The 144,179-nt window shown below is 40.3% G+C and overlaps 2 protein-coding genes across 2 annotated transcripts in view; one reads left to right on the forward strand and one right to left on the reverse strand.

Moving 5' to 3' along the window:
* Positions 1 to 6,250, forward strand: part of PPM1K (protein phosphatase, Mg2+/Mn2+ dependent 1K) — a 10,692-nt gene extending 4,442 nt beyond the window's left edge. The window contains exons 3-6 of the mRNA XM_062493882.1: positions 3,805 to 3,970; positions 4,478 to 4,622; positions 5,425 to 5,559; positions 6,013 to 6,250. Of these exons, the coding sequence (XP_062349866.1) occupies positions 3,805 to 3,970; positions 4,478 to 4,622; positions 5,425 to 5,559; positions 6,013 to 6,144 (578 nt within the window). The 3' untranslated portion in view covers positions 6,145 to 6,250. The remainder of the gene's footprint in view (positions 1 to 3,804; positions 3,971 to 4,477; positions 4,623 to 5,424; positions 5,560 to 6,012) is intronic.
* Positions 6,251 to 16,503: 10,253 nt separating this feature from the next.
* Positions 16,504 to 115,714, reverse strand: WDFY3 (WD repeat and FYVE domain containing 3). Its single transcript, XM_062493075.1, has 65 exons — positions 115,535 to 115,714; positions 108,839 to 108,962; positions 101,156 to 101,265; positions 99,947 to 100,108; positions 98,664 to 98,856; positions 96,059 to 96,245; positions 93,209 to 93,375; positions 90,117 to 90,587; positions 88,704 to 88,802; positions 85,680 to 85,873; positions 82,252 to 82,709; positions 80,285 to 80,368; positions 74,745 to 74,922; positions 71,964 to 72,178; positions 70,676 to 70,792; positions 69,121 to 69,348; positions 67,488 to 67,588; positions 66,497 to 66,715; positions 64,236 to 64,417; positions 62,531 to 62,762; positions 61,749 to 61,909; positions 60,450 to 60,561; positions 59,855 to 60,045; positions 58,236 to 58,388; positions 56,568 to 56,641; positions 56,301 to 56,462; positions 54,788 to 54,882; positions 52,646 to 52,766; positions 51,677 to 51,894; positions 50,133 to 50,368; positions 48,739 to 48,873; positions 47,487 to 47,666; positions 45,249 to 45,482; positions 43,775 to 43,874; positions 42,982 to 43,142; positions 42,195 to 42,424; positions 41,231 to 41,340; positions 40,215 to 40,397; positions 39,167 to 39,324; positions 38,231 to 38,308; positions 37,241 to 37,468; positions 36,365 to 36,418; positions 34,378 to 34,546; positions 34,062 to 34,225; positions 33,145 to 33,293; positions 32,773 to 32,893; positions 32,340 to 32,425; positions 31,984 to 32,064; positions 31,495 to 31,549; positions 31,030 to 31,149; positions 30,225 to 30,342; positions 29,014 to 29,120; positions 28,322 to 28,475; positions 26,641 to 26,732; positions 26,100 to 26,312; positions 24,246 to 24,393; positions 23,277 to 23,431; positions 22,835 to 22,993; positions 21,319 to 21,498; positions 20,097 to 20,279; positions 19,549 to 19,645; positions 18,191 to 18,520; positions 17,883 to 17,994; positions 17,350 to 17,547; positions 16,504 to 16,835 (listed from the first exon to the last, which is right to left on the reverse strand). Exons 1-65 carry the CDS (start codon positions 115,712 to 115,714, stop codon positions 16,715 to 16,717), a joined length of 10,587 nt encoding a protein of 3,528 aa, XP_062349059.1. The 3' UTR covers positions 16,504 to 16,714.
* Between the last annotated feature and the right edge of the window lie 28,465 nt (positions 115,715 to 144,179).

A 144,179-nucleotide genomic window follows, 5' to 3' on the forward strand; every position in this document is an offset into this window, starting at 1 on the left:
CCATGTTTGAAAGGGTTCTTATTCTTGAATATGCTGACAAACTGCATAAGTTATTTAAGAGTAATTACATTTTTAAAGTAATGAATGTTTTGTTGTTTTTTTTTAAAGTTACAATTCAAAAAAAATTTATTTCTTTAAATATGTCAACCTGCAACACTGAGGAGAAGGGAGAGCTGCAGAAATTGTAGTTGAATATTTCATAACTTGATCATCATTGTAGAGGCAGCATTTTTATCCAAGGGCCCTGATTATTACCTAATCAATTTAGAAGATACAATATTAAAGGGATGTTTATTTTGTCAATTTTTCCATTAGTCAGAACAATTAATACACTTCTATTCAGTGGCTTTGAGATGGCCCCATTTCATTTGGCACTGGTTTGAACTCCCCATATTGGTGTAATTACCTTGAGGGAGCAGACATTCTTCAGAGTGGCCACTCTTGCCATATATGAGACAGCTAGCCTTCTAGCACTGATAAAATTCTTCACTTGATCTGTTGGTTAGTTACTTATTTCCACAGGGAAACAAAATTGAGATTTTATTTGGGCTGAATTTAAACTGGTTTTGTCACACAGTTTTAGCAAGAAGGCGAGAACAGTGGCAATTGTCCAGAAATTCCAAGGCTGATTTACCAAGGCCAAAGATGCAGGAGCTTCCTACATGACCTGCACAGGGCAGTGCAGGCAGACCCAAGAGTGACTGACTTCATCCCCTGTTCTGCAGCCCTTATTCTTGCATCTCCAGTGTTGCAGGTTTACTTTGTTTGAACAAAGTCCCTGGGTGAATTTCCTATTTGCCTCTGTGTGCGTGTTATTTGTGGCAGACACTGTACCTGGTCAGCAGCTCTAGAACTGGAGGCCCTGGACACTTTAAGCTGGGCTTCAGTGGAAAGAGGGATCTGCTTAATTTTGTCCCAGGTGAAGGAGTCCGGCGGTTCCTAGCCTGGACTACTGGAAGGTTTCCACATCCTCTTTGTCACATTAGTTGAGATGACTTGCAGTAGAAGTTGTCCAGTGAGTGTTAAGAACCTATTGAAAGATCTTAGTTTTATAGTGATATTGTTAGGAAAACAAAATAAAATCTTTAATTGTTAAAACCAATACACGCGCTGATGCAACGTATTTTGTGTTAAACTAGCAGCAGTTGTAGAAAAGCATTAGAAATGTTATCCTATCATCATTCCTGTGGTTTTGAGCTGTGCTAGGAATCACATAATGCTATATCTGGCTCCATGCATGTTCTTGCCTCCCTACCCGGAGCATGAACTGGATCCAAGGAAAAGATTTTGAGCCGCATGTGTTTTTTTGTAGGAGTGCTATTTAACTAATAAACATATAAAGTTCAAGTCACTATGTCTATTACCATAATTCTGGACAATATCTTGTTCTTCAGTACCAGCCCTTGATTTTGTGATAGCAGCTCTTTTCTTTGGGAGTTTACTCAAAAGGTGCAGATTCACCTGAATTCCAAATGTTTCCAGTCTTCTGTGAATTGAAGACTATGATTTAACTTTTTTGTATGTTTCCCAGCATAGTTCTAAAACCACAGAATGAAATGGGAAAGTAGCAGCAGTTCTGCATTAATTTTAATGTCTAAATAAAATATATCTTCTGTAAAATAAAATGGTAGTTTTACATAGTTTGTTCTATTTCACTTGTTCTAACTGTTGGCTAAAACAGGTATTTTACTGTTCTACTAAAATTTCTAATTGCACTGGTACTTTTTAATATCTTATTTTCATAATGTGCCTCAAAGTGACCCTGCACTGGGCTAGTCCTTGCCTGAGATGAGAATCAGGATGTCAGTGCCCACCTGGATATTTGGAAGCTGCCACATCCAGTTTCCAGTGTCCCAGCCTGCATGGCCCTGGCACAGCCTTGAGGTGTGACCATGGCCACTGTGGCTGATGGGCACTCCTGACCTTCTGGTTCAGCCAAACCCAGTCCTCTCTGCAGTAATAATACCTGTTTTAAATAATAACATCAGCTTAGTTAACGCTGGTTTGTGAGGGTTTGTTTGGGCTTTTTTTTTGGTTCATGGACTCGCTGCTTTTGCTGCACAACAAGGCTCGATGCATCTTCCAGGGCTTGGTGACATCAGTTTATACCCAGCCCTGTTTGACTTACAGGGTGCTGAGACCTCACAGAGTTTGGGAAGGAGGCTGCCAAGACCTCACAGCTCTTGCATTTCTGTTGCTATCTGTTGGCAGCTAGTCAGATTTGGGGATGCCTGGCATTCCTTGGGATCAAACACAAAGTCCTGTCTCAAATCTGTCCCACGTCCCTGTGGTCAGGTTTTCAGGGCCAGAGATAGGAGCACATATAGCTGCAGCTGATCTCTGCAGAATCAGTGGTGGAAGGACAGTGACATGTTAACTGTTAGTGACATGAAAACAAGAATGTAACTGGGGAGTCACATTCCTAAGCAAGCCCAAAACTCATCCCGAATTGGCTTGCTTTGAAAAAAACTGGAAGAACTGGAAAAGCCCAGAATGCAGGTGACCTACAGAGGACCTTTCAAGGGGGTTTGCATTGGCTGTAAATGCAAATGTGTTCCAGTAGCTGGTCCTGTCCAGACATTTTGGTGTAATAGCTCAAGTCAGCAGGAGCTTTCCAGGCACCTCGTGCTTGGTTACCTCTGCAGAATTTGCAGGAAGAGAAGATTGTAACTGTAAAGTGGGACTTGCCCTTTCAAAAAACGAAGAAAACAAGGAAAGCTGAGCAGTTTTTCTGGCATTTTCTTCACTGCAGAGGATACTACAAATCTTTTTCTTGAAATAGGCACTTGCATTTCTCTTTTTCAAGAGTTTGATTCTTTTGTTGTTTTTTTCCTCCAGACCATTGTAGCAATTGAAGTGAGAAGCCCTTAAATCTACTTGCATGAGTGAATTCAGGAGGGTCCCTGAGTGCAGCCAGCCAACTCAGCTCACTCCCTTGGAAAGGAGGGAGGGAAGGAGGGCAGCCCCAGGGCTCTGCTTTGCTCTCTGGGCACTCACAGTGAACCCCTGTCAGGCGATCCCAGCCGTACCCCAGGCAGGCTGCTCCGACAGCCACTGCCACCTGCACCAGTTTGCAGGCACAGGGCAAGGCTGAATCCCAGAATCCAGCTTCACCTTTGCACTGGGACCTCCAGCCAGCTGACAGGGTGTGGAGGGAACTGCGTTCCTTCCTGGAAAAAGCCATGAAACCTGTTGGCTGAGTGCTCTGGGGGAAGCACAGGGGGAGTGTAACAGCTCTGACAGCAATAGGAGGATGCCACAGGCTGATCTACTGCTTTCCCTCTGGTGATCTATATGGAATTACAATTACTGTAACTATAATTATATATGACTGTATAATTGCCTGCTTCACCACCTAACAGAAAGAAAGATCCATCACCTTTATGGTGACCTACTTGTGCAGTCACTGTGCCCAGGGATAAGTACAATAACCCTGTAACTCTAGGTGAACTTACGGGGCTGAAAAACTGCTACAAAGTGAAAGGAAGTCACTGTACCTTGTACTGCTTTTATCCCACTTGCCCTGTTTGCATGGAGCCATGTTGTTGCACAAAAACACTTAATCGTTCCCCCCCACCTCCCCTCTCTTCCCCCATTCCTACATTTCCTACATGCATGCATGTTTGATTTTTTTTCTTTTTTTTTTTTTTTAACCTGTAAATATATTTTAGACTTAAAAGCAGTTACTTGCTGATTAGGTAGAGAGCAAGTTGTCTTCGTTTTACCAATTGAAACTGTTGCTGTTACGAATGGCTCCACTCTCTGAGGCAGTGCTAAAACCTCTCTCTGTAATGACATTTGTAGCAACTCTGCTGAACTCTGGGACCACTGCAACAGTGGCTCTGCTCCGGGATGGAATTGAGCTGGTTGTGGCGAGTGTGGGAGACAGTCGAGCTCTGCTGTGCCGGAAGGGAAAGGCCATGAAACTCACCACTGACCACACTCCAGAGAGAAAGGAGGAGAAGGAAAGGTACCTGCTGGCTGGTGATGTGGCTTCCCAGAGCACAGCCTCAGTAAGGATGGGCTTGTGCTCTGCTGCTGGGTTGGGCCAGGAAGAAAGCAGAGCTGAATATAGACCCCTGAGACCACTCTGAACTGTCACTAAGCTCCAGATAATGCACTGGGTCCCGTTCAGAGGACCGGGGAAGTGGAAAGGCCTCCATGAGCATTAACTGTCTCAGCAGTAAGATCAGCATCACTAAGATTCAGAACAGAGCTATGACCACATGGTTCAGACTAGTCCAAAGGTTAGAACCAAGTTAGAACCTGAGGAAATGCACTGTGATTCCCACCAAGACTCAGCCCACCAAGGGCTCCATGGAGCCCTTCAAACAGCTAAAGCCAACCCTCAGCCTCCCAGCTTAGGCTCTTCATCCATCATTCCTCATTCTAGCTAGTGACAGAAATAGAGGATAGAGATGGGTGTAATGGTGTGAAGCAGTAACCCATTCACTTTTTCTTTTGTGCCTCTGGACAGGATTAAGAAGTGTGGTGGCTTCGTTTCCTGGAACAGTTTGGGACAGCCTCATGTGAACGGTAGACTTGCAATGACACGGAGCATAGGAGATTTGGATCTTAAAAACAGTGGTGTGATAGCCCAACCAGAAACAAAAAGGGTTCAGGTAAAAGAGGGTCTGGTTTACAGGGACAGCAACACTTGGACTAAGGGGCTTCATAGGTACTTGATGCTGTGGTGGTACCCACACGACACGAGCCCAGGTGAAGCCTGATGGCCACGCATTGTTTTTTACTGAAGTAACCAGAAAGCAACTCTCACTAAGTTGTTTCAGATTAACACTAACAGGATAGAAAAGAATCTGGTACTAAATCCAACCAGATCAACTTCTAAATCTCACTTCTCACAGTCAAGTAAATTATGAGGGAAGAAAGATGACACATTATATATGCATTACAGGTGTTAGTCTGTTTGGGTCCTGTGGTCAAATGGATAATTTTGAGGTTAATGCTTGTATAAAACCATCACTGAGAACTGGGTGGGATATGGATGGGCTACTCTCAAAAAAGTAGGATATGTAGAGGTTTGCCGAGTTGAGAGGGGGAGGAGGAAAGGACAGCTGCATGTATCTTACCATAGCTTTGTAGTTATCCAGAAAACAAACATCCAGAAGGTATTTGGCCTCCACTTTGGCAGGAAGTTCTCCTGTCAATTTGCATTCTGTTGCTTTTCCCCAGTACACCTCCCAGGGCCCCAAGAATTGTTTTGGTGCTAATAAAGTGCCACCCACTAGGGGTTTAGAGAGATGATGTGCTATCATGCCTTCCTTGAAATCCTCAGCTTCAGGGAAATATTTTCAGGAGAGCACACAGCACCCCCAGAAAAAAGAAGAAGTGCTTTGCAAGAATGTAGAAACATGGGGGCAGTTCCCTTGCCTTGCAGCACTCACCCCTGTATGCCTCTTGCAGCTGCACCATGCAGACGACAGCTTCCTGGTGCTGACCACCGACGGCATCAACTTCATAGTGAACAGCCAGGAGATCTGCAACTTCATCAGCCAGTGCCACGACCCTGCTGAGGCTGCCCTCGTGGTCACTGAGCAGGTAATGCCAGCGCTGCTTTGGCCACCAAGGGCTCCTGGTTGGGCTGGTTTGGTTGAAAAAAACCACAGTTTTTTATTTACACAACACCACACATTCAATTGGCTGAGACATTCACCAGTCCTGCTGGTCAGCCTTTTCCTTACCCTGGCTCTCGCCATATCCTTGGCATCACATCGCTTAGCTTGCTTAGCTCACAGTCCACTGAACTGCGTGGGACTGTAACTGCAGCTTATGCCTGTGCTGAAAATGTCTTTGTCTTAGACAGAAATGGCCAGTTTCTGACTGTGGTTTGGATGGTGGCATATCCTATGGGAAACACTGGGGCATACCGGAATGGAGCATCAAGGCCACAAAGGGGCAAGTGAGTCCCTGGCCTCAGGGCGTGCTGTCCCAGGTGAAGCCAGACCCTTTCCAAGCCAGGCGCTGATGCTGCCACTTTGTTTCTTCTCTCAGGCTGTGCAGTTTGGCTCTGAAGACAACAGCACAGTTGTCATAGTGCCATTTGGAGCTTGGGGCAAGTACAAGAACGGGGAGATCACCTTCTCCTTCAGCCGCAGCTTCGCTTCCAGTGGGAGGTGGGCGTGAAGACAATGCCACAGCCAACCTTTCCTGCCATCACCTGGCCACAGCGTGCTACAGGAGAACACCTCCATCTGTTCCTAGGCTGACTCAATGTCTTGTCCATCTCTTCTGTTCCCAGTGTTAGAAGGTGCCACTGCTCCCTTGGTGCGTAGTGCCCGTGTTGCTTACGGCTGACCGTGTCTTGCTGCCCCTGTTATCCCCGGTGGCAGCGGGGCAGTGCCCTGGGTTTGTAGCCCCAGCAGCTCCACACATCACTTTGTTCACACAGATGAGGTTCTGGGCTTTCACCTGAGGCTGGAGGGGGTGCACAGTCATTTCATGCCTACCTGTATTCCCCAGGACCCTCAGTTCCCTGGCAGCTGTAAGTGCCTGAGCCGCATGCTGGCTTCCTTGTCCGGTAAAACACAGGGGAACAAACGCACAATGTTCTTAGGTAGATAGAAAGAGGGTTTGTTGTCTTTCCTGCTGCAGCCGCCCGAAACTCCCCTGTGCTCCAGGAGAAGTGGGTGAAAAATAAAGGAGAAGTTTCAGAATGTTTAGGTTCTGATGCCAGTGGCATTTGGTGTAGCTGTATAAGTTCCTGAGACAGTGCTGCTTTATGCTCCCACTGCCATCATCTGTGATCCTCTAGCTCCAAGGAGACAGACCAGGCTGGAGCCATGTGCTGTTGGACAGATGGGAACCTTTCTCCATTGGGTCCAAAGCCTGTGCAGTCTCTGTGAACCATGCAGCAGCCCCTTGCACTGTCTTCTCTTTGCTGTCAGTGCCTGACAGAAGCACAGAGGAGGGAAAAAGACGCACAGTTTTGATATCCAGAGACACTCATCAACTTGAATTTATTCTTTTTTTTTAATAAAGAAAATAAGCTAATTTCAAAGAGTTTACTCTTCAAGATCTGATGTGTAAGACAGTTTATTTCTTAATACATGCATGAGGATTTTCCTGCCCTCTGCTGAAGGTGTCTGAGTCAGTTGTGATCTCTCATGTCTCTCCATGGTACACAAGGAGGTGTAAAATGCCCCAAACAAGCTAGAGAAAGGAGAGGGCATTATAATAATGTAAGGTAATTTTTCTGAGTTTTGGGTTTTGCTTCTAGTAGTTGTCAGATATTCAGATACCAAAAAGGAGTTTTATACTTAAAGAAAGTGTTTCCACTTCACTTCTTGGAGGGGAATCTGTATTCAGTGAGGCATCCGGGGACCATATCTCTGATCCAGATCACATCACTACCAGGACATGGACTGCAGGTGACAGGCTGGCACAGGCGAAGATTTGTCCCAGTGTGCCTCGTTCAGACCTCTTCCTTCCTCCATTCCACACCAGCTGTCCTGTGGCAGTGAAATATGGGCAGACAAGAATGGATCTTTTCTCAGCCTTGCCACAGTATTTTTCCTTCTGTGGATGCTTCCAACAGCACAACTGTAAAAACAAAATTAAAGAGAAGTTACCTGATACTAAATCACGTTGCGACAAAAAAGACGGCTGAGGTGCCTGACCTGATTCTGATTTTCCAGTGTGAAATACATATCTTCATTACTTAATATCACTTTCATTTCCGTCCAGGGTTACCCCTTAAGCAATCACTCCATACATTTTTCCTTGTCTGTGGTAGAAGGTCCAGAAGCACCCAGCGGAGAACCATGTTGTAGTGACAGCATTAAGTACTGGCTGTTCAGAGTGCCCTGGTCTGTCCCATCACTTGGTGTGTACAATGCACTTACTTGGGTTGTAACTGCAGTGATGTGTGTAAATCTCTGCTGTACTGGATGCTGGTGTCCAGGCCTGGTGTAGTGAGTGCACCACTGGTTTACAATCCTAATTCCCTCTCTCTCCTTAGATTTTCCCCAGAGTTGTGGTTCATTGTTTACCTGAGGTCAGGATCGTTGCTGTTGGGGGTTTTTATTTATCCTAGTAGCATGGTTATCTTCTTAGGGGAAGGATCCATCCATAACTTCTTTGAAATTTTACCAAGGAAGGGATAAGACAAAGCTTTGTCAAACAGAGGATGATTAGATTAAGGTGTGTTAATGGTTGCTATTGCTGCTTCTCGATTATTGCAGAAACACTTCCATTGGAAAGGACTCCTGGGCACATCTCACCTCCAGTCCTTTCTACTGGACCCACTGTTTTCTTTGTCCAGTTTCTTTTTCTCTCCTGGGGCAATTCCTGTAGTTGCTGCTGTTGTTTGAGTGCTGCCTCAAGCCCAGCCCTCTCAGAGGCTTGGTAGGCACAGGCCAGGCCCCAGTATGGGGCAAAAGCTGCTGGGTTTCACTGAGGTGGGCAAGGCACCCCTTCAGCCGGTGACACACCAGTTTGCAAGGGTTGTTGCCAGTCCCAGGCTCTGGGAAGTGATAACTGTGCTAGGAACCTGCCCAAATCCTTCCACACACCCTGCCAGCCAGGGAACAGCCACCTCAGGGCACGTTTCAGTATTGCCTCACCCACAAATCTTCTCTTATACCATGATGACACCAGATTCCACCAACCCCATTACATGCCAATGGTCTTAATTAGTAGCATTAGCAGCTCATATAAATGCAAACAAGGACCTCTGGAACCTGCACAATCTTCCCCACCAATCCAGAGTGGGGAGAGGGAAATCTATTCCCTCATCCACTTGCCGAGACAAGACAGGTCCTGCAGTGCAGCAAGGCTGTCCGTGCCAGGACACAGCCCAGAGCCATTGTTTGTACTAACACATTCCCACAACAACTTCAGCCTTATAAAGGATAAGCAGTGCAGCCAGCAAACTCCCTGACTCGCACAGGAGGTTGCCACTGCTATAGCAATAACACACTGGATACAAATCTGCTTTTGTCATGTCCCTTGTTGGGTGCCAAAAAGGACCATGGAAGGTGGACCTTGGCTGGACATCAGTTGCCCACCAAGTTGCTCTTATTACTCCCTTCCTCAGCAGGGTGGGGGATGGGGGGAGCAAATAAAATGAAAAAAAAACCAACAAAGTCTGTAAATTATAAAGATAATTACTACAGAGTGTTACCAGCCCCTTTTCTGGTGCCCAAACACAGTCCAGCACTGTGAGGATGCTGTGGGGAGATGAGCTCCATCCCAGCCAGGCCCAAAAAACAATTGAGGTTTTCCATGTGGTCACTGGGCCTCCTGCAGCCCGTGGCAGCTCTGCAGGCAACCAGCTCCACTGTACCCCCCCCCCCCGCGAGGGACTGCTACTGCACACCAGAGCTCCTTCAGCTTGAGGACAAAGAGCAAATTGTGCTACCAATGGCAGCTGCCTGTCAGAGAGCTTTGTTATTCCGGGACAGTGAAGGATCTCACACTTTGAATGAAACAAAATGGAATGTGTGCTCTCTAGCTCACTGTCTTTCCTGTGCATCTGAGGTCCCAACAAAAAGAGTATTTTTCGTTTATGACAGACTGAACCAAGCATTAGGGGTGACCTGCTGAGCAAATGGTAAAAAATGTTGGCTTTTTTCTAACCTTTTAGGGGATGGATTCTGGAATCCACTGGGTTTGGTAAGAACATTTTCTTGCCGGAACATCCCTCCAGTGCAGTGGAATCTCTCTCTGTACAGGCACTGCAGGAGAGTGGGCTGTGGGTGCAGAAAGGAAAAAATACTGTCCAGCTAAGTATTAATTTTTATTGTGAGGATATGGAAGGCATGGGGAGCAGGGGAAGGGGCTCGTGTTGCTGGAGGATTTACTAGGAGAGATGTTGAGACTGCAGATGGATTTCCAATTTAAGTCTCTTCACCACTTGGAAAACTGGGGCTTCATGCTTTATAGAGGGAACTCACAAAAAAGTCATTTTGCAGCCTGGATTTAGGAGAGCTGGTCTCTCTGGATGATGAACATAGCACAAGAGACTGAAATGGGGTAATTCAGTAATTAATTTTAATAGAGGCCTTCATTACAGTCAGTCCCTTTGGGCTGAAATGCTCAGGGCTGGAGAATAATCCTGGAACAGCTGCAAATGGGGGAGTGGAGATAAATCAGCAATATCACTGCTTTTTATCTTTTTGGAAATTGAGAAGAGCTTAGACTCACCAAAAGATTTCTGCTGAGTTCCACGGGATCAGAGTTCCATGAGTCACATTTTCTCTCTCAGCCAGTGAATGTGCTGTGGTCAAAGACATTGGGATTTTCAGCTAAGAGAGAAGCACAAAACAGCAGCTACCAGTGAAACTGGTTTAATAATAATTCCTCCCAAACACCTTCAGATGGGCAGTACCAGGTCATTCCTCACTCACCCAAGAAGCCGAGTGTACAGCACAACAACACTCCAGGTATTCCTTCGTTCCAAGCTGCTGTTCTGAATGCAGATACCCATCAGGTGTCCTCTTGACCTGGGATGTGGAGTGCTTGGGCAGTGGTGCCTGTCATAACTTTCTTAGAAACTTAAGTGCAATTGTGTAAATTGCTTTGCCTTGGGGCTGTGTGCAATTCCTGTGGTTTGATGTTTATCTTTGGTGCAATCAGTGTTTGAACTTCATCTGCTGTGAAATTTTACAGAGGTGTCCATCTTGCTCTTTTTTTTTCTTTAAAAACGTTTTTTTCATCTTCATCAAGTCAAAGCTGCAGTAGAGCAGCTAAGTCTGTACTGGAATGCTTACAAGATCTTTCAATAAAGAATTGGCTTCTAGGAGCTATGACTACAAATGGATTTTTCTTCTTCCACCGCACTGCCAACTACCAGAAAAGCTGCAGCTTCTGTGTCACAGCTGTCCTGTTAGACCCAGGCCCCAGCCCTTGATGTAAAAAGCTTCTGATAACCAAGGCTTTGCCTACAAAGACATTCCCCAAAGATAACCAGTGCAAAGTACCTCCTGTCTCTGGGCTTTGCTGCACCAGGGTGTCACGTTCTAACTTGCTATTTCTGTCTGCCTGGGTGACTGTCATGGTGAGCAATGCCAGCCTGTGACACAGTGCAAAGAAACAAATTGGGCCTCTGCAGGAAAAGACATTTTTGCTGCTGCACGAATTCAAAGCTGCTCTGTTATACTTGAAGAAACTACAAGGAAAAAGTAAGAGCCGAGAATTTTAACTCATCTGCAGAAGTAACCCTGAGATCACTGGTAATTTTAGTTAATTCAGCTTTTCACAGCCAGGCTCAAACCTGTTTTACTCTCTCTCTTGAAGGAAGCAACGCTGACTTCAGTGAGTCAGTTTCCTAGAGCTGAGCCCCAGCATTTCTTTTCAGGAAGAGTCATTTTTTGTTCTCCTTTGTTGCCAATCTGCATCTCAGCTCAGTTTGGGGCTGATCAGCTCCTAGATAAATGGAAATATCCCATTACTGCTCACACAGTAAAGGTAAATTTGGAGAGCTTAGGTGGTGTGTTGGGAAACTTGCTGGACAGCTCTGCCCTTTCACAGGGGTTGGGAAATAGCTCCCAGGTTTCTCTGCAGTTGGAGCATTCATCCTGTAAAGAGCATCCCTGTTGAGCTGCTGCTTTGTGAGAAGAGAGCAGCCAAGCACCAGCAGCACCACGCTGGGTCCCTCCCCAGCTTCAAGATAGTCTGGGCAGAGCAGCCAAACTTCAAGGAGAGCTTAAAGCTCTCAGAAGCTGCCCCTGGGAAGGGCTGGGAGCTCTTCACAGAGCACCACCCCCACACTGGATTTTCATCAGCTCTGTTGAGCAGAGCCTTGCTACACCTCCCCTCACCTCAGTGTTTACAGTGGAAACACTCCCACCCACATTGTCTCTGCTCTTGCCCAGCTCCTGCACCAGGGCTCTGGTGTTCCCTGGTGCAGGCAGGATTGCACTTAGATTCATCCATGAGCAAGTTTTGGTCCCATTCCTTACAAATTGCCCTTTTCGGGGGGCCAAGCCCACATCCAATGCAGTACCATGCAACTCTTCTACAGGAAGACAGGGCAGGATTTGTCTTCCACATCAGCCCTGGTCCTGGGCTTGCTAACCCCACCCTCCTCCCTACACGGTGTGGCACAGTAACCTCACTAATGAATCAAATCTGTGTCCTGACATGGAAAAAGATGTGTCCCACTGCCAGGAATTCCTTAAAAACAATCATGCATTTCATACAAAACACCAAGCCTCACCTTTCTGAGCTGAGTTACTGCACCTGTCATGAAAGACAGTTTGGTCACAGCAAATTGGCCACAAATTTGGTTTTACCTGCTAAATGGAATGCCTGGCTGTGCTTCTGCTTGGCAGGAACTGTGGTGGAGCCAGAGCTAAAGGCTGGGGCACTTGCAAGGAACTGCCCTGTCACTCAACAAGTGCCTTGTTTCACTCCAAAACTGGCTGCTGGCCCAGCTGATGCCTGTTGGGATTTTACAGGGCTGGGACTGCACTTTCCCAGTCAGAAGGTCCATCAGGATTGTGGGCTCCATCATTTCCCAATGCTTGTTCCTGGCACCCCTGCTCTCCACCGCGCCTGGAAAATGAGCCTAAAATACTGCATACAGTAAATGACCCAGCTGCACAGAGCAGCCTGGAACTGCTGTTAGTAGGAAATCTCTTTCCAAAAGGAGTGGGAGGCGATGCCAGACCCCACAGCCCAGAGCTGGCATGGTTACCTGGCTCAGAGTGCTCTGGTGACGTTCATCCATGACCTGCTCCCTGGCAGCAGAAGGACATTCAGGCTGCAGCTGTCAAATTCTGCAGCTGCTGAGCACAGCAACTCCCCCAAAACTGTTAAAGAGGAAGTGTTTTATTCAGTGTGTGGAGAGATTGAAAATGTGGAAATGGCCGAGTGTGAAATGTTTGAACTGATGAAAAGTGGACATTACCATCTTATATAACCAAGACATGGCTAAGCAAGGCCATGAAAATGCCTTCTGTAACTCCCTCCTTTTCCACTGCCCCTATCCAGCACAACTTAAATAATTATTTTCTGTCTGCTTTCACTGTATTCGCAGAGCCTGTTCTTCTACACACTCAGATTCTGCTGACTTCACACTCTATAATTTAAAGCAAAAAAGAACAAACTAAGGCACATGATTTCATGCTGCACTGTCACAGAAGGCCATACCCACATTCAGAAAGCAAAACTGTGACAATTAATAGAAACTTACTCCTCATGATGACGCAGAAAAATGTTACTCATTAGTTACCACTCCCGAGTTAAAAACCTTTATTCAACTGCAAAATGTTGTGTCTTTCCAACAAATGCAAAACAGCTTTTTGGTGGTAAATAGCAGGTATTTATTTGAAATGAAAAAAAATACTTCAGTACCTGAACTATTGCATTTAATCATGTATTGTTGTAATTGTGTTACTCTACCTTTTTGCATTGGAGACAAATATACAATGAACATTCAGATATCACAGATTGCACACTAGATAGTAAATCGTCAGGCCTTTTACGTAACCACCAAAAAACAGATATTGGATTCTGCAATATAGTACAAAATTCCACACTCCAGTCTTAGCCAGTTATCTTCAATTTACTCCTGATGCTGTACAAATAAATGGCCATTTAACTAGGGCTTACAAGTTAATAACAGGACAAAAAAAATATACATTGCACTGACACAAAAAGTCAGCTGTGTTAATAGTCATGCAACAAGTAACCAAACTTGCTGAAATTAAAAATACTTTCTAAAAACAGTTTTAACTGCATAAGTATTTTATACACAGTTCATTTACCGAAACAAAAGGAGTCTTTAAATGATACAAAGCAAATATAAGTTTCTACCAATTTTATACATAAGAAAGTGCAAAATAACTTACCTAAAGTGTTTTGCTATTGAACTGATGAATGCTGGCTGGAGGCAGCCAGCCCCCTCTCAAAAGCATGACATTACAGTTGCACACTACATACAAATGTTAGGAGTACATGGATAAGTTTACTACAAAGAACAAGGCAGGAGAAGACATGTGAGGTACTTGCAGAGAATACAGTCTACTAATGTTAGTGTACATGAGTATATTTTTGCTCAACAGATTTTTTACATGGAAAACAAAGCAAATATTTGCATTAGAAGCTCGGATGAAATGGAAAAAACCCCCATTCCCACGTGAACACCACAGCTGCCCACAGCACCAGCTGCCAGAGGAAATACAAGCAGGTGTGTTTGCCCCCCTCCGCCTCCAACAAGCAAAAATGTGGGTTTTTTGGGAACAGAATTGAGTCAGAGGGCTGTGGTGGCTTGCTTGCAAAATGTAAACTGGGCCTAGCCTGCACACCTCAGAATTTGTAAGGAACAAGGATTTCTCCAGCGCGCTGCCAACGCCGCAGGCGCAGAACAACACCTGCACAACGCGCCCGGGGCTGACAGCCCTGTCCTCGGGACCCCGCAGCGGGACTGTCCTGGCTTCACTGCTCTTGTCATAGCCTTGCTTTTATTAGGGTTTAATCACGTGGCTGTACAAGCTGCAGTCCACAGAAAAGAAGGCTTCCCTAAATTTGGGGGTGATTTGGAAATCTGGAGGCAAGGGGAGGAAAACTGTGGACTCCAAGGCATTTAAGAGTTGTTAAAACAGCCTTTTCTTCAAACAGAAAACGTTAAGGCCACTAGCCTGTCTTCTGAACTATGCTGGTTTTGCATCGTTTTGGGAAGGGTGAAGGCAACGTTTGAGAGAAGAGCTGAACACAGAAATTCCAGTGCTCTGCACATGCTTACCAAGGACCTCTTCCTGTTTTTAGGGTCAAATCTGCCAGGTAGCCAGTAGTCAGTGTGGCTACTTGACCATCACTCTTTGGATCCAAAATTTGGGTCAGCTAAGCTCAACAAACCTGCATTTACTCAACAGTGTGCAAGGGCTCTAGAGAAGCTTTTCTGTTCATTTGGGGACCTAGTATACATACCAAAACAGGAATATATCTCATTTTACAGACCAGCACATACATAATAAACAAACAAGTATCAAAATACATATTTAACCTTCAGTGCATAAACATGTGATACCAGGGTAAATAGTAAGTGGTCAGAATTAACAAATTATTCACCGTTAAAAGCTCAAATCAAGAGAAGACAGGGGCCCTCTGGAAGGAGCTCACCCCAACACAGAGGGCCTGGCATTTTTGATGGTGCAATTCCAACAACAATGCTGGTTTTAAGGATTTGCCGTCCCAGGGCCAGAGCCTGCCCAAGTCATTCCAAGTGAAGGGTAATCTCATCCCTTTGAGTGACAACATTCACTCAAGTACGTCAGAGGCACCTGTCTTCTGTTGGTCTGGGTCATATCCTTGCCTCTATTTAAAAGAATCCGTTGTGAATATACCTAGCTCTAGATCAGTTTGTCACCCATTTACAAAATATATACACATATGTTAAAAAACAAAACCAAACCGACCACCAGCCTCTGCCTGCTGCCCTCCCTCTCCCCCCTCTCCCAAACAAAAACCCACTGGCAAGACCTCATGCAGAAATTAAGTCCATGGGCCTATCCCAATGCACGTGCTCCAATCCCAGTGGATATCAGTGTCTCTACTTCATCCTACATGTAGTGCAAAATAAATGACAGAGTAGTAAAAAAATACTGCAATTAAATTCATATTGAAACTTAAAAACCATAATGGAAATCTACTGCTGTCCTCAAGCTGATGGTGTGTGCTGAAAGACAAAGAGAGCTCCGAGGAGCATTTCTGACATGACCAAGATCACCCTGCTTTAGAGCAGTGCCAAAAAGGCTCCAAAAAAGTTTTTTGCAGAGAAGCTATGGGACAACAGCGGTTAAATTTTATACACAAGGAATTAATTCTGTACCTATATGCAAAAGCCAATTGCTATTGACTAAAGAAGGTAAAAGCTGGTTCCTGCACTGCATGAATCAGCTGCTAATGAACAGTAAGTAATTAACAAAACTGCAGCTCTGACATATGTATAAAAGAGGCCTTATTAAATATGAACAACACTGAGGTGGTAAATAGTTTGGTATAAAATGCAACACAAGTGTACAATTTAGTTCCTCGTTATCTTACAGCTAGAATAAAATACTCCAAGTTCCTATTCTCAAAAATGTTTTCTTTTGAAAAAATCCATGTAATTCTATGAATAGCCTCACTTAAATAAGGATACTGTGGGCAACTGAAAGAACAAACATGCACAGAGTGGATTTTTAACAGAAATACACATAATGCCTTCGAGTTTTCTGTTTTGTTTTTTTTTAAACATTCATATCTGAATTGATAGATGAGATAAAGATGCCACACAAAGTACAGTGGTTAATCTGAAGTCCCATGTAACAGGCAGTTAAGTTCATATTTAGATAAAAAGGCCGTTATACCTATTTACAATATACACAGTTGCTTGCGAAGAAGGCAGATTTACAACTATCTTCTAAAAAGCCTTGCCCTCCCCTCCCCCCAGTTAAGATGACTAACTCTACAAAAACAAGACAAGGGGTGTTTGGGATAAGCGAGGATTTTCTCGACAGCCATGTCAGCACGGGCTTAGGGGCTGCCAGTTCTGTTGGATTTGTGGTTATTGTTAACCATGTCTTCCTGGGCCTTGCTCTTCTCCTCATCTGCCTTCTGTCAACACAACACAATGCAATGATCCCTTTTTACTCTTAGTGCTTAGAATGCAGTATAAACGTAAGTGTAAACAGACAATATTCCAACTCCCTCCCATGCTCTCACAGGTTCCTGGAGCGACAGCAGGGCTGGATGAGGTTTCAGGCCCCCATCAATTTTTGGGCCCCTCCTCTGAGCCCCGCTCATGCTGCAGGTTGTAGAAACAGTTCTGGCACACCCTGACTGGTGATGAAATCTTGAGCCGTTTGATTTCTGACTGAAACCGGCTGCACCTGTGGAGAAAAAAAAAAAAACAACCATCACTGAACACAGCTCCTCTCCATTTCTACCCATCTTCTATTGAGCTGTGGGAATTATCACCATGACTTCAAACACCAGAAAACTGTGCTAACTTACCTTAACATGGAGATGCAATGTAGTGTGGCAGAAGCAGAATTTAACTCAAATGATCACCACAGAGTCAATGCAATGAGACTGTGTGACAGACAGCTTGAAAACAGCTGTTGTCACCAGTTTAGACTCAGATAAAACTAGAAATATCATTTCTGACCCAGTGGATCAGAGAGGAGACTTGCACTTCAGTTTGTGGAGCTCACACACATATGCTCTGTGTCATACATTTTGCCCCAGGCTGCCTGCTAGCGCTCCTAAATCAGCATCCTCACAGCCCCGCACACAATTGAAGCAGCCTCAACCTTTCACCAGAGTTCTGTGGTGTTTCACAACTTCACCCCACCTAAAATCCCGTATGGAAAAAGAGCCCAAAGGAGGCTGTTGGCTGCTTACTTCTGGCAGAAGAGCTGTCCGCAGTTCCTGCAGTGGTGCCGCCTCTCGGTGAGCGAGAAGCGCACGGTGCAGCCCGAGCAGCTGTCGCCGCCCTCGTCCTTCACCCAGTGGTCGGCCGCGGACCGGCCCGGCTGATCGCTCACCGACCAGCTGAACACCCTGCCCCGGCCGTCCCCGATCAGGATCCTGCTGTGATCCCTGCGAGGAAAAGCAAAAGCATTCCTGCCACAGCTCTGGCACGGTAAGGCACGGGCATCGATGCCCGATTTTACACGTCAGAGACCGTAAAATGGTAAAGCACCAGCGTGGAAACTCCCGCCCCAATTACCGTGCTCCAACTGAGAAATGGAGCTGCAATGCTCCATCTGCAAAAAGAAAATGAACGGGCCTCCTTCTCTTCAGTGTTTTTATCTCAGTCCTTGAAGGAGGCTGGCCCAAGCAGAAGCACCACAGAACAGAGTGGCGAACAACGGTGCCTCTTCCTGCTGACGGCGCCCAAAAACGTTTGAAGGCCCCACGTGCGAGCTACTCACTTGGAGATGCCGAGCGCGGTGATTTCTGCGGGGTGTGCGTTGTCTTTGCGATCAAATGCCGTGTGCATAGTTAGTTTGCTTCTGAACACCAGCTGACGCTCCCATCTGTATCCTACAAAGGAGTGGGAAGTGGGAGGGGAGAAAGCAAATTTGCTCCTTCTCATTTTTGTTCCCTCCTCCCCCAAGATACTTATAACTGAAACTCTGTAGTAAGAACAAAATCTCCCTCAGAGATTCAAGTTTTTCTCTTTTTCTATAATATTTCACACAGGAACAAAAAACTGAGGGCTGTGCATGGTTTCTTTTACCTGGTTTGAGCTTGCTGTAATGCCGTGCTTCAGCATAGCTGGGGTGGGGGTGGTTAACCTGAGCGTAGGGATGCATTTTTGCTTGTCCCTCTGAATAATTCACAAAGATAAACCCATCCTTCTCGTCCAAGCTGAGCTGGTCTGACCAACGCCTGGAGTCATCGGAGCTGCTGTCTGCTGACCATGCTGCTGCTGCTCTGGCTGATGAAGACCTAGGCCTGTGGCTGGTGCTGCTTGGCTGGCTCTGGCTCTCCTGCACTTTTGTGTCCTGGCCTATGCATGCATCGTCTGCCTCGGAGTCACTGCTGTCCTCCTCGTGGGCTTCCTGCCCTGGATTGACACAACATGGAACAAGGTGCCGTTAGTGAGCCTGGTTACGGCCTGAGCTTTTTCCTTATTCTGCCTGCAACCCAACAGGCACCGACACTGCTGAGAGAGGGACACTGCCTGCAGGCATCTCAGTCTTTCCAGAGATTCAGCTCCTGCCAGGAATCACACCATTCATATTTTTGGCACTTTTTTTGCACTCTTCTCTCTTGCCAGAGAACAACACTCCTTAGCTGAAGCTATTTCCTACAACAGTCCCTATGAGGAAGGCTATGATAGACAAAAGGAGCAAAAACTTCAGAAACACTCACGCTGGCAAAACCTTTCAGCAAAACTTACACAAGTAAGCACAGTCAGCTATGCTGAAACTCTGACTGAAAAATATGATGCAGAGAGTTGTTAATAACAGGAATTGTTAGCACAAAAAAGCAATTACCAAAGACATTTATCCTCCAAGTGACACTGAAAATAACCAAAAGCTGTATTTATACAGTAATTACTAATGAGTATCATGAGATTCAGATCCAAATGCTGATCATACCTTCAGTATGAAGAGGGGAAGAGGAAGATGAGATGGCTACAAGAAACAATCATAAAGCACAGACCAAAATCTTCCAAGAGTGGAAAGGGATATCATTGCTTGACTCGTTTAAGCTGTTCCATCAGTACATTTAACTCAGCTGTTATGCTACAATTCCATTTCATACTAAAAAAGTATCTATGGTATCTATGGTCAATCCACTGAGTGTACCAACAGCAGAAACAAACACAGAGGAAAGTCCCACATTGACAGAAATAAAAGGTACGATAGGCAACATTTTTTCTATCTTGGAGCAATATGAAACTACCTTAAGCAATGTGGTGAACACAGAACTCAGATCCTTTGTTCATTGTGCCCACTGGATGTCTACTGCCTTTTGAGATAAAATCTCCACCATCCCATTCTGCACTGGATAACCACAGGACTTCACCTGCCTATAGCAAAGACCAGATACAACAGGGAAATAACAAACACTTATCAGGAGACATACCTATTTGTGCTTCCTGACAGTCCTCTTGCATTTCTAGCATCTCCACAGGCTCTGGAGCTGGTGTTTCTGGCACTTGCAAAAACTCCATCCGCCAGAACTGGAGGGACAGGAAATAAGCAGAGTGACACTTACTGAGCTCTTGGCTTTTTCCTGAGCTACTTGTAGAGTTAAAATGGCTTAGTAGAACCGTGTATTGCACTGGTAGCATGCAAGGCAGGTCACATCTCCATACTAAACCCTGTTTTTGAGGACTAGAAGAGGACATGTGTGTTCATGCCTGAATCCACGCCACAGAGGTGTCTGACCAGCAGACTCTGGTTAAGGCTGCACACGAAAGTACTGAAAATTGGGTCAGACTTGTAGTGATCAGAAATGACACTAAGTTTCTCTTTGCTTTCTAGGCAGCAAAATGAATTGTCTCAATGTGTGTGAAACTAAAATGATCCTGGCCAGGACACTGTGTTGTCCTGGATAGGCATGACTTCTCTAAATACTACTACCACCAAGACATAAACTTTATTTTCCAGGCAGTGATTCCTGGTACTTACCCGGACAACTCCATCCGAATGTCCCGTTACAATGACGTTCTGGGTGTCCCACTCGTTCATCTCTGACACAAAACAACACATTATTTGCTGGCTCTGGCCAGTGAAGGTGTTTACACTTGCAGTAGGGCTGCCATTAATGCTCCACACATGGATGTAAGTGCCAGCACAGGATACAATGTCTCCCTGCAAAGACAAATAACACCTCCAGATTTCAATATGAAGTTGCAGGAATTTTTCAGCAAAAATATAAAGTCAAGTTTATTTATAAGCCAAGTTGCAAGGCTGGAACTTTTCAGGAATTTCTATTCAATGGGATTCTTGAAGAAATCTTTAGGATTATATGCCTTTTTTTTTAACGCTACCTAGAGAACTACACTTAGTAGCAACCTCTTTGTTCTATTTACAGCATAGAATGAGCTGACCAATTCCTCCACTTTCCATAGCATAACAACCCAACAGGCTAGTTTTAGTACTTCCAGTTTGTCGTGTTGAGTCTGCTTTTTTCCCACAAATATGTACCACCTTAAATTTAATTTGCTTCCTTACTGGGAACAGTCCAAACTAGTGCAGAGGGAAAAAGGAGCTGCAGTTGGAAGCACTGGCAGCGCTACAACCAGACCACCAGCAGCTAATGAACAGTGCCACTTGCTACCTTCTGCTTGCATTACAGCCCTATCCTGTCCTGATTTCAACCACTGCATCTGCTCCTCTCCAACAGGGTCCATCCAGCCCTGACGGCCATGCATGGGAGCTGGATAAATGGTGACTTGTAACTCACAGGACCACCAGGTGCAGAAGCTTTTTTAGAGTATGTCTGTTTCCACTACAACTGGCACTGCATTTTCACCCAAGGTATCCACTGTTTCCTTTAAATTCAACTGAAGACAAGAGAAGCCAACCAAGGTCATGTATCAAAAGCTTTCCTTAGCTCCTGTGGCAGGTCTGGCAGCTCACCTGCAATGTCACACTAACTATACTGCTTCCAGTACTGTTAATCTCTTCTGAGCTCAAGCCACTCTGCATGGAACTCGCCCACGTACAGCTCTGGACAAATGACACAAATTAATTCCCTAAACCAGTTGTTAATCAGTTTTCAGATGAGTCATACAAGTTCTGCCTAGTTAACAGGAGAGCCTAGTGGTTTTTTTTCCATTTGGTTTAATGATTTCCAACTCTGGCTACTGCTCCCAGTGCAGCCTGGAGGCCAGAGTTTGGCTCTCACCGTTAATTCATTTATGCAGAGTGCTGAAATGGGAGCCCTGTGCCCTCGGAGCTGTGTCAGGAAGGAGAGTTTATTCAGATCCCAGATGATGCAGGTGCGATCCCGGGATCCGCTCACAATTATGTGATACGCCAGCGACGCCGTCAAGCACGTGACAGTGTCAGTGTGACCCAGCAGTGCCTGCAAAACACAAGGCAGGAGCAAAAGCAGAGATCAGGAGAGAGCACAAAAATTCCACATTAAACCCTCTTACTGGAAAGATTCAGCTAACCTAACAGAATATCCTATCAGAAGATGCAACCACCTTATAAGTCTTCAGTTGATAACTATTTCCATCACTGAAAATAGTAAAAGTATTTTTTCCATTTAAAAAGACAAAACAAAATTTCAAGGGTCTAATGTTACAGATCCTTCCATTGAAAAAGCTCCCCTTCTGCATCAGTAGCCTGTTTATAAGGTCAGGAAGTGCTCCAGGCTGCACCTGAAATTATATTCTGAAAATAGAAGTTAATGACTCCTGTAGTAACTGCTGATGACTAAGAGAAGACAAAAGAGACAAGAAAGAGTTGCAATCAAAAAGGCAAAGTCAATTGGAAGGGGGAGAAAAATATGAGCATCTACTTATATTTGGCCTTACTTTTACATTTTAGGCTTCATCTAACTACAGGAAAAAGAGTCTGAAATGCAGTCAGATTAATGCACCTCACTCAGTTAAAATAAAACTTGCTGAACACAGTAAATGTATTCAAATATTCTGCCCTGAAATTTAAGATAGTGTTTTATCTCATACAGTTTTAAAGTAAAACACTTTAGAAAAGCAGCTTTGGACAGTTGACTACTGCACAAGGGAAGTTATTAAATAATTCTTTATATTTTCACAAATTTGAGGGAAAGACTTCCTCTAAGAAAAAAAAAAAAAAAAAAAAAAGAGTCCTGCTATTAAGATGACAATGGAACAGTAACACAACCTATAACAATGATACACAGCTGCTAGAGTATTTTGACTTAGTTGTGGTTGGAGTTTTTTGTGGTTACATTTGTTGGGTTTGTTGTTTTTAGTAAACACACAAAACTTACTCTGCATTTAGCTGGAACTGACTTAAAAGCACGTGTGCTTGTTTTAGATTAAAAAGTGCTGCGATTAAAGTATTTTTTTTTAAGGAGGAAAATTAACCTTTAAGGCAGCCTCCTTTCACTGGCCTTCCTGACCCAGTTTTTACATGGGGGTATTGCACGTAGCACTACAAAGCAGATCGTTTCACAAAACTCAACTATGTAATTTTGTTAACATCACTACCAAGTTCCCTTTCTCTCCAGAAAGCTCCTGGTGATCCACTATTCTTAAAACCAATGCAATTTTAAAGATGCATTTTGCTCACTTTCAATGCAGATCACTATCTCAACTACTCCATTCTCCAGAGATCTGCAGGACTCATGGTTTCAAAGGTGAGCATTACATAATTACTTTGCTCTTATAACATTAATTTACATGAAAGGCAGTTTTATTGTATTTTACCTGTTTCAGTGTGAGGGCTTTAGCTTTTTCTTTAGAGACACCCATTTCCCACACACAAACTGCTGTGCTTGTTCCTCCAGTGATAACTAGTTTGGGGTTGGGGCAAATGGCACACAGGATCTGACCCCATTCTGACAAGCACTCATAAACAATCACGGCCTAAAAATACACAGAAAACAAAGAATTACTCACAGAACTAGTAGTTTGTAGCACAAAAAATAACCCCCTGGCTGCCACCTTGCACTCATTAAGTCACTAAGACCTGGTAAAAATCTATTATGAGTTAATGCTATTCTGCTATCATTCTGAAGAAGACCCTCAAGAGAGAGCAATAAAACTGATGCAGCAGCAGATAATTTCATTTGCATGTGAAATACATGTCCATTGTTATGTTTTTTCACAACTGAGTACTAATTGCTGGAACAAATTTCAGATTACAAACCTTGTCTGACTCATAGGTACCCAGTCTGCAGCTGAGGTCTGCATAGCCCCAGGCAAATGTTTTATTCCACGTGGGTGGGATGAGAACCTTGTTCTGTTCCACTGCCAGAATGCCTTTATCAGTACACACAATCTGCCCCACAGGCTCCTTGAGCTCTGAAAAAGAAGATGGGGTTATGTTTTATTGCTGGGAGAGACAAATACTATCTGACCCCTTGAAGTACCTGCTGCTCTGTCAAAGCAAGGTCTCTCTAGTGGCTATTTATACATTCTTTGCTTCAGCTGCAGTGATGGCAATTTTTGCTCATTCCTAACAAATGCAGAGCCAAATACAGATCAGTGCTTTCTAATTTCCTGACTTAGAGTCTTCTCTCTAAGCCCTGCTATGCCCCATTTAATAGAATGTCCTTCTCTCTTTACAGCAGGGAGCCAGAGATTCCTTTACTCAGCTAGGAAAGAAATCCCTGTAGAGCATTTACCTGCCTCTCAGACAATTAAGTTTTGTTCAGTCCGATGCCAGATGTGAAGTCAAAAACCACTTTCTTTTGTCTCAGTGCAGCTACCAATACCACACTTTCCTGCCAACATTCCTCAGTATTTCTCAACACTGTGATAAATAACCCTTTTGATGTGAAAATTACAAAACTAGACTATCACAGGCCCAGAAACAATGTACTCTGAATGTTTTTTTGTTAAATTCAAACTTACAAGTAGGTGCTTGGGCTGAATTTTATCTATTTAAAAAATGTTACATTAAACTGGTGCAGCTATGGTGTTCCCCAAGTTCCTTTAAGGTAGTAGCTAAGAACATAATCGTACAGCATTGGGATATTTTGAAATTTTCTCTCTCACATAACTACAGGCAGTAAGAACATTAGAAGAAAGAAAAAGATGGAAAAGTACTATCTTGCTGAGACTCTAAATGCTTAGGCAAAGAAAAAGCAATAACTACTGTGGGTTTAAAGTTTACCTTTCACTGGGGCAAGAGATGGCCGCAGGTTGTCCAAATGATGGAAAAAGATCTTGTCACCTGTGGAACCAGGGGGCACAGAGGTTCCCACAGCCTCCCCATTCAGACGGCTTCTAACACGCTTTGGTGGGTGGGGTTTTTTGAAAAGCTGAAATTCATCAAGAAACTAATGATCATCAAAGATTACAGGTTTACAAGGGCACAAGCTTAAGAAGATCATAAATACATCCAATACCCCTTTTAAAAATTCTGCAGGTCAGGAAATGTTACTTTATGCTCTCAGTATTCATTAGTAACTCATGGTGAATATTTCAAAAAGCTCCAACAAATAATACAAAAACCAACAAGGAGCAAAGTTGCTCTGCCCCTTCAGTGTGTGGCACCTCATAAAGTCTGTGAGAGCCCCCTTCCAAACCCACCTCCAGCTCTGCAATGTTTTGCATCACAACTTTTTAAAATACAAACCAAAACTCCCAGGCACATTACTAGTGGAAGAGATGGGATAAAGAAGATGCGTTTTACATCGTACAGGAAAGAAATGCAAAAATGCACAGCAGCCATGTCACTGAGAGAGCCTGCCCTGGATCCCCCATGGAAAATAAAAGAGGGGAACAGCAAAACTCTACAGTTACATAAAAATGTGCTCCAAGAGCACTCACCACAAACAAAGCCTTAAGTAAGTTTTGAGTTTCCCAAGTTTATTGCAGTCTATTTCCTCTAGCAAAGCATCATGCAATTCCTGGTAGATTTGACCTCAGGTTTGTACCTAACAGGCATCTGAAGATGCAGGCAGAGCTCTGGAGTCAGCTGCAGTGCCCTTCTGTTGCCCTGCCCTCTGCCCCAGTCCCTCTCTGTCCATCTGCCTTTAGTTGGGCCATGTCTGATTACCATCACAACACAGGGATTTGGTATTACATAAGAGGAGAAAACCCTACAGCCACTACATAATTAGATTATTGAGAGACAGCAAGGAAGGAAAAGGAGAAAAGCCACAGAAGACAGATGAGCAGCTCTTAGCCTTCCTCCCAAGCAATGAGAGACAGACAGCTCTAAGTGGGTTGCCACAGGAAATATCTGTGTCTGTCCTGAAACATTATGGGCTGAGAGTTGAGTTTAGAGTTTCCAACACATGGCTTGAGATTCCAGCGAATTGCTGAAGGTATCTGTGGTTTCCACCAGATTTAGGATTGGAAATATTCACCAATGACATTTAAGATTTTCACTGGATAGCAAAAAGACCCCAAATAAATGCCCAATAAAAAACCCAAATCAAAACAATCAACACTGAGACCACCCCAAACCTGAACCTCCAGATTTAATATTACACTGAATTATTTAGTGTAGTCTCTTGAAGAGAACACAAACTTTAAAGCTGAACCAAATATGGGTCTTTATAGGTCCTTAACTACAGCTCTCCTACAAGAGTGAATCACCCATAAGACTGGGGTAAAAAAAATGAGAAGTTATTATATAAATTGTTTCATTACAAGGTAACTTCAAATACCTTAGCACTAGGCATTACTTTGAAGTCGCATTTTCATTCCTCCCCCATGACTTTGCAGCAGGAACATACTTATCTTTTTTTATGCTGATTTTTAGAGTTGAGCCATAATTGATTCTGCCTTTATTTTAAGGATGTAAAGAAGAAAAAAGAAATTTCTAATCTCACAAGCAAAGCCCAAAGTTGATCTTTGTGTAATTTATGATGGAAACGTAAGTAATTTCATATTACTGGAAGAATATTTATGAATAAACACTCCCAAGAAGATTCACTCCTAAAACACCTTCCTGTTTTATATGAACACATTTCAATTTGAGTGTTAACTGGAAAATAAGAATTCTATTAAGGTATACCTGCTTTGGTATCTGTCCAAAGTTATTAATGAATCCTATGGTAGCTGTCTCTTTTAATGGATCATTGATGTTATATATGTCCACTTGTCCCTCATAGAAGAGATGGTGAAAGACATTTACAGCTTCTACTGCAGCAGGACCTTGTTGTTTATAGCCAAAGATCAAGTCAATCCACTCATGCAGGTGAGCACTCACAAAGTCACATTCCAGAGCCTGAAATTCAGAAGACATACATTAAAATGAGACAAATTGCTCACTGGTTGAGTTTACTACACTTGCCACGAGGAAAAACTCAACATGATTTGACATTATTTTTGTTATGTTTTGATAAAGTTTTTCATTGAAGCTAAGTCTTGCCTCAAAGCACTCTTTAGCCAAAAAGGAAGGAGAGAAAACATTGGTTCTACAGACCTTGGCAACAACCAGACACCAACTCTGAACTCACAGACTGGCCTGTGACTACACAAATTGAGCTTAGATTAATGTGCAGTGGAAAGTCCCAACAGAAATTTTCTACTATCACCATTAAAATTCAAATTACCTCCCGATGGACTCTGATAAACTCACGAGGATCTCCTTTTGCCCATGGAGGGAGAATTACATCACCAAGTTTAGTGCCATTTTGTTTGCAACCTAATAAAAGACAAAAAGAAGGAAAAAATTTGGACAGAAGCACTGAAACAGAACTGCAATACCAGAGGTGGAAAAAAAATTAATCATATGCTAATATCTTATATGCATAAAGGAAGCCATTTCAGGCTTTTCTTTAAAATACTATCTTGGTTTTAAATGTCAAGCCATAAAACATGAAAAATTCTGCCTCAGTTGTTCCTGTAAGAATGCTTTCAGGAGAAAGAACCTAAATACTCCTCACTAAGGCTTATGAAGAGGAAAATAGGGCTGTATCATGGAATGAAATTGTTGTTTTACTCCTGAGATTAGCCTGTACTCCTGTGACGTGTAGCCAAACGCTCATTTCCCAACAGTTCAGAGCTAACTGGTAGCCCCCACGAGCTCCATGCCCAAGGGTACTGGCAATTCCCCTGATGTGCCCATGGTCTAGGCACAAAACATTCACCCTGTCCTAGACAGCCCCTTTCTCACTCTGGACATTAAATGGTGGCATGTTGTGATCACCAAAAATACATTTGGTAAAACTCCCCAGTTATACTCTTGTTCAGTCGCTTGTTGTCAAGAGACAATTCCACACTTCCTATTAACTCAGAGGAGCACCAACAAATTTCCAACTTTACAGGGTCATACAAAAAATAAGTGCAATGCTTCAACAGAAACACTCCTTGCATCACCAAACTTCAAATCGTGCTTTCTTTTCACCTGGGAGGGAGGGAAGCAGGATTGCTACAATTTATCACAATCAAAAGTAACTCAGTATTTGACAACTGTTCCTAAAAAATCCTTTTCTATTGTTGGTCCAAATGCTCAGTGAAGAACTTCCAATGCTTACGGTCCATTGTCAGACTATCAGATATAAAGGTAAGTGGACAAGAGCTCAATATTTTTTCAGTAATACCCATATTCTTCTGTGCAAAATATAGCTGCAAGAGGTTTTGCAGGATGTTCTTTAGGTTTTGCTTTTCTTTTTTTTGTAGGGTTGTGCTTCCAATCTCTTACAATAGATTTTGAATAAAGGCTTTGAGGCCATTAAAAGCTATCATTTGATTAATCTTTGTTATTGCTATTAGATTCACAGCACAGAGCTCAGGATATTAAGAGCTTAATGTCGCTGTCAAGAGTGACATATAATGAGTAACGTGCATTTCCAAAAAACAGGTCTCCTACATGACTCCTATTGAATAATCACTGTCACAAAAGCTGTGACAGTTCAAAAAACCTTCAGGAATATTTTCCAATGAAGTTCTAAAAGTGAAGATTTGTGAAACAGATTTTGAGAAGCTTGAAAAAAATAAACAACAAAGACGGCGAACACCATCATGGAATGGGTTACGTGGAGAAAAATGCAAAGCAGAGAAACTCCAAGTAAAACATGATTATCTGTGCATTTTGAACAGGCAAAAAACCCCAAATTGACAAGAATACACTACTCCAAACAAAAAATCCTTTCAGGGACTAGTTCTGCAATTCTCAGAAGACACTTTGTATTAACAGCTTAAAATGTACACTCAGTGCTTGAGAAGATACCTGAAGTCTGTCTGGCTCTGTTCTCCCACCCACACCGCTGCTATCAAGCTCTTATTGCCTACCTAGGTCGAAATTGTTGGAATTGAGCAGGAACTCGGGGAGGTAGAAGAACTCGGGGATGAGCTCCTTGACGTCTGCCATGTTGTGCTTGGAGGCAGAGTACCAAGCCTCGCGCACGCTGTGGAACATGCGGTCAGCCAGGTCAAAGTGACCGCCCTGCGGGCAGAGAGGAGCGCGTCAGTGGCACAGCATCCCTCAGCACAGCAGGCTGTGCCAGGAAGGCAAATCACAACATCCTCTGCCAAATTAAGACACTAGAACGTGGCACCTTTGTTTCTCTAACGCAACCAATCTGATCAGCTGCATTACTTTCAGGTAGTGATAAGAGAAAATCTAGATATAGATATGCAGAAGTTGAAGAAAAGAGTCATCTGTCTGATTTCAAGTCTAGTCTCTTTCAGAGAAACAGAAATAAATTTTTCACAATAAAACTTGTTTTGGTTTTTGTCTGCTGATACTTTCGTTTTGTATACATTCAGAAAAATGTTCAAACTACAAGGAAAAAGAAAGACAGGTCAATTCCATCACACCTTTTAAAAAAACAGATCAAAAACCTGCCAGGCAGTAAGAACTCTGCTAAAAGTTATCCCTTCTATAATATTTGATGAAAACAAAGCTGTCTGATCTTAATTCCCAGTGATGTCTGAAATACACAGCAGGCAAGAAACTTGAAGTGAGGTGATGTAATTTTTACCTGTAACCGTAAGAAAATCTGAGTAAAAGGCTCCATCCGGACAAGATAGGAAGCCACGATCATGGCTGAGGAATAGTGGGTCCCATAGTGATAGGCTGGGGTTTCCCCTGCAGATTAAAAATCATAAACATAGGAGAAATAAAGTAGTTAGGTGACAGAATCAGTACGAACGGAAAAAAAAGAAACCAAAACACTATTTTAATTACTCTGTGGCCTTGAAAACATTCAAAACTGAAATTTGCAATTTTCATTCTCAGATGTCTGAAAGCTTTATGCTTTGCCACTTGAGTGTGGGCTGCAGTGCAGTAGCCTTAATTTAATAGAGTTCTGCAAAACAGCACTGAATGGTTTCTCAGTTTTTATTTTAACTAATTGAAACATTGCAGTGCAACTACAGTGATTTCTGCTGAAGAAACATTTTTTAAAAATATGTTTTTTAAAATTTTTGGTCTTATTTTTTTACTATGGATTTAAAATCTTGGGCAGAAATACATATCAGAACTGTTGCCTAGATTTTGTACAGCTCTTACTTTCTTAATTTCCTGGCAAGACATCTGCATAGGCACACTTAGAAAATACTGATTTGTTTCTGGGAATGAACATCTTCGCCACCCACTACTGTTTGACACAGCCCTGCAGTAGTTAAACAAGCATCTATCTTCAATGAAAGCACACAACCAAATACATATTATATTTATTTTCAATATATAAGGAAGCTCTAAAATCATGAATAGGTAACTTAATTGCATCTCATTCTGAGGCTTTTTTAGCTAAGAAGCTGCTGTTTCCTTAGCCAAAATCCCTCACACTTTAAGATTAGAAATGAAAAAGCTGTAATACTGCTAATGCAGAAGCATTTACATTCTTCATACAATTAATTTTCATGCAGCAGCAATCAAACTGTATTAGCAGACACAGTTGGTTGTGTGCCTCACATGCCTGCCTATTCCAGTCTTAAGATAATGTTAAACTCATCCAAATATGCAACTGTTCTGTCTTTGTTTTTACATATAAACAAATCTGTCATTTGGATTTAAAACAAGCAACACAGAAAGAAAGCCAATATCCATTTGTTCTAATTTAGTCTTTGTTGGACAGTCATTACAACAACATGGTAGAGCTACCCATATTATTAAAAATATCCATGAGTCCCTCCTATGATGACAGTCACACGTTCCTCTGCTCTTTCTGCAGGATGGATTATTACTTACCATTGGGATCTTCCCAATCCTTGTATCGCTTCTTGTACTGAGCTAACCTGTCCTCTGTTTGAGCTCCCATGGGCTTGGCCAGGTTTCTGAATGTTTTGGGATTTGTAAGATCCAGTTCCTTTAAAAAGAAAATAGACAACAATTTTATAAAACCAAACCACATCCTTTCAACACTGCTGGTTACCACAGTTAACACCACCTACCTCCTAAGGCTGTTATCCCTGCTTTCGACACACACAGCAAGTGCAATGTTGGAGATGCTTAAAACAGTCTGTCTGATCCAAGAGAGCCAGCATGTTTTATTTTAAATCACATCTGGGCTCTGCACAACTTATGCCCTGCTCTTCTTATCCAGTCCCCAATTCCCCCTGATTTTTTCACAAATACTCAGCAAGAATAACAATATATTTTATGGTCTGGTTGGTGGCAATGGCTGTCTACAAAAGCTTTAGGATGTTTCACCTTTATCAAAAGCAAATTATTTCACTTTTCACTCTAGGGGCCAGATTTCATAGAAGCCCCTACCAGAGTCTTCTGGACAAGGATGCTTTTTCTGTGGGCTTAGCAAACTTCAGGATACTCAGTTTAAAGCTAATGCAGCCATTGAGAGAAACTGCTGCAAGGTAGAGGGGCAAATGTCTCTCTCTGGATCCCAGCCCTCACCTGTGTACAGACCAACAACATCTGTAAAATCAGCACAGCCAAGATTCTCTAGTACCCTCCCTGCTGAGAAGTGGGAGAAACAAAACAGAAACCTCCAACTCATAAAAGATTACTAACAAGGCTGACGAGATGTTTTGTTTACCTCTGAGTCATAGTCTGCAAGGATCCAGGGGAAGACAGGGTACTGCATGAGGTCATTATAGGATCTGCCAGCCAGAGTGTTCAAGTGCATCAAGTACTGGAAATTACTGATTTCTCCTCTCTTAAGGAAGACAGATAACAGCACAGAAAAATTTTCACTTTAAAACAATCAAATGTCAACCTGCCAGTCAATGTGCAGCCCTCCCCAAACATAGAAACTTCCTTTAATATTGTAATGCTCACTCTACTTTTACTACAGCCCTCCCCCTGCATTTTCAACAGCAGAACCATTTCCTATTTGATGATGATATAATGAAATACTAAAAATTAAGTGCTGAGATACACTTTTTATAACAGTATGTTCCACATATTAGAAGAAGATGCAACTTACGTGTACTGATTATTTACGTGTCACTACAAAATGTGGAATTTAATGTAAAAAGTACCTCAACAATTTCATACTTACTTCCCATCTTTGAGTAACAGATTTTTCTCCCACTAAAGTGCTAAGCAAGCCAGACCTAGCAGGAAGAAGAAAGTTCATTTTTTGTTTTTGCAGTAAGAGCTGGGTTACATCTTCACAACAACACAACCCAAAATTTCAAGATTAAAAGTCATAAAATGCAACCATTAGAAGAATATATCTCTGTTCCTTTTTGCATTAGCAGTACTTTTTTTAGAAGTCTAAACACACACTGTAAAAATTATGCATGTTAATTATGCAATTCAATGCAAGTGGTGGCTGATGAGTAAAGTATTTTAAACAACTTGAACTATTAAGAACTTAAAGTATTTTAAACAATCTGATGGCTTCAGCACTCCAATTCCTTTCAGAATGTATCTGTATACTGATAACATTAATTCTGATACTCTCCAGATAATCCTGACATCAATGCAAGCATCATTTATTGGAAACTGATGAGCTACAGAGGCTGTAAAGAACAGATCCACCTACCCTTGCTCTACACTGGTGTTTGGTCTCTGCCCAGACACCGACTCCGAGCTGTCGGTCAGAGATGGCACCACAGCCAAAAACCTGCAGCAGCAGTTAAAAGATTATGATTAGTGTTTCTGTGCTCAGGATGTCATCTCCTGAGAACCAGCATGCATTTAGTACAGTTACAGACTTCCTTTTGAGCTGCTCCACAACATCAAGAAAATTGCAGTAGCCTCTTCTCACTGAAGGCATGTAGTGCCTTCTAGTGGCTCTTTCCTCTCTAGTGGCACTAAGGTGCTAGCAGGCACCAAAAAAGCCCCCACACAGGTATTTTCAAACATTCATGTTAAATGTTGTAATTTATTTTACAATACCTTTGATAAACTTTGTTTCTAACCCCTTTCTGGAAAGCTAGAAGGTAGTTGCGTCCATCTCCTGAGAAAACTTCAATTGCAATTGGCTGAAAACAAAGAGGACAAACCCATGTCAACACTAACTTACTATCTTGTCAGCTCTGAAGGTCAGGCACAGACCAGTCTAGTCATGCTACATGTGGCACCAAATTATGATAAAGCAGACCTTGCTTAGTGTAACCGATACTTTATTTTTGGACCACTGACACTGACTAACATACCCAGTAAACTAAACCTGAGTAAGTTCCAACAAGGAACGCTTCAATTTCAACACAGTCAATAGCACCACTTTCCAAATACTCATCAGTTATGTACTGATTTTAATTTTTAAAAATTACATCGTCAAAACACTCTAAATATGCCTCCCCCTATCCAAACATGGTGTCCAAGTTACCTGCAAAAGGTATCTCCTTTTATGCACCTCCTTGATATCTTCATATGCAAAGATGCTGCAAGTTCTTTTGAGTTGACTTGGACCTTGCCTTGCTCCCCTAGGTATGATTGGCTCATGCATCCTGTAAAGGAACATAAACAGGCAAGAGAGAAGAGATTAAAAAGAAGAGAAATTAAAAGAGTTATCCAATTAATTCATACGAGTCCAGCTACAGAAACAGCTGATTTTCACAATATACCATACTACACATTGCTCAGCACCTGAGGTCTTCCTGCATCTTATGTTACCTTGGAGCTGACTCCTCAAAAACCTCATTGAATACTTCTTGTTCAGCTTCTAAGGATGAAGGGAACTCTCTGTGCAAGTACTCACTTTGGAGGCAGTGTCTCGATGTCCCGTATCTCCCTGGTGGCTGTCATGGTGAACCCATCAATGACATAGAAGTGCTCTTTCCCAAAGAGAAGCAGCCCCTCGCTGGTGTCAAGTCCCTGAACACGAGCACAGCGGTACATGTGCTGGATCTGGGAGGAAAAGCAGATTAGGGAAAGCAGGTTAAGGAGCACAGGCTCAGACCAGTGCTCTGTTAGAACAAGTCCCAGACACCTCTTTATCACTCGTACGTACAACAAAAATCCTATTGGTCTCTCCTTTAATCAGACCTAATGTCAGCAACTAGCAATTGGGAAGGAGTTGGATAAAGCCTCATAGGTATGATATGAATATATCTATTTAGTACCAGTTTATCCACTTGCATTACGCTGCCTGAATGTATTTTAGAACCTGCAGCCTACTCAACCATGATCACAACGCTATTTAATGGCATACTTCAGACGGACAAAGTCTGAAATACCAAATGCACAGCATGGTAAATCAACACTGATCTTGGTGATAAAGTACTACTTATCAAGGTTTCCTATTCTAATGAAGGCAGCAATTAATTAGGAACTGTATGCCAAGTTCAGCACTTATATTTTCGATGTTTATTTTCTATCTTGATCATTAAGTTGACAGGACAAAAACCCAAGCATGGCATAGCTCATAGCCTTCATTTCAGGACAGGTGAATCTTTCCTTTGCAGGCAGAGGTTAAAAAAAAAAAAAAGAAAAAGAAAAAGAAAAGTTTTCAGTACAGCAATTTTAGGGTCAGGCCCACAAAATACACATTTCAAGGAAGAAGCTGATGAAATATACAGATCAAGAAAGGTATAAAGGACATTTATTCATGCTTGGGACAGATAATGAAGAAATTCCAATGCATTAAATTCTTAGCATGTTTGAAATACACAGTACCTTCTCTCCTTCTTCAAGAAGTCTAAGCAAAGTTGTATTGTCAGTTTTCTCCTCTTCATCAATCGAACTCCCCTCAACAATTTGATCCTGTGACTGGTCCTGGTTCTCATCGTCTCCTCCATCAGGAGCAGAGCGAGATCGTTTCAGGGGAGGCTTCACCAGGCCTGCAAAACAACAGAGACAGGAAAAATTAACTTCGCAAAACCTGCAATCTTTCAAATTACTGACCCAACGCTAAGAGAGAACAACAAGAGTCCTGCAGGACTTAAACTAGTCTTAATGCAAATGCATGAGATGACAAACCAAACCATCTAACCTTTGACTCTTGCAATAGTGTCCTCCCCGTGCTCTGGCTCCTGCTGAGCTGTTTCACCCACTGTGTTCTCCTCTATGGCATCCTGGAAGACGGCGGGGTTCCCGGAAGCCAGGCGCATGTAGTACTCCTTGCTGTCGTAACTGATGGCTCTCCGGTAGCGAGCAGGTTTCTTGGGAATAATGGAAGAAATCACCTGGTCAGCCAGCTCCTCCCTCAGTGAAGCTGTTTCAGGAACAGGGTGTGCAGCACAGTGCATGCCCATCGAGTGTTTTGTGTGTGCTCATACACCAACACAGACAGGAGCAGAGACTCTTCGGGAGGTCTGATCTCTTGGCTAATTTGCAAGGAGCTATAGAGCCACTCAAGCAATAATGGGGTTGCAGAAAAGCCTGCAGATAAAACTACAACACGAGGAGTAAGTGTAGCCAGTATGTTATAAACTGTCATAAAAGGCTGGGATTCTTGTGCTTAAGCCTGATTTTATCATCTTTTTACTCCATACCAACATATGCAGTTTATTTGTTAGCCAGCTGACTTCTTTGTTAGGCAGTAATTTGAATAAAAAATTGCCTCAAGAAGATACAGCAATGTGGAGGCTAGTATGAATTAAAAGCATCCAGGGACTGGCTTTAGGACTCAAAAATTCTTCATTAATTCAGTTGCTTCTTTTTTTAGTAAATTTTCTGATGGTTAATGGGCAGGAGACTGACATGAAAATATGCATGTACCTGAAGTAATTATTTGAGCGTTGTATGTACCTCTGTGTGGTGTTTCTGGTCTCTTTTTTTTATTTTATTTTTTTTTTTTTTTGTGGTGGGGGTGTTTTGCTTTGTTGAGTGTTTATTATTTTGGTTTGGGACTTTTGTGTGTGTGTGGTGTTTCCTTCCTCTTTATCTGCTCTAACCCCATCACAGGGTAATTCCTACATTCCTCACTTAACTAAGGAAGCAACATTCAGAACAGAAATCAAACTGTATCTTTATTACAAGTTAATGCTTGGGATGATTAAAATACTAAGATCAGCAACACAGAAATTTATTATTCAGGTCAAATCAGCTGCCCCCAAAAATCAAAAATTCAAGGCACTGTAATTTAATTTTCTCACTAATGTTGAACCAAATCTTCACTCCTTAGCAGCATAAAATTTCCACTTGAACAATGCTTAAAACATTTGTGGAAACAACTCATGTATAACCTACAAAGAGAAATCCTTTATAGCACAGCTAAGGTGAAGAAAGGAAACCAGTAACAATTTATATTAGGCACTCTGTATAATAGAATTACCTGCATTTAAATGAATTAGTTTATTGTTGAAGGTAATTAAAAACGAGTGAATGCACATTACACACTGTACTTAGTGATGGGCAAGACTGCAACTCTAATTAAGAGAAAAGCATAATACTGAAATGCTTGCAGATAAGCCACTTCCAAGGATGTCTGTTCTTTTCAAGTCAGGATTCATATTTTTTAAGCAAATGTATGCATTTTATTAATAGTAAAATGGAGAAGAGTCAGCTAAGACAAAATTAATACGGGCTTTAACAAAAGTCGGCCTTGTAAAGCCCATTATGGCAAAAAAAGGAGTAAAAAAACACTCCCCAGATCCTCTCTTAGAAGGAAACACTTTCCCAGGAAGTGCTTCCATGTGATGTGTTGCCCATTACTAAACGTGTTTCACTGACCTATAGTTTCAGGTCCCAAAGCCACAACATTCCAACAGTGAGAACAGTGGTAGCACAGCCCAACACAGCCTGTTAGTGTGCAGCAAAGAAGGGAAGGTCTACAGAAGGTTTTATTAGGTGAAGATTGAGGACAGCACAGTAACATCTTCTAATGTGATTACCAGAAAAAACCTTAGGTCTGGAATTATTCATTGAAAGAGCAAGTTGAAAGCCAAACGTAGAAGCCTTGTTAAGACTTGCCTAACATGCAGGAGAAGTTTTATTTCTTTTACATTCTTTCAGTCAGTGTACTTGTTTTTCTTTACCTTTTGAGGAATGGTATCATCAGATGTCTCAGGAAGTCTGCTTGAGAAGTCAGACTGGAAACAGGGCATCAATTACATAAGCATCAGAGAAAGAACACTTTTGAGAAGAATGCATGATGGCATGTTCTCTACTTCATGTGAATTAGACTGTCACTACAGCTATTGTGAGTCAGACTGCAAGCTGGCAAAAGTATCTAATAGTTTAAAATTGACTGACTTCTATGTTTTCTCTGCTTTTTTAAAGTACTTGGACACTCAGGCATAATTTGAGGGGAGAAAATCCTGCATGCATACACGCATGCTTAAAAAGATATAATAAAGACTGCTTTATTTATTGAGAACAGTGTTCCAAAATTAGCAGGAACTAACTACTAAGTTTTCAATGGCCACACACATTTCTGCTCCACAGCCCACCTTCACTTTCATGGACTGATGAAAGCACATTTCACAAGTGCACCCAAATGAAGGCCTGCAGCCTTTATTTCCCCCACACACGTTTTTTTTCCTCCCATATCACTGTTTTCCACATTATCTAGATTAAGGCCAAGAATCCAGATTGAACCTCACGCAGTAATGGTACCTTCAGCCTCTGGAGGTTTGTAAAGATGCCTGTGCTGTTTGCTGGCAGGATTACTCAGCACACCTCACCTTACATTGCAATGTCTTCAAATTTGCTTGGGGTTGAGCCAAGTAATTAAGTCCCTTCCCTAAATATATCATGAGGAACAACTGGACTTTACCAACCATTTAGGACAGACAGACAAAATACCAATTCATACCAACAGAGAAAAACACATTTCTTACAAAAAAACCTATTCCCCTCCAAAAAATAAGGCATTTTGCAACAGGGCCCATCCCAAACTCCTGAATACTTACCACCAAATTTGTTTCCTGCTCAGCCTCGGGCATGTAGGGATACTGAGTATAAAACATGTCATTCCGCACCATCTTCTTCCTCATCCTGCAGGGACCCTCGGTCATCTCCAGCATCCACTTGTCCAGGTGGGAGCCGATGGGGGGCCCCCAGAGCCCTCGCTCCCGCAGTAACTCGTACTCGATCTGAGACCACTCCTCCGTCACGTACTTCAGTGCGTTCTGCTGACGCTGAGCACAGACACATTTGTAAATCCATCCAGTTTGAAAAGTCATTTTAAGAATGAAACCAGAAATTGTTTTGGAGTACTTCCTGTCCTTATTTGCGCAGGAGAGAGAAGTTCAATGAAGCAAAGTTTGGTTGGTTTGGTTTTTTTTTAACAAATTGCTTTCAATGACCTGTTTCTATCAGAAGTTATTTCTTAAGATTTATAGCACCATAGCTCAGCAATCAGTTTGAGCCAAATGTCTTCAGGAATGTTTGGCAGACACTACATGGTGGAACAATTTCATTCTGAAAGGCACAGACCAGCCACTTTCTATTACTGCTTGATACCATAAAATTTTCTTTGTGTTACTATGACAGTAGCACTTAGACACAACGCTTCTCCACATTTCCTCTAAGTTTTTCTACAATGCTTTAGACACTGTATTTCCAATCTCTCTCTTTTTGTTCTCTGCTTTGTTTTTTTTACACTTCTAAAGAACTTAAACTTCTTTAAAAAAGTTCAGATTTAACATGTGATATTGCTACAAGAGTTTTCGTCTACAACAGACCAAAATGAGTTTCCTCTTTTGTTTATTTGATTTTACCTAAAAACCCCTTAAAAATAACAACCGTATGTAAACATTCAAGCATTTCACCTATGAGAACCCAATATTTCACAAGCCTCATAATGAGAAATGACAATGGTATAACCTGTTGGTTACACCAATTGGTATAACAGGCCAAAATATCAGTGTCAGGTAATTAACACTCCAAGCCATCCATACCTCCTGGTATTCCTTATACTGCATGTCAACCAGGTCCCGAACCACTGCAATGTGAGTAAACATCCACTGGGAAATTTCCTAAGACAAAAACAAGGTGACAGATAGAATAATACTTTAAAAACAAGACTTTGTTTGAAAGAAAAGCCTATGAATACATCACCTTGCTAAACTTGCTCACGAAGAATAGTTCCTCAAAATAAACATTCGGAACATTCCCAAACAGCCAAAGACTGGCAATGAGAAAGACTACTTTTACCTTCTTCCTTATAAGCAACATTTTGGGGATGGTGCCCAGTTTGCTGGAAATCCTCAAGACACCCATCCCTCCTCACTTTGTCCCATGGTATGTCTGTTTTCACTTATTGCTTCCTCTCCTGATACAACCAGGAACAGTTCCTGTCAGCTCTGTTTGTTAAGTTCTTTCCTTTCCCTTTCATTGTATGCCTGCGCACCAGGAAAAGGACTGAGACCACTGAAAATTCATTAATTTCTCAAAGGCACTAACCAATTTTCAGCTCAGAAATAGAACTAGCAACATGCTTTTCCACAAAACTTTCAAACCCCTCTTTCCATCTTGAGAGCAGGATAGAAAAAAGAACCAACATCTGGCATCACAGCTTCCATTTCAGTGCAGTGTTACAAACTGAACTTAAGACCCAGACTACCACAAGTCATGAACCAGAAGCAGCTGAGCATTCTCACCCACAATGAAGGGTTAACTCTTGGCTTAATGTTACAGATAAGCAGATGGACCTACTAAATTTGGACACACAGAAGTGAGATGCCCACTCTAGATAGTCAAAAAAGGGAAAGAAAACCAAGCAAAAAGATAATACTTTACACTCTGTAAGATATCCCACTTTGGGGTATTTACCACAAATCCTGAACATACATTGCTGGATATTAGACTGCAGGTTATTACTTGACAGAAATTACCTGTGTAGAGAGGTTGTGTTTACTCAGCCCACTCTCCTTGCGGTTTCTCCTGGAACCAGTCAGTTTAGAGAGGCCAAATCCACTGCTGACTCGTGAAAGTTTTGACTGTGTGGTTGGAACCAAAGCCTCTCCTCTGCTGATGCATTTTTTCTCATGAGCTGAAAAACCAAGTGTTGGGAGCACTTTTTAGAAGGGTTTTTTCCTCTCCCCCTCTTTATAACTTGTTTTTTTTAGATAGAATGACCTTTTCTGTTGCTTCAAAAAGGTGTAACTGTAGTCAAACTATTTCTGCAAATATACTGGCCATCAGGGAGATATTGGAAACCTGAGCAAACATCAGCCAGTAACACAGAGACTGCAAAAGCAAGTATTCTAGGTTTCCAAATATGTTTTCTGTACGTCCAGGTTAACCTCAATTACTTCAGAACCATGAAATCATCAAATGAGTTACATCTATGGAATTGTAATTGCTGCTGTTTAAACAACTGCTTAAGCATCAGTTGATCTTTATTACATTGATGCAGAGCTAACTTGTCTGTAACTTGTTGTTCACCAGGATTCCCAGGTCCTTTTCCTGCAGAACTGCTTCCTATGCTGAACAGAATTCCCAGCCAAGAATTAGTCATATCATCACTGCTGCTAGAGAACGACAGCTCAGTCACCCATTTCCCATCTCATCACCAGACCAAGAGCTTGCAGGCTGCACCCAGACATGCTCAAGAGGATCCCCCCTTTCCTGCCTGGCACATCTAATCCTGGGAATGGTAACAGAGGTCACCCCAATCCAAAGGTTCATGGGGAGGAGCCCAATGCCTCTACTACTGCAATCCACAATAAGCTATTTGCTGACTCAAAGAGGGCCCTGTGCACTGGAGTGTAAAACCCTCTTTATGGTCCAGTTTCTGAAGGATTCTATGTCACACAGTTCCAGTTCATAGTGTATTTACAGCTACAAAAAAGTTAAGCCTGTATTAAAACATCCAGTGCATACAGTTCATTCTGAGGAAATCCACTCTTCAGAACAGACAAATCCTCTGTCAGGACTTACCCAAATGATTCTGCCAACACTTTAAACTTGCTTCCTCAATGAAAGGTCTGGCAACAGTTATATCCACTTGGCCACGATCATTGACAGGCAGTGTCACTTTGAAAACTTCTTCCAACACCTGTTTTTTACTGTGGATCAGCTCTGTCCATACTCTGTTTATGGCTTTTAAAAGAAGCTGGCGACCTGCGTAAGTACAAGATCACAAATAGCAAGCTCTCTACAGTGCTCATAAAATTGGTGTTTTTACAGTAGTGAGATGAGTAATTTCTGTGATTACACTGTAGTTTGTCCCCCTTTGTATGATGTGTGAAATGCCTTTGGCCAGAGTGCTTTATTTTTTTGCCTTTATGTATGCTATCAAAAAGCATCTAGCAAATAATTTTGGCAGTTTTTCTCTGTGAATTTGAAACACTGGCTCTGATTTAGTTGTGACTCATCTCCCACACCCATCTATTAATAAAATGAAATTAAAAAACCTTATAGGAGTATGTGTGTTTATAAATATATACATAATTCTATACATACATTATGCTTCAGCACTTTCACATTTAATGTGTGCCTAAGTGCCTGCATAAATATTAAATACACACATTAAAGAATCACTGAATACTTTCTTCCACAGCTAGTTCAAAAACTTCCTTCGAGTGAAAGACTGTAAGCATGCCACACAATAGTTATTATATAGTTTATACCATATATTTTTTACTGCTACTGCATTTAAAACAGTGCATATAAAACTGTATTTCGAATTCTGGAGCATGTCCAGAAAATAATGAGGAGCTCTTACTATTTACACAAAACAGTAATTCAACCTCAATATTTCTATATTGGTATTTCCAAGAGTCTTTTCATCTATTTTAATGCCTTTGTATACCCACACAGCCCCCATGCCCCTCCAGAGGGTAACTGGGTAACACACACATACCACAACCCCGAGTCACAGGGGTAAAAGATTAGTGATGATAATACAGAAGTGGCATTATGAGACATCTGTGGCTTTGTCATTCTCAAATTACCTTCACTGACATCTTGACTGTAGACTCCATCTGGTTCTATATCAGAGGGGATCATAATGTGCCAAGTTGTCATCCTGGCTTCTGCTTCCAATCCAAACCCATCAACATTGCTACAAACACACAATAGATTAACAACCACCAGAAAAAAAAAGACAAAAAGACTCAAGCCAAGATAAAGCATTTGACTGCGTATCAGATTCTCAAAGATTAATACACACTACTACACCAAAGCATCTTCACTTCTGTCAATTTGAGTTCTGACCATCTGTGGTCACAAGCTGAACTGAAGGTTTATGAAGGGATGATGTGCCATTGATACTGGTGTCACTAGAGGAAGATGGTCATATCTGAAGAAAACATGAAACAGATGAGGCCAGAAACGGAGAACACTGGGGTTTCATGACTGTTGCCAAGTGTCTTTGGATGAAACACAAGTTGTGCATTTTCTTGGAAAGAACAAATGAAAATGCCAGGCTGTCATTTGCAGCAATGCAGAAAAGTGGGTGCCTACAGCATTTGTCACCTGATTTAATGCATGACTGGCCTTTCTCAATGCTATACAGAAGAAATACCAAGATACTGAACTTATACTAAATGATTCAACAGACAATAAATCCAGTGACAGGACTCTATGAGTATTAAACACATAGCACTAGTGTTTCCTTCTATCTTTAAAACATTTTGATGTATAAAAGGTTAACAACAGAATAGCTGGATAAACACATTCTTCAGTATTTAAAATACCTCTGTAAAAGGAGATAAAAATGTTCTCTATTTCCAGGATCTTCAAACCTAATTTTGTCTCAAAATGAATTTCCTAAGCTTGCTTGCAACTTATTGGCTGGAAAATTATAAACAGTCCTCCAAAATTTTGCTGACTTATTTGTAAGGTGAGTAAAAACAGAGGTTATTTTAGTACTTCCCAGCCCTGTTTCTGGAATGCACTTCTGCCTGAGATATTTACCTTCCCACGTGAAGATTAATCAAGCAGTGAGCTAGGCAGCTGATAAACTCCTGATCATGATTTCCAGGTCCCAAAATTAAGTTCCTGTTTACAGTAAGGACCCTTAGGGAATCAAGGAGAGCCACTTGCTGAGGAACAGTTTTGTGTGCTCTTGAGAACTGATACAGGATGGTTCTGTTCAGGCAGTGATAAATGGCATCCAGTGAGAGTCCCTGAGATCTTCTTTTTGACTGAATGGAAAGTGAAAAAAAACATGATCAGAAGTAGAAGCAACTCATTTTACTGACACAGAATCTTCCCTTTAATTGACCCAAACTCATTTTCCAAAACTGGCATTTTAGTCTAAGTGTCAATTCTGTGTATTTCAAAGACTGAAATTACGTTAATAATTAAACACTTAGAATTTTAACATCTACAAAGATACTGCTGATTTCTAACATCAAGTCTTCTAACAATCTCCAATAAAAGTGTGTGAGGAAGCTTGCCAAAAATGTCAAGGTAAATTTAGGGAGCTTCTCAAAATTCATGCGAAAAATATTTCATATTTATTTTGGGGGATTTCTATAAAATAATGTGACCTGAGAGGAGTTCTTACTCAACTGCTCTTCACAGAAAGATGTGCTAAGAAAGCTCAGTAAAGAGAGAGTGAGCCTGAGAAAGAAAAGTATCTTTCTGTGCTGACCCAAACGTGTATCACTAGCAGACTGCTTAGTGACATCATTCCATGCATTTCAATATACCCTGCAAAAATAGTTTTTCAGGCAGGGTAATACAACAGCCCTATTACCTGTGCAATGAGCTGGATTATGAAGTCCACAAGAAGCTTGGATTCTTTGTTGAACATGCCCTGCCAAAGCTTATCTACTACACGCTGTGTAAAATAAAACACATTGTTCACCAGCACTTGGTAGCTTCCTCCACTTGTTATAGGCAGAGATGCATCTTCACCTAGGTAAAAAACCCCAAAGTTTTCTATATTCATCAAAATAGCTCATCTGCATAAATACATTCATTAGTTTATGCTTTCTAGACTTCCATAAAAGAGAAAGAGATTCAGTCAATGAAAGCTAAAAACTCATGGCTTCCCTACAGTAGGGCTGTAGGGAACCACAGTTCTGGACTTGTATTTTATCTTTTAAAAATTACTCTGGATTTTAAAAACATGATTCTTGACTTATTTTATTAATGCATTGCACCCACAGGATGGTGTGCATGCTGTGGCAAGAAATGGGGAGCTTTACAAACAGGTTTGAACAGAAATGCATACAGCCCCTCATGACACCTGGAAAAGAGGCAGAGCAGCCCAAGAGCTCCTGGGAAATCCAGAAAGCCACCATGAAATGTGACTGGGCCCCTAAAATATGTAGTTTTTGTGAATATTCTATTTTACAGCTTTGGTACAATCAAGGTAGGGAGGAAACATGCAAGCACATCAATACCATTTACACATCAAAGGAAAGGGCAAGGGAAAAAAAAAAGACAATAAAATTGCAACAAAACAGAACACCAAAGAAGAGAAAGTCACAGAAAAAACCTGGTGTCCAAATCAATAGATTGATTATTAAACTTTCCTATATTACCCAATAAAACATCAGCTGCAAGTAGGTGGTCCATTACTCCATCCAAAACATATGTCTGAAACTCCTTCTGCTGCGTTCGTGTTGATCTTTCAGGAGAAGCCTAAAAAAAGATATTAAAATAATATTAAGACAATTCATATCTCTGAGCAACAAAGAGGGAGAGGGAGGGTTTCTAGGTGGTTTCCTTTTCTCTCAGCTCCCACTAAGTACTTTTTTTTTTTCTCTTAACATTCTGTCTCAAGTAAAAAGTTTCGGCTTTATCGAAGAATTTAAGCATCCACATCAAGTGGATACATTGGCTGTATGTGGTCTTGCAGAGTAGGCATTATTCCTGTTTAAATCCAGGAAATTTATCTTCTGCCATAAGAGGAACTGGAAAAGAACACATTCTGAAAAGGTGCATGAAACTCTCCACTACAAACACATGGTCAACCTGTGATCTCCTCAGTTGACACAAGTCACCTCCTCCAGTAAACAACGAGTAAATGGGACAGATCAAACGTTTAAGTTGTAGAAAGAAAAACAACAGTAAGTTTAGCAGTGTGTACCTACACCCAATCTTATTTATGCTAAGGGACCACTAACACTGACAAGTGATAACAAGTTAAAAGAGCTGTAAAGAACTGCAGCCACACGAACATGGTCTCAAATATGCCTCCCAGTGTCTGTGGATAACTGATATCTTCTGACATTTCATTTGTTTTTGCTTTGTGACAGCCAGATGTGCCCAGCTGCCCCAGGAAATTTGTTAGGAAATATATAAACATTCGAGCATGGTTCAAAAATTTCTGCACCTTTCAAAAAAGGTCAGGGAGACTCAGCAACATGTAAGATGAAGTAACTAACAGGTAGGTCAAGGAGAATGACAAGTGATGTGAAGTGAACATTTCAAAATGTACTGTCTGAAGGTGTAGGCAGTTAAATAGTAACTGAACTCCTCACCTCCCTGCTTCACCATTAGCAGGACAATGCTTTCTTCAAGTGTCATGAACTTCAGAAGTTGATTTACAGCAAGATAACAGTTATTTTGTGAGGTTTTATAGTATGGCCCCATATGCTTTTTTATTTAACTGGTACCATCTGTGGTACAACTTTTTATCTAATATGAACAGAAGAGAAACCCCGATATTTCTGCAGGGATTTCATATTTTCAACAAAGTCAACACAGATGTCATGGTTGGAAAGGCGCTTAACCACTGAATCATACTCCACAAAAATAAAACTTGAGGAAAGCTACAACTTCTCATGCTGGTTTTCCAAGCCATTAAAGAAAGCTGAACAAACTATTCTTTATGAAACACTAGTGTTTCTTTTTTTCCCCCACTCTTATTTCATGAAAATTCCACTGAATCTCAGGTAATCACTGGCCTAACTTTGTATGGTAATAGAAAAAAAAAAATTAGGGAAATAAGGTGTCACAACTAAGCTCAAGTAACAAAACCAAACCAAAACACAAACCCCAAAAAAACTCTACCTCCAGCAGCAGGTCTACCAGTGGAGTCTGTTTGCTGGCTGGTGTGAGACACAGGTTATCAATGATCATCACACGCATGAAGTCAAACACAAACTTCTTGGCAGGGTGGTTGGTCAGGTAGGTCTTGGTGCCCACATTGCAGTATTCTGATTGGCTCCTGTTCATGCCAGAATCAGCTGCAAAGGCTTTAAACTCTTCAGCTGGGGACCCAACTTCATCATCAAGATCAGTGACCTGTAAAAACCAGCATGTTAAAACTGTAGAGATCAGCTAATTAATGGCAGTTTCTTCACTTCTCTAGTCTTTGCTTGTCTTTCTAAGGGTATTTCACTTCACATTTTGCTTCTTAAGAAGCCTTTTTAGGAAATTATCAGGTTCAGGATCAGTCCCCCAATACGGAAACATCCAGTTTTGGATTCCCAAGGCAAATGATGCTCTGGCATGAGTTACATTTCATGCTCCCTGACCAACAGAATGAATTGGGCAATTTCTAGATACTTGGCAAAAATAAATGTTCTCATCGCAAAAAAAAACAACAAAAAAAAATAAAGAGAGAAAAGAAAAGTTTTGAAAAAGTTATTAACTAAAGCAGTTAAAATAAAATCAAGACAGAAGCCAACTAAAAAAGGCCATCAAGTCAAGCTTACATAACATAAAACAAAAAAGGAACTGAGTCTTTTTTTTTTTTTTTTTTTTTTTTTTTTTTTTGCTTTCAATACAATACCTTCATCAGAGTGCAGTTATGGGTAAGCCGGTTTCCCAAAAATCTCTAAAAGAAGAAGAAGAAAAAAAAAAAGGGTCTCCACAGCTTTCCCATTTCTGATGAACAGAAACCTTTGAAAGGCTAGCTCTTAAAGAGGACTTTAACAAAAGCACAAACAGTAATGAAAGCTGTCAAATCCAGAAGACTCCTTTTATGCAACTCCCTTCCTTAAATGGAAGAGGAGACAATATGATTTCCCTCAACAGGCTTCCTGCATCACCAGTTACATGTCAAGCAACCAAATGTTTTGAACATTTGGTCTGCTGTAGCAGCAGAGTGTTTTCAAGAAATTAAGAGAAGCCCAAATAAGTATTCTATTTTTAATAGCAATCTCAGAAAAGCTGAAAGACCTTTTAAAAAGTTAAGAATCTTCTCTCAAGGCTGAATTTAGACTATAATGTTTTGTTGCAGAAATCTGGCTGTGATTCATCTATTTCACCAGGCACTGATTAGTGCTACGCATCTGGGCAGAGAGAAAAACTGGAGGAGTACACCAATTTGGAGTGAGGAGCATCCTCAAAAAAGCAAAGAGCTCAAGTTGCCAGGCAGCTACACAGAATTTTAAGGGATTTAGGAGTTAAAGCCTGCTCAGAGACACAAGGCTCCTCTACAAACTCTGTACAGGTGAATGCCAAATCAGCATTACCAGTTTGTAAGTAGCACTTCTTTTTGAGAGAGAGAGAGTTGAACAAAAAAGAAAAAAAACCCCATGCTTTTATAAGAGACTCATCAGGAGGCACAGGTTAATAATTGGTCTCCCACTTTTATTGACAACAAAACAATAGCACACCACCAGTTATTATTTCCCGGAGTTTTTTATCATACTCCCCACAGTTCTAGCATTTGGCAATCTCTAGACTAATTATCCTTCCATGTTCTTAATAAAATTACTTTTAGATGTGAGTTACAATATCTGGGATTTTTCCTTTCCATTCATATTCTAGAAATAGTATCATTTGCAAATGACACTAAGCTCAAAGAAAACTTCAGGCAGCAATCCAAGCAAAGTTGAATTCACACCCTCTCCTGGCTGGAACTCAGTAGCTCAGTAGAACACTGTTTTGTGATTAAGCCACAAAAGCAGAAATGGGGTGTGAGGAAAAAGGTTTTAGGTTTCATCAGATCCTCCAGAGCAGAGCACTGACTCAGTCTCTTTTGCTTTTGGAAATATGAGCTAACATTTTTCATACGATTGAAAATAATAGTCCACTAGAAAACAAGCAAACTGACTGTTGTCCCTAAAATGCTGTTTCTGACGTCCCTGCACAACAACTGCCCTGCAGTTTAACTGCCCCCAGTTTAACACACTCTTCTCTCAGTTCCACAACCCAAGTACAAAACATCCAGCTCAGGCTTGATGATGACCTCTTCTGTAAGGGGAGTAGAGCTTTATCGTGGTATTACCGATAATTGATAAATCCTCAAAAGCAACACTCATGTGAAAAATAGAACAGGCAAGCAGTTGGATTTCCTACCATCTCAGAGTAAGGTCGGATGTTGAAGGGAAACACTGTTGCTGCCAGTGCACACAGGAACTCTGGACTCGTCCACAAGGAAATGAGGTCGGGTACATTGTGATACAAATACCGAAAGAACTGCATCAGGGTGACTGGATATTCCCGAAGCCAAGAGCCTTCTTCCTCTGACTGCCAGGGCTGGGTTGAGAAAAGCACCAGATTAGCAGAGACAGCACCAATCAAAGAATACTTACTTCAGAAAGGAAGAAGATGCTGCCAAGCACATCTCAACCAGGAGGCCAACTGCACTTTACAGCACATCATTGACCGAAAGCTAAAACGTGTGCTCTGTCACATAATGACTCACAAATATTGGCAAACATGACCAGACTGAAGCCAACCCAAAATGTGATGGTACAGCTGAACACACCTGGTGACAGCACACAAGACACAGCACATGTCTCTATGTATGTCTCAAGTGTAGCTGAACAGGTGAGGACCAAACACCAGCAGGGAGACACAAGATGTGACAAGAGGAACACGTACTGCAGCAGGTGCACTTGTCCAAAAGATGCTTCTGGACATGTTACCTTGGGAGAAACATGCAAGCAATAGAGCATATCACATACACACGATGACCCAACAGCTGGCAACGAAAGAGGTGCTGATTTTCAAGCACTTCAGGAGGCAATTTTCAGCAGGTAACACATTCTGGCTTCAAGGAAATACAAACTTTTCCCACTGAGAAACCAACTTTCCCTACTCTAGACATTAGACTCAAAGATGAGAAGATGACACATTTCTCTGGCAGTAAATTAATTTCCTCTGGCATGGAGCTATTCATAGTCAGGGACTTCTCTGCATGGGGAAGGTTCATGAAGGAAATCTGCAACTCATACAGCTCTGAGCAGATGGGATACAGAGTCTCAAACATTCTCCCATGATGCTAATCAGGAAAGAAATTCAATTATCTCTGCCAAGGACCTTGTATCCTTCTGCTTTCTTGTTTTAACTGCAACTAAACAGAAAGCCCAGCCTTTTTGTGAAAAGGCAGCGTTAATTTTGTGGCTACTAATATTTCTACAGATACTGGAAAAAAGCAACATAGAAAAACCCAAGAAAATTACAATTTTAACCCAAGTATTATGAGCCTACTCACAGCTAATTTTGTCATGATACTAACAGAACCTCAACCTTTCTAATTTGGCTTTTGAACACGTGGAAAACGTGAACGTTATTCTGAAATACAAGCAAAATTTTTTATGCTTACAGAATTCAGCATGCTCCTGAGCATTCCCAGTAACAAGAAGGCAGCTTCTGTGCAAACACTGTGTATTGAGGAGGTAACAGTGCCACAGGAGGCAGGAACTCCAAATATGAATGTCCAAATGGAATCTAAATCAAACTGTAAGAGGTGAAAGAGAAGACATTAAATAATCCCTTTCTCCTGTGCAACTGTATACTGCCTTTTTTTTACCAATGCAATACACTCATTTGGCAGTAGATAAAATAATTGGTTGCTTTACATGCTCCAAACTTTATCACCAAATTTCATAAGAAGGTCACATGTCACTGAAGAAATTTTTTTTCAACCATGAGCTAATGAAACTGCAACTCTCATCTTCTCATTTCTCATAAAGTAAGTTTTTTGAAACAAAAGAATTGTCAGCACATGTGCTGCACAATCAACTTAGTTGACTCACATCTAGCAGTAAAACCCACACGGTATCCCACAGGGGAAAAAAAAAAAAAAAAAAAAAAGGATTTGAACAACACAAACAAATCAAGTTGTATTTTACAGCAAGTCTAAATAATTAAATCAATTAAAAAAAAAACAGGACCAAGTGTCCACCTCTAGAATTAAGAGTGCTACTAAGTAGTTGAATTTAGTTTCAGTTGAACAGTGTCGTACTTCAATGCTGTGGGCAGAGGAATGAGTTTCATTCCTCTACCTCATGGTAGCAGAGTGCTGAATGTGCTGTCAAGTATTCCTCTTGAGAAATGAGGCAGACACTTTCTGGTTTCAAAGTTTTACTTTCCAGTTCTCACTGATAAATCAATGTCAGCACTGCACCCATTCTAAAAAGGCACCTTGTCTATCTGGAATGTGTGTGGCTTTTCTTCATAAAGCACTACCCTGGGGCTTCCTAGGATTGTTGTAGGGCATATAATATCTACTCATTTACTTCAAAAAAGCCCAAAATAACCTGTTCAGAATAAGAACAACCAACATTTTTCAGTAGCAACTGAGTTGTCTCCTTATAAAACCACAGAGACTTTCTGAAATAAAAGCAACCTTGTTTTGCCTGGAACCCATGAACTCTCTTAAAAACAGCAACTGCCGACCCCTTAAAACAAAGAAAACCCACCTCACAACCAAAGAATGCAAGCAAAAGATTATGTTCCCTTCAACACCCACAGCATGCCAGCTTGAACTAGGAATCTGCTTCTCATTTGACCCCAAAATGGGTCAAATGTGTGGCACCAGTGACAGCTAAGCCATAGCATGCTAGCTTCTATATACTCCCACCCCAAGAACTTAGCACTAAACACCACATCATGACTCTGAGTCAGCTGCAGAGAAGAAGGAGAGAGCCTGGTTAATCCATTATTTTGATTCATGACAGACAGAATTGCATTCACATCTTACTGGGTAATCCCTACCTTGGCACCCTGATTACACTGGCTGCTGATGACAGGTGCACTGACCTGCAGGTTTTCAGGCAGTTCAGTGACTGGCTGCTGCAGGAAAAGGGCCATGAGGAGGAAATAGAGTGCAGGCACGTTAGTGTGCTTTGGGAGAAGGGACTGCAGGACAGGGAAGCCTGGGAAGTGACAAGCATCCCGGTTAATCTCCCGCACTGTGGATCTGCCACCAGCACTCCGGCCGACGTTGAACCCTAGGACAGAGAACAAGACACAAAGCCAACAACGTTAAGAGGGAATTACCCCTTCTTGCTCATCTGGTGAGATTAAAAAGGTACCTCCTCAGAAACTAATGCTGTAAAAAACAAACGTGCATACAGACTATCACACACACAACACCATTCTGATTCATGAGATGTCTCTTTTTTTTTTTTTTAAACAATTGAAAAAAAAAAAATCAATGACACTGCTCCATACAGACTGCTTAGTACAACTGCTTACACATGCAGATACATTTTCTGGCTGTGACTGCAATTTCTGACTTTTAAAACACTCAGGTCTCTGAAAACAGATATTGTGCTGGCTGAGAGAAAAAAAATCACCTTAATCTCAGTTACTGATTTATATAATGAAGCAGCAACCTCTGGTCCATTTAAGTCTATGGGCAGCTAATCTGTGTCCAGAGAAGTCTCAGGGGCATCTTATTTCAGATATTTTGTTAATGATTATTCAGCTAGTAGTAAGCATTAAATAATCTTATTTTATTTAAGTGCTGCTAGAACCACCTTTTTTGACTGTACTTCTACCTACGTATTTCAACTTCCTACTTAAAGAAAAAAATACACCTGGGTGGCAGAAGCACTTATTTTCAAGCAAGGAAAGAGGCAGGAAGACAGTTCAGTGTCCACATCAGCACAGTGAGCCATTGTTCTGACACTGCCAGAGGTGAGGTGGCTTTCCTGAGGCTCAAATACAGATACACTTTCCACCAGAAACAGACTTTTTAAACAGAAAATATCTATCAGGAATCAGACTAATGAAATCTGTGCTACATGGTTGTGGAAAGTCCATCAGTAACCTTCAACAAAGATGCATTGTACTCTGTTTCATGAGAAATCTTGGAGCCAGTATGTTATGATTTATTAAAAAACACAGCATACAAAAATTAGATAATCTGTCACTATCAGGTTATGAGACTCAAGTTTAAAAATATCTTTTTCATCACAGTCTAGCTTGGATTCAATTAAAGTGATACTATAATAGGAAAAATTAGGGAAACTTGAAAAACGCTTTCAAATTCAGTAGTAAATCAAAATCTTACTTAGAAAGATTTTGTGACTGAAGAAGATTTTTATGCTACTGGACATTTAAACTACATACAAAATAAAGAATAGTCTGTTCCCTAAAATGCCAGTGATTTTCAAGTTTTTAAAGCACAACCAGAGACATCTGATGGTAGCGCAGACAAGTAACAGAAAGGTCTCAGCCAGCCAGCATGCCCACAATAACCCACAGCTCAACACCCCAGCAATCCCTGAGCCCCAAGGAGCTGAGATGCCTACCCAGCACAGTGCCAATCTTATTGGTCAGGACAGAATCTGTCTGATCCAGCCAGCCTCCTCCACTGAGACCTTCCTTAAACTTGATAAGGATGGACTGATTACTCAACAGGACCACGAGAATTCGCATGGCTGCCGTGACTGTGCTAGAATGCAAATGTTCTTCCATGAACATCATAATCCAATCAAAACCCAGGGTTTTGACCAGTTCTTCACAAGCCCTAAGTAAAATGAGGGAAAAAAAAAAAAGTCACATTTTGTAACATTTAGTTTTCTACTAAACAGCAAAAAATCAATGTTCTCCACTGCAAGGCAAACTTCAAGAGCAAATTGTGAGTTCAGTGTGCTACAAACAAGTAATGTCCCTTAACTCTTTTTAAATGAAACAGGCAATATGTATTTATTTAGAAGAAAGGAAGGACTAAATACAGCTCCTGGGACTAATTTCATTGCATGAGATTTCTCCAATTGCTTTTGATAACAAATATGGAATTCTGAACTGAAATCTTTTTGTTGAACAATAAGTTTTCACAATTCTTCTTAACGAACTGGTATGAAAAAAATTAAGAAAAGTTGTTCCTTTCTTTGTTTTTATTAAGGGAAGAGCTCCTTGAGGGTGTTCAGAAGCTTTTTTTTTGCAATTTTAAGGGGTATTCAAGGGTCGATAATCTTAGTGATAACCCCTACTGAAGCTGACTATCCCACTTCTCTAAAAATGAAGGTTTTCTCTTTGACAGATCTTATTTTTTTCTATAGCTATGTATGAAGTTAAGAGAAAACAACAAAACTGATCATATATCCCATTCCTACTAGCATACCTGAGAGTAATTCAGTGACATCTACATAAATCATTCAACAGCTCATACAAAATGATGCAACTCAACTACTGAACTGAAGGGAGGCTGCAGAATTCTTCCCCTCGAAATAAAAAATTACAGCCTTTCTCTGCCTCAAGGGAATTTTTGTACTTACTGCAAATTAACAGTTGTCTTTTCTTTAGATGTATAGAGAAGTTTCAAGAGGATATCTAAAAGCCTGTTCCGTAGTAGAATAAGATTAGCTGAAACAAGTCCTCCAAAATCATCCTCTGTTCCTAAATATTGAGAAAAACAAACAAACAAACAAAAAAAGAGGCAAAATTAGGATTTTGGAACTTGGGCATTTTAAAGGCTATTCATAAATTCCATACATAAGCAAATGCAACCTAACCCCCACTCAGGTGGTTATATGGTGCTGAGAAATATCTGGTTCCTCCTTATCACTGTCCCACAGACTTTGGGCAGCTTCAAGAACAGGTAAAAGAGAATCATAGCTTCTCAGACAATAATTTGAACTGAGGTGGTCACTATCTGTCACCATTCCTTCCCATCCCTCCCTTCTCTCAAAACTACAAAACATGGCAAGTAAAACATTTTGCATTTTGAAAGCAGAGTGGTTGGTGGGATGTGGAAATCATAAGAAACAGACCCTGATACTTCCCAAATCCCTCTAAATCTAAAAAATGGAGGGAAAAATTAGTTTCCTTTTCTTTCAACACATCCCCAAGCTCACCATCAGTTGAAAAACACATTTACTGCAACCAAACCAATCCATGCAGCTCAGGACTAACTTTACAGCTATTTTGCAAATCCCTCTGCATATAGCTTATGTCAAAGAAAGACCCTGGTTTTATGTTATTTAAAAAAAAAAAAAAAAGAAGGCAAGGACAGCTTGAGGCAACATATACAAAAATGAAGACAGATAAATGGATAATTTCTGGACCAAGATTTTGTGCACAAGATAGACACAAAGGATCTTCTACGGCAGAAATCCAATGGATGTGATGAACAAGAGTAGCCTAAAAATCTCATGCCCTTTGCCTCAAAAACTTCTCTTTTCATTTCTGCCACACCTCAAATTTCTCCCCAAGGTTCTTTAGTCCCCTATGTAGGCAAAAAACAGCTCAAGATGCTGTTAGCCTCAGAAAAAAAAAATCCCCAAACCAAACCAAAAAACTGATGGCCTGTAGTGAGAACACCAATCTGGATCTCTCTCCAATACCCAATACCCTCTTTTTCACTAAAGAGGTCAAATTTAATCATCTTTGAGACCACAAAAACAAAAACTATTCAGAAGAAACAGGTGAGGCACAGGAAGATAATGATGAATCCCACCGGACCATGAAATGATTTGGGCTGGAAGGGACCTTAAAGATCACTGAGTTCCTACCCCCCCTGCCAAGGGCAGGGACACCTTCCCCTGGACTTCCTCTGGTTGCTCAGAGCCTCATCCAAACTGGCCTTGAACACATACAGGGATGGGGCACCCACAGCTTCTCTGAGCAACCTGCTCCAGGTGCCTCACCACCCTCACAAAAAGGAATTTCTTCCATATATCTCATCTTAAACAACTCTTTCAGTTTGAAGCCATTCCCCTTCATCCTTTCACTACATCCTGTCATGAAAAGTCCCTCTCCAGAAGGTGCACACTACCCAAACCTTGTTTTTTGTGACACCAGATCAATACAACTAACTGTAAAAGATGAAACTTCTCTCTCACTTGTCCCTCTGCACCAGTATATTACAAAGAGATGTAGAAACAGAGGTTTTTCAGATAATCCAATCCTTCCATTTATTTGGCTGACATCCACTGTGGGACTAAAACATTTCTCTTCAGGGAGACTGATTGAAAATGCAATTGCACAATATAAAAATGGTAGAATTGGTCTCAAAACAATTCAATTATTGAAGGACAGTAACATTTCTTTTTTTGCCTAAAAAAATGACTCTGCTATCCTAGCTAATTCTTCACTTCCTCCACACCTGGAGGGCTGATGCATCTAGTAACCAGTTTCTTGTCTTTTTTTTTTTTATTTTCCCCACTAAGAAGCAGAGATGCACAGCTGATTGGAAGGAGCAAGTGGAGGAAAGAGAACAAAACCATACAGTGTTAAATGAAGGAAACAAACTTGTTTTGCTCTGCTTTGCACTCAATAAATCTGAAAGCCCCACTAACTGGCAGCCAGGTTATAACACAATAGCAACATTACACTATTTCTATACTTTTTTTTATCCAAGCACAGAAGAGACCACAAGGTATTTTATTCTACTACTTGTAAGTGCTGTCAACACTTACCACTGTCAAGCTTTTCTTCATTGTTTATTTCCATGACCACAAACTTCTCACAGACTGCGAACGTAGGTAAAGTGGAAGAGATGAACTGTCCAAACCTTGGTGTATACAGAAAAAACATCACTCACTGATATGACAGATGCACTCTCATCTATCAATAATTCACCAGACATATAAAACCATGGCACCAGTGACAGGGAGATAGCTAAAAATGTCAGCTTTCTCACATCTGAAGACTGATGAAAATGGTCTTCACTTTAAGTTACTAACCAAAACACAAATTAACTTGTAGTAATTAATGGAATATTTGCAGACACCTCTGCAGGTAAGGGACCCTGAAAATGCTAGGATTTAGGAAAGTGAACTGGGAGATATGGATGAGTCCTAGTAAAAGGAATGCCTCAGGTTAAAGGAGAACAAAACATTCTCAAGCCCTTACAGCTGAACAATTATTACATCAAAATAGTGGTTCCTCAACTCTGGAAAAACATTTATGCCTATAGCTTGAGGTTATGTAACACAGGGTCATAGTTTTCCATTACAAGACTCTGGTGTACCACTCCAAGAAAGGAGATGCAATATATTCCTCTTTCCTCTGCAGCTAACCTGAAATGTTCCCTAACTAGTGCAACTTTTCCCAAGTTAATTTTTAATTTTTATTTTCATCTTTCTTTTTTTTATTTTCAGGAAGGAGAAGAGGGAACACTGGTCTACAATCTATTCTGTAACCATTTAAGCATAAAATCAATAGTTTTATTCTTGAATCTTTCTTTCTTTTTGTCCTGTATAATTAAAACAAAGACAAGCAAGATGCTCAGGTTGAGGCTTCTGATACCTTTAATTGCACTTAAAAGTAAGAATCTGAAAACATGACCATGCATATGCAAAAGCTCCCAAATCCAAAATATTTTACCCATTTTCATTATAATGAAATGACAGATGAAAAAAAATCAAGTTATCAAAGAGTTACACTATTTTTAAAGCGTTTCAAATATTTCTGTACATATGAATTACAGTAACTAGTGCAATTTTCATTAGTCAGAATTAGTAGTACTACATCTGACAGCCTTAAATACCTTTTTATACAGTGATGATTAAAAAAAAACAAATCTCAAACTAAACCTTGCATTCAAGACAGTAATCAAAATGGCATTTTAACCAGAAGTATCTTTTTAGCCCATCTCAAATAATATTCAGTGGTATTCAGGTGGAGTGCTCAGTGCTTTACATGAACCAAAAGGGCTGCTCAGCACCTTCACTTTTCACCTGTGGAACATTAAACCAGTTTGATCATTCAATCATGCTTGGTCAGATGCAAACTGAAAATCACATACAAATTAAGGTTTCAACATACTGCTGATATCAAGTTCAATCCAGTTAATGGAGAGAGAAAAAAAAAAAAAAAATCAGTACATAAGCATTCCATGTCACACACTCATAAAGCAGTGTGACCATGAAGTACTTTTGACCAAGGTAACAGAACCAAGAAAGACAGAATTATCCATGTGTGGGCTACCTGAGTAGGTCATAGCTGCTGGGGAAGCCCTGAAGCAGAAAGCTCAGCACATTGCTAATGGCAGCAATAGTGGGCTGGGACAGGGACATGTCTCGAAGAGTCAACAGCAGTCTTGGGATGAGCTGGAATTCCCTCATTAACTTTGCATTCTTTGCTGCTTCACTAGAAGAAAAGAAACAAGATGGCCATTTAAAATTGGAAATTAAAAATCCTCTAAATATCACCTAATCCTGTCAATCCCATTACTAGGCTTGAATCAGTTCATACCTCGACTCAGTGAGGAGTTCAATGAAGTGCTCAAATAATGACAGATGAAGCTCATAGGGTGCATGAAGCCAGACCTGAAATACAGAAAAAAACAGTATGTTTTGTACACAAATTGACTTGTAGGTTAAAAACGAGCCTTAAAAAACAAAAGGTCATGAAGAGATTAACATCATTCATATACATGTTTACCTGGCCAGGAAGAACCACATACCAGTTGCAAAGATATCCTCGGTTAAGGGTACCATGCTGAAAACTTATAAAGGGATCTAGACCAAAGGTCACACACTGCCTTTTTGCACAAACTTTAAACAGACAATGCAATGACTCCAAAGGAGCTATTAGGGTTTAAAGGCTGTGTTAAATTTATTTGGTCTAAGTGAAGATTTATGTCTTCATTCTTCATAAAATTAACTTACTGCCTTCCACCAAGATGAAACTCAAGGTCTTCCATGATTTTATTTTTTACCCAGAATTGCCCGCACTTAAATTATTTAGATTCTCTACCAAAAAACCCAAAGTATCAATTGTTCAATCAATAGAAGTAATAGAAGATATATATAAAAGCCAGAAAGCTCACAGTTACAGCTGCAAATCTTAAAAGTGATTTGTTATTGAACAAAGCATAATTAATACTCATGACCTGGTGTATGAAACTGGCTTAAATGAAAAGCTTTCTAGCTTTGCTTTTTTCTAATCTTATCTTTTAAAATTATGACACCAAATCTTTTAATTTCCCTGTTCTGTATGAGTAAGAACATTCGATTTATCCAAATTAAGTGAAATGGTTAGGTCTTTGATTTCTGAGAAGTAAAGAAATAAAAATATCTCAGAAAAACTGGAAAAAAAAACCCCAGCCAAAATCTCAGACTTTTGAGAGTTTCTTCCTAAATGAGGTTGCCAAGAGTGCTTTGAAATACTCAAATAGAATTAAAAAAAAAAGGAAATGGTTGAGTCTATTAAGTCATTTGTGCAAAAAATGACTTGCAATATAAAGTCAGCATCTTATAGCTGGCTTAGCAGTGGTAGTAAGGTTTTTACTTATTTACTTTAAAATGTACATGAGGCAGAACTTTTTTAGTCAGTCTGTGTTGGGTACAGATAATGCCAAAGTTGCATACACAAAAGGGTAAGTTCTGGGAATCTTTTATCAGCCTCTACTGCATTAGAATTTCCCTGTGAAATTTGCTACTTTCCTTACTTTAACACAACATTTAAGTATTTCATAGATCATGCAAACATAATTTTCACTCCCTTACTCCCAAGATTGCAGGAGATGTGTGATAAAGTGATTCCCATGTGCTATGTTAAAGGTTTATCTCCTACTTTTATTTTCTGGGCATTTTTCATGCCTTGATGTATGTACTGCAGTAGAACACACAGGTGAGCAGAAACTGATGGACTGAAAACTACACAATGTTATCTTCTAAAACAACAAAAAGCAGAAACACCTGTGGCACCCATCCATTGTTTGTGCAGCAATCCAAGCCACTTCAGCAGGAAAAGTTACCAATAATCTTGCTGCTTAGCTGCTTTAATATACTATGTAAGAAATAGGAAGTTCTCAGTAACAACCTAATTTGCTATTGTTGAATATTTAAGGTACACTATTAGCATCTAACTTAATCACTATCCAGCATCATAATCACTTTTCTGTGCAGCTCTACATACTTCAAAATCACAGAGCAGGTCCTGGAAGGCAGCAGAATTTGGGATAATGGAGGTCTCGTGCCCGCTGTCAACAGTTCCCACCAAGGAAAAGGTCAGGTGGAGTATGTGGCTGTTCAGAAGGGATCTTTTCTTCTTTAACAGCATTGCCAGCAGCTTGAACAAGTAAACAGAAAATGAATCAGTCCTGTGAGCACACAGCAATGTTGTCTAAGCATGCAGGAGAACAGATAAAATGTCTGTGCCCCTTTTGAGAAGGCCCTTTAAAGTATGTCCGCTGGTTGATACTCTTGATAAAAAAGTTTGAAAGTGGCATTAGAGTTAATTACAAAAGCAGCATATCCAGGACACACTCCAGCTAATAAAACATCTGTTTACACCACAGACAGGATGTAGGCCCTGAGGATCAGGGACACACACACACACCCCCCTCTCAGCTCTCAGGCAGTCAGTCCCAGTTTAAGACAGCACATACTCTAACAGTTGTGCTCCTGGACAGCAAACATGGATGTGGCAGACAAATGGAGCAGGCCTAGAGCACTGCATGCCCACATGAGAGGTATTCTGGCACTGAAAAAAAGCAGCATAAATCTGAACAAGCCTTTTTTTCTTGCTATGCTTCATTCCCCTAGGCATGACTGCAGTTCCCACTCCTGCTCTAACCTTTTATAATCTGGGCTGGGAAAGAGCCATTTGCCAGATTTACTGTTACTATTTCTTGTCTGCTGAAGGAAACTTGTTTAAACACTCAACATTCTAGCCTGTTCAGCTTTACCTTCCTCACTGAAAGACTAAAGAAACACAGATTTCTGGGAATCTCCTTCAAACCATACTATTTGCTGATGTCAATACAAGTGGAATGTAAGGTCATTTGTGACAATCCACCGACTACTCATGGTACAATAGGGACACTGTCTAGACTTGTTTGGTTTAAGTAAGCCAAGGCCTGGACCACGCTCCTTGGAATGATATGTTTTGATATAACTGCACCAGGCATTAGCATTACAAGGTCTGAAAATACATAGCCCAAACCACAGAACTTTCCATTTCAATAAAGCAGCCTCCATGAGAAACATTATACGCATTGCTCATGTGAAGACCTTTTCAAATCAGTCAACCAATCCTTCTGCATAACTGACTGCCTTTTCCCCATCCCAGTGGAGAATTAATGTCTTCAGACTCAAAGGAAGCAGCATCACTAACTACAAAATCTATGCAGTATCCTTAAAAGCATGCTTCTAGGAGTTCACTTGTTTGGGTTTATGTGTCCTCATCCTCTCTCTTGCTGGCACATCAGAGACACAAGCTCCCTGGCTTGCAGGGGTGGGTTCAGAATCACAAGAAAAGAATCATTTAAGTACGATAGTTGTGCTATTCCGTGCTGTTACTGAAGGCTCAATTTCAGCAATGCAGCTAAATGTGCACAATGGCTTAGCAAAAAACTTTTCACCCTCTCCTTTAAAAGAAGTCCTACATAATTCATTTATGCTAATTAAACAGGAGCTCAGGAAACTTTAAAAGAGAAACCCAGGTTACAACACGAGATTTCCATGGGAACTGTGATGACAAACAGTGAAATTCAATTCAATCAGCCTGGTCTGTTTTAAGACATTTCTTAATACCTGATAACCTTTGATTCTTTCCATCTCTTTGCTGGCCAGTGGATTGCTCTTTACCACACAGACCAAGGCTTTCACAGCTGCATACAACCCTTCCACATCTGATGCCATGGCTACAAGTCCCAAAATAGCAGCAGCCCCACCAACGTACTGCAGTGTAGTGGCAACAGGTTTGGGGACAAATGTTCTTACTCCTAAACAAAGACAGAGAAAATTAATTAAAATATATTCAAATTGAAATTCTACAAGAAATAATTATGAAAACGTGAAACAATTTTTATTTTAGCATTACTTGAATTATACAAAGAATGTTACTAGCAGAATTATGACACCTCAGAAGAGGAAGTGAAAGAAATATAGAACAATAGTTTATAACCTAAGGTAAAGGAATTGAATGTATTTTCGTAACAATGAATCAAACTGAAAAAAGCATCCCATGTGAGCAAAAAAGACAATAATATATTCATAAAATATAAAAATGTTCAATAAATACAACAATTGCATTCATCAATCATATTATTTATCTTCTAGATCTCAGTTCTTATTGACAAGCAATTAATAACTCTAAACTATAATAATTCTTAAGTGCTCAACTCACCCAAATACCCTATCAAAGCTGCACCAATGGAGCGTGCTGGTCCATTCAAATGCCCTGCCGAGTTATGTAGCAGCTTCACAGGTGTGGCATTTTCATGAGAAGAAACTGCCAACTGAAGAAAACAAAACAAAAAAAAAAGCAGGCGTTGAAGGGAAGAGGGTTTTTTTACGCAAGTCTAAAATTCATAACTTATGAGTTTTCCTACTGTGATCAGGAGCAACATACAACAAGCCCAGATTAAGCCTCTCCTCTTAGAAGAGATGCTCCATCCCTTTGATCATCTTGGTGGTCTTCCCTGGACTCACTCCAACAGGTCCATGCCTTTCCTTGTGCTGAGGACCTCAGAGCTGGATGCAGCACTACAGGTGGGCTCCCACCAGAGCAGAGGGACAGAATCCCCTCCCTCTCCTGCTGCCCACACTGCTCTGGATGGAGTCCAGGACACATTTGGTTCTCTGGGCTGAGTGCTCATGGCTGGGTCATGCCCAGCCTCTCCTCCACCAGCACCCCCAAGTTCTTCTCAGTACTACTGCCCTCAGTCTGCTCATCCCCACCCTCGACTGATACCAGGAATTGCCCTGGTCCAGGTGCAGCACCTTGCACTTAGTCTTGTTAAACCTCATGAGCTTCCAATTGGCTCACTTCTCTGGACCCACCCAGCCCTCACCCAGAGGAACTCATTCAGAACCCTCTGGATGGAATCCTGTCCTTGAAGTGTGTCAACAGCACTACTCAGCTTGGTCTCATCAATGAATGCACTGAGGATGCACTTGATCCCTCTCTGTCATTAATGAAGGTATTAAATAATACCGGTCCCCACATGGACCCCTAAAGGACAGCACTTGTCACTAATTTCCACTGGGACTCTGAGCCTCTGACCATTACCCAGTGGATGCAACTGTCCAACCACTTTTTTATCCATCTTAACAGCCCATCCACTGAATCCATCTTTCTCCAATTTAGAGAGAAAGATATTGTGGGGGACTATGTCAAAGGCTTTACAGTAGTCCAGATAAATAACATCTGTAACCCTTCCCTTGCCCACTGATGCAGTCACCTCACCACAGAAGGCCCCAGGGCTGGCCATCTATTGCCTAGAGGAGCTGTGAGTTCTCAGCTCCTGGAAGCATTCAAGGTCAGGCTGGAATGCACTTTCGGCAACCTGACACAGTGAAAAGGTGTCCTTGTCCACGGGAGGGGGATTGGACTAGATTGTTCCTGACTGCATTGAGCAAATTGTCTTGAAGTCAAAAGAAAGGAAAAAGCCACACACACTAACCAACTGATTTCCCAACATACCTGTTTGGCAATAGCTTTACTATCCAACTTGTTGTAAACTTTCCTTATTTTTGCTACTGTAAATGAAGAAACTGACAGTGCATAGAGACCAAAGGAGACCTTCTCTTCTGGTACCAAAGATATTGGCGATGGATTGATTCCTTCAGACTTCGAATCTTTACCTTAAAGACAGAGCAGAAGTTCCCTTCATTAATGGCATTGTTTTTCTTATACATTTGAAGAATAAAGTCTTAAGCCACTTATACTGCAGAATAGGTACAAAGGAAGACTTTACAAATGTAATGTGCTGTGATGTGATATTGTCCAGCCTAAGGGCTGTGAACTTCCTTTGCTTTCTGAAGGAAAATGAAGCAATCAAACACCAGAGAAGCATTTGGTAAATCTGCATCATTGCTTTTTACTACAGTTTGATAGGAAAGCTGCCTTGGAATGGTATGGGAGATGCAAGATTCAAAGAGAATAGATAACCATATCTTTAAAATTTTACATCCTTTCAAATTTAACTTTTTACAGATAAATATAGCATACAGTATGAATAACGACAGCTTTAAGCCTTTCTAACTGGTTTAAAACCAAAGTGAGGAATACAAGCACTTCTACCGTAATTCACACAAGAATTCAGATTTCTATCATCCTCTTCAACAGCAGCTACTAATCTTCCTCTGAACAGCAAGCTTTTCCTCCCTGCTCCTGCATACTGTCTCACCTCTCCCGCCAGTACGCAAACAAAGGCTCCAGCAGAGCCAGCCCAAGTTACCAGCTGCCACCTGACCTGTACTCACATGGAACATAAACTGCTTGGAAGCTCCCCACGTAATTGGGTCCCAGCTCATAAATGGTGCTGACCCCCGGGGCAGGCAGCACTTCCTCCAGGAAGTGCGTGGGGCCCAGGCGCCACACCAGGGAGGAGAGCTGGCGCTGAGCGGGCGGCGTGCCGATGTAGGCGTACACCGTGCTGACCACGGGGGGGTTGGCAGAGCCGGAGCCGCTGGGGCTGCTGTGGATGTAGTGAAGCTGTGAGGGAGTAAAATACAGGTAAGTCAGTGAGGGAGCAAGGCTACGGTGACGAGATCAGAAATGTTGTCCAAAAATGGTTTTGCAAGCCGGGCGAGGTATCAAATGATTGCCAAGGGTAATACACAGGGTATTTTGATGCTGTACTGAACTATCCAGTGAAGAAGATTAAACAGGAAGGAAATGTGCAGACCAGAAGTGGCTATCAAAAGATGGAGTGTATAGAAACAGGAGGAGAACATGAGAATTCTGTGCCTAAAGAGGCTGTATCTTGAGTCTAAAACCACAGTGCTCAAAGCAGTGTTGCGTCTCCTTTTCCAGCTTTTGGAATTTACACCATTTCAAGCTAAAGTGCAAACATGATAAACTAAATTCAGCAAACTTTTCAAACAATTACACAAATACATGAGTAAGATCCTGGCCAACATACTAAGGCAATAACAACCTCACAGGCTTTTTTCTATTTACCTTGTAGAAATTCTGCTAGCAGCTCTTGAATGTACTCATGCATAACCAGAGAAAGGGCCAGACAGACATTTATGTTGATGCCTTAAGTTTTAGTATTTTTCAGATTCTTCACTGCATTGGTGTGTGACTCTGAACTTCATTTGAAGTGTTAGCAAGTTCTCTTCACAGTTTGGTTAGACAAAACAATTCTTTTCCAGCCAAAGAACCAAGGGCACCATTGCAATTTTAGGCTCAAGAAGTATAAAAATGGCAAATTGAAAAAAGCAATCTAAGGGGATGGGATTTCATAACCTGAAGGTGTAATTAGACAATTAACCCCAATATGTAAATGGACCAAAACTTAAAAAAGTGTGAAAACTTGTGACCGGTCGTCCATCTTGGGTGTAGCCACAGCTAGGATCTTGTACTGCCCAATGTGTATCTTTTGAAGGCCTTTTAATAAATACCTGCTTTATTCCTTTAACACTGTCTAGCCTCTGCTCTAGGTAGCCTCTCTACAGGCATCAGTGTATTACAGCTGCCAGCATTAACAACTTACTGTAGTCCTCCCCTTGCAAAAGGAATACTGGGAGGAAAACTTCGAAAATCAACACGTTGGTTTACCTATAGAAGTACAGCAACATTAGCTATTTAAACCCCACACCAGGTTATGCTTTATCCCTTAAAGCCCATGCCCGCCAGGTGTCAAATAATGTTTGGATATCTGTTACAGCTTAGGAATATTTTGCACTCAGTGGACAGGTCCACAGTGCTCTTCACAGCTCTCTGCAGTTTCTTCCACCAAACAATGAGGTACTGGCCTTTGCAAATAAAGGTGGTGTTTGCTTGTTGTTTCTTGTTTTGTTGCTTGGGTTGGGTTTCTTCTATTCAGCTGGGGGGTTTATTTTCAGTTAGGTTGGTGGTGGTGGTTTATTTTGTTCCTTTTTCTCCTAAGTTTTTTGTATTGCACAGAGAGAGCAAAATCACTCCAATCACTAAAAATGAGGATTGAAAGATTTATTTTACCTTAACAGTGTTGACAAGCTGTCCATCGAGGTAGAGTGCAGCTGTGCTGTTCTTCAGCATGCCTTTACTCATGACCAGAACTAGGTGATGCCACTGGCCTTCCACAATGAGGTCACCACAGCGGAAACGGGCACAACAGGGAAGAATTTCATAAAATGATGATTCCTCGCTGAAGTCATCAACTAAAGGAAAAGCACTAAGTTAGGGGGCACCAGCAGAACTGTTATAAGAGCTTAAAAATCTCAGGATATATTCAGACTTTTGAAAATTGTATTTTGGTTCTTACCTTCTCCCCTTCCTTGGAAATTTTAGCTAAAATTACTAGTTGGCCAAAGTTTTTACTTTCCCATGCTGCCCAAAGAAATTGCTACACAAGGAGTCACCAAGAAACAACAGATATTTCACTTTTCTCACACTGTGGCGCGGATGATTCCCCATACTTCCAGACTTTTATTCCCACCTTTGCTTCACAAAAGTGACCCTTACTCTACTTAAAAGCCATCCCAACAGAAAAAAAGGATTAAAAATATCCCCTAAAACCCAGGGAATGTTTCAACAGAAACCATGAACTCTTCAGATCCCTCTTCATTCTTTCATATGGAAGGAAAAGAAGCTATTAATCCTTTTACCACAACAGCTGCCTGCACAGGGAGAACACTCATTTCTTTAGAAACAGCACAAGGAAAATGTTAAAAGCAGAGTACTCAGAACTAACGTTCAGATACAAAAATAATCTCAAGTTCTTTTTCTCAGCCAAACATCTGAGCACAATTCTTGCTCTCAAGAAGGGTCCCTAAATCACCCCATCTATTCTCACAAGAGACTGTCAGCACTTCCAATCCCCATGTTGTGCACATCAATTCCAATCTCAGTTCTTCAGCTCCCTACCTGCTCAACACTCAACAGTACACCACCAACTATGATTTAGACACAACAGGGTACAAAAGCACTTAAGTGAAGCAAAGTGTCCTGGTTCAATTAAAAAACAGTCTTTATAGTCAGATACCTTCAGGTCTTCTCTGACAAAGCCTTTTCAATTCCAGTCTCTTTCAGGGAGTTTGATTATAGGTGCTCACTAAACTAAAAATATATGAACTATAGCTTCAGTGCAGGCTAAAGCAATTAGTGTGAAGATAAACTTGCTTCATTCTCTAAGAATTTGGTCCTCTGAGAAAGAAAGCACTGCCAGTATCTTTGTAATATAGGAGGTTTAATTCCTACTTTATGCTATAGGTTTTCAGCTCTCAAGCTTCAGATGTTGAACTTGACTTCTACTAAGAGAGATTGCTGCAGTTAATGCTGTGAATGCATGCTTATAGATTATTTTCTTTATATCCTTATTTTCATGTTAACAGTTCACTCAGCTGTTCCTGGGAGGTTTTTTTAATAACAGTTGTGTGAATTCTTTATTAGTGCCACCTACTCAAAAGTAAAGAACAGAAGCAGAAACATGTTTTTGACAACCATTTGGGCTGGTCTGGCAAAGAACTAAGCCTGAAACACACGTAGAAGGCTGCCCTGCTCCTCTCAGCTCCTCCACAGACCCAGTGTGTAACAGCCTGTCAAAACCAACCACTTGGAGGCTTCGATGGTGGACAAGGCTGGAGACAGGAGACAGCTCATCCTTAAGCCCCTGAGTGCACTGATAGCTCTCTCTAACAAATTTAGTGGTATCACCAGCTTCACTTAGATCTTCACCTCAGCTCTGGTAATTCCTCCTTTGGGCACAGACACTAAATGGAGATACAAATTGTTTCTGAAAACTGACCACAGCATTAAAACATGAAGTGAATGACTGACTGCCTTCAAAAAACCCTCCAGTATTGGGACTATCAGGACTGAAAAAGCCTTCAATCTATTAGCTTACTATTTCCAAACTTCTTCAAAACAAAGACAATTAAAATTTGCACCTCAAGACCTCAAGAGATACTGTCTAAAATGAATGACACAAGACAAATCAAAGGCAAAAACTTTCAAAATCAATGATGGAATCCCTCCCCTGAATAAATAATACCTAGGATTTTGGCAAAAAAAATTTCTTTTATATACAGACATCAAATCTACTTTGGAAATTATAAAAGCTCTATAACTTAATGATTAGATTTTGCATTTTCCCATTGTCAAATCCCATCAGGAACTGGTGAAACAGCAATGAAAATTCCAGCGGTCACAATTCTTCTGGATACTTGGTCTAAAATAAACTTGCTGTTGCATCCCTGAAGTATTGTCAGCATTAGCTGATGATGTGACACGACTCTTACCATAATTCTGAAGCAATTCTTCCTTAGTTGAAACAATCAGTGAGCGGTCTTTTGCTGAGAGGACAATGGCAAGGCAGACGTAATGCTGCTCTGAGGAGTTTGCACGCCGCACTACAGTGAGGAGTCTCACAGGATGGTTATTGGGAGGGGTACTAAAATGTTCAATACAAAACCAAGTTGAGTAGCTTAAACCAGAGGGTGGTGGGAAAAACCTTTCACCTAAAAATAAAAAGAAAGCCCATTACATGCTGCAGTGGGTAGTACTTAAGATACGTACTTGATCCTGATCCTTTTTTCATATCAGCTCAGCTAATACCACCTGTGCTTTCTCAGATGCTGAAGAAGCCTCTGTTGAGGTTATATCTCTCTATCACATACATCTGACTCCACTTAATATCCCAGGATGCTCCCACTAATTCTATCTTACTGCAGTAAGCCTTCACCTTAGTTTTTCGACTTAGCAACTTTTTAAACTAAGTGACCATATTCAGTTAATCCCATAGCATACCAGGTTCCTGTATGGTGGATTACCTACAACATGTAGAAGTGATAGCAAACAATTTAGATGGGGTTTTTGTGATGGTGTGTGCAACTACACCTGTAATAAAGGTAGTCAAGGATTCAGCAGAACAAACTCAAAAGTACAGCATTACAATTCATTCCACATTTCCCATGCTCTACACACTACTACCTCAACTTTTTCCTTAATGCATCTGGGTTATTATTTCATACATCTTGGTTGATTACAATTTAGCCTTCTACTTTAAGCTTTGTATTTTAAAGCAATCACACATTTATATTTTATATTGCTTTTCATTGTCTTGGGGGCAACAGGCAACAGAAACACACACAAAAAAGACACAAGAAGTTCTTGATTGTGAGTGCACAGTGTCCAGCACCATACTATCATAAATGGCTAACCAAGAAGTCTAAGAGAACTAAACATCAGATATAAAACACTGTTTGCTACCAGTCCTACTGGAGTACTCACCAGTTCCAATTCCACTCACAACAGCACCATCCACAAGTCCTGTAGTAACAGCATTATTTGTAGGTGCATTGTGGGGAGCCAGACTTGGCAAGAATAGGCAGCTGTTAAACACAAGACCAGCGACACACTGGAGTTTATGGAAGTCAATGTAAGTGAAGATCAATACAAACAAAACATGGCTTAGGAAAGTATACCGTAGGCACATGTCCTTTGTGACTTTATGGAGTAATGAAAAATAGGAATTAATTCTCAAGATTGCTCACTCTGACTCTAAATTATCTCTAGCACAAAGAGCTTTGGCAGTGCACACCTTTGGTGTGAAGGTATAGAGTCATGCCCACGTGGCTCCATAGCCTAAGATGTTCCCTTTATGAGCACCTGTATCTTGCAGCAGCCTTTGAGCTGTTCTGAACCTTCTGAAGAGGCTGGATCAGGTAAATAGTCACAGGATCTGACAACTACCGACAACAATGTTCTTATCTTAAGAAAGTATGCTCTCACACTAACATCATATTCCACCAACTTAGCCGTGTTTGGTCCTTACAAGAGCCACTGATGCTGTGGACACAATGGAAATCAATAGAAGGAGAAAAGTTCTTAAATATATTAAAAAATTTATTATAGCAGCCTTCTTAGTTGACTTGCTGGAATTAAAAGAAATCACTGCTGCATTATGTGAGTTAGTTCTGGACGTGTTACCAGCACCCACAAATCTCCTGAAGCAAACATAATGAAAATTCATTTTACCAGCCTATTTCAAATTCTTAGGTCCAGACAATTTTCTTTTCTCTTATGAAGGATGTAGAACATAGCTTAAAGTAACATTTGTTTAATAAAAAAAAGTCTGTCCCTGACTGCATTGGATATTAAGGCTAGATGGAAAATTGCAGAACTGTAAAGAGAATGCAGAGAGCAGCAGAGCTCCCAAGTATTCAGATTTTCTATTCCATTTTTAGAACCAAAAAACCCAAACATTTTCCTTAAACAGATGTTGAGAATGGTGTCATGTTTTCATCTTCGGAAAAGTTAAATCTTATTACCTGATACTCATAAAGTGCCTCACTCAGCAGGTGTTTAATTAGAGAGAGAAAAACAAGTGGTGCTAAAAGAAAAAAATGAGCTAAGCATGATATCCAGGCTATGCCTCCAGTTAGTAATACTGAGTTTTTTTTCTGGAATTTGGATTCATTATAGCTGCACTGTCTGCTTTATTTGTATTTCTGATTTGCCCACTTCCACATTTTCATGTTCTTCAGCAATTTTAAGTGGGTCTCAGAATTCCTGCACCATCCAAATGTCATACATAAATCCCTGCAACCCTTCAAGGGAATGTTGGCGTTCCTTTGTTTTAAAAGGGATGTGAAACCCAGAACTGAGAGGGCCCTATCAATGATACATACTTAGCTTTTTCACTTTCACACTTGGCAAGCAAGCATTTTTTATGGAGGTATTAATGAATGAGAAAGTGGAAATTTATGTGACTTGAAGCATTCCTTTCTCGTCTTTAAGGAGTTCATTTGTTCCTTACTTGCAAACAGCCTATTAAAAATTGCAAGCATTCCTCTGAACAAGAAGGAAGTAAGCAAACACTGCGCCGTGCCCCACGCTACTTGAAAGCCCTGCAGGACCTTACCCGAACCCTTCCAGAGACGTGTCAAACTCGATGAACGCCGGTGTCACCGATGATCCGTGAAGCCTGATATCATGGGGGGTTGTCATGGAGACCAAACACTTGACTCTGGTCAGGGGCACTGTGCTCCCTTCTGCTGGCTTGAGCAGGCTCCTGCTTATCCGATAGTGGCTGTCCTCGTGCACGCCGAAGACGCTGTCAGGACCCAGACCTTCCATGGAGGTGACCATGCTATCTACAGGAAGCCAAGAAACAACACAGCATTGCAAAATGGAGGTATTTTCAAGCTGCTTATATGGACCTTTCAAGTTCAGTGGAATAGGTGGCCTGTCAGTCATGGTCAGCTAGTTCAGCCTCTCAAAAGATAATGAGCTGGGCAGCATTGCTTTGATTATAAAAATGCTCAGCCAAGACAGGAAGATGAGCATCTTGCGCAACACGCCAAGGAAAGTTTGTGTCAAGCTAAGAGGCCTTCCCATCACCTAATGTCAGCATAGTGCTCTTTCTGCAGAGGCTCCTCTTCAGCTCCATTCCTGCTACCTGACTTAGCAGGCAGGGAAAATTCTGCTTTGTGCTCTTCAGATGCAGTAACTCTGAGCTAGAAATCTCAGAGCTCTTAGTAAGCAGAACAGCTCAGTAAACTTAGCTTAGGCAATTTAACATAACTTGTGGTATTTGGAAGGTAGCATTGCCACGTCTTACCTAGGCAAAAAACTTTCTAGATTCACATTTTCATAATTTTCATTGTTCATTTTTCCCAGTGATCATACCCTAATGCAAATATATATATAAATAAATAAAGCACTGTCCAAGAGATAAATTGAATCCCTTCTTCTCCCTTCTTTTAAAATTTAATGAACACAATAATATAACATGAATTCAGTTAATTTATTTTGTTTATTTATTTCACGATTTAATGCTCAATCAGTATAATCTAAGATACTTTCTAGTTTCTTTTAAATAATTCAAAAATTTCAACTAAGGTATTTTAAACAATATGTTATAGCCAGCCATACAATGACCAAGCTGACACACAGAAATAAATATCTCATGCTTTGCAAATTTTCCAGCATTTTCTTTGTATTATAATTTACTGAGACTCTGCCAGATGAATAGCCAATCCCAAGCTCTACAACTCATGGATAATAATAGAAGATTGAGCAGTTATTTTATCTGACACCTTACTGAACCCATGAGAGATACTACACAGATATAATGATTTGTGGTGTGCACATGAAAGTAGCTGAGAAAAAATAATGTTAAATAACTAGAAGTGCAGAACCTACAAGATTTAAACACAAATTACCACCATATTTAACAATTACTGTTCCTAAAATAAAAATCTGTAACTACCATGCTGTATAAATATTCAATATAAGTACTACATTCTCTCTGGTTTTAGAACTTTTCCAGTCCAACTGTTCTGACGATTCCACATTCATACAAAGCTGGGGTAGAGTTAGGTTTTTATGGATGCTTATTTAAAAATTTTAAATAGGTATGCAGTTGGGGGATATCAGTGAAACATTCTTTACACACAGTTTTAGCACTTCAGCACCTACTTCTCATTTCTGGTTCAAAACTCAGTGAGCTGGGTTTGTGCACTCGGTACTGTTTCAACAGCTTTTTGTCCCAAGCTCCGCAATTCAAAGGATTTCCCAAGCGTAAAAATTCCCTAAGAAAGAGAATAAAAAAATTTGGAAGTCATTTTCTCTATTTATTTGCCTATAGTGGCACCAAATATAGTAGGATTTTAAAAAAGGCTAGTAATTGCTTGCAATAAACATAACTTTTAACCAAGAAGCATATTATACAAACAACATATTTGATCCATTCAAAACTATTTAATTTTGGAACACATGCTCTCAGAAGTCGACATTATTTTAAATAATCAAGAAATGTTGATAATTTATCAAAAAATAAAGCAATTTTGATAATTCCCTTCTCTTAATTTAAAAACTTGGCAGGAGGCTGCTGCATCCCACAGGAGAACATCAGAATATTGATGATGAGTGTTCAGCAAGCTGAACTCTTCTGGAGAGGCAGATCGTAGGCTGAAGTAAGCGACCTCAGCTTTGTTTTACCAGTGTGTCCTATTTGGCTGGGGGAATAATTTCACAGCTATCAACACCTGTATCTCTAGATAACTATAGTATCTCTCTATAGAGCTACCCAGACTATCGGTGTCTATGCTTAGGGAAGCTGAAGTCCCTGTAATGCAACTACCAACAAGAGGTCTCCTTGCAGAACCCCTTATGACACAGCTACATGTTACTGAAGGGAACCAAGCAGCTGTCCTGGCTGCAGGTCAACCAGCCAGTGATCCATAGGAGATAATACAATTAAATTCCCTCTTACAGCTGAGATCACAGACTCCCAGGGTGGTTTGTGTTGGAAGGGACCTTTAAAGGTCATTTGGTCTAACCCCTCTGCTGTGGGCTGGTACAGCTTTCACTTACACTGGGTTGTTCAAAGCCCTGTCTAACCTACTTTGAACAATTCCAATGATGGGGCATCCACAGCTTCTCTGGACAACCACTTCCAGTGGTTGTGTCCAGTTCACCTCCTCCACTATAAAAAAAAAAAAGAAGTCTTCCTCATGTCTAATTTAAATCCAGCCTCTCGCAGTTTAGAACTAGTGGCACTGGTCCTGTCACTACAGGCCTTGGTAAAAAGCCTCTCTCTGTCAAGAGACAACCTATTTGATGAGAAATAAAATGGGATGTTGTGCTATCACTACCACATCAGGTCACTAAGGCTCTCTACCACCGCCAGCTATTTACTGTGAGCCAGGGACAGTGCAGGCTGCAGGGTTCAGTCCAACTGAACTTCAGGGCTATCCTGACCTCAACACCATGGGCTGCAGAGCCTGGGAGGCCAGCCTTTCAAACATCCTTTGGAGTGGTGGATGCAAGGAGTGGTCCTCATCTGCCAGAGCAGCACTGCATCTTTGCAGAAGTCGTGCATGGAGCCCAGCTTCACACATGACTTGCTGGTTTCTCTCTGTATGCACCAGAGATTGTAGGATGTTGGCCACTGCCAGCTGGAGATCCAGTGCATGCTGAAAGAGAGAACAGCACAAGGCTTGAGAAAGTACAAACTGAGGAGGAAAAGAGAAGAAAGGCTTTATACATAATAAGAGAAAAGAAACTACCATTAGCAATAAATACAGAAAAATAACTACATTTAAATATATATGCATGCACTTGTGTGTTTTCAGGGGTGTGTGTGCATGTGTCTTTGTGAAGAAACACTGTACAAAAAAGGGTAATTAGTTAGACAAAGGATTACCAGACCTGTGGTCAAGAAAAATAATTCAGATAAGAATGGTTAAACTAAGCTCTACTTTTCACCAGCTTAGAGAGAAGTAGCAACTCTTTTTGTGATTATTAAGCTGTTCCTAGAAATTTAACATAGAAACATAATCCTTTAGGCTGGAAAAAACCTTTAAGATCACCAAGCTGAACTCTTAACCCAGCATGGCCTAGCCCACCACTAAACTATGTCCCCAAGTGCCACATCTACATGTCTTTTAAAGACTTCCAGGCCTGGTGACTCAGAGTGCCATGGGCAGCCCATTCAAGTGCTTAATAACCCCTCTGGTGAACACATTTTCCCTAATATCCAGCCTAAACTTTCCCCGGCACAGCTTGATGCCATTTCCTCTCACCCTATCACTTGTTTGACTTGAGACTGCCTCCCCCACCCGTTGTTACAACCTCCTTTCAGGTAGTTTTAGAGAAAGATAAGGAACCTCCTTGAGCTTCCTTTTCTCCAAGCTAAACACCCCAGTTGCTCCTCACAGGACTTCTACTCCAGACCCTTTCCCAGCTCCCATCCCTTCTCTGGACATGCTCCAGCACCTCAATGACCTTCCTGTAGTGAGGGGTCCAGAACTGGACACAGGATTTGGGGTGCAGCCTCAGCAGTGCCCAGTACAGGGGGATGATCACTGCCCTGGTCCTGCTGGCCACACTGATCCAGGCCAGGTTCCACTGGCCTTGGCTGCCTGGGAACAGCTGGCTCATACTGTAGAGTGACACTCATGTCTTTTCCAGCCATTCTTTCCCCAGCCTGTAGCACTGCCTGGGGATGTTGCAACCCAAGAGCAGGGCTCAGCACCTGGCTTTGTTGAACCTCACACAGTTGCCTTCAGTCCATCAATCCAGCCTGCCCAGATCCCTCTGCAGAGCCTTCCTGCCCTCCAGCAGATCAATACTCTGTCTGAACTTGGTGCCATCCACAAACTGACTGAAGCTGTATGTGATACCCTCATCCACATCAATACAGATATTAAACACAACTAGCCCAGTTCGGAGCCCTGGGGAACACCACTGGTGACCATCTGCCAGATGGGTGTAAATCACCACCACTCTGGGCCTGGCCACCCAGCCTATTTTTAACCCAGCAGAGTCCACCCACTCTTGGGCCATGAGCAGCCAGATTCTCCATGAGAATGCAGTGGGAAATAGTGTCAAAAAGCTTTACTAATGTTCAGGTAAACAACATCCACAGCCTTTCACTCATCAATGAAGAGGGTCACCTTGTCACAGGAGACAAGGGCAGTTCAGCAGGACCTGCCTTTCATAAAGCCATGCTGGCTGGGCCTGATTTCACAACTGTGCTATATGTGCTGCAGCATGGGAGTGTAATGCTCCATAGCACTCCCCAGCTATGGGGTCAGACTGAGGGGCCTATGGCTCCCCTGATCTTCCTGGACAGTCTCATAGATTGGCATCACACTGACTAATCTCCAGCCTGCTGTAATCTTCCTGATCAGCCAGGACTGCTGGTAAATGATAGAAAGTGGCTCAGTGAGCACTTTCACCAGCTCCCTCACCACTCTTGGGCAGCACCCATCAGCCCCATAGATTTGTGAGTGTTTAAAGTGGTATATCAGGTTGCCAGCTACTTCCCCTTTTATTATATGGACTTCATTCTGCTCCCCACCACCACCACCATTACCTCCATAAAACTCAAGACATATGTAATGTAATTGCTAAATTTATGTCATAAAGACAAAGTTACCACATTCACCACCAGTAGAGACTAAGAAAGAAGAATCGAGTAATTCTTGCAAGCTTTTGGAACTCTTTTTTCAGTAAAAAGTATTCTTCAGGGAAGACATCTCAAACAAAAAATATGTAAGCAACCTCCAAAAATATCCAACAACCCCTTCGTATACAAAGTACCGGCAGACATTTTGGGTTGGGAATTGTACAAAACAGTCAATACAATTTTGGAACTAGAACATATTCCAGCTACTTCAAACAGTGTGTATAGGCTGAGCTATGATGTTCAGTCCTGGGTCCTCCTCATACTATGCATTAATACCTGATGCATCAGGGAAAACATGAATTAATCACAGTGCTTGGCTGATGGCCACTTCAGACCTTTCTTTAAACTTACATTACTACCAGGAGTTTGACAGAGATAAATAAAAGAAAGCCTATGAAATAAAGCAATTCCTGTCAGACTTCTATGCCACCAGTTATTCAACTCAACCTGTGAAATATATTAGATTTTCGGCACAAAATGAGAGCACATCATCAGCTTTCCTATTTCCCACAGCCATCCTTTTCCCCAGCCACTCTCAGAGCTTCAAACCACGCTTTTTTTTCCCCTACCTCTGGGTGTGTAGCTGATCCAACAGAGGCCAGAAGATCCAGCATTGCAAGCATAGCACCAGGGTGAATAATGACTGCATCAGAGCTTTGTATGGATGTGGATCCTGTTTGGAGTTTCACATCAGCTATGTTTTTCTGAGGGCAAACAGGAGGTGTTGAAACAGAATGATATGCATGCCTGCAGGACAGAAAACATCCCATGGTTACAACACCCAGCTATTATGAGCTCTGCATTTTTCAAACAGCTGTAAAATTGTACTGGCCTATAGATATACTCCCTTTTCCCTTCTCTTCCCTCAATTAGACAGAACAAGTGTTCCTCTTCTCAAACCTGTTGGGCATGTTTCCCTAAAGAGAGCCTGGAGAGGTTTTAGTTTCTCAACTATTCTTGAACTTGGAAGTTCTTACCCAGGTGCTACATGGTTTCAAGAACTTAAGAGTTTGTTTTTATGGCTTCCCTCTTTTTATTCTAGCTGCAGTGGCAACACAACAACTGCAGTGAGTGACCTACCACTGCTCCTGTTCTCAGGATATGTGTCTCCCCATTTGCTTTTCATTAACAACTGATATGAAATGTGCTATCACAAAACTCTTAGCTATCTCCAGTCAGCCCAGGGGACTAGAAGGGTGGTCTGTGTTTACTCATGCCAGCAATGTGCATGTTTTCAGTCCTTCCATAACTGCTACAGCAATTTGGTTTTACATTAAGATGCTTTAGTGTGATCCAGGGAAAAGGGGATTTGATACACTGACTTAGAAGCAACCACTTGTTCTAAGAAATGTAGACGTTCTTCAGTGAAACTCTTGGAGACATCAGCTTGATGCCACTCTTGTTTCAGCAAGGGTTTCAACACACAAACAGCATAAGCAACTTACAGAACATATGCTTTCAAGATGGCACTTTAGAAGCAAAAGTGAGATTGAAAGACTCATGCTCACCACAAAAAAAAAAAAAAAGGAAAAAAAAATAAACCACAAAAACCAAAACACACAAGAGACCCCCACAAGAAAAAACCCACAAGCCCACAAAAACCCCAACCCCAATCACCCACACCCCACAGTATTTATCGTATATGTTATTTGTAAGAAATAGAACAAACTCTGTGTAAGATTTTTTTTTACGATCACATATTGTCTTTTGTTTTACAATTGAATGCAGTAGAAAAGCAAGGTTTCTTCCTATCAAATCAGTTGAAAGAGGTATTTTCTCTCTTCTGCTCTCAGTGACAGACATTTACTCAAACCCTGACCCTAATACAAGCTAAGACTTAGAGACTTGCTGCACCTCACCCTTTAGACACTTTCAACAAAGTGATCTCTTTCTTCTGGGAAAAACACAACATAGAATGGAGATGAGGAAGGCTGCAAACACAATTCTGCCCTAAACACAGCCATCAAGCCAAATCCCCCAGAAACAAACACCTGTGGGGGAAGGCTGAGACATTGGATTATTCAGCCTAAGACAGGACAACAGGAAGCACAGCACAATCTTCTTGTGTTGGCTGGAAACAGGGTTCAATAAATAATGTTCCAATAAAAAGGTTCCTACTGAAAAGCTTTATGGCAGATCAGCAAAAACTTGGCACCTGAACAACCCAAGAGTATTGTTCTAAAGAGAGTTTTTAAGAAAAATTAGATTACTGATGCTTTACTCATTCAGCTAATGCTTACAGGAAACAGAAAATAAAATGGCAAGTTTACTGATCTAACCGCTAAGAAAAGGATCTCCCTACATGAATTTTTCTACTTTTTTTTAGAAACCCTTACATCATTAATTTTCTAAACTTTTCTGTCAGCCCCAGCACCTAGGGAAAAAATCTAGCAGGTAAGGAAGGCTTCATTGTTTCTTTAAAAAATAAACGGAATTAAGAACAGGGTGGCAACCGGTAATACTGTCACAGATGTTAGCTCAAGTCTCTATCCTGACTTAATGCAGAGACTGGAACACAGGCAATTGTTTCTCAAGCATCCTAAAGGCACTGCTATTCATCTGAAGAAGGAAACTGCAGCCTCTTTCCAATGTCACCTTGAGCATCTCGATGCAAGTTTTACAGATGCAATTAAAAAAACCTAAATACTCATTTATATTTAAGAATTCTCTTCACTCTAGTGCAATTCCATTCCTTAAGACATTCTGCCCACTTTTAAGTACAAGTTTCACTCTTAAGCACACTGATCTGCACTATCACTTCCACCTTGTAAGGTAAATGGTGAGGTTATACCATGGTAGTACATGGAGAGCATAACAAAACCATCGCTCAGTCTGAGTCACAAACACAAATATGATCCTGGTCTCAAACCACCTAGACTGCAACATTCCACACAACTGAAAGGCAATACAGCCCAGACTAGGCTTCCTGTTAGCAGTCTAAGGAAAAATTATCTTCTTAAAGCATATATTATTGAAACTCTTTCATATAATTTTAAAATACCTTCTATTTTTAGTTTTTTCCATACAAGGAGTACTTGTATCACTTCAACAGGGAAAAGAACCAGTTTGTAAAGATATCTCTACACAGTAAAATGATCTTACAAAATCCTTCCAAAATATTAATTAAATGTTATAGATCTATGGGTCAGGGTAGAACTTGCAATAAATTAATTTAGCCATGCTTCTACATTCTTACATGACTCCTTTAAGGAAGAAGAAAAGCAGAAGATAATGGAAAAAGGCAGCGTACACAAGATGACATGCACCTGTATGTCTAATCTGTCTAATTTAATAAAAATATAATTGAAAAAAAAATTTCATATCACTTTAGTTATATTGATGCAAATTGCAACAGCATTTTGATCTGGAAAGAAATTAGTTTGATTTACTGTAGATGAACCCTCTGCATGTCATTCCCCAAGAGTGATCACCAAACTTTTTTAAAACAATGGCTAAAAATACTGCAAAGTCAAAGCTGCGTTCTATTTTTACTTTACCCTGGCAGGACCAAAATATCCTTAAAAAAAAAAACAAAGAAAAAAAGAGAATGCTTATTTCTGCCAAAATTTACAACAATCAAAGAGTTGAAAAAGCTGTAGTTCTTGATTCAAGTTACACAGGTGTGGAAGAACAATATGCATTGGAGGTAACAGGGAGAACAGCCATGTACTGCCATCCCAAAATGTGCTGCAGGAGTCCCACCTACTCCATAAGGAAAACACTCAGAGGGCAGCACTCCGCAGGGAAATACAGCTTTGAGAAGTGACAGACATGTCTGAGAGAGAATATTAGCATATCAGTGCATCCAAAACTGTTCTAGACTGTGTGAGAAACCAGAACTGTGCTATTTTTGTTTATAAGAATTATTTGTGTGCACAGTGTCTGCTTGCTCTTTTAGCCAAACAACAGAGAGCTCTCCCTCAGGCATCTGTCTTATGAGTCAAAAGGTAGAAAACCAGGCCACTACAAGAAGAGGGATCCAGGGATGCAAAGCAAAGGAGACAGAAAACAATAAGAGAAGAACAAACACTTCTCTGGGAAGAGTCAACTTTGACAGAATCTGACTGTATCTGACATTTAGGAGGAGAAAAAAAATAATATTGGACTACAAACCCCAAACTGCTTATTTTTGAAAGCAGAAAGATCACAGCTACTGGCACTGAATTCACTAGGAATGACAAACATTATGCTGTGAGAAAGCAGACAGCTGTTCAAACAGACTTTTTGGAAAGCCTAATTCTATTTTTTTACTTAAAGCATGCTTTTCAGAAAGGATCTGAAAGTCACCCAAGGAAAGCAAGATCATTCTTTCTGTCCACTTTTGCATCTTAAACAATTTGTTAAAACCCAGAAGCCTTTTTTGTTTGTGAAAAATCCATTTCAAAGGCACTTAACCCCAGCAAGTACCTACATTACTGTACTGGAGCTTACCTGAATTGCTGAAAGCACCCCACAGGGATAATGACTTTTTAAAACTACCCAATCTTTACCTGATGTTTTCAAGCAAATGCTTGCATTTTCAGTACTATCAAAAAAAAAAAAAAAAAAAAAAAAAAACAACAAAAACAAAAACAAAACAAAAAAAAAAAAAACCAAACAAAACAACTGAGGGAAGCCTAATGTATCTATTCATATATAGCTATATTGCTGTATTTATATTTTAATTTCCAGGCCACCATCAGCCAACCATCTGGCACTCTTGTTCATCACACCCTGGAATCAGCTCCTGTTTGGCAGGCACTGCTTGTGTTCTGCTGCAAGCCTTTGCATATCTGTGTGTGTTTGAGTAATTCAGGGAACCTGAGCAGCCGTGCCAGCTACACCTGGGAAAACAGCAAAATGTAGCAAAAGCATGGGTAATCTGCAACACTCAGGTTAATGCAGGGCTGAAGCTGCAAAGAGCTTCCACTGTTTTCTTACATGTTTCTTCAGGGTAAATGACAGGCAAAAGATTTTGGCAGCTAAGGTTTTTCTCTGTAAACTATAATGCTCTTAAATGCCTCAGTGTTAGATAAGAAAGGCAATAACAGTCTAAAAGGTTCTGGGTTACTGGGAAGGTGCCTCTGTCCAAGCCATTTCCTGTACAATATCCAGGTATGACTTGGGTAACATCACTCAGGAAAGAAAATAGGTTCTCTTTGCTAACCTGCTTTAGAATAAACATTACTTCCAGATCAGTTTCCAAAACCATCTTTGGTTATTTTCCTCTGCAAAATATTTTGCATTTCAACCATGAAGCTTGATGGCATATCTTAAGCAGTATACCACTCAAGAATGATCCTATTTTCTACATATGGCACCTGCATCCCAGATAACCCTGTGTCTTTCAAATGCCTTCTTAGCTTTCAAAAGCAAATCTCTGTCTAACCTGCATCTGCAGATAGTGAAGGGCTGCTCCCTTCCCTGAAAGTCCAGGATTTTTTATTTTTTTGCATTTACACAGGCCTGTAAGTAACACTGTTCAGACAGTACCCTTTTATTAAAAAAAAAAAAAAATCTACCAGACACATTAGGATGCATAAGAAAAGACAGTAGCTTGGGAGTGAATGTGGGTGCTTGGATTTCTGAATTGAGCCATTTGTGCCTTCTTTCCAAACCTTTTAATTCAGCATGGCTCTACATCATTTGGTAGTAAAGTACTGACAGGTTCATTCTTTACTTTTTATTCTCTGCAATTACTAACAAATGAGCACCTTTATATGCTATTCACCTTCCACCAAAGGTAAGCTTTCTTGAAAAATTAGTCAGGAAAAAAGAAATCCTGCTGTAGTCACTGATCTACTAGCATAGTCTGAATGGCTTTGAACAGCTCCTGAGAGTGTCATATATACTTCCCTTAGATCATTTCTTATACTAGCATTTACTTGGTTTTGAAACACAAACCTAACTTCAAGTGCTATGGGAATCTGGAGACATCTCTGATCTCATCATGGCCTAGGATTCACTATGAAACTTTTTTTTTTTTTTTTAATCCAGTAAACACACAAGTGAAAATGCACTCCTCAGAATACCAACTTAAGAGAAACATCCCTCCCCCCAAAACTAAGAAACACAACAGTGAGAGAGAAAAACTGGAAACCAGATCAGCTTCTCTTTGAAGGCTCGGTACCTTTTCCTGGACAAAGCTGGCGTACCCCAAGGAGAGGGGAGAGAAGTCTCATTTGTCAGGCAAGGAGGGATCTGTTCTGCACGACTACAGACAAAACAGACAGGGGTAGGATAGAGAGGTTAGAGAAGAAACCAGAGGCCATAAGCTTGTTAGTTTTACAAAAGCACCAATAAAATCGTTACTTGGATCCATCCTTCGGAAACAACGTGGATGACAGAGGACAAACAGGTGAACACACAGACATGAAAAGTGTGCACAGGTCTTGTGGTTTGACTGTGCTGCTTGTTCATTGCTCTGCTGAGATTTACTCATACCAGCAAAGCAGAACATCTTTCTGTTAAATGTTCAACAGCAGAAATTCAGAGGAGAAAGCAAAGCCTCAGTAAATTAGGTATAACAAACAGGAGTAAGAAATAAAGCCAATGTAAATTCAATAATGAATGATGAACAGAAAATATAAAGGAGGAAAAAAAATCACAAAAACTAACAGCCAATAAACAGGAACTCGGTGAGGTATCTTATGCAACATCACTATGGGATTTACTTACCCCACAGTTGCCTCTTTCTCTGTTGTTAGCCAGTGTCACGAGTAACACATTCTTGACACAAATCGCCCTCCTGCTACCCAAATGCTTTAATAGGAGATCAGATAAACTGATTTCTGAAGTCGGCTTTTTTGGCGAGTGTGTGTGTGTTAGGGTGGTTTTTTTGGTTTGTTAGTTTTAAAAATTTTCTTTAAAGAAGAGAAAAGTATTAAGATCTGCTGCTTTGGGGGCAAGATGACCCATCCTATTAGAACAGGGTCACATGCATTCAAAGGCTGGGGTATAAATAGCTTCAAGGTCCCAGATATGCAACTTAGGTTTGAGTTTCATGTTCTGTACCTTAAATTGTGGGCAAAAACTACTTTAAGACAAGCCAATCTTCAATACATACTTCACAAGGTTTTGTTTCAATTTTGAACCAATTTTAAGGCACATTTCTGTTTGAGTCTTATTATAATTTAAACTCTAGTTATTTAACTCTGGGAGTGTCTTCCCAGTTAAATTTAAAAAACCCCAGTAATTTACCGACTATCTAGAACTTTAAAGAACAAGCAAATCCATGTAAAACAAAAAATCAAGTCTTACATGCTAGCAAGGAAAAAGGGAGGCACAGGGAAGGCCTTACCAGTCTCTAAAACTACTTGAGAGATGGTCATAGCAGTAGAGTGTCCATCTCTTCTCACAAATAACTAGCCAAAAGGCAAGAGGAAAATGGCCTCAAGCTGAACCAGGGGAGGTTTAGATTTGATATTTGGAAAAATGTTTCCACCAAAAGGGTTGTCAAGTATTGGAACAGGCTGGCCTCAGATGCAGCTGAGTCATCATCCCTGGGGATCTTTAGAAGATGTGTAGATGTGACACTCAAGGACATAGTGTAGTGGTTGACTTGGTAGTGCCAAATTTACAGTTAGACCTGATCTTAAGAGTATTTTCCCTCCTAAATGATCCTATGTTTCTAAATTAATCATAGCATTTAACCATTTACTTTAAAGCTCCATATCAAATGAAACATGAAGTTAAGATATGATATTCAACAACCAAATTTTCTTTTCACTTGATAAAAGCATAAAATTCTAGTAGCTCTAATGATGATAATTCAACCTGTCAGCCTGTCAAGCAACAGGTTGCTTCAACACATCAAATATAACCATGAACTGATATCTCTATCTTAACTGCTGCCACAATAAAAACATGCAACATCAGAGAGAATGCTGCACACCCTGGAGAACACCAGCAAGCTAAGTCATTATTTGGTCAGATGTTGACACCTCCTCCTCCTCCTCTCTGTGGAGTGAAGGAAGAAAGAAGTAGATTAAAATGGAAATACAAAAGCTTGCCCTGAAGATATATGAAGAAATTATTTTGGGGAAAACTGGCATGGGGCAGGCAGAAAAGAGAAAGAAAAGGAAGAAAAGTTCATACCTGTCAAAAGAATCTGTTGCTACCTTGTAGAGGTAAATAAAAAGTTTGCTGCAGTGTCTGAGAGTAGGTGACACAGAATCCAGGGATATTAGGTCATCATCCAAAAGTCTCTGAAACAGTTGTGTATTTGAAGGGAAGACATTCAAGGGACTTATTTTCCTCAAGTCTGAGAAGCAGCCAAGTAATCGAACAGCATCTGCCAGTTTTTCATACTGGATCTCTGTCTTGAAGAAGTGAGAGTTGGCTGGCTCGTAGCGCATTGCTGCAGTCAATGTGCAGAACACAGTGTGAAGCAGTTCAAACACTTGGTTCTGGTTTACTTTTTCCCAGCCATTCTTGGGTGGTGAGCACAAAGATCTTTCCATGGCAACCAATAAAGATGTGACATACACAAATCCACCGACTTTCCTAAAAACAGTTCTTGTGCGGTGACTCTCTCTCAGCACCAAGAGTAGGGCCTGTGGACAAAACAAACAATCAAAACAGGGAAACAACAGCAACAACAAGCAGCAGGCACTATAAACAGCTTGGAAAAAAGTAGGAGCATTTTTGTTCACAAAACACTGGTGTGCTAGCAAAATCCTTGTGTCATTTGTCAGAATTTGGTAATCCCTTAAGTCTCTGAAGATCAACTTGGTGCTACAAAAATTCTCATGCTCAAAAGTTTACAAAAATAAAGAAAAAGAGTAGGTGGAAAAGTAGAACATTGTCCCTTATTTAGAAATAAGAAGAAATAAGAGATTACCTTCCAACAGAAAAATCCTGACCAAGGCCAGAATGGAACCCAAAATTGCCAAGTAATTCTCTTAGTGACAAGGTGGAGAGTATCTCTGTTAGAAAGGAATCCTCTCTGCCACCACACTTCACAAACAATTTCAAACAAGAGCAGGCAAATTACTTCTTGCAGCAATAAGAAATCTAAATCTTGGAGCATCCTAACAGAAGCACCTGGCAGCTACGAAGCCCCAGTGGCACTCAAATATAACAACTCAGTTAGCAAATTCAGGCAGTAAAAATTAGCCAAATAAGCCCACTTATTTTTAGCTTTTCTCTATGAATCTCTGAATTGAGACTGAGACTATATTTTAAGAGTTTCTGTTAAAAAATAAGCCATAGAGGGAAACAAAAGTGGATAAAACCTTACTCGCTGAACAAATAAATGCAAAACCACAGTATAAACAGCAGAAAATACATGAACTTAGGTACTAGAGAATAATACTCATTACCTGTGAAATCAGGGGATGAGAAGCCCTTCCACACAGCCAAAAACAACACCTGTCATGGGAAGTTTGACTCACATGTGAGTATAGACTATAGAAGAAAAAAGTCTCCTTACAGAAGACATCATAAAAACCAGAAAAATGTTATTGATACAGAAAAATAGGCCAGAGGGAATTTTCCATGACCGAAAGTTTACTTCTGCAGAATCAGGCTGCTTTTTTAAGCACTCAGAAGATGGATAGTGAAATAGCAAGACTGTCATTCCTCTGAAGGCAATATCTCCTTTCCTGACAAACTTGAACAAACAGTAAGAGACACATCACCACGCTGTTCTGGGCTGTCAGTTCCATAACCAAAACTTCTGAGAACAGCACCAATGGAAGACAAGTACAACAGGTCAAGGGAAAGACAGATATTCTGATTTTCTGTTAAATCCTCTGGGGAACTGCAGTATCTTTTCTCTCCCCTTAAGTATTGTATGCTCAAACACATGCTCACACATTACTGAAGGTTTTCACAGACATTACACAGTAAATGAATAATTTTATTACTAGCTTTCCTTTCTGCCTTTTGGAATAATATGAAGCTGCTAATCTGTCAGAAAAATACTACAGCTCCTTTGAACAGAGATGAACCTAGATGTCTGAGTTCTCTCCATTAAGACTCATTTGCTTTCTACTATTTGCCTTAGCTTTTCTATCTTAAAATAAATCAGTATCCTGTCAATTAAAAAAAAATAACATTAGCTACTCGGAGAAGAAATTGTGGGTCTAGATTAGCAAACAGAACACCTAATACAACAGGAAACAGAGTTTTCTTGCTTCTTCCTCTACTCCCAGCCTTGCTTTCTTACTATTCCACTATTTTGCTTAAGCAAGCAAGTTCTTCGCCTTTATCTTCTACTGTGATCATTACAATTTGCATTTATATAAATTATTTCAGCATTCATATAAAAATACAAATTGGTAAAATAAGATGCCACAGAAAATGCAAGCCAGTGCTGAAAATAAATGTATGTTATTTGTTTGTTTGCTTTTCTTTTTCTATACGCATTCCCATTATTTTTAACTGAATAAGACCCCACCAGGAAAAATTATCATGACTTAAAACATCAAACCGTAACTATAATACCAAAATTATCATATTATCAGAACCTCATTATCTATCCACAAAAGTGATGATACTAAAAACATATTCACTAGCCTACATTTCCAGTTCTGAAGCCTACCATGGATAGATGGTAGAAAATAGAACAACATGGATCAAATATATGTATTTCAACTCCAGAGAGACAATCTACATACAGTAGCTGAACACCACCTATCCAATCCAGCTCAATCCAACGCCCTTCTCAGTGTTTTCTCCCTTGGAACCACACCTTAGGAGCAAGAGTGCTGAAGAAGAATTTTTGGAGTTTGAAAAACAAGGGCCTCTCTCAGTTTCTCAGAGAGAGATCAAAATGCAGGGTTTGAATTAAAACCTTCGGATGGATTAAAATATATTAAGCCACTCATACATGAAATAGAGGTGTAAGCTTAAGTTTTTAAGTAAGCAAGCAAGTTTAAGCAAGTAAGAATATGTTTTAAGTGGCTTAAGAAGTAAAAGCCTTAGAATTTAGTGTAAAAACAAATTTTAGTGAGAGCTCAAAAATAAAAATAAGCTTCAAAAACAAGTTTCAGTGAGAGCTCAAAATCATAGTTCTAGACATAATAAAAATATAGTAAGAATATTGCTCACTTTTCAGATAGAGATAGGCCATATGCATTGATTATAGGTAATTTTTCACATTAAAAAACTAGAATTCTAATAGGTTAAGAAGAAATGCTTCAGATTTGTGGTTTTACCCCGTTGGGTAATTTGTAACTAAAAATCTGTGTATTGGAGCGAGAGCTCTGTCTCTCCCCTCACTGCCATCATCTTTACCCAGAAGACGACAGGAGCTGTGGCTGCAACTTCGACCCTCTTGGGGCCTTGCACCAGGAGCTGCTTCTGCTTCTAATCAGGACTTTACTTCTATTTGGGACTCTACACTGAAGGCTTTTAGCATGAACTTCAACACTTGGACTCTCTGCCTTTTGAGACTGATGTGCCTTTACAATAAGCAACTTTATAGCGAACAACTATACTACAACAATAACAACTTTATAGCTCACAACTGCCCAGCTCTTTTAAAGAGAACAATCCCGACAGAAGAACCCTCCACCTACCCTTAGGATGTCGGTTTTGAGCTGCAGCTCCGTGGGTGGGGCCGAGTGCATCAGCCCCAGCAGTGTGCCCATGTCATCCTCTCCGCTGGGCGACAGCACCAGCTGCTGGATGATCATCAGGGCGTGCTGCCGGCACTGCGGGTACTTCACGATGTTGTGCACGCACCTGGCACCACCAAACTCCCTGAAAATGCCTGCTCGGAAAGAGGGAGGCAGGGTAAGAGCTTTAAGAGTATGCAAAATATAACCAGTGGCAAATAATGATGACAAAACAACACCAAAGGTGTTTATTTTCACGTCTATGGAATTATCTTGGGTTGCGATACAGGATGTGACCAAAAGTACATATTTTATCACCACCTGTTAAAAACCACGTGGGGCAGTGTTCTTTATCTTTTCCATACCCATCCTTTCTCCAGGAAGATATCTTCTGTTAATGGGGCATTGAGCCCCACTGCATTACTGATAAAATTACATCAACCCATTGGGAGATGCTCCACCCAGAAGGAGGAGCCAAACATTTCCTACCTAGATAAAATCTGAGATTTGGAACACCAAGGCACCCTTTTCCCACTGGATTCCAGAGGAAAACCAGACCTTTCCACATCATCACTGGACCTTCAGAGGAAACTGCACCCTTCTACAGGAGCACTGCTTCATCAGAACCACATCTGTCACTCCAGGAGGACTGCAGCCACCATCTAATGGGACTGCTACCAACACCCTGACTGATGGGGTGTCAGGTTGCATTCTGACTCTGCCAGTATGCCAGTATTTTGGGCTTGTTGTTTTTTTATTTTATTTTTTGTAATACTATATTTCTATTTCAATTTTAATTTTTCCAACTAAAGAACTGTTATTCCTATTCCTATATCTTTGCCTGAGAGTCCCTTAATTTTGAAAGTGTAGTAATTTGGAGGGAGAGGATTTACTTTTTCCATTTCAAAGAGAGACTCCTGCCTTTCCTAGCAGACACCTGTCTCTCAAACCAAGACAAGAATGAAGGGTGGAGTTTTAGCTCTATGGATGTGTAATAATTTATTACTATTTTTCCTCCCTTAACACAAATAAAAATAGAATGTCTTCTGAGAAAATTTTTCATTAAAGGCATTGAGTACAAGGATGGAGGTCGGTTCTAAGAATTTCCTCAATATTTCTGTTACTCCATCAGCAGTTACTCTTTTCATTCTAGAGGTCAGAGGGTCTCAGGATGAAATAAGAAACGTATCAAGCCCTCCATGTTTTGTGATGACCATACACTGTTCTGGTTTAGGGTAGTGTTTATCTTACATTTAGCAATGACCTAAATGCAATATGAACTGAAAATATAACTGGGCTGTTTCTGGACAGGAGCACTGATTGAGAAGTGGTTTAGCCTAGCCACATGATTTGTAAGATTCTGCAGAAGTTTTTTTTGTGGCGAGACCTATCTCTGTAGAGATTAAGCTTAAGCCAAACAATGGTTTTCAAGCTTACTGGCTACCGCAGTAACTAAAAATTATATGAAAATCGATTCTGAAAACATTACAAACCCCAGAGTAGAATATATATGGCATATATAATGTGTGTATAGTACAGTGTCAGCACATAGAGCATTGCCCTATGGTAGTTACTGAAGATGAAAACTGACTGGGGCAACGGATCAATGCTGCATTACTGCATCAAAAGGCATCATTTTCCATGTGACCATAAACTCAAAGAGCAGTTTAAATGACCAGGATCAGGATTAACAAGTTGATTCCCTCTAACGTATATATACAACCATTAATCCCACTATCAATTTCCTGCCTTGTGCTTTCTCTGATGTCCTTTGGATCAGAGATGTATTCAGTGCAGAAGGAGAGGCCTCAAACCTGGAGACAGGTGAATTTGTTGCACCCCTTCACAGGTAAAGCCCATCTCCTTTGTGGTCTGGTTTTCATAGAGACTGGGGTAACATCTTATATTTCTCCCACTCTCAATGTAGGTTCTCAGCTATCCGGTGAACCTGTCTGGGTCTGGACACCCAAATTTCCTGTTGAATGTAGTTAGCAGTTATGCAATACTCTGGAAAGCTTATCAGAGACAGTGGTTTTAGATCAGAAACCAAGCACTGAGTGTAGTATGAATCACTTCAAGGCTGTGCCTACTTATGCTTCTGGGATGACCTATAACCTCTGCTGGCCTCTGGACACAATGCCACTGAGCTCACACCACAGTACAGATAGCAGCCAAACTTTTTGAGAAATAGTTTCTCAGTTCCTCCCGTATGCTCTGTCCTACTCCTGAAATGGGAGAACTACTGATGAAATCAGGCCCTTGAAACCTCCAAGATTCCTCAGAAACATCATCTGTGGCATCATCCCAAAGTATTGATGCCTTTTCCACTCCCCACTGTTGTTTCTCCAGTGCATATTCAGAGATTAAATCAGTCCTGAGAAGCAGCAAGGAGGTCCTGATGGCTGATTGATGCTTCCTAGGTGAGGAATATCGTCTAACAGCAGCCAAGGATTTGTCACAAGGCAGGTGAACACCACCACAGTTCCAAAATCACTAAGTCTTGGTTAATGAAGCATAATACAAAACCGCCTGATTTAAAAAAGACAATCGTAACAGAGCCCTGTTTGTACACACTGGGAATAACTCTTTAAGAATGAAAAGACATCTTTAACTAAAGATACAGGCATTACATTAAGTAGACGTGACACTGTGAACACTGAACTACATTTCTAATTACAAGCTTAAATTTTTAAATATCCAAACAGTGTTACAAGCACTACTATGAATTATTATAGAACTGCTGAAGAGTGATGGGGTCTGGTGCTTGCCTTCAAGTAAACAATACCAAAGACATTTAAGTTAAACATTATCTTGTGTTATTTTATGCACTCTAGGCTATGCTGTTTATTCTCTTTGCTGGGAAAACCTGGCCAGGGAGAAAGTGTATTTCAGTGTATTTGAATACTGGCCTGAAGATAGAAAGTCAAAACATGATTTTCTGAGTTGCTTTTTCAGACGTATCTTGACTACAATCTCTTTACTCACCTGCATTTGTGTTTGATCCTTGTAGTAGTACTGTCAGGGTCTCCATAACCAATAAAGCCAGCTGCTTTTGGTCCTCAAATGAACTGTTTCTTGAGTCCACTACAAAAAAAAAAATTCAGAAGCTAAAGTCATAGAAAACATCACTCTTTTCAAAGATGCTTCTTAATACTTTCCACCAACACTTTTATCTTCTTTGCTTCCCCAGAGAGCATGCAGCCCCACCATTTTCCAAAGCAAGGTTAGAGTTAGTCTACCCATGCATTCCTGGGAAAGCTTAACTATGAATCATATAAAAAGTAAATTTTATGGAGACAAGAATTTAAACAGAAGTTTTAGAGCACTGTCAGTGCCTGACATTGTAGCTATTGTTTCTTCAAGCCACAAAACTACACCAGTTGAAGATTAATTGCATTTGTTCTTGTTCAGTTTTCAGTACTTGAAAAGAGAAATTTTACAAAACCCACAGAACTACACAGACATAATTACAGCAAACGTGCTGATTGCTCAACAGGTGTAACAAACCAACACTGCAAGTGGCATAGTACACACAGAGTAACACTCCAGGAAAAACAGTGGGGTTTTGGTTATTTAAAATTAATAAAAAGTAAACAAGGACATGTGCACACGGGTAGCACCCTGATTAGATGACCATTTCATCTATTTATTTACAGGAACATGAGAACTGATGTGTTTTTCAATGGAGCTGAGGGGAACAAAACTTTCTAACTAACCTACAGCTACCACACACTAATGAAGCTTCATACAATTAAACCCAGGTGAAACATCCAGCAGTCACGGTTAAAATTTAAGTGTCACTGATGCACACAAGCATGATGGCAGTTTGAACGAAGAATGTAAAAAAAATTGTGTGCATATATACTCCTATGGCACAGGAGAATATGACAGGCCTAGCAGCATGTTCCAGTGTGGAGATAACTGATCTTAATCTATTTTTTTTAATGCTTAGAAAAATGAAAACCCTGCTTATAAAAAAAGTGTCCTATTAAGAGCTCAGCTATGCACTCTATAGTATTTTTTCAAAGCTGGGGCTAAACATGAAGGTACAAATTACCTTTTGTTAGGAAGAACATTGATGTCATGTATTGCTCCTTCACTTTTTTCACATTAAGTAACAAATACTGAACCAGTACATAAAGAAAAATTTAAAAAGGAAGATATGAGCTCCTACTACTTTGCATTCATACAGCATCATTCATCATTCAAAGTCAGCCTCAAGCTTCTCTCAGGAAACTGAGAGAAGCAATTTCAATGAGCTTTTAAGATGGCACAGCAGTCCTCAGCAGAATTCAGCCCTTGAGGTACATGTTCAGACTCTCTCGTTTCTCCTAAATGCTCGACTCCGCTATTTCCAGCCAAAAAAGACAAGCGTTAGAAAAATGAAAACGGACACACTACCTTGATCATTCAGTGCCTGAGTGGGATCTTTCAAAAGGGCTGCATATTTATGAAGAAGATTTACCATCACCTCCAGAAGCCCCACTTCCCTGAAGACATCCTTAAAGATGTAGTCATGACGGGTGAACTTCAGGAGTGTCTTCATGGCAATGATGCTACACTGAAAAGAAGTGCTGGATTTTAAAAGGATGCTCACACTGATCAGTTCTTTACAGGGTATGTAATTCAAGCTGAAGACAACCAATTCCAGCATCTCAAAGTATTTGGTCTGCACTTCTGGAAGTTTAGGAATTTTCTCTGCAAACTGAGACAATGTGTGCTGCGATTCCAAAATGAAGTAGTTGGCATTGTCCGCCATATAAATATTCGTGATGGCATCAAGGATGATTTGTGCTAGATAGTTGGTTTTTGCTCTCAAAAATGCATTCTGGAGGACAGAAAATGCTTGAATATTCCTCACACTATGACCTAAATCAGGAAACAAAGTGGGATGGGAGGAAAAAGGAAAGAGAGAGTTCTTAATCGTCATAAACAATGAATACACGTATTAATAATGATCCATGCATTTTAATAAGTGGGAATAAAATAACAGTGTATTATGTCACTTTTAATTAAAAAATCATTAAAACTGACTTCAAAAAAGCCTCTGCAAAACAACCACTTACACTGCAAATCCCACAACCTACTATTCTTTAAGATGGCATCTTCTTCTTTGATTGTAAGAGTTTATGTAAGCAGCTAAAGATGCTGACCAGAGATGATTTCTTTAAAATAGGTAAGTACTCTGATTTCATGTTAAAATGTATGCAGGATATAGTCCTAGAGACAAAACAAAGCACTCCCTTCATGTACCCAGACCGTAGGAGAACTCACTATAGCAACAGTGATACATTATATCTATATCTATATATCTATCTATATATATAGATATTATATTATATATGCTCTACATTATAGCAGTTCTGTATTCCCTAGTGCAGAACCTAATCCCCTCTTGCAGCTGGGAATTAAAAAAGCTTTGGCAGGGTACAGTACTATCAACAATTAAGGAATTAAAACACAGGGGAAGAGTTGTAGAGCCTAAAGTAGCTCGAATATTAGCACATAAACATCTCACATCTTTAAAGCTCATCACATTCCTTCTTGTAAGTATGTTCAAGTTGAATAAAATCTCTTTCACTCAGCTAAAGAATGCATTATTTATGAGTGCTCCCTAAAATTTTCTATGGGCAGATGTTATTTTTATTCTATTCAAAAGATGCCTTAAATTTAACTTTTTAAACTTCTATAGGAATAGTACAAGACATAGTGGGCAGATCCCACGATACAGAAAAAAAACTAACTGTAAAAAAAACCAAAATAAACAATCAAGAGCGAGAACTTCAAAGAGATCCTAAACAGAGCATTTAGGATGTTTTAACAATAAAATCCTATTATTTTTTTCAAATAAAGGTATATGCAAACTGTTAACCTGATTTGAAAACTCTTTCGTAAACAAAATTTCTTATTCATTACATATTCTCAATGGCACACTACTCTCTTCATTTTTGTAAACTAAGTTGTCCAATTGAAGAGAAAATTCAATTATCTGTATGCCTGGCCTCCCCACCTTCCATGCCAGTATTTCTCCAGAAGTCAAGAGAAAACTCCCTTGTAAATAAACATGGAACAATTTCACATCTGGAAGAATATTAGTTACATTTCAAGTCACACTCAGTTGTTTCTAAAAAGGCTTCCTGACATACTTTCTTTAGTATGAAAAATGTTCAAATGAGGGGATTTAGAGCTTATTAAATGTGACAGGAACATAGTGTCAGATACAACTATTTCTATTCTAACTTAATATCAACAGTTGATCCAGGCAATCCAGCGGATTAATAAATTAGTTTTGATTATAACGAGAATAATCCCTGAAGAAACCAAATTCTAACCAGGTCTTCAGAGTTCAGGAACTAAAAGGATTTAAATAGAAGCAAATGAGAAAATGAGTAAATTGAGAAAACACAGTCTTCATAAAAAAAAAAATTGCCAGCATTATGAAAAGCAGGTAAAAAGAATAGAGATGTCCTGAAAAATACCACAAAGTTAAAAAATCTCTTTTTTAGATTGCAACAGACCATGGTTCTCTCACAGTATTGTGTCAGAAAAGCTGATTAGTCTAAAAAAAAAAAAAAAAACTATTATCAAAGCATGGAGAAATTAAACTCTGAGTGTTCACCTTCTTCCTTTATTTAGTGCAAAAGAAAAACAATTCCTGAGAACAATGACCTCTCTCCATACCAGAGAAAGGAAGTCACTGTCCAAGGAACCCAGGATGTTCATTAGTCTATAACTGCAATCCTATAACTAACTTTTCTTGTGCAGTGTTATAGCTCATAAAAAATTCAACAAACAAGCTCCAGAGTCACTGTTAAATTCCAAACTCTTTACATACAAGACTAACCTGAATTTTAAGTTTATGCAGAGGATATGAAACATAGGTTTATTTTTATACAACCCTTTCTCCCCCAAGACTTCCTCAACCTTATCTCCAAACTGTAACTGACTGTGGTTTCAAGCACACCACAGACTTTATCACTCTGATCACACTGGTGACGAAATAACAGATTTCAGCTCACACGTTACATTTGCCTGAGCAGACAAAAGCTAACAAAGCAAACCAGGGTTGGGGGAAGGATTTAAAAAAAAAAAAAAAAAAAAAAAAAAAAAAAAAAAAAAAAAAAAAAATCAAGCCAGCACATCAGCTTTTCCTATCAGTTTAGCAAGAGCAGCTTAAAACACCATAAATCAAATCAGTGCATCTCTCCAATAAGGTAATCTCTTTTCAAATCTCCACATAGGAAACTGTCAGCTTTGCAGCAAAGAGGCTGGACCTGTCCTCAAAGACAAAAGCCCTAAGCTTTCTTCTTTGGGTACCACCCCCAAAATAAAAACTTTGAGACCTAAATAACTGAGTATTTGATACACAGTCTTAGACAAAGAACTTAACTTGTTTGCAAAGGGTTTGGGCAATATACAGCTGCTCTGTATCTTGTCATTTGCATATAGAACAAAAAAAGCAAACAGAGAGAGAAAGAAAGCAGACTCACCTTTGCCTGCAGGCTGTGGGACTGCAAATCCAGGTAGCAGGAAAGGTACTCCAGTGGTAACACCAGCTGGCTTTAATTCATTGACACCATATGTTGTTAAGGAAGTTATCAAATTAACTAAGTCCTTCAAAGCATCCTTAGATTCAGCTTCTTTTGCCTGTTCTAATCTAAAGAAAATACAATAGGATCAAGTTAGCAGCACTAGTTTATTTGAACTCAAATCATTTTAGTAAAATCTGTTTTATTCTATCAGTTTAGAGATCAGTTTTACAGCCTTATTCCTGCAGTATGTTCCATGTTCATAAGTCATAGGTTAGTCAAACATTGGACTTACTAGAGCAAACAGCTATTTGCCATAAGAATTCACCTCATAAATCTCTCCTTGAACTCAACAGTCTGCTAAAAACCAAGAGATATGAAAATTAAAAATCCTCTCACAGACATGAGGATACTGTATAGAACAGTACATGGATAGTCTGTAATTAAATAGATTTGCAATTAACTTGCTAGATTACATCTGCCACTTGGAGAGTGACTATTTCATGCTAATGAAATGGTATCTTGATGAAGACATAGCACTTGGAAGCATGGGATGAAGCACCCTCACTAGAACTCCAAACTCTTACCACCTTTGAACACAAGAGAACAGAAATGTTAACATCCCATTCCAGCCATTGTTTTCTGACAGGAGCACACCATCAAACCAAACCCTAAAAACTGACTCTGAATCATAAAACCATCCTCATTTTCCTGCTACTTCACCACTAATAAAACCATGTTTAATGATTTACTAACTGTAATCTCAGGAGTAAACTGGGGATCACATTCTTCTATTCACTCACTCAGTGTAAGTTCTGTTTTGCCTGTTGCTGCCAAGTGATTGTGGGAGCCCTTTACAAGCAGCTCATTCTGCAACCTCTATCTTCTTCTCAGTCAGACATGGCTGAGGAAGGAACCTCCTTCAAACAAGGACCTCCTGCAAACAGTCACTACAGAAGCACTGAGCTCACCTATTATCATTCTACTAATCCTCCACATGCCCTGCATCATATCCAGGTGAAATGACCTCCACATGCCCTACATCATCCAGGTGAAATTACCAAAGTGTTCCTCTTGCCCCCAGAGATCTTCTGCAATTTCTCACTGAGCCACATTTTTCACACATCCTTCTGCTTTTCCAGCTCCAAAGCCTTTTCTCTTTGCAGCTTGAGACCCAGTGTCCAGATTTCATACCCTGACAGCTATCTTCACAAAAGTGCCCCAGAGCTGAACAAGTCTCCGAGTAGGTTTGAGCCAAAACAGGGAGAATATATTACTGTGGTCCATCACTGACCAATACATGGGCTTACTCAAGATCACTGTTTTTTGAAAGGAACTATTTTCTTCTAGAAAATCACCTCAGTAAGAAGGGAGGATAACTCATTCCTATGCTATAAACCTTTACCGATGTCACCTGATGATGCCAGGTGTCCTCCTTTTTCAGTGAGACATGCAAATGTCTTCCTATGCATTTGGCAGGGATCTCCCATTCTTTGATTTAAGGGTGAGCAAGCTCAGGAGAGGATTTGTTTAAAACATTTGATCTACAGAGAATCACTTGTGTACCTCAACATGTAACATGACATCATGTTCACCTCATACTTCCCCTAAATTCTGGCTGACAGTTTTTGGAAAACAAGTGCATTTGAATTACACTGCTTTGAATTAATGCATTAGTGAATATAATATACTCCAAAACTCCAGTTATAGAGCAAGAAAAATAACAATTCCCTAACAGGTGCTTTAGCTTCTGTGCCACCAAAGGAAACTTATGAGTAATTTTAAGTGTGATTAAAAATTTAAAATACCATGTCTATGTATGATATCCATATAAAACAAACAAAAATCTCCCTCAGACATATACAATGTAGTGGAAAATTTAGTTCAAATATTTGGGTGCCAAAACTCAGCATACAAAAGCCAAAAATAAGGAGATAATAACACTAACATTTCTCAGTAATAATGTCTTGAGCATCTTTGACCCAAATACACTTCGTAAGGTGTACACATATAGTTACCTAGTATGTACCCTGGATTTGTAAAATATATGTATTTTGCAATAGCAACAGCTAAGTATCCTTCAGAACTTCATATCCAAACAAAGCAACATAGACTGCCCATAGATTTTACACAAATAAATCAACAGACTTTTCTTTCTCAGTCAGAAAACTGAAGGAGTTTCTTTCATAGAAAGAAAAAAGAGATCATGGATAGATCATGCACCCAAAGTTTTTTCGTCAGGCATTTTCATTACCATATTTTTTAATGCATTAGCAACTTAGAAGTAGTTCTAATTAAAAAAAAATATTCCCTCACAGCATGCACCACATTTTTTCTTTATGCTAGCATGATTAGACAATAATATAATTACAGAATTATTTAGGTTGGAAAAGACCTTCAAGATCATTGAGTCCAGATATTAACCCAAAACTGCCAAGCCCACCACTAAACCATCTCCTTAGACAAAACAAAAAAAACTCCAACCAAACTCAAAAATCACAAGCTGCAGCCAAAATTTTATTTTTCTGGAGTCTCTCTAAATATTTAGTACCAATTGCTTTTAAGCAACTGTTTTCTTAAGAAATTAAACATTTAGTAATAAACCAGTATTAAAGAACAAAAAGTTAAAGAATGTATTTTCATAAATGGAGAGAAACACAGAATTCAGTGCTTTGGTCCTAAAATATCTTCATTCCATAATGATCTATAATCACTTATTTCTTTAAACCTATTTATCTACTCTTTATTAAGAAAGCTTTTTTTGAAAAAAGCTCAGTGATCTGTCTGCATTTCTTCAGCACTTTTGCCTACCTGAGGAGAAGGTCACAGAGGAAGTTGTATCCTTGCCATATCCTAAAATCATCCAGTAACGTTTGGGATACATCACTGGAGTCTTTGAGAAAACAAGAAAGTCCAGCAAACATCTCAACTATTTCTAGGGGAGAAAGGTCATCAGACTGCTGCATGTTCTGGACACACGTGGACAAACATTCCTTCTCTGAAAAGAATTGCAGTGGAGAATTTAGGATGTTACTGACATTAATGACAGCAAGAAGCCTAACAAACACAATAAACAGCAAGAAGGTAACTTATTCAAATACCTATTGTCACTTAATACTACTTGAGTATGAGAAGGATTTTCAAGTGGCTCTGGATCAGAACCTTAACCTCTTTTTGCCAACCCCTTCCTCCCTTTTATAACCTTTATTTTTGTAAGGAGGAAACTGTGTAGATAAATACTAGTATTTACCTAAAAAGTCTGACCAGATAACAGAATAAAAAGACAAATATGGCAACTGCAAATAATTCTAAACCATATTTTTTTCCTTTAAAGCACTAAGTTATATAAAGGACTGACTTGAAGTGTTATTAAAACCCTACATATAAACCTTTATACCTTGTCATCTTATTCCTACTCTCGTTAGCATTTCATTGGCTGGCATCAAAGTGAGATAGTTTGTCTTGCCCTGCATAATTTTCACATTCCACCAGTTCATTAGGTCAGTAACAAAAAGTTCTCTCAACTCTATAGTGAGATTTTAAGTTGCACTGTTTTAAAGATGCTCACTTCAATTATTTTCTATTTTAACTTTGCAGCATGCACAACACAAGCACAAATCTTTCTAGCTAGACTGATAACAAAATTTCCCAGAGATTAAATCAGAGCATGAGAGGGTGAAAGGATGCTCCTTCACATATGAGGAAATATCTTGAGTTTTTCCTGAATATACGATGAGTCTTGTGACAGATGCTGTTATTTCTTAAGTCAGGTTCACTTTTTTAATCAAAAAGCAAGAGGCAATGCTTACTGGTTTTCTTTATAAGACTCCATTTCACTTTTTAAAGAACTAGAGTATCTTTTCACATGCCATTTTCACTCCTCTATGGATCAAGCCCATAGAGAAGCAATAATGGTAACAGCTGTAATATGCCAAATGACAGTCAAAACTCCAATTATTTTCTTTGTTGCACTTCACATCTTCATACACATACATACACCTTCTACACTCATGAAAAGCCCACCAGAAGCCCATCACCTTGTAAGTCCTATCTAAAAACACTCATCTGGTTACTGTGTTGTGCTTTTGAATGATACTGTACATTCACATCTTTTTGACTGGAATTGAAAACTCACTGCTAGCACAAGAAAAAAAAGCACATACTGAAATTTTCTGTGAAGTATGTGGGAGCAGGGTGATGTATTTAATAAACTATCAAAATGGCTCTGCAGAACCTTTTATCTACTTGCTTCTCAGGGTGTGAGCAACCCAAAATTGTGTATTTCTTTTCTTCTAGTAGGTATACACAGTTAAAATGCATAAGTATGTTAGTTGACTCCAAGAGTCAGTCCAATTTAAAAACTACAAATGCTACCCATGTGGCCCAATAGCCTAAAAGCCTTAAATACAACATCAGAAACATATTTTATCGGATTTCTTACCTCAAGCCCTACATACCTAAACACCCATACAGTTTTCAATTAACACAAAAAGAATAATTTGTATGCAAAGCTGCTTCCAGGCAGCTAATATCCTCTCCAGTGCTGATTTTCATTTGCAAGTTATTGTGAACCAGCTTGGTACCCGCCTCTTTACTCGCTCCTTGCAAAGACAGGTGATGGGTAAAGTACTACTTTTATTAGCTACCAAAATCTGTAACCAGCAACAGAAATGGCACTGGACACTACAGTTTCCATGCCAGCAACAACCAGGATCTACTTGTCTTAAAAAAACAGACAGGAGACAAAATGGAATGAATCTGCATGCTTCATTAATTTGGTGGTTTACAGACTGGTTTAAGCTAATGAGATAACTTTAACTTGACATTCAGGAAGCACAAAATCTTCAATCTGTAATCTGTAAGGCAAGGTGGGGAAGACAAGGGCCTGGCAGAAGAAATGTAGGCTGACGGAAGTGTCAGCAATCCAGTCAGTGAGAGAACAGGGAAAACACAGGAGCTCTAAACCCATCCAGCACAGATATGGTTCTCAGCCAAGCAAAGAGTCTCCATGCGCCAGGTCCTAAAAACAACATCCTTGGGTTGGGAAAGCTGGGCTGGACCACAGGGGAGGAAGACAGCTGCCTGTTAAGAATTAATGCATCTTCACAGCAAATATTTTTCAATACAGGCAGTTACTTCAAGCCTTTCCTTTAGCTTATTGTGAACTCTACACAAGAACATGAAAGGAAAATATCCTTCCAGGTTAAATTGAAATGTGAATGGGACAGATTCAGCTAAGATCACCTCTCTCACTACACAAGGGTACAGAAATGTTACTTGCATGTAAATAAGCACATGCTCAAACTAAAAGCCTAGAAGCTTCCCTGTTATTTTCATGTCTATTTCCCAAGTAAGAAAACTACGAAAGAAGAGCAGGAAAAAATCCCAACAAATAATACTGAAGAAAGACACATACCATGGATATATTTCACTACATTGACACTAAGGCCATGACGAGATATGGTCATTAGTACTTCTCCTGCACTCTTCCTCCAAGGCAGGTTATAGGGAGGGCACCATGAGGTTATTGCACTGAATAGAAGCTGGAGATCATCCTTCTGAGCCAGTTCTTCAGCCGGGGACACAAAACTGCACAATTTTACTAGGATCTGGAAGTAGGAAGTCATTAAGCAATTAGCATTAATACCTTTATCACTGCTAATTTTTCCTTGACTTAGTAAAAGGTGAAACATTCTTCCATTAAGGAAACACACAAAAAAAGGTAATGTGCAGTTCTCCCTTTGTGTGTTTTTGTACTTGGAACACAAGAAAAGGTTATTCAACACATGGTTATTTCAAGTACCAGTTCAGTTAAATATGCTTACCAGAAGACTGGAAGCAGAGTTTAAATCTCTTGGGCTAACACAATATATTTTACATGGATATGAGGACATTCCATTCTTGGAGAATCTGCCAGTTGTCGAATTTGCAGGTCTAAATTCTGCACTGGGGGAGAAGCTCTGTGAGGCAAACTGCTGTATCCCTTCCTAATGTGGGAAGAAGGCTATTGATGGGGTGTTGGCAGAGCAGCAACCATAAAATCTTGGTCAAATTAAGGAAAGACTACAGCAAAACTGCAGACCTACATGAATAACTGGCACCTGGATCTGAATTTCCTAATTACCAAAACCAAGACAAAATGCAGCTACACAAGTGAAACTACTACATCACACTCCCTTTTCTGCATGTTTTAAGGATGTCTGATCTTTTGCATCTTGTGCAGGAAAAACTGAGGCTCCCTCTCAGAAAACTGGAGGGAGGCTGTCAGCAACTGGGAGGGGAGGTCTGAAACCTCACCCATTCCAGTCAGTTCATTTGAGAGCACTGCTTTGTTATCAATACTAATGTTTTTTACTATGTTTATTTCAATCAGTAACAGCCAAAGATAACAAGTACTAGGACCAGTTAGATTAAAAGAAAATAGCAGTCCACATGTTGCTCCTTTTAAGCATCTGTGCAGAAGAGCTGCATGCCCTTCTGTGCAGGAGGTATTTGTCAAAGACAAAAACTAGAGGAATGGAAATTTAACCTCAACTCTGCTTGCAGGAAAATCCACCTCTCTCTCAGCCATCAGTTTTTTTAAGAATCAAGGAAGAGTAAAACCTGGCTCAAATAAGAAGTTTTGAGACTTTGCTCACATGAAGTATTCACATTTCTCTTGCAAATTTTTCTCTTGCAGACCTATTTTACCTTTCTTACCTGTACAAAGACTTTCTGTAGTAGCGCTCGGCGCTCTGCGAGAGGTAGTTCATTCTGTGCTCCTCCAACTACCTCAGGCACGTGTGGAAGGTCAAAAAACAGATATAGACATTTAACAAGTGTGGAAGGCACTGACATTGTAGTCATGCAGTCCACAGTTTTCTGAGGAAGAAGAAAACACAGCGAAAAATACCAGTTCAGCATATTATATATTCAAAACAGCAATAATAATGCAGTTGATTGAAATGCTGGTTTTTCTTTCTCACACCTTTGGTGAGGAGTTGACACAGCAGTATAGATTCACCATCTATTCTTGACTGCTTATCCAAACAGTAATTTTAAAAACAGGATGATTTATTTACATGACAACAGCAGCTCACAGCCACAGTTCAGAGCAGTCATTGCACAGGACAGAAACAAAACCTATCAGTCTCTGCCAACAGAAGTTAACAAGTTAATTACAAGACCTTCAGCCAAGCACTCATCAGCTATCAATTCTTTGTAGCAGGAGAAATGGGAGTGAGAGGAGGACTATTCACTTTATGTTCTCACTTGGCAAGAAGGTGTAAGGAGCTGTAAGAAGTAAGGCAGTAGAAAATATGAAAGCATCAGTAGGAAGAAAAGACAAATTGGCATGGAGGCTGGTGACAAAGTAAAACAGAGATAAGATGATGTGCTGAATTACAAAGGCAGATTACAGCAGAAAAAAGAAACCACACAGCTGCCCAGTATACTGCCAGAGACAGCTCTCTGATGGACGGCAGCACCAGAAGCAGAGGCAGGAATGATTCACTACCACCCACATATCATTGATGCTCGCCTTGCTTTTTGCAACTGCTGTGGCCCTCCTCCAGTGAGGTGTGCAAAGTTCAAGGTCTGAACTATTTAGGTGCTGTATGTGCCATGCATCTCATGGGGCACTAAGCAGCAGTATGCAAGAGAAGCCTTTGGGCAGCAATAAAAGTTGCATGCATTATTAAAAAGAACATTATAAATCGAAGTCTCAGAACTACTTTTTTTTCAGGCAATTGAAACCACAAGGAGCTACTAAAGCAGAAGTCCTGTGGCTGCATAAGAGAAAGAGGATCTTAACACAGAAAAGCAGAATATAGTCACATCTTTTAGTGAGTGTTCATGCAGTTCATTTCATTATTGCTTTTGTCTCTTCCACCCCATAATTTATTTTTAGCTTTGCTGTTTCAGACTAACCTGTCCTGATGAAGCTAGTAAATTGATTGTGGTGAGCAGCATCCAACCTCTACTTGCTTCTTCACTTTGATTGACCTCCAGGAACTGGACTATGGCACGACTTGCAGCCTCTGTAGGAGGCACCAAAAAGAAAAAGAAGCAGTAAGAATTCAGTCTGCTGGTCTGCAGAAGGGAACACATCTTCTCAGCAGCCCCAAGCACTGAGTATAAAATTCAGCTTTACAGCACTACTTGAAAAAGGGACTAGGTTTAGGCCTGTGCTTTCCAGACACACATTCCAGTCTTACACACACACTTGGCTTTGACACTGGCAAGGCTGAAAAAAGTATGTTCCTTGGTCACACATCATCCTTTGACCAGCAGACAGATTTCAGTAACCAACAGTGACTTTTGTTCAAGTAGTTTTGCTTTATCAAATACAATATACTTTTTACAAAGACATGAAGTCACCATCACTTAGTGACCTCTGTGGAAATAGCTGCAATTTCTGAAAAAAGCATTGCACTGAAACAAGAGTATGGAGGATAATGGGGATTATAGGAAAGGAGAGGTGCTGAAAGACAAAAGGAATAAAGAACCAGGGGAAAAGTAACATTAAAACTATGATCAGCAACTACCACATCCCCATCCTACATTTTTTGAGGACAAAAACAGTAACAGCTTACGGATAATTCTTACGATTGAGAACCACTTCTCGATGCTTTTCCCTATCAGTCAGGGCCAAAGATAAATACTCAGCCTAGTAAACAAGTTATCAGCCTCAATAAATAAATCAAGAGAAAATGCAACCCTGTTTCACTGCTGCCTGAACACACACTTACATAAGAAGTCTACAATGCCAGTTGTGATGTCTGCCCATTACTTTTAAGAGACATCTAAAAACATTTTTCATTAATAACTGTGTATCAATCATCTCCTGTGCTTTTAGTGTCAACTAGGACAGAAAAGGAAGGTGAATAGTATCACATAAAAAGAAATTACAAAGGAATTACTAATGGAAGAATAAAACTGCAACTGAAGAAAAATCCAATTTTAATATTGGCTTGTTTACTTCATCCGCTGTTAAGATTCTCCAGCACATATCTGGGAAGGAGTTCATTTGAAAGGCAGCACATTTCATATGGCTTATCAAGCTTATCAAACTTGTAGTATCAACTACACTGAGAAGATCACTTTCTGAAGCATTACACTTAGATGTGCAGATTTTTAAGATGGCTCATTTGTGCAATGGCTGTGCAATGGCTGCTCTCTCATGTTTTTGTCCAGCAGACTTTTTCCCATAAGAGACTTCTGTACAAACCACTGGCTTTTCCAGTTCTGGTGCTGAAGTAAGGAGAGGTGCATACTGCTGCCCCACAGGAAACTGAGATAAAGCTTGAGCTACCAAGGTGAAAGGTAAGACATTTTATAAAACTCACACAAACAAGGACAAGTAGGAACTTCCCAGCAAGCTGACCCAAAACTATCAGTGCAAAGCAGTGGTCAAGTGGTGGGGTATACCAACAGGCCAACTCAGAAAGCACAGCAGCCATGACACAGTTGCACTTCCTACACTAAAGGCATAGGCAAAATGCCAGAATTCCTGACAAAAGCCATTTTTCCTCAGTTCTGAGAGCCAAGCATGTCTAAAACATGCACTGCTGCTACAAGGCCAATGCTCCACCAGCCCAGCATTAGGTGTGATTTTGTAGGCCTGTTCTCTTTCTATCCCACCACAGACAGAGCTGAGCAATCAGTCTCTGCCTGCAAGACTGGTACCAAACTGGGTGTGCACAGCCTCCTTTCGATACGGTCTCCAAAGCCACCTGTGGAACAAGGGCTTGTTCAGTCATCTTTGAAAGTGAGACTCAGGGGTTAAGTCCATGCTTCTGAAAAAGTTGTCATGCTGTTGGCATCCTGGCAGAGCAGTTGAGCACTATAAATAGCAGTTTCAAAACTGTCACTCTTAATTAAGCACTACCTAAAACACAGACATCATTTGAAGTGCTGGAAGACGTTCTCTTGTCATCTCTCTGAGAAAATTTGATAGCACTATCATTTAAGATTAACTTCTATCATCAGCACTAGTCTTAATTTATTCCTTGTACCTTTCCCCCATTTTTGAAGTGCCCAAGTCATCATTTAATACAACATCCTCTATGTGCCCCACTCAGATGCCCTTAACCCTTCAACTTCTGCTGCAGAAGAAAGCCAATTCAGGAGTGGGATATGCTAACTAGTAAAAACAACAAAAAGCCAAAGAGAAAAACCTATAAAATAATATGTAAATATACATATTGTGACAACTGTGCAAGCATGTACACATGAGTATGACATGATTATGTGGTTACATGGTTAATACATGGGATTCAGTATATACAAGACAGAGGCTTGGTAGAATCAAACAACAAAATTTGTTTCATATGTAAGAGGTGCATTGCATCCTGGACTGCAGAAAAATAACAGGCAGCAAGCAGTGGCATTAGACCCATTCAGATGGGTAACAAAAATCAGTGCTACAAGCACTGCAAGCAATGTTGCTGCCTACAGCAATAGCACTAAGGGCAAATTCAGTACAAGAAGCTTTTGTCTGGATGGTCTAGAACCATAAACAGCACATAATAGTGTCATCAGACTTCTATATAGCTTATTCTGGAGGGGAATATTAGTGAAAAAAAATCAGTGCATGTGCCAAGGGTGGGAGGGGAGGTGCAGTAAAATGTATGGATGGGTATGTTAGGGGGTGAGAAGGTGAAGATGATGTCAAGGATCCCTTCTCTAAGGAAGCCTTCTAGAAGTCTCTGCTACTTCTTTTGGGAAATGCCTGAAGACACAGTCAGGTACCTATAGTTACAGAGTACAAATAATTCCAGCTACCCAGATAGTAAGAGAGAAATATCAATCCAAATAAAAACGTGATGACACAAACTCTGCCTTCCATCACACCAGGAGCAGAGCTGGGCTGTCACCACACGTGGCAGATATGAAGTGGCTGATGCCTCTGCAGTGTGCAGAAATGGAGGGCTGCTCATCCAAAGATAAAACAGCTCAATCGTGCCAGCTTTTAGCCTCACTAACACAGATGATAAAAGAACAGGCTTTCTAGGATCTCTTGGAAAGGCTCTGTATTGCACTACACTTGCCTTGCATAAGATCTGCATAAGATCAAATGTAAACAGAAAGTTGACCAGAAGTACTAAGATATAGGAGTTGTTGATCAAAACTGGCTCCTGATGAATAGCAGCTGTCAGGACACTGCTATTTCTCTTTCAGAGCAATTTCAATAAACACAAACCAGAATCACCTTGTAAAGTGAAGTCCCCCACAGAACAGGAAAAACATGCATATGTAATGAAAAAAAACAAGATGTGCAATCCCAGCATGTGCAATCATTTCCAGCAGTCTCTTCTCAGCGGAAGAAAAGTTAACATACCAAAAAATGTCTGAAAGCAGCCCCTAAGTGCACTTGTTTTATTGACAAAGATCCTCCCTATCAGGAAAACTTCAGGCTTGATTAGGGAAGGAGCCTGAAAGGCACCTTAGTAGCAGAAGATTCCTTCAACTACCATCTGTAATTCACCCAAATGCAAGATGCACTTAAACAAATGATACCAACTTCTGTGGATTGAGGATGAACATAAAATTAGTTCTGTTGATGTGACAGAGATTAACTGGAAAAAAAACAAAACAAAACAAGACAAACAAAAAAAAAAACAACCAAGTTTGCAGATCAATGGAACTTTGAGAAGAATAAAGGTAGACATTGTCAGAGGCCAAATACAAACCACTGATGTGGTTTTCTGCAATGATAATGAATGCTTAGCAATTTGATCTCCCAAAATGGTTTGATGATGAGATAATGATAGCCTTTCCACAGATCTGCTAGAAAACTGCCTGAAGAGCTTAAAAGCATTTTCAGTGGTGAAACAGTTTGAGTAAAATAGTAAAATTAAAAATTAAGAGGAAAAGGGGAAAAAAAAACGGGGGGCAGAACCTCTCCCCCCCAAAAAAGCCAAACTAAAAAAAAAAGTGAAGAAAAAAACCTGAAAACTAAAAGGAAGGGTGTAAAAAACCCCAAACCAACTCACCTCTCCTTCCCTCCCCCCCCAAAAAAAATAAATGCTCTAGGAAAGAAAATCTCTACAACATTCAGAGGGTATAAGCAACAACTGAAAGTGCTGGAGGTAGGAAGGATTAGCTGAACAGCCTAGTAGTACAGTGAAAATAAATTTAGCATTTCATAGTAAATATTGAAACAAATACAGAGACTGACTGAAATTAATAGCAACACAACTTAAAAGGTGCACAAAACAGACATGTACACTAAGTAGCCAAATAAAATCATTAAAAAAACCCAAACTTTTGAAACTGTCTTTGAAAGGAGGCTACAAAGTTTCAGACCTGTGAGGTACCACTTCGCTGTCTTATTGTTCAGTTTTCTACTCTCTTTCACCTGTCCTCACAACCACTTACTCATATTCTGTCTATGGAATGACTTTCTAGGTAGCAGGACTGCCCATTGTTTAGGGAATCATTCTGCATCTCCTTGGGATAAATGTTAATTCCCTGACTGGCTGCCATGTAGTGTGTTTGAGTAGCAGACCATGGAGAGGACTGAGTTAGAAACCCATTTTAGTAAAAATGGAATAACCATTACCAGGTACCAAACCAGAGGCTTACACACCCTCAACTGATGAAATATGAGAAGCTGTTTAGAGTGAGAGAGGTGTTGGTTACAGCCTGGTGCTAATTACACCAAGGTTGTGGGCTCAGTTCACGTAGGGGCCACTGACTTAAAGAGCTGGACTCGATGATCCTTGTGGCTGCCTTCCAACTCAGAATATTCTCCAACTCCTTCCTCAGCAATTTTAGCTTAAAGACATGCTGTTGGAATACCTGCAAAATCACAGAACCACAAACTGCATCCAGAGTATGTCTTTAGAAAAATACATTAAACAAAAGTGTTGCTTCCTCTCCAGCCAAAGTAGCCATTAGTAGCCACATTGGTTCTAGCAAGTTTCAGCTGTCCCTGTTCCTTTTTTCACAAATCTTTTTCAGCTCTGAGAGGCAAATGCACTTGTTCCCAAAAGAAAGGTTCATTTTAGAACTGAGACTACACTAGAAATAGATGTTTGAACATTTATTTTACATAGTACTACCACAACTTTTTGATCAGTTCAGACACAAAATTGGACCTATTTGTGGCAAATGTGGCAGCTAAAAATCTCAAGTATACAGAGCTATCTCACCCGTGACCCCACCATCTACTAAACTGATTAGATACTCCATGGCAAGGGAAACTATCCACTAATCCTCATAAACAGTGCTGTCACCTGAAAATCATCACTGTTGTCCAGCAAAGACTGAAACCTGCAAGATAATTCAACTCAGATTTAACTGCTTCATTTTTCTTACTATCCCTAGCAGAGAAATAAGGCAGTTGAAACCGTAGCTGAACACACAACTACAATGGCAATGGTCAGAGACCACTCAAGACAGGGTGCTGGCACAGTTACTACTGAATCACAAAACACTGTTCTGAGAAAACTACTACAGCCTGCCAAGAATAACTGAGATATGCCTCCACCATGGCAGGCATTACTCACATAGCTATTAGCATAAATATTCAAAGGCCTGATGGAAAAAATTGCTCTGTTCCATTATCAGATGGAGTAGGAAAAGAAAAAAGCAAAGGAAAAAAACCAAAAACAACCACAACATACTGACAGGCAAGATTTAACCATATCACATTTCCCACTGTAAAATACTGCCAATAAATTTATAGAAATCAAGTTATTGCAAAATTTCGTTGCCTTCATTAACTATTAGAAGTTGACTTTTGCTTGTATGGAAAGCTTGTCTCCAACACAGGCTCAGTGATTTTGTTGACTTACGTGAGCACTTCACACAATCAGGAAGTTGCATTTGTATATTACCAGAGACAGCTCCTGTATGTTGTTGTTATTGAACTTTTTTACTTTTAAAAACATGACAGGAGATATAATTACCTGTCAACAACTATTAAGAGATATCTTTCTGTGTGAGACACAAAAAGAATGGGAGTTTTTTTAAAAATCATGCAAAAGTCTTCACAATCCACAGACACAGTATGATGTCTTTAACATAAAAAATATTCTAAAAAGCACATAATTTCTATTTTTCCAAATCAACATCATAGGAAGTGTGTATCTAGCTCTAATAATTTTAACACAGAAGTCTACAAACTGAGTTTTAACAGCTTGTTAATTGGGAATTTTTGGAGACAAAACTGCAACTCAGTGGTCCCACCAAGAGTTACAATGCAATTGCAGAACATGGATCCATCAGGCTTTCTTGAGGTCTAAAAAGGGTTTACTGACCGGAATAACAGCAATCCTGGTAAGAGAGGAAAAAAATGACTGCTTTCTTCTTTTAACAGAAACACTGGTATTCATTACATTAAAGCTTAGAAGAGCACCAAACTATCTTTGTAGTTATTGTGGTCAAGTTTTCTAAGTGAGGTTGAAAACAAAAAAATACCCCAAATGACCACCATCAACAAAATCTGCCTCTGACTTGTGAGGTTTTAAGAACTGCATTATCTTGGAGCAATAAGCAGAGATATGGCTGAAGTAATAAACACTCAAAAATGGTTATTCCCAGCAGAATCCAACTGACTAGCAGGCATAACAGACGTTCCCCAGGAGAAAAAGGTCAAGCGAACAACACCGTTCTGCCAGCACCGCTGTTGGACAATTATTTCCCTTAATACTCAAAAAAAAAAACAAACAAAAAAAAAAACCAAAAAAAACCAAACCATTTTGTGCCTGTTTACCCATAGAGAACAGGTTTTGTCTATGATATCTGTTTAGCCATCTGGAATGTTTCACTGTTTCACTGTTAGTCACGCTACTTAAAATGGAAATATATTGTAATTGGCAGAGTTTGTGACTCCTGACTTCCTGCACAATAATTTTCACAGCCTTTTCCAGTCCTCATTTACCAGATCCAAACTGAGAACACAGCACAGATCTTAAAATTATCTAGTAGGCAAAGACTTGATACTTCTTGGAAGCACTCCTCTTCAGAAAAGGAAGTCTAAGAGGAAAGCTAATGAAACTGCCCTCTTGGCGCACTGTCCTCGGTTATGCAACTACCAATACAAGATGGTGTTCTGATACATTCAGGGGTCAAGAGAACCAAATCTCACCCTGACATTTAATAATCAGAGAAGAAGAACCCACTGACATTCTTCTAGGGCTGGCAGTGCTGATCCTAATGTGGGACTTGTTATACTTTCATATCTTATTAGCTTCCTGGCCAGCAGCTAATTTAAAATGCATAGTTTTGCAATGTTAACATATGCAAGTGACACAACACACCACCAACAGGCACCTCAGGCAAGATACAGCAGCTGTTCACATGCATGTTCTTGGCCTCCTTCTCCTAGTAGGTCATGCAGCTCTGCTCATGCCTCTCTCTCTCTCCTCCGTTGGAATTTTGTGTAACTCCACTATTTCCATAAGCCAGGGAGGAAACCTCTAACCTCTTCCTCCTCCTCTCTCTCTCAGTCCAAAGGAACAAAAGCCAACACATTTTCATTGCTACAAATTTGGTTTCTGAGCCTGCACAGTTGCTGTGAATGGCAGCTCATAGTATTCTGACTGATCTGAAAATCATGATGCACAGATGTGGAAAAGGCCACCCTTGTGCCCCATGCAATACCTGTGGACTTATTTGATGCTCTCCGTCGAATTTCTGTCACCATCAATCGTGACACTTGAGTAGTAAACTGCAGGAGGTCAGAAAATTTCTCTGTCATTGTACTTGGAGGAGCATTTCCAAACACCTAAACCAAGAGAAAAAGAGATGCATTAAAATCATTTGTTTAACAAGGATCACTACAAACCACCACGTTCCTTTGTGAAGAAGTATTTCTCTGGAGATCACACTCTTTTCTTCACATCCTGTACTCATCACTGCACTGGTTTGCACAGTGCATGCTGTTCAGTTGAAATTCAGACCTCATTCAAGGAGGTAAAATCTGATGAATGGAGGGGAGAGTTGCAAATTTTCTTGCAAGATGAAAACCCTGCAGAACCCCAAAATTCTGAGATTGCACTTAATAGGGTAAAGAACAGACCAAAGGGTACCATCTGAATTTGGTACCAGACCAAATTCTCCAACAGGACATCTGCTTTTAAGATCAACTCCTTTACTATCTACTGGACCTAAACAGAATGGCACGCATAAAGTCTTTTAAAAGGACTAGGAATTAGAACTGCCCTGTTACACCCTTCCTCAATAATCTGACAACACCAGGAAGCCTCCCAGGTTGCTGAGATCCCAAGGACTTACTCTCCTCTTTTGAGAGCCTCCTGAACACAACAGCAGGCTTATTTTTTTTTATAAATTGTCACTTAATTCTAGTAACTTGCTCTTCATGATTAAGCATTGATTTTGTTATTAAATCATGTATTAGACCACATATAACAGGGAGAAATGTGTTAACTCTGTGGGATTGCACTGAGCTGTGGAACACATTATCTCAAAATGGATTAGCTAGTTGCTGCAGTAATTTACTGGTCATTCAAGACTGCACAGAAAAAGGAGTCTTTATCCACATTTCCAATTTAAAACTTGCATTAAAATCATCAAAATAAACCCACAATATTAATTATCAAACAAAGCATACAATCAAAACTATGGTATCACCACTTGTATTAGTGCTGAAGAAATAGCCTGCTCAAGAGACCCGAACAGTCTCTGCTTGTTTAAACTTTTCTCCCTTATAGATATTTATGTAATCTTCAGGAGTGTCCCTGATGAGCATAAAAAATGCCAGTATCTTTCTAGCAAAACTGAAGTTCAATAGGTTATGCTGGCCTCCCAGGAGGAAGATGTGTTCTACAACAGTACATTTGATTTGGACCCAACAGCTGCTTCATCCCCGTCTCCTCTCTCTGGGTGACCCAGTTATCCTCTTACAGCTGAGCTGCTGACATACTTGGCCGAGGTCATTCTCAAGTCCAGGGACATCCCAGTGAAATCCGTGATTACAGCCAACAGAGATGCAAGGTAATTGTGGAGCCAGCTAACCTTGGAACCCCTAAGTCACTGAAGAAGACTTAAAAGGCAGAAGGAAGAATAACCTTTGTCAAAGTTTGACTTCTTACCTCCCTTAATATCAGTTGCTCTGGCACATCACAAAACAGCCAAAAATATTTTTCCTGTCTGCTTGCATTGCAAAGTCATCATGAAATGGAGCCAGAAATACAACATTGAAATGGAACACTCAGTTTCCTCAAAATAAAAATAGTTTTCACCAAAGGCAAAAGTATTTCTCATACTGGAATTTTCAACCACCATTATCATTAAAGCAAGCAAATGGGAGACCAGACATTACAGACACACAACTGTTTTCTGCAGACCAAGAAAACACCCCTTATTTGAATTACAGACTACACAACATGCCTAGTACAGACAATCCCAGTTGGCCTAAATATTTCACAAGGCCTCCTTTTGCAGTTGTCTGCATCAGCTCCCAATTCATTCAAGAGCCCCTAACTTCCACAAGGCTTTAAGAAAGGAAAAAGGCCTTGAGGTTTGCATGCTCACATAACATAAGCAAGATGATCTAAACCAGAATGCACAATAGCACCTTGCCATGACTAATTGTTTAAAGCTCCGTCACCCAGACCAAGTGAAGAGGAAAAACTATTGGCCCTGTTACCCATCCTTAGCTTGCTCAGATTTGTCAGCAGTTCCCAGGATTCCCAGGAAATGCAGAGAACTCCAAAAGGTTAACTGAGGTCAAATGGATTTTATTTAGTTGACCCATAACCGAGTTTGCAATATGTAGAATAAGCATCTCCATTGGATATTTATATACCCTTTGACTAAAAGTGGTAGTAAAAATCAGGAACACGACGTTACACATTTTAGCAGTAAACAGTATTTTTAATAAGGAAAAGCAAAGCTCTTTCAAGATAATGCACCACTTATTCAAAACCAGCCTCTTCATCATTCCATCCACTTTTCTCACATACTGCACAAGCACCACGTTGGTAGAGCAGCGCTTCCACAAATTCACTGAACTCTGAAAGCAGCCTTTTGAGTACTCTTCCATGGGGCCAATCTTTTGTTAATTATGCACCAATTTAGCTTTTCATTACTATGTGATTCATCATTCCACAAGCTTCCCTGAACAATGAAGAAAAAAATGGTCTGTAAACCCACTCATTACCAGAACTAGCAAGATAGTTTTATCCACAGCAGGTTTGAGACAAGCTCTGTCTATAAACCAAACTTAAGAATGCTTTAGCTCTGCTGAATTTATCGATTAATAATTCTCACAATAAAAAAAAAATAAAAAGGAAATGAAGCTGCATTTCACACAAAATTTGAGATACCTCTGATGAAAGGAAAAAACTCAACCCCATGGCTAAGCCAGAAAGCCTCAAAAAGAGCTCCTGGATACCCTGGTTATTTAACTGCCTGCCTACTGATGGCCACTTGGATGCCTCTGGGAAGCAGAGCTTCCTTCTTCACTCCAGATCTCTGCACTCAGCAAAAATAATGCTTCTCCCAGGACTCCTTACTGCATTTTGTGCACACACATACACACACACACACAAACACACACACACTGATTCCAGCTGAACATATGCAGCTCCCACTTCCAACAGCTCACCACTCTGGTACAGGAGACATTCTGGACTACACATTAAGGGATGGCACAGAAATTTTGATCTGAACCTCACAATTTGTTTGGAGTTTCTCCTCCTAACACAGACATTCCAATCTTGTAACAGAAAATGCTTTTATGATACACCATCATAATCGTTGCTTAAGGCAGTAACAAAAAAGTACTCAATCACACTTAAAAATCTTCAACAGAATAAAGATAACCATGAATTCGGAGTCTGAATTTGAATGAAGTTATTAACCAATCACTTAAAACATCTGCAGCTAAGGATTATGTTTGAGAAATAAGAAAAAATTTAGAAAGGAACTTCTAATAATGTTTTAATGTTTCCTGACAGCAAAAGTGCCCCTTCTCAGAGGAAAGTTGTCAGAATTTTAGAGTGAACCAAGATTTACCATATCTACCACTAAAATCTCTTTCAAGACTCTTTAGAAAATGAGATTTTTTTTCTTGCACCTTTTTTTATTCCAATCAGCTTCTTGCTGTGACCTGCAGTTACTAAGCTAGCAGAATTGCTCCAAAACAAGTTGTACCATCAAGAGTTGACACTCCAGAAGACATAAAACTAGATAAGCCAAGGAAGCCACAGCAGACTGTATGTGAACATCAAAAGAAGAAGGTGTCATTAATCAGGAACCTAAAGAGGTAAACTGTGAAAGCAGAAAGAAATGGCATCACACCTGCTCAGCTTCTTGAATACAGGAAAACATGTAAAGACATGAAATGCAAGGAAAAATCCCCCTATAACAGAGACAGGATGAGACCGGACTGATCAAGAAAAATCAGTTTTGTTTGGGTTATGCTATCCCAGTTCACTGATGACTGATAATAGTTATCAAGGCCTGCAAGAAAGAAAGTGAAAGAGCAGAAACAACACATGCTTTCTTTAATATGCCAAGCTATGATTCAGATTTTAGAGACTGAAAACTGAAGTGACAACATCTGGCAATGGCCTGTATTTGTGGCACAAAGGACAGCTCCAAGAAGCTCAGAAGCTCAAAAGCTCAAAGCATGCAGAGCTTGAGGACAGTGATGTTGAAACTAAACAAGGAAACTGGGGGGAAGGGGGAAGAGGAAAGAAGAATAAAACAACCAGAAGTAGGACTGAAAAACAGAACATCTGGCAAATACATAAGAATGTGCCTTCAGCACCAAGTTCACTTCAGTAAAGAAGGGTACAAAAGAGTCTCTAGGGCTCACAGGAAAGAGCCCATAAACAAAACTAGATGGATTCTGCACAGAATAGAAAAGAGACATGAGGAACCTGAGGAAGGAAAAGCTACAACAAAAAAGGGGAAAAACTGAGGAAAAGAGTAGCCAAGATACATTCACACAAATATAAATCATAGAAACCATGACTATAAATGTTACCTGAGATTGCTTAGACAAGAGCTGATTTTGATGAACTAAAAAGAAAATTTGGGGCTAGTGATTTTGTTTTCAGAATGCTTCAGCACATGAGCTAAATGAAGGACACAGAGAACAAGTGGTGCAAAGACATGAAGTAACTTCAACTAGGCTTCAGCAGAGTCCAGAGGAGAAGCTGACAACTAGGACAAAGCCAGCAAGTGGCATAAAGGGAGTGGGGGGATGTGTATTAAGAAAGAAAACAGAAAAAAGGCAGAAACAATGGGGAAATTAAAACTTAACTGTTTTTTTCACCTCAGAAGTCTAATCAAAGTCTTTCCTTAGACTGCTGTGCATGCATTGATACACTATAGTTTTACTTAAATCCTGCAGGGTCACCAACTGCAATTTCTACAGATAAAATGCTTCTGCCAGTAATTACTACAAAGGCTAAGAAAAAATTCTTCTCCACCTGCAGATCAGAGTTAAGTGCTAAAGAAGCTCAAGTGGGAACCTTCTATTTTCCAGAAGCATCAGCCTCATGTAACCACCAGAGGGAGATTTCCAAGCATAACTGCATCAAAATAACCTTCACGGGCTCAAGGCAAGATTAAGATTCTACTGTGCTAATTTGTAAAAACAAATCAAGAAAGTACATAACTAAAAGGCATATAATCCAAGAAGATAAATTAAAGAGGAGGCATATGAACTGAGCTCACTTCTCCCAAACTCACACAACAGGTTACCAGTAGAAGTAAGACCTAGGGCAACAGAATGGCATTCAAGTGATCCATCCACTAAAGAACACTACCTAGTAGACTGAAAATCCTAGTAATACTATGTCTTGACTAGGATTAATTTTTCTACACAGCACTGTTGTAGTTTAAGCTCAAGTGGCAGTAAGCACCACACAGGCTCATTGCTCTCAGTTGGAATAGGACAGAGAAACAGCAGGTTAAAAGGTAGAAAACTCATGAGTTGAGATAAAGACAGTTTAATAGGGAAAGCAAAAGCCATGCAAGCAAGCAAGCAAAGCAAGGAATTCATTCACTACTTTCTGGTGCCCAGCCTTCTGCAGGAGAGCAGGGCCCCACCATGGGTAACAGTGACTTGGGAAGACAAATCACTTCAAACATTCCCCACCTCCTTCTCCTTCTTCCCTGTTTTACATCCTGAGCCTGACACCATATGTAGGGGATATCCACTGGGTCAGCTGGGGTCAGTGTGTCTCCTCACAGTTCCATCTACACTCCTAGCCTCCTCCCTGGTGCAGTGGGGTGAGAAGCAGAAAGACTTTGCCTCTGTGTAAGCACTCCTCAGCAATAACTACAACATCCCCATATTACCAGCATTATTTCTAGCATAAATCCAAAACACAGCCCACACTAGGTACTATAAAGAAAATTAACTCTATCCCAGCTAAACCAGCACAAGCATGCAAGCAGCTCAGTGTCTAACACCTTCAAAAGCCATACTTTCAACAAAAAAATCCTTTTAGTTTCTGGATAATTCCAGTTATCTGGGTAGTATATACAAGCACAAATCCAACACCCAAGAAGAAAGGAGTAAGAACACACAGCAGGAAAAAAAAAAAAGCTAGATCTGTACTTACTGGTCTTTCATGACCCTAAAACTACCATCAACATTATTATTCACAATAACCTGGCAGGGTAACTGAGTGATATAAGACATCAAGAGGATTTAGTTCCTATTAATTCCAATGACAGCTGCCATAGTTCTGCCTCCAAACAAAATCTCAGTACAAGGGAGTAGTGAAATATGAAATGCCACAGTAAAAGTGGGTATTATTCTTTCCCTACAGATTTGTTGCTCAAAATCTCCCTTGTCCAAGAAGGGGCATTCAGACTCAATACATAGAAGAAGGCCTATAAGGGTGGTAAGAACATAGAGAATATATCACATGAGAAATTAAAATTGTTCAGCTTATGTAGCCTAGAAAAACCAAATTGACAGGACATACTATGATTGCTATCTCTAAATATGTACCAGTACAATAAATGCAAAGAAGGGAGAAGAGCTATTGTGCTGTCACACAAAAAAAAAACAAGTATAAACTTGGTGCCAAAGTTTAAGCTGGAAATCAGATGACTGTAATAGCAGTGAGCACTGCAGAAAAGCTGTCAATCTACATGCATCTGTGGATTGCACTTCAGAAAAAGCGCTAAGGAAATGAAATTTCCAAAGGTAAGTTTATCCCCTAACACAACACTGCACGAGGACAAGGGGAAAACTGAAAGGATGCCAGTGGGAGAAAACTTATGCTAGAGCCAAAAGGTCTTAGGAATACAAAATACGAGCAGGCAATTCAAATAAAGGACGCACTTCTCGCATACTGCCCCGCTTACCCTGTTGAACACGGGTAACATCATGTACAGTTTTTCTTCCTGCTCTTTCTGGGTCATGTGCCGTGGAGGATGACAGAGCTCCGTGAAGAGGCGCCGCAGATGCATCAGGCCCAGCGCGTTGTCCTGGGGGCTGCACTCTTCCTGCCGGGGCCGGCCCATGATCCTCTTCACCATATTCATCTTGGCTGACTTCTGGAAGCTCCCTTGTATCCTGCTCAGAAAGGAAAAGGAACTTGCTGAGTACAAGGGACTGGGGTATTATTCCATCAAAGCCTTCAAATACATAGCATCCTCTCTCACAGTAAGTACCACACTGAGTTAAGAGCATTAGATAATTTTATATGCCAGGCATTGATTAGGATGTGCCTGGAGGACTTAAAGCCAACAACTTGAAAGAGAAAAACATCCTACATTCTCCAGCAGAAAGCATGGCTGGCCAGGCTTTGAACACTGCAAAACACTTCAGTACTCTTTATTGGATGAGCTTTACAATCCTTTGGTGCATATCCCAGGGCATTTACAACAGCGTTATCTACATAATGCAAAGTATTCTTAAATTAATTCTAGGATAAAAACAGTACTTCAAAATCTAATCACACAAGACCTCCCAACTCTCTCAGACATTGGCTTTATCATACAGAGACAAGCTTAATTTTTTTTTTCCTAACTTTCCAATGGCAAAGAGACAAAGCTATCCAGTGGACCTGTCATTCATCTCAACCCCCAGCTACTGGCTCTGCAGAATAACACCTCGGTCTTAAAACAACACTGACCAAGTCTTCCAACTGCATGACTGAAGTCTATCAGGCAAGACCTTGCCACGAGAGGTGTGAGGGTCAGAGCAGAGAAATCCCTAAAACTGATGCAGCCAACTGGACACTGCAGCAAAAGGGACTAGTCTCACAACCATGCTCACATTAGGGAAGGAGTAAGGGAAATACATGGAAAAGAGTTTCTGCTTCGTATATCAAGTAAAGACCACCAACAACAAAATACTCCACAGAATTGCAAGGCCTACATCTCACTGCTTAAATGCAGCCAAAAAAAAAACCAAAGGTCAGTGACAGCTGTAAAAATTATTCAAGAGTAGAAAATGCCTTGCAGCAAGAAACTTAAAGAACTTAATTATTTAAATTATCAAAAAGAGAGGTTACCATGGAGGGTCAATTAATAAAAGGAGAAGGGATGATTCCAAAGGTGCTGTAATTAGAGTAACAAAGGGAAAGTAGACATTACTGAAGAACTCCAACCCAAAGATTAAGTTGTGATGAAAGACAGTAGCTGGATGCTAAAACCAGGAAAGTTACATCAATAACAAACTGGAGCTGTGCTTGTAAAAGTGAAGGCAATTAACTACCAATAAGAAACATTAAATAAAAGAAAAATATTCTCTCTCTAACCCAAAAAAGAGACACCTTTCTGGAACATGTTCATAAAACATATTAATAAAGTATTTTACTAACACATAGTAAAACACTAGGAACTAATCCTAATGAACATTCTGGTACCATGCAAAAAATAGTTAATGAAATGAGAAGTCATCCAAAAAAGCTAAGCTAAGTTACAAGCCAGCAACTGTCAGTCCATGCTGGAAATGTGCACTGGCTTTTTACAACTGAAGGAAAATCATACAGAATTGAATGCTGTCTTTTGGCATACCATCCCTAAGAAATAACATAGGTAAGATTTTGCATCAGCATTAATCACACAGCTAAAAATAAAACAACACTGTTTCCTCCAGAAACCCATGGCTTTTTGCAGATTCCTTAGTTTGGGGATGCTACTCTTGCTGTAACAGGCAAACTAACAGAATACCACATCTGAGTTCAAAGACCCAAACCTTCGCTGCCTAAACAGCACAAAAAAAGTCTGCATCTTCTTTTTAATAAAATCTTTTAAAGACAGTGTTTTAAATTTCTCTTTCTGATTCACAAAATGCTGAGAACTTATATATCCACCCAAAATTCACACTGTCATCAAATCCATGACTGCTGTGGTGGACTTCTGCTCATTCAGCCAATTTTTCTTTTAAATTCTATTGGTTTATTAAGCCTAAATACACACCTAAAACAGAAATTTACACTGGTTCAGCCATACACTTGTAATTATAGACCTGACAATTTTTGTCTAGTCAGAAGACCAAATAAATGTTAGACACCATTTTCCTGGTGTACAGGAGCCTACTGGGATGGTATTTCACAGCTGTAGTGATCTATTTACCTCCACCAGGGCAGTTAACCCCAAGGAATGACAAATGCAGAGAACAACTAAAACAGTCCTCACTTCGTCAATACAGTCATGCTCTCTCCTGTCTATTCCCCTCTAGAAGCAGGTATTCAACTTCAACATAAAAGACTGGGCAGAGAAAAGAGGAGAAAGGGAGAAAGGATGTAACATATTATAAATAACCTCCCAATTAATCACTTGTCTGGATTTTTTTCCAAAAGTAACTGAATTCCAAAGTCGATACTACTTCTGGAATTATTTCAAAGTTGTCTCCTACTGTGTTTCTCTCCCATTAGAAAAAAATGCTAGTGTGGGCTCCAGGCAATGTCATCTGAAATATTTTGCACATAAAAGCTTAAAGAATTTCTCTTATTTATTTTTCCCTGCCCAAATCCAGTGATATTTTCTCCGATTATCGCAGCATAAATTATCTATGGGAAGAGAGTTGTCAGCTCTGGGACCTCTCACATTAGGCCAAAATCTTAGATATGTGAAAGCAAACAGTGAAAGAACAAATTGCTACTTTGTCCTGGATACATACTATGATTGAGATTTTTTTTTTTTTTTTTTTTGTTTAGAATTAGGGCTGCAGAAGAGAAAGCAGTACACCAAAACCTTTACCCTAAACAAAAAGTGTCTAGAAAAAAGGGTCTTTCTACTCTCCTAAGTAAAAGCATCTCCACAATCCTCAGGCAGTTGCAACCATCACATGTGACTTGAATTCAACATTAAGACATAGCAGATCCCTTAAATGTCAAAAATGAAAAGATTCCAGTATTTTCAGTAACAATCACTTCACCTGTTCACAGCAGCTTGTTTATAGCACATGACAATCAAGCATCCTAGACAGTAATTAAGAGAAGAAAACTCAAAAGTTAGGGAACACCTGTCTTGTAAATGATTATAGAGCTTAAATCTGGCCTGGCTTTGCACATGTATTGCAGTAGAGTCTTAAACTGCACATTCACTTCCTACAGTCCTCAAAGAGTCTCCTGCCTCTCTCAGCAGATGCTTCATGAGCAGCTGGTCAGTATTTTGTTACTTCATCCTTCTGAGCATGATGCTACACCTTGGTTCCTACAACCTGGACTAAAAGGCTGCTCTGAACACCCAGCAGTGCCTTTCCTCAGGAATTCTTCTGTCCCAGTCAGCCCTGCCAGATCAGAATGCATCACAACTAATAAACCAACTTCTTTTCACAGACATGCCCACAGCACAGGCATGGCAACAGCCTCAATAGCCACACAATGAACACATACAACCTCCCTTATGCTAAAATTGATGATGTCTAATAATATGGTATGTATTTGAAGATACTTTGGAGAGCAGCTAATCCTACAATCTTGTAATGCTTGGATCTTTCTGCATGCTTGCGTTGTGTCCCTTAGAGACCAGCTGATGTACTTCTCCTCTCAGCTTGTGATCTCAGAGCTAAACACCCAGTACACAGAGGATGCAATTAGAGGGCAGCTTCAAAAACCTCAAGAGGAGTTTTGTGGAAGTGGCAAGGACAGAAACCTGCTCTCAGCACGCGAGTCTCTTCCCTGCCTTGCATTCTCTCTTCTGGCATGTACATCCCACTGCTGCCCCACATTCTCTGCTACACAACCCTGATGAGTTTCTTTCCACAGCAGGCACACTCTTCATAGGGAACCTGTGAGTTGGACATTCAAGCTGTTGGGCATTTGGCTTTTTTAAGTTGAGAAAGAAGTTAGAAGTTATTCTGAAAAGGCAAACTAAGCAAGTGGAAGTTCTATGACACAGCCCCACCGTGACAGGCACGTGGTTTATCAGGAGGGTTGAAGCATTTCAGCTTTTGTACCCACCTTCTGCTACTAGAGCTAAAACGTGAATTAATGGCAGTTGCAGAATGTCATGTTCTGTATGGACCAAAACTAAAACAAGACACTCGATGAGTAGATTACAAACACGCACAACAAAACCATTGCTCTTGCAATAAACATGGCAGTTTTCTCTTAGTGGTAGAAGCAGAAGAATCTCCATGTGAGGAGAAATGAAGCAAGCAGTGAAAGCACAGCATAAGCATTGTCACTTTAAAAAACAGCCCTTTGTTTTCTTTTTCCACAGGCTGTAGGATGGCTGCACAGTTCCACATGAGCATAAGCGAGGCCTGTCCATTTGAGCAGCTCTGATATAAAGCCATTCACCAAGGTTCTTCACTCTTCTGTTAAATTTATATGGGAATCCCACAAGATGAACCCGTAAGATTCTCCAGAAGTTTCACTGAAGTTAGTGTAAGAGGTAACTTGCACTCTTCAAAATACTTTAAAGTGTTTTCTACTGTTATAGAAAACAGTGGAAGCTGTTGGAAAAATGATCATAAATTATGTTACAGAAAATGCCCACAACTTACAAAGCTCAAAGACAGACACTGCAAGAAAAACACCACACACACACACACATAATCATTAGTACAAGTTAGGGTATGATAATATATGGGTAATACTACTACAGCTATCAAAACATTTATGAAGAAAAAAAGTAGAGAGACAGAAGCTGCATGAGACACACTCATTTTCACAATAGCTATTACAGGTCCAAGCTGTGCAACTAGTTCCAAAAGGATGTTGTTTAAATAAGCAGCTAGGTAATTATCTGCTTAGTAATTACAGTCACAAGTGTTTCTCCAGGCACTGTATTGGTATTACATCAGCAGCTTAGCACTGAAACAGGAATCAGCTTCTTTCTTTGCAGATTATAAGGGGACCCCACCACACACCTCCACCCCAACTATCTCAGGAAAATGGAATTTAAGAATTCTTGCTATAATCAATCACAGAAGTTCATTAGGATCATTAAATTCCACACCTGTTAGTTTCCTCCCCACTAGGTCTGTTACTTCTTTCCTGAATTTCAGATTCCCTACCATGTAGTTAATACTAACATTCTGAAGATGATCACCAATATGCACTATTCAAAGAGACATTGTCTGGCCTTCAAAGGAAACAATAAAGAGCTGTTACTGGCTAGATACACATCCATTTGTGCTTAGAACTGAGCAGGAATAAAAAAAATTCTCTTTGTAGATGAAAACATCAGCAGGAGAGGAAGAGAAGAACAGAACTACTTCCTCCCATTCCCTTCTCCCCCCCCCACCAGTTCTGCCACCAAACACAAAACAACTATGCTCACACAAAGAAAATCATGCACAAGCAAGCTGTGTTGCTGAAAAGGATGCCATGAGCTCCCCCTGACAGACTGAACTGGCACATATACCTTTGGGGAATGTTGCCTGCTCCCTGTAACGGAGAGCCTGAAGCAAATCCCATGTTCTTCCCCAGTAATAAAAGTGCCTATTCCCATACTATGATTTCCTCTTGTTAGATATCCAGTCATCTGGCTGAAACAGGAACTATTTCATTGAGAAATCCCCCCAGAAGGAAAACACTACCAACTCCCACTCCACCCTTTGTATTGCTAAGTATCACTATGGAAGTTAAGGAAGGTGTACAAGCAAGGATTTGCAAGGTCACACTATTATTTCAAGGTCATGACTTCTGTGCGTATCTTGAGGAACCTTATGTTACCACCTAAAAACATAATCTTGACTTCTTTAGACAAACAGAAGAGCTAATACTGCTCTGTTCCTACAGGTTGAAGAGCTTCTTGAGGTGTTGCAGTTTACAGGGTAGTACCCAAACCTGAGAATTCAATGCAGCTATTTTTTGCTTTAACACCTCTAAAAAAAAAAAAAACAAACAAAAATGCCTTGTTATCCTGATTCAGGACATGTTTTTCCTGTTCTCTGAACTCCAGTCAGATGACAGCTAAAGATACAATTTCTCTGTTATTTGCAATATTAGAAATGTTATTCTTATGCTTAATCTGACCTTAATGCCTTGAAATCTCTGCAAACAAAAATTTCTAATGCTTCAACAAATATGAAGAACTTTAGTAACTGTTTATTGAGAAAGACAAATATATAAAACATGGACTATCAGTCTTCTTTCATTTCACACAAATTATTCATGATAATGACATATAAAAGCAAGTGCTGATAGAGTAGATTTCCTGTGGTATGTACCCTCCTGAAGGTTAATGTTATATACTCAGTGTAAAAGGATAACAATTAAATAACAGTGATACTTTTGACCTATGCTGTGGGCATGGAGGAGAGCTGTCTTGCTAAAGACTAATAATGTACGTATTCTGACTTAGGAATAACTTAAAATACCTTCAGTTAAATCAACTTTTTGCACTTAATTTTGTTCAAATAAGAAAATAAAGTGCTGCTTTTGACTTCTGCAAATAGCCTATTCTTTTCCTGACATACTGTGTAAAGCTTGTATCTAGAAGATAACTCTATCACTGCATTTTATAATGCTTTAAAAACCACATTTCCCCAAATTACTTGCACTACTATAACAAAATATTTCCAGGCTACAAATACTTCTTACACCACTTCCAAAAAATGAAGCCTGTAAAACAAAGCATTAACTTCTACTCCAGCTGAAAATAAGAGTGTAGTACTTTAAACCGAGCTGAAGTTGCACCACTTTTCTTTGTTGCTATTTCTGTGCAAAAAAAGCACAGACAACTTTGATACCTCAAGTGCAGTCCCACCATCCACACTGCCCTTGGGAATGAAGGGCCAGCTTCAACATCACTTTTATTTCAGAGCAATAGTACAGAACAAAAGTCATCTGGGATGAAGGACTACCCATGCACACATGGAGGCAAAGGATGCAACTGCAATCATTGCTCACAAGATTCTGGGGATGGTGTACAAAACTCACACCTTGATGAAACAGAAGGGATCTACAAGTTACTTTTTCACTGAGTAAAGATGAGACAATGCACAAGGAAGAAAATGTGTGCCACCTTTTCTTCCTACAAGGAACAAATCTGTCCACACTGCATCTAGAATGTGATTTTTGGCTGGGTGATGATAATTCTACTTCCTACATTTTTATTTAGCACTCATTACGATCTGTCATCACCATGAACCCAATTCTCAGCACTGCTTTTCTTTAAGGAAGACTTCGACAAGATTTAAGAACTTCCATTTTCTCTGTTCAGTAATAAAGTGATAACTAAGCTAAAGAATTGAAAATGCTGAAAAACCAAACTTTCAGAAAGCTCAAATACAGGGTATTTAGACTGGAGACACAATTATTTAAGGTGTCTGTCTTTCTACACTTTACATCAGCAACGAAAATGAAAGATGAATTCTTATTTTGTCTTGAACTACCATATACAATCCTGAGAACCAAAAGGTAAATCTGCTATTGTAAGCATTTGAATAGGCACATCCACCACTTGTTTAAAAGCAGCTTTTGAAAGAAGTCAGGGGAACTGAATGAGTAATTTTGACTTTTCAGAACCTAAATGGCCCATAATGAATATTGCATCCAAGTAGAAGGAGCAGAAAACCTCATCTTTGAGGTATCTGTAACAGGTGGTCATTCATCTCTTCACAAAACAAGACCCAGAAATACTATCCAACCAACCCTAAGGCTACCTGAAATTCATATTTGACTGCTGGGTTCTACACTCCTTCATCTCTGAATTTCAATGCAAAGTCTTAAACCACCTCATCTGCATATAAACACAGATCTGATCTCCAAAAAACCAGTTTAGGTTTGCTAGCCATCAAAGAAGGTGGAAAATTCCATACCTCAAACTGTTCTTGCTCCACAGAATCTGCTTAGTTTGGAGAAAAGACAATTATTTATACCAGAAAAAGGTTTTCAATAATTTGTGCAAGGTACAAATATATTGCCATTGCAGAGCTGAGGACCAAACAAAACTCTTCATGTGTAAACGAAGCCTTTCTGCTTTACAAGACGATGAACGGTCATTCCAGAAAATAAATCAGTCTTGCCATGTTTCATTACCCCTAATCATCAGTTACAGTGAAGACCAAAGTACAGGGCTTTATACAGGTATTATGCAAGAAAGGAAACACCTGCATTAGCACCTTCAGGTGGTTATTCCATAGACATCCAGGCTCCAAGAAACCATTTGCCCATGCTTGTGCAATCATACCACTGAGGCATTTTTTCCACTCCTCTGACCTGTTCCAGTGTGGTCTCAAAGCTGGCAATACAACTCTGACTGCCACGAAGTCTGAACTAGCTCTGGACATACAATTCTTCCTCTATTCAAGGAATGCAAAGGACATTTTTTTACCAGAAAAATATGTTAACCGAGGAGACAAAAATATGTGTAACACAAAAATCCTGACAGGCAGAAGCAAAGTCCAACTTGGCAAGAGCAGACACAAAACATGACAAAAATAGAGACATTTCTTACCAACATGTATTTTTGAAGCACTTATTTATAGAAAAATGATGCCTAGTAAGTTAACAGGTTTTGGACTGAGGGAACAGAAATTCTGTTCTTCAATGTAACCAGTATGAATACATTATAACATTATAAATCCAGCAGATTACTTTTGGAATCTAAAATTTGTCAGATTAGTGTTAACCTGGAACTGGACATTTGAGGTGGGAATGATCCCCATTCACACCTGCCGGTTGGCAAGACAGTAGATAAGCAAACTCATATTATCCTGCAAACCTCAATACTGCTATAAACACCTGGAGCTGAAAAACACATCCAGGAAAAGTAAATACTGAAACATCATTTTGGTTTTGAACATATGCTGGCAGAGTTGAAACATCTCAAACATTTGCACCTCAGCCAAATCATCTGAAATGGAGGAATTAACAGGAAGATTTTACTGGAAGCTTATGAACCAACAAACTTAGGCAGTAACAGGAAAAATAGGCAGAATACCACAGAGATAGGTAACAACTGGTTAAAAAACTCAAATCAAAAAAGAAGAGCTATTTTCTTCCTCAATATTCTTGGAGAGCAACTTGTAATTGAATTCTTGACATGTTCCATGGTAAAATTTCTTGAGCATCTTTGAATGCTGGTTTTCTTCTTTTGTTTTTGTTTTGATTCCAAAAGGCCTAAAACTGATTTGCATTAATTGGAAAAACAGAATACTAGTTAAAGCCCATTGGGAATAGAGCAAAACTGAAATTTGAGCTTGATGACCTGAACTGCATGGCAATGACTAAACCATGACATTCAGGAGAGAAAATTCTGCTAAGAAGCCCCTAGAAAACAAGAAAAGGGTGAGAGAAGAGGGGATACACACAGAAAAACAAACAAAAAAGCAAAATAATAATCTGGGATCTGAACAGACAAGCATATGCTTGGTTGGCATGCACAAATCAACAAGGGCATAGGAATAAAAACGCTGTCCTGGAGAGCAGCTCTTTCATTTTTAGTAAACAAGCAAAGCAAAAAAGCCTTCCTAGTAAAGTTACTGCATTCAAATCGATAGCGAAACAAGGAGCCATCATCAAAAATAGGGAAGGGTGCTTTGGCTTATTCACCTTTCCAAATAATGGGGAGTGGGAGGGTGCAGTGGGGAAGAAAGGAGAAGGAAACCAGTGAAACAGGAACAGGAGATCCTGTACATCCTCACAGTAAGGCCGTGCAGGAAGCAAGTAGCCCCAAAGAGCACACGTTCAGTAATGACAGTAGTGACTCTAAGCATGGTTCTCATATTGAGCTAAAAAAGTCACTGATTTTTTTTTTTTTTTTAACAGGAGCACGGTCCCCATTTGTGGTGCTGGTGGTAGGGGGTTTTCTTCTCAACAGCAATTTAAAGCAAAAACGTCCTGCAGCCATGTAAACCAGCCATTTATACACTGAAAACTTTTCTTCTGCCTTTAGGAAATTTGCATATGAAGGAGCAGTAAGTCGAAGCCCCATTACCTGTAAAATTTGTCTCCATAGAGCTGCCCTTGTTTCTAACAACACGGATAAGAAAAACAACAAAACGAAACTACCAGCACATGTCTGGCTGACGTAATAAAATTCCTCTCTCTGCTACCATCGAGGCAGAAAGACTGCAACAGAAACAGCAGCGGATCTGCATTTAAATCAGCATTAAAGCCTGGGCACAAATGCTTGTTTATTTCTGAAGCAACAGGAAGTAAATAAGGGTGAATAATCCCAATGTTTTAAGATGCATGTTCATAGTATATTCCTAAGTGCAAAATAAAATACAACAGCCCAAGACCTTATAATTAGCAATTAAGTCCACAGATGAATGGAAAAGCAGCAGAAGTACTTGCATACATGTATCTACTGGCTGAAATTAGGAAAGTCCAAAGGCATCCACTGAACTCCACTGGAAGTACATACAGTACAGAACCAAAGGACCACTTAGGATCACTTGAGATTATCAAGTCCAACCTCTAATCCAGCAGTGTCAAGTCCACCACTAAACCATGTTCCCACCTACCTCATCTGCACATCTTTTAAATACTTCCAGAGATGGTGACTAGAACAGCCTCTTTCAAGTCTTGATAATCCCTTCTGTGAAGAACTTTTTCCTAATATCCAATCAAAGCCTTCCCTGGCACAACTTGAGGACATTTGATGGCTGGGGCCAATGGGATCCTGGGCTGCATCCAGCAGACTGGGGGAGGTGATCCTGCCCCTCTACTGAGCCCTAGTGAGGCCACAAATGGAGTGCTGTGTTCAATTCTGGGCTCCTTAGGACAAGATGGACAAGGAGCTACTGGAGAGGGTGCAGAGGAGGGACACAAAGACAGTGAGGGGTCTGGAGCATCTCTAATGTGAGGAGGGACTGCAGAAGCCGGACCTGTTCAGTCTGGAGAAGAGAAGACTGAAAGGGATCTCATTAATGCCCATAAGTATCACAAAGGTGGGTGCCCAGAGGATTGTGCCAGACTCTCTGGTAGTGCTCAGTGACAGGATGTTGAACAACTGCCATTAAACTAAAACACAAGAAGTTCCACCTCAACATGGAGGACGAGTTTTTTCATACTGAGGGAGGCAGACCCCTGGAACAGGTTGCCCAGGGAGGTTGTGGAATCTCCTTCCCTGATAACATTCCAAATCCACCTGGATGCGCTCTTGTGTTACCTGTTCCAGGTGCCCCTGCCTTGGCAGGGGGGTTAGACTGGATGATGTCCAGAGGTCCTTTCCAACCTAATGATTCTGTGACTTGTTCTCATCCTATTACTTGAGACAAGAGACTGACACTCACCTCACTAGCACCTCCTTTCGGGTAGCTGCAGAGAGCAGTAATGTCCTCTCCAAGCCTCTTTTCCCCTGGCTAAACAATCCTACTTCCCTCAGTTGCTCCTCCTAAGAGGCACCACCACTGGGAGAAACAGTAAAGATTCCTACGCTTAGTGTATCTCAGCAAGTATCCTAACAATGGGAGAAAAGTGCAGTCTTTTCCCCTCACCTTCCCTCTCTTCTGCTTCTCCTTCCCCTGACCCCTCTCTGTTGGGTGGCAGAAGATCCTCTGGGGATGACAGTCACAAATTGCAGATAGAGCAATTCAACCCCTCTCAGTCTCATCTTCAGTCTTCAAACACCTGAGGATTGCAGGTAGAGCTAGATTGTCTTGGGCTCCCAAGCCTGGTTTCAGATCCAGCTCCACTAGACTGCACATGGAAACACTTCTCAGGAGCCTCACATGGAGCAAAGATTAAAGACAAAAGAGCTGACTGTGAATCTTTCCATACAGAAAACAGCTCTAGCTCCCCAGTAACACAAGAGACTGCTGTTCTGAGAACACTGTCCTGCAGAGAAAGCCTGGGACAGATCCAAGCCAGGACTGAGCTGCTTGGATTTACAAGTAGCCCGTAAGAGCTACAGGGTTTCCATCCCCAGCAGTGAATGTGTCAGACAAAGGATTAGATAGGAAAAAATAAAGGAGGGGAAAGACAAAACACCCCCAACAAAATAAACACTTAACAAGAAAAACTACAAAGCAGACTAAAACCGCAGATTTTTAAAGCAATATTAATTACTTAAATGAATGGATTCTTCCAGTTCTCCAGGGAATTTTTTTTTCAATGGCATACTTATTAAATGACCAAAGTGGGTGTAGATATTCTTGTATATTAAAGTTGGTGTTTCTCATAAAGGGAAAAAGCTGCAATGGTTTAGAAAAACCCTTACTGATTTTGCTTATTTTTGATTGCCAATAAAGAGGTTGGTATATTTACTATTTACCATAGCTACTTTCAAAACTATTTTTGCTTTTCTCTTTATTACTCATGTTCTAGCCCTGCTTGCCAATAGTGCCAAAATAAAAGCTGTATTTCACAGTGAATAAATAATTTCTTGACACCGGTTTGCAGTGTATTACAAGATTAAATAGGACAGCTAGAAATCTCGCCAAAAATGAGCTTCTCTTATTCAAAGGAAAAAAAATAAAACCTATAGCACTCAAGAGCCAGAGAAAATACTATCTTAATATTAGTTTCTCCAACTTTGTTAGATTCCTTAGAACACATGTAACATAACTCAGTAACAAGCTTGCTTCACAGCACAGCTACTGCACTCAAGGCTCATATTAGCTGCATTTTGAAAATTACCCATGTGACAAACTAAAAACAATTATTTGCTTCCTTAGCTGGGATTATAAATGTAAACTACCTACTTTTGACTTATTTCTCCAGAGCCAACATCCTAAACACAGAAACTTATGCACTGGTACCCTACTCATTTTATTCAAAAATATCACTAGATTTTGACTAAATCTCTGATCAATTTCAGCTTTGGTTCACCTTCTCCTATAACAGCAAGTCTGACAAGAGGCACAACTTCACACACGCTAGTCACAGAACTATATTTTAGTCTGGGGTGGAAAAGTATCATACAAAGAAAGTAAGAGTAGCTGGGATTCATTTAGGTCTCATCCTACCTTGAATTCTTGAAGTTCAGTGCCAGCATCTTAGTTTTCAAGCCCTTCCCTTGTAAGACACTAGAGACAGGAGACATGTTCCCGTGCCTCCAAGGCGCTGCCAGCCCTTGCTCAGTAAACATCCCTGCGGCAGTCAGGCAGCTCTGCTGAGCTTTGCGCTGCCAGCCCCCCGCGCCGGCTGTACCAGCACCCAGGCTGGAGGGATTGTGAGCCAGGAGCAGCTGCTCCCTCCAAGGGAAGGGATCCCTCCCTCCTTGCAATGAACAGGCCACAGTCACTGATACAGCTGCTTCACAAAAAGAATAAATCAAAATCGCACAAGCGCCGGATCAAGATGAAAAGCTGCGCGGTTGAGCAAAACGACATCTGGTCGGCAGCACAGTCGCTGCAAAGGAGAATGATGTATCCTGGCTTACAAATTAATTTGCAAGATGACATTTTCCTGCTTCTCTTATCTCACAGGAAAGTAAATATGTTTCAATTTTGATTACAGTAGAACTAATTATTCCAGGGAAATAATAAAACGAAGGACAAGAGACACTCCTTACTAGAATCTAGATCAGATGCAATGTGGATTTTGTGGATTTTCTTGATGAGCTCTTTGCCTTCCAGGGGTTTGTTGTTTTTTCGTGCTTTTTTAACACTATTTACTATTCTATTCTTCTTTCACGCACAGCACCGTACAATCTAGAACTGCCAGGTGTTTTGTTTCAACAACAAAAACCTACTCAGAAGAGATAGTATTTTCCAAGGAAATCCATTATGCTTTCCAAACTCACATTTTATGTCTCACCACTTCACTTGCTTCTTCCCCTAGTAATAAAAAAGCATATAGAAAACAAATTATGATTGAAGCTGCAGTTCTCTGAAAAGAATTCACCCAGAATGATACTTAAATTACTACAGTGGCATTGCTTTCTAACTAAATTTATCCCAGAAGAGAACATCCACTTAGTAAAAGAACAACTACTGACATGGAATTTATTCACATTTTTCCCTTGGATTCACCTGCACATACACACAATACTCACACTAAGGAAACAGACTTCCATGCTGGAGGAAAAAAACATCAAGAAAACAAAAAGAGAGACAGTAACTGTCTATCAAATGCACTGTAACATCATTTGCAGGTACAGAAATCACTGAGTAGTTATTTAATGCAAGTCCTTGCCTCTGCAGTGCATCTGTAAAAGTGTATGGGCTCACTTAGATGAACCGCACTGTGCTTGGCTATTTCTGGATGCAAAGAACCTGGGGAGAGAACTTACTCCCCACAAGAGAGAAAACAAGACTTTTTCAGTGCTACCCCTTTTCTTTGGTTTTGTGCTCCTTTTAAGCTTTGACACTAAGCAGTGTACAGAATGAGAATAACTACTCTTGTTTATTTTTAAGACAAACACAAAGCAATAAACAGACTGAAACCCAGCAATATGCTGATAAACAAGGCACATGAAAGTATTAGGTAAATAAATGTAAATAAATACTAAGATTAATTGCAACAATAGTATCACAGCGAAGGCTTCTTCTATTACACATCCATATATTCCTTCACAATTTTATCATACATTTCTTTAATTTGATTTTACTTCTCTGTCTTCTCTTAAGGTGATCTTTTAGCAAAGAGTAAACAGTACTTCTAATATACTCTCACTGCAACACAGGCAGGTGGTAGCCCACTTCTGTACTATTATTTCCTGCCTTTTAAAAATTGCTGCACATCAGTTTCATCTCCCAGCACTTTGAACAGTTATTCTTGCATCTACAGGAACGTGCCTCTGAGATTTCTCCCAGGCAGCTTCTTGAAATTAAAATCAAACAAGGGAAAGCTCTAAAACTAGGTTTACTGTGCCTCCAGTTTGTTTCAATTCATGGGACTTAAAAGTCCTTCCAAGGGACTGCCTAAGGCTTGCCTTTCACAGGCTATCACTTATCAGCAGTGGCTCTTCCAATATCCCCCCTCCCTTTGGGACAGAAGATGGGACATGAAACTTCCACAGCATTCTTGTAATTCCAATTACGCCACTGGTGCACCACTCTCTGCTGCTAGGGTGTACCTTCTTAATTTGTAGTTTTGCTAGAAAAACATTTGCTAGGATACCAAGGAGAAAGCCATACCCCAAGAATTCAGGAAAACAGCAGCAGAGTTCACAGAAACAGAGAATAGCATCCCCACAGAGATAACCTAAATAGAGATTTTTTTTTTCCTTTTTTGCCTCACTGTGCTTCACATCCATAAGAAACTATGGAAGCACAGATGGGAACATGTCAAAGGGAGTTTCAGCCATTAATCCATTGATAGCAAAAATTACTGACCCAGTGTGAAATATTGGTGTTTTCCTCTAAGGAAGCCATGAAATGAATCTTCCATGATAACCTGACAACTATGAGAAGAGCATTGTGTATACAACAGCATGGCACACAAACACCCCTTTCTATCACAAGGAATTTAAAACAAAGCAGTATGACAGACTTCTCTGACACCATCCCAAGACAATGATTATTTCCATATTTCCTATCTTATTCTACATAGCTCTTAAAAACTACGGTCACTCCTCCCTACTCACACGTTTTCTCCCTGCGGCAGAATAAAGAAACTGCTACAAAGAAACACTTCTTTTCAAGTTCTAGGCTTCAGTGCTGCAGTTTTCTAAAGGACAGAAAAGTACCACAAGCTGTGCTATGAGTGTTGGAAGAGGCCATCCAACCTAATAAACTCAGCATAATTAGGTTACACACACTGACTGAGCTCCTGTGGTATAACAAATAAACACAGGGTGAGTCAGGTCAAGCCAACACTCACACTTTGCTTACCCCAGTGACAAACAGTTTCATATCAACACACTCCCCATTCTGTCTGCTCCCAAACTGACATCACCTGCACAGCTCGTAAGTAAATGCTACTCCATGTACTAGAGTCTAAATCATGGGTGTCATTGGCAAATCCAGCCATGGCAAGCTAGTACGGAAGCCTGCTTCAAATGCTTTTTCCAAGTGATCCCAAATCCCTATTAAATGCTCCACAGAACCATTTAAAAAAATTTTTGCTCCTGCAATATAGTAATTTAAGGGTGATCCTATCTAAAAAAAAAAACCCAAAACAATGCACATATTACATTCAAAAGAAAATCCTTCAAAAGCTTACACACTTCTATTTGTATCACCTCTCTCCCTTGCCTCCCCCTAATGCACTAATCTAATGCATCTGTCAAGGAAGCAAGCAAATCAGTTTGACACCATTTTCTCTCTGGCAAATTTATGTTGGTTGGCTGTCTTCCCTTATCTCATTATCTCCTTTGTGCTCATAAACTGCATCATAGTTTTTACTATTATCCATGTAGCTGCAGGTAAGTCATTCCACAGCTGGAGCGAAACTCAATGTGGCCCTACAGAGAGCTCAACCAAATCAAATATAGCAGGCTCAGGTCTGAAAAGAACATAATCACAAACCTAAAACCAAGCTGCTAAGCTCTGCCAGTTCTTGCATGTCCTCAGAACTGGAAGAACAGGATGCATGAAGTGCCAAGGAAATATTTCCTACATAAGTATCTGAATAGCAGATCGGGATTCTAACAAGACAGCCTTCACAGATTCACAAAATAGTCTGCATTCAACAGGCTGCTTGAAACCAACTGCTTTTACTAAGTCAAGAGGGAGACTACCATGAGAGGAGATGAACCTTTCGTCTTCTTTTATTCTCCACAAATTAGTATACATGTCTCAAAAAAATCTAAATACAATAGGTTGAAGAGAGCTAGGAATTTTCTTTTAAAGTAAAAAACAGGCATGTTTCTATCAGACCCCCTTGTGCATAGGTTTGTGTTTTTTGTTAACAAATAAAACATTGGAAACAAAAGCAGCAGCACAGAGCTAGAATGATAGCATTGACGTTGGAGCACAGGATTTCAAATGGAACAATGTAGTTCGGGGGTTCTGTCTTTCTGTATGCTTTTGTTAAATTAGAAGTGATACCTCACCCTTGAACACTTTACGACTCTCAGTTTTATATGATACAAGATAAAGATGGTGACAATACATCAATGAAAAAAAAAAAAAAAAGCTCTTGATAAGAAGTGGCTGCACTTGCAGTTGTTGAGCTCTACATGCCTCAAAGAGTGATGCCAACTAACATTTCCTTGTCTTTTCCCACTAGGTCACCTCTTCACTTTTAGTGTCTGTGACATGCTGCAGCCTTTTTTCCACTGTGTTTTCTTTTTGTTCTGAACGGGTCTGTACATCAAAGGGTATCTTAGCAAAGCTTGGACATTACTTTTCAGTAGTCAGGCCACACACACATACACACCCCTATGCTTGTAAAGTAAGCTAACAAAGATTAGAGTCCTTTACAGTAAACCAGACAGATTTAACAGATTTTAATTGCTCCAATGGAAATTCACCTTTTTGCTTTAGGGGCACTTCAACAGGCCAACCTCTTCTCTCTCCTGCTCCCACTACTCCATCTAATTTTACTTGCTACATCCATTTTTCATCAGCAAAACCAAGATTTACTGAATTTAACAATTATACTATATATAGTTATAAAGCTTTTTTTACTTCACTAGTTAAAAAGTAATCCACTCACTAGGTGATAAATCTACTTAGTCCTTGACAGCTTTACAGAAGAAATGGAAGTAAACTAGTTGCAAATGTTCTAGTTGTAAAAGGAAGCCTCTTTTAGGCCATAATATTTGTAGCAGGACTACGGAGCTCTGGGGAAAAATTTTCACAGCAAGCAGCCTATACAGTTTGTACAAACCCAAATAAACTAGGATATAACACCAAAATACAAGTCACTTGAGGCAAAAATACAGATAACATTACCTCTGTGTGGATACAGAATGGACCTTTCCTAACCTGTCAATTCTGCTGAAGATCAGGAGTATACTTCTCTCAAAGTAAAAATGAGAGACTTGAGAAATTCAGAAAAGAATCAAGCACTACAGTCCCCTGTATTATGATCATTCTTACCCTTTTTCTTTAACCCATTGATTAAAACCTCCAAGTTTCATACAGCTTGTCTCTAAGCATGCATCACACCCACACAACTTTCTGTGACCACCCAGCAATGTATTTCCACAGCATCCTCACAGATAAACAGAATCCTAAATTTTGTTTGGGTAGAGCAATTTTAGGCTGACTGTTCTGACAGTGCCTGAATTAACTCCCTTTCTGTGACAGGCAAATGAACTGCTTCACACAGAATTTATTGAAGAGTGCGCCAATTACAAATCAAAAGGCAATTTCCACAAAAGCTCTTCAACATTCACATCACTAACCTCTACAGCATTCCTGGAATCAGGGCAAACAGCTTCAAGAGAACAGGGCCCATTCCTTTCCGAGGTTTCTCTTCAACACCAAAGCTGCTCTCTCACTAGGTAAAAGAGAAAAAGGTTAGAATACAAATGTGACAATAAAGCCACAGAGCTCTGCTCTTCTGAAATGAAAGAGAAGTCATTCCTGTGACACCTGGACTTTGAGAAACTAAGAAATCTTTTAAATAGCTCTGGGAAAAGGAACAGTAGCAAACCAGAAACTGACACACAGCAGTATTTCTCTGATTAAATGATACTCACTGAGAGCACATGAACTGCTAAAAGAGTTAATACAAAGTGCAAGCCCAGTAATTAATGCACTGACAGCCCATGATCAGCAAGAGCATCCCTCTGAAGAACCAAGTGATTTCTCATTATTACAGCAAGGGAATAAGAACTAAACTACATTGACACTAACCCAGCTGAGCAACTGTGAAGCCGTGCAGTTTTCCCTGGCCTCTCCACTAGTTTGTCTGCCCCTAATTTTCAGAGTTATAAAATATTCATCTTAGAATTTGCAAGTGGAGATACACAAGCCAACAAGGGGCACCGAGTCTAAGCTCGCTTCAGCATGATTCCATGAATCCATCATAAGGTTCTCCAGCTAACCCAGGCAGGTGGCAGAGGCAGTAAACCCAGCAGTGGCCACTGCAGGACCTGGCACATAACTAGGTGAAATGCTGCACCCTGGTTATTAGCCATGAGATGGCAAACCTCTGATTATTTTACCTCTGATTCCCAGTCAGCCCCATTTGGCACTATTAGTACAGAGTTCCTACACTCCAGAGCACTACACACTAAGTCATACCTAAAGTAACTGGAAAAACTTAATAATGCTATTTATATCATTTATTGTTTTATTATTTTGAACATTAAAAGAAGAAGATAATATTTTGGTGGGGGGAAATTGACTTGGGTAAAAAAAGCAGTACAGCATCAGGTACCTTTGAAAGGCTTTGTAAAAGAAATGGCACTAATGTGAAAATCCTGCTCACAGAGATGTTGCAGAGGTTAAAACAATATAAATTTTGTTATGATGTTGTTCTTTGCTCTAAAATCTTAAGTTACTTGCTGGCAAGTGCAAGTATTCAGCATTAACAACTAAAGGAAAATTTCTCTCCTAACTCCATCCTTCGTGACCATGAAACCTTCTCCCTCTGGTTCCATCTGTTCATGGGGAAAAATAAGGAGCCACCAGCCAGAACAAAATACCACCTGTGTGCACAGCACGTAAAACTGTAGAAATTGGAGCATGGAACTCGAAAATACCAAAAGTAGGGAAAACACTTTGGTTTTATCTCTGCAGAAGCAAGTAAATATTTAAAGTAAGATGATAAACAAATGGTCCTTTTGTCATAGGAACAGTTACTGGACAAACCTTAAAACAAATAAGGAACTGCAGTTTCAGCTATCTTCATTTCATCCTATTAAGAACTTTTATTATATAACTAACTACCTCTCAGGTTCAAAATGTTTTTAAATACAGACAATGGAGGTCTCAAGCTCCAAATCAGATCAGACTGAGATTGCACTAAACTTAATTAACACTTGCTATATTTGTAAAGCTCAAATGACCAACTACACTACAAAACCCACAAGCTTCCTTGAGCAGAATTAAAGGGTAGTATCAGCATCTTTTCCAGATAAAACTGTAAAAAAAGGCCATTTTGAAGTACAACCCTGAAGAGAGCTTGCAATCCTCTTTCATATGCATTATTTACTTGGTCCTGAACCAAAAGTTTATCTATGGTTTATCTATATTCCCACAGTACATTTGGAATGCCTTGTCTCTAAGTCCTGATTCCCTTATATTTATCCTACTTCCATATTTTGTCAGGGTCACAATAGCTTGAGAAAGACCTTATCAAATGTATCTGCACAAAGTGAATTGTTTTGAATTGCAGTCTCAAAACCAATAAACACCAGGGAGCAGGAGGTCCTGTTTAAACATCGTTAACAAGAACTAAATGCCTTCTGTGGTGCCAAGAAACTAAAACACTCCTACTTTACTTCCATCAACCAATCTTCAGTGTTGTCCAAGCTTTAATTCTCCCTGTGGTCATCAGTTAGCAAAAGTGACTGCAAGACCAACACACCATCTATACTGCAATGAGAAAAAGGGAGATGTTTTCAACCTAGCATATCCCACAACATCAACATCTCTCAAAGAAATGTAACTAAACTAAGTAACAAAATAGGTTAGTTTTTAACCTACCAGTCACAAAGAGTAAAACTCTGGAAGCACCAAAACCAGTTCAAATTATTCCAGTCTCCTCACGCCCTGCAGCCTAGTGAAGGCACAGAAGCCCATAAGAAGAAATGGGAGCTACTCTGACAAAAACCCTGCTGCAAATTCTGAGAAAGGAGAACCAGTTCTGGTCAGTGTCAAGGGGGCAGCATAGCTTAGTCACCTTCCTGCCTTAGTGAGTCTCCAGTGTGAAGGAGAAACCTCTCTGGGAGGTATACTGACTGGCATGTTCAACAAAACATTTCCTGGAAGAAAGGATCTATGTTTTTCAAACAAAATTCAGATTTATTTCCTAGATGATTTCTTTGGGCATTCACCCTCCCTCCATCCGAATTAGGTTCCTGACTTTCATAGGGACAATGGATCTCCTGGGGGCATGCAGGCAAGATGGTACTCCACAGCTTTGCTGCCTACAGGCTTCCTCGCCCATCTCTGTCCACTGAAAGGGTACACAGAAAGGAATCTAAGTACAGTACCTTGCTCTCTGGCTAATGGCTTTCCCATTTGCAGATCACACACTATCCAGAGGCTGCTCAAACCCACAACGGAAAAACAGCACAGCAGAGAACCAAACTGCCCATTCTGTATCAGGTGTCTGCTCCTGACCCCTTCAAAAGCATCTAAGTGGCCATTACCTCATGAAAAAGTACACCATAAGTAACAAATACAACAGGGAGCTACAGTGGTTCCTCTTGCAGTGCAAAACAAACAGGGTGGTGATTTCTCCTCCCCAGAACGCTGCACGCACAGGCTGTGTCTGATCCAGCGACAGCAGCACAGACGAGCTCTGCGTCACCTCCTTTTCATGACCCACCACTGAACCCTGGCAGCAGCCACCTCTATTATTGTCTAGAATCCAAGTGTCATTCAGCAAACAAGTCTCAGCCATCAAAACCACCCCCACCCATGGCTTACATAAAGCTCCCTGCTGCATTGAAGGGCTTTCCTTTGGTTCAAAGAGTTGGAACATATAATTTGCAACTATTTTCTCAAAATGTAATATTGGGGCGGCCAACTTAAACCTGACCAATAAAAACCTAAGTGACACTTCACAGCAGTTACCATCAATTTTAACAGACATTATCTTCTTCAGACAAGTCCCAATCTACAGGCATTTCTTGAAGAGTTTATTTAGGTAATCTGCATAATTGCATAAGGTAATTAAAAATGGTTTTTTTCCCCATCATATGAATAAAAGCTTTTTGGTTTTTCTAAATGCAAAGTTCATTGGGTCGACATGTATTTTATAACTAATGCACTCTTGCATTATAATTTTTTTTTTGTATAAACATGTTTTTGTTTCAGTGTCAATTGAATTTGAACTATTTCTAATCCAAACATACTTCTTCAGAACCAATGCTAAAAAGTTTAGATAAGTTCTAATAATATGTATTTATGACTTGAATAGCTTCCCTTAGCTGCCATTACTCCTTTGTTCTTGTCATTTAAATAATTTACTTGCTGTAACAAACATTTCCAGACCTGCATCCCACCAGGTATTCAACCAGGTGTTTTAGGCCTCTTTTTGTTCTGCCTCAGTGTCTCAGTATTCACTATTTCTAGATCTTAGCAAATCAAATAGAATTTGACTGCTATCCCCACCAGACATCTTACAAAAACTGCTAAATAACAAAACCTCAGCAATTACAAACCACTTGGTTCCTGCAAAGAAGAAAACTGATCAAGTAACACTATTAAAATTTGCTTTTATGTATCTCTTATTTCTGAAGAAGAAATACAAATGTTATGCAAACTTCCATCATAGCTGCTTTCCCCTTATTTATTTTCCAAGTATTCCTGTGTGGATAAACAACATTTAACAACTTTATGCATACCATACTGGTGCCATCAGAATATTAAAAAATGAAAGCCCTACAAGAGCATATAATTTCTTCTGTGCCTACACACACTACAGGTATTCAGCAGAAACCTATTCACACCTAACCAGCCATTTTCCTCCCAGCTTCCATGTTTTGCAAAGTTACAAAACTCGCTCACGTGTTACATCAAAGAGGAGTCAAGGAAGACATTACATAAAACTGTTGTTGATAGAAATTAGAGTCGCTGAGTGCTAACACTTACTCCACATCCGACAGAGATAAAAATCCTGCCCCTGATGGAAAGAAATCAAAGGGATCATAAACATTATGTGATCCAAGTACATTTTCTGCCTTTCTAAAAGAAATGTGTGCTTAGCATGCATTCTCAACCTCACTGGTTCACTTTCAGACCCACTGCAAGGCATGTGATGTCAAATCCTGCCTTTAGCCAGATGAGGTCAGAGGTCAGGACCACAGACCAGCAGGAGCCTGGATCTGAATTCACACTGCCTCCTATGATGAGAAAACTTTGGCAACAATGCAACAACATATTTCTGCTGTTCATAAAATCTGAGAGAAGAAATACAAATGTGGGCAATGTGTTGTCTAAGTACTCCCAGCTGTTTTAACAGTAGGATCAGGATGAAAGAGCCAGATGTTTCCCTCCAACAAAGACAAGACCTTAAAAGCCAACATAAGAGTCAGCCCTGTTTGTAAAAAACAAACAAAAACCTCAGACAGGTAAAAAACTTCAGTTTCTGGCTCCCTCCAAAAATCTCCTTTCAGTACTGTTTCTTACTCACTGCTTCTGCTAAACAAACTCTAGTATTGTAAAACTGCATGCAGGAACAAGTAAAGAAAGGTACCACATCTGTTTCCAGTAAAGTTCACAACTCCAACACCTCAGTATTTTCTCCTCCTCAACAGCAGTCCTGGATTCTTTTGCTTTTCATTTATACATCCAACTCTAAGCAATCTTGTCATACTTCCAAATGAATGCATACTTCCTAGCAAAAACTCCATGAACCTCCTCCTGCTCAGGAAGGATGAAGGAACACAATAAGGCATGCACTTCACCTTCTCAGAGATCAACCCCAGAGGTTCACGGTAGAAAACCGCAAAAATGGCACACCCAAGTCTGCAGACACTTGTCATAACAGACTGGTTAAAAATTTTCACTGACTATTATTCCATCCATCTTCAAATTAGGATATGGTTGAACACCCGTAACTTGGTGTTCTTGCTGTCCCCAAGACCCAGTGTAACATAGCTTGGAAACTCCAGGAAGATGATACCAGTGGTGAGCACAGAGGAAACACCACCACAGCTTAAATACAACCTTCTGGAGGTGGAGAGAGAATATATAATCCCAACAACTAACCACATTTAGGCAGGTAAAAATTAATTGGGTGGGAAAACAGATGAAGATACCTCACTCTGCAACAACATGCCAAGTTCCAAGCCAAACCTCAAAATACTTTCACACTCGAGAGGAAAGGGAAGGACCCTCACAAAAGGGGTCTTAATGACAGACTATTACAGCTACTCTACAATACAGAGCTCTTAAATGTTGCTTCACTTCACTGAAGTTGTCCAAGAGCGAAATACAAACAACAGAAACCATTAATAGATATATTGGGCACCATGCACTCTACGTCTTTCAAAAAGTTTCTCCTTACCCTAAAAAATTCTGGTGCTGCCTTTCAGTCAGGTTCTTCTCAATACAGCAAAGCCTGAGAAGATGGAGATGCAAATGGCCAACCAGATACAATAAAAAGAGACATCACGCTCAAGAAACTGCTAGAGCTGCAGCTGCATTCGCATTCTTCTCCAGTAGCATCCTCTACACAGAGAGGCAGAACACAAAACAAGAATTTCAATAAGCTGGCACTGGGTACAATTTAAAAGTAAGGAAAGTGTAACACCAACAGTCTAAACTTTTTTAAAGTGAGACAATGAAAGTCAAGGAGATAAATCCAGTCTCGTTTATTGCAGGCAAGCTCTGTTGGACAGCCCAAATCTTGCTTCAGTGTAACTGCAGTCATTTGGAAGTCAGGAAGAATTAATGCAACACCTGATTTCTCTTCCACTGGAAAGAAAAATGTTCCATAAACTGCATTTATGTTAAGTCAAAGCCAAAATTAGTCTGAAAAAGGAACAAGAAAATTGTCATACACGCTTCATGTTACTTCACCTTTTAATTACTCCCTAATTAAATTTGCATGCTTTGATAATATCTACTATTATAAGCTGATGCTCCAAATGGAAATAAATGCTAATTCCCTCTGCAAATGAACCATCAAAACCACGTACATTTAAATAGATTAGTAAAATTTATTTCAAGTTGTCTTCAGAATGCTCTCACCTACCATACTCAAAAAGTCTGTGCCAAGGATGCATTAACTCAGTCACCCATAAACAGTCTTCAACTCTTAACAGCAAAGAAAAGTGCTTCTTGTAGAAATAAATCACAATGTGTCAGTGCTAAACTCCAGATGCTCCCTACATAGACATGCTGAACTCAGTTCAGGTCACTTGTGACATGAAATTTCATTAATTAAATTGCTTGGTAAGAAGCATGATCTCTATTACATAGAGTTTTTCAAATTAAGCAACTGGGTCTTAACATTATAGCACTATGATCCCTGTCACTGAAATACTGGATGTTGTTTGCATGTAAGTACAGAATGATATAGGATGCAAGACTTCTGTGAAGCTCAGTGTGATCCAACCTCTGCTCAGCACAGGGGAAGCTTAGATCAGTTGCTCACATGAGCTCTGAGCATCTCCAGGAGTAAAAACTTCATTGCCCCTTTGAGAAACCCACTGTACTGTTTGCCTTCATGGTATAAACTTCTACCTGACTTGTAACTGGCCCGCTTGTGTCTGATGTCTCTCATCTTATCCCTGTGCATCTCTGAGAAGACAGTCAAAATTTCTACAGTGGCTATCTCTTCTGAATTACAGATTAGTGACCATAGAGATACTTGATAAATTCATCAGATATTCAAGGACAGGGTCCTTAATCAGATCAGTCAGGTGCACACTGAAATAGTGAGAGTATTTTTACACAAGCTATTATTTTATTTGTGAAGGTATAAAATAAACCTACAGGAGCACACATAACATTTTGCTTAATCAAATGGGAAATAAAGACTAGAATAATAGAGAGGGGTTCTTTGTTTATTTCAGGAAGCTAATGCCTGGCTCGCTATTTAACTTCCCACAGGATGAACAAAACCTTCTGCATATAGAGACAAACCCTGATTATCTAAATCACTGGTATCTAAAAGTCTGAAATACAAAAGTCAAATACCTGCCTGGAGGAAGATGCTCTGGCATTCCCAAGAACAGATAAGCTACCTTGGTATTTGGAGGCTTGCAACCCAATTTTAAATACTACATTCAATTCCCCCACTGATGGGCATACCATTATTTGTTTCTTTTACAAAGATAAGTGTATAAGTTGTTGCAAACAGTACACTCAAAAGGAAATAAAGATTTTTTCCCTCTCAATTAGTGTCTACATGCTAGCTTGCTCAATATAGCTACACTCACTGATGTTACATTGCATAATGTAATCAATATATCACTGTGTTATCCCTGCCGTTAATTCCAAGCTCATATGCATTTTTATTTACTTAATTAATCATAAAGTTACAATTTCCTAACAAGGATTGAAGGCTGACCTATATTAAAAGGTACCAAAGGCTATCGGCAAACCAAAGACGAAGTCAGACTTTTCACAGCACTGCATGGCGGGAGGACAAGGGACAACAGACATAAATTGGTACAAGAGAGGTTCAGACTGCACAAAAGAGAAGCTTTATTCCCCCACTGAGGACAGAGAGGCACCAGAATGGGGCACAGAGAGGCTGTGCTGTCTCAAGACTTGGAAGTTTTCAAGACATGACAGGATCAAGCCCAGAACAACTTGGTCCCATCTCAGAGCTGGTCCAGCTGTGAGCGCAGGAGGCTGGATTACAGCCCTGCCAAAGTTTCTGCCAACCTGAGAGACCTTGAGAGGTTCTCCTCCCCACTGCCATGTATACAGCCAGTCTTAATCCCAGTGTCCCATTCTAACATTTAATGTGCAAAGTCAGCTGGTTTGCTTTCCCAAACCTCCCTACTGCATGGATTCTTTTCACTTTGCAGCCTTCAGCTTCCTGCCTATTCTGACACTTTACAATAGACAAGGTAACCCTTCACCAGTGGACATAATTTTCTCTCCAGGCATCTACTTGAGGGCCAGAAAACCAGTCACTAAGTATGCAGTACATGAAAAACAGAAGGAATAAAATCAGAAAGCAGACTGTGTATAGAACACACTGGGCAGAGGACAGGCCCTCCCCAACCATACAGACCTCCTGACTAGCAGAGTCTTTTGTATTTGGCTCACATCCAGCCCTACAAGTTCCAGCAGGTTTCTCCAGAGCTCTACCAGTCACCCAGTCCAGCACAAGAGTCCTGTGACAAGTTTTTCTCCAGCACCTGCAGTGTAGGGGCAACATCCTGACCTGTGCTAACAACCCTTCCTTAACAAGGATCACAGAGAATCTTGGCATGAAAATATTTTGGTGGTCCTGCCTGGACTTAAGACTAGGGCACTACCCAAAAGCAGCTGTCCTGGTGAGCTGCCTCTGACAGCAGCACAACCATTTGCATGGTGCCATACTTCAGGTAACATTTTAATAAAGGCAAGAGCTGTCTTGCATCAAGTTAATTCTTGCATCTGTGAATCTCTGCTTTTGTCCACCTGCAACACGGAGAAATTGTCCCAGAGCTACTGGAGCTGTAGCTGTACTTCCTGGAGAGCAGCTTTAGCCTTCATGCACCTCTTCACCCTCAAACACAGCACTGAGCCACTCACAGCATGCATAGCACTGGGCCACTTGCTCCGAGTGTGCTGAGAGAAAGGAAAATTAGGGCAGCAGGCAGAGAGGAAGATGACTTCCAGGTAACTGCCCTTCCAGGCTGCACACACTTCCCACCAGTGCTCCTGCCCTGGGCTCAGCACACAGTTCTCAGGCTGTGTGCTGCACAGTTGGTGTCCAGGTATATCCAGGGATCAGAAGAAACAGATTTACAGCAGAGCTTCCATTTCTGGGTTTCCAGGTAGCTATTTCTGTTCTACAAGAACTCTCTTCTGGTCAGTGACTGACTCCAAGCCTTGAAGGGCATGTATTTCAATAAATTGGTTCCTTCTCCTTAAATTAAATGTTCCTTTTCTGAGAAGGTCTGTGGGTCATGTCTCTTTTTGACAGAGAATTTTGCCAGCTCTGATAGACTTAAGGCAGCAAGTAACCCGTCCACCAGAAGAACAGATCAGTACATACGTAAATGTTTATGAATACCCTAAAGATGCTGTTCAACATTGCAACTGAGCAAGTCAAAGTTGACAATATACAGGAATCCTAATAATTAAGATTTATTTATTCTATCACACACTCCACCATGAATCTTAAGATCCCAGATTCCATTTCCAAGGCCCATGCTCAGCACTAGAATGTTTTGTAGTTATTGTGGTGCTAGTCATATCACCACAGTTTGCCACCCTTCATCTCTCAGGAGAGTGCTACAGAACTCTGATTCTCATCTCACAGAAGTCTTTTTACTCAGCTCTTTGAACTCCCACCTATAACCCATTGTTCATACTCTGCAGGTTTGCAAGGCTGGTATATATTTAGACAGCTCTCTCCAGGTCCAATTTCCAACTTATATGAAGTAACAAGGCACGGTAGAAAAGAAACATTAGGACAACAATTTCCACAAATGCCGATTTTACTGCGCAGTTTACCAGCATCTAATAGTAAATGAGATGATGCCTTATTCAATTAACTGCATGGAAACAAAGAAATCCACTGAACTACAGCCACCATCCTGAGAGAAGACAGATATTCTGAATATTGTCCAAGATCATTTACAGTGTTTCTGGGAGAGCTTGCTCTGTGGACTGCCTGCAAAGCCCTCACATCTTTGGATTCTGCCTTCTTGGCAGCTGCCAGGGATCTCATTTTGAATCAAACTTTTCCTGTCTTGCCCAGCTAATACAAGTGTTAGAAATAAAATTTTTAAAAATCCTAACAAATATCAGCAGACTAAAATGATACTGAATATCCCAATAACTGCTTCAGTCTCCAAAGTTAAATCAAAGAGTGTCCACCTTCTTATTTAGTGACCCCCAAGTTGAACAGACATCTCCCCACAAATGGGTGTCAGACCTCCCCATGCAGCTCATCACTTAATAAACTAAGCTAATTGACTTTTCTTTTTCCTTGAACCAAAGGGAAACTCAGATACTGCAGAA

This window comes from Cinclus cinclus, chromosome 5, assembly GCF_963662255.1.
Source record: "Cinclus cinclus chromosome 5, bCinCin1.1, whole genome shotgun sequence".
NCBI lineage: Eukaryota > Metazoa > Chordata > Aves > Passeriformes > Cinclidae > Cinclus > Cinclus cinclus.

Bases quoted from the DNA above. Each gene is read 5' to 3' on its own strand.
- WDFY3 (XM_062493075.1), bottom strand. From the start codon at position 115,714: ATGAATATGGTGAAGAGGATCATGGGCCGGCCCCGGCAGGAAGAGTGC. The intron at 108,963-115,534 runs GTAAGCGGGGCA...CTCTTGGTTTAG, and splicing joins TGTTACCCGTGTTCAACAGG to GTGTTTGGAAATGCTCCTCC. The intron at 30,343-31,029 runs GTAAACAAAACA...TTCTTTTTAAAG, and splicing joins TTGCAGACTATGACTCAGAG to GAACTGGATCTTACAAATCC.